The following is a 144,179-nucleotide window of genomic DNA, read 5'->3' on the forward strand; positions in this document are numbered from 1 at the left end:
CACGAATGTCGCTCAAATGCACAGCAGTCCTTTTAATCGGGTGGAGGAGAGGTCTGGTCATGCAGCTTACTTCTCCCCATTGGAGCAGGAGATAATTATGGAGGCATATGAAGAGGTGAAAGACCAAAGTAAAAAAAAAAAGGAAACACCGCCACTGCCATAAAACAACGAGAGAAAGCGTGGCAAAGTATTGCTTATCGCCTGAATGCGTAAGTATTGCACAATCACACACTCACAATTACTCCGCTGAAACCATCACAATTACAATCTAAATAGTTTAACATCCCCAAAAACATAGATGTATTCTGATTATGAAACAGCTGGAACTGCCAGTGAAATTGACTGTAGATGTGAGTGAAATTATATAAATGCAGCTCCATATTTGCTCCTCGTGCTTCTCTGTTGTTTCATTCATTATGTGTGTGTGTGTCCTTTGTTCATTTTTTTATTTAATTTATTATTGTCAGATTAAACATGACTGGGCCCAAACGAACTTGGATTTTTATAGCATTGCAGTTAAGAGAAATTACAAATTACAGGACAAGTGTTAACAGTCATAGTAGGATACTCATTGCTTTGTGTTGCAGGTTTCCCCAATGTCGTTGGTGCACTTGACTGCACCCATATCAAAATAAAATCCCCCTCAGGTGCCCATGAGGGAGATTTTGTGAACAGGAAATCCTTTCACAGCAGTAATGTTCAGGTGAACATGACTTTATGACATTAATGAACACTGTACACTGCTTGTGATGTGCATTGATTGGTTTAATAGTCTACATCTTAGAATTTCAGATGGTCGGCAATGCTGACTACCTGATCAGCAATGTTATGGCAAAGTGGCCTGGCTCAGTCCATGATTTCCGAATCTTTCGGTCCTCTGCAATCTCTGCGCCTGTCACAAGGTGAGCCACATGGCCTCGATTAATAGCCACTTTTAACATCAAGGTTGTGTCAAGAATGTCCCTCTATTGATGACATTTTGCATTCACAGGTGAATTCTCTGGTGTGCTGCTGGGTGACAGAGGGTATGCCTGTGAGCCTTTTTGCCTCACACCTTACATAGACCCTCAGGGAGCACAGCAGGCATATAACAATGCCTGTGCCAGGACAAGGGCTTGGATCGAGATGACCTTCGGCCTCCTGAAGGCACGCTTCCAGTGTCTGCACCATCTGAGGGTCGGTCCAGACAGATCATGCGAAATTACAGTGGCTTGTTCTGTCCTCCATAATGTGGCCTGCCTGTGGAAGGAGAGGGCCCCCTGAGTGCCATCAGACGAGGACTGGGACAATCCAGCCATCTTCTTGGATGACAACAGTGGTCGACTGATCAGAGACCAATATGTTTTAAATTATTTCAGTTAAAGTGCATTCTGTACATTTAAGTTGAATGTGGCCTGCACTAGCAGAGGAATTCGTGTTATTTTCTATTCATTTGGCCTATTGTGCTGTGTACTGTGTGTGTACAGGCCTGACATTTGTCTGTTCATTTGTTAAGTATGGATTTGTCCTGCATTTATTCCAGTGTGCAGACATGCAGGGTGTTTTATATACAGACCTTTGAGAATGTGTATTTATTCTTGTGACGAATAATATGCTTTGATTCTGTGCTTTCTATCTTGTAGAGCACTGTGTGACTTCACTTTTGAAAGGAACTGATGGATTCCTTGCTTTGATTTATCCTATTAAATAAAGGAACATCATGTCATCATGTTTGCATGATGTATATTTTTATATATAATATATGATTGCAATTAATGATCACAAATGTTTAAATAATGACAGTGGGTCTCACTGAATGTGATAAGAATCTGTAGTGGGAAGTGGAATAAATATTGGTTTCCATTTGTGGTAACTGCTGACTGAGATAAGGGTTGAGATTAAATAGATCCTGGAACTTAGCCTGGTCTGGAGCAGGTTGGCTCCACAGAATAAATCTCCATGGTAACTTATGTCAAAACATATCCCATTTCCCCCTATCCCGCTTTTGTGCAACCAGATCAAGTATAAGTTGATCCAGGATAGCCAACATACCCCGGCTCAATCCCTTATCCTGGTTTTGTGCAACAGGCCCCTGATCTTCATTGTGATGTATGACTTTGGTAAGATATTCTAGGGGGATCAGTTAAAAAAGTTTTCTTGCGCCAACCACAGACAGAAGGAACCTTGTCACTGACCCACTGCAAAAGAATATTTTTCCTAGCTGCAAACATTAAGAAGAATATTATTCAATATTTTATTGACTCCTGCTTTCAAATCAGCTCTCACTTGGAAGACCTAGAATCAGTGACATTTCTGTTAAAGGATAACTTTTGTTTTTTACAACCTGGACTTTATTTGTAGCATTAAATACGACCATTTAGACACCCAGACAACTTTGGTGGCATTTGGAGTCGTTTTGAAGAAATTAGCCCCAGAGGAGCGGCGCGTATATCCGTATAATGCGAGTAATCAGGGCATCCATGTGTAGCCTCTATAAACGCATAATCTGCGGCGAAACTCGTTCATATTCCAATATTTTGTCATGATATGCTGGTGCTATTCCCCTCTGAGCCGTGATGGCATGTTAACATCCAGTGTCTCTAGACAACTACTTCTGACGTGGATGATGTCATTTTCGAGCGCCGCGCTGCGAGCAACCAGCCACAACTCTGCGGTGGTTGGCTAGTTTAGCTGTAGTTTGCGACTGTTATTTTTCACAAAATGGATGAATATTTTTCCGACTCTGAGGTGGGGGACGATGACTTTGTTTACAATGGACGTCCTTATGGTTTTGAGCCAGATTACACGGACGAGGAGCTCGTTGAAAGGAGGACATGGAGGCAGAGAGAGGAACAGCTGGCCAAACAACAACAAACGGCTGTGCGTCCACGAGTAGACGGTAACTGGTGGTGTTCTTTTGGACAATATGAAAAACTAGAAAATTCCCTCTGGGAAATTTTGAAAGGGACACGGGGTGTGTTTAAGCCGACAAAATTATCTACGTTTTAAAGTTTGAATGAAGTCTCTAGGAGAAACTATGGCGAAGCAGCGGACAATTGAAAAAGGCTGCAATTTGAGAAAAGAGCAGTTATCAGGTAGTCAGTCCCTGATTAATGAACTGGTCCCAGCTGTGCTTCTGTGGCTTTCTCCTCTGCTTCATGTCTCTGTTAACATGAATTAATGAACTGAATCAATAAACATGAATGGAGCTAATGCTAACGGAGCTAACAGAGCTAACACTAACGGAGCTAACAGCTAACGGTGCGAATAGAGCTAACGGTGCTAACGCTAACAGAGCTAACTGTGCTAACAGAGCTAATAGAGCTAACGGCGTTAACAAGAGGGCGGGGGGATGGGGTTTTCATTATGCATTTGTCTGTGTGTGTGTTTATGTATCTGTCATTGTGTGTGACTGCGTATGTGTGTGTCTTCGTCTGTTTGTGTGTGTGTGTCTGCTTGAACTACACAAGCAGCCCAACCAGCTCCTACATGGAGATGTGTCTGGTATATGTGTGTCTGAATGTGTGTGTGTGTGTGTGTGTGTGTTTGTGTGCGTGTGTAACTTCTGCCCCACCTGCTGATAATTACCTCTCTACCTCTCCCACTTTTTACCTGTTCCTGTTCAGTTTTGACGTGCTTGTTTTTAATCACTTTTTAGCTGTTGGTTAGCCCTGCTTGTGTGTGCGTTTGTGTGACTACTGTCTCAACCTTTTTGGCAAAGCGCTTGGTGAAGCTGAGTTTAACTGTTTGTTGGACGGAGATTGTTTTCAAACAATGCCCTTGTTTTGACTGAGCTCATTAAGATAATCATTCTCAGGCTTGTTGTCCTGCAGATGTGTGTGCGTGGGTTATTGACCGGTGTGTGTGTAAATGACAGTTGCACCTGTTAAACTCTTCCCTTGAAAAGCGGCTTTTTCGCTGTCGGTTTCTTCCGAACAACTTGCGATTGTGACAAAACCGTAGCTGCTATCAAAAAACCGATTACACTGTGAGATGCGGACAAGTCTGGGCCAGATGTACGTGTGTTTTATGTCCAGATATTCTTTAGAAAAATGACAAAATGGTCGACTTAAAAAGACTCTGCGACTCAGAGAACAGGAGTTTGTATTGTATGCAGTGAGATTTGGGTTCGGCGAACCTCCTGAACTAAATCCTCTGGTGAGAGAACCGTACCTCGTATCAGAGTGTACTATAGATCATCGGACTCCCGAGAACTTCCTGAGTCCGACCATCTCCTCGTTTTATTCCTGACACAACAACTTTTCGTTTTATGGCGATCTAAAGACAGGAGGCATTTCTGCTTTTTTCCCAAAACAGCTCTGAATTTTAACATGGGACTTAATGGGAGAGCAGGAGGGAGCTGGCTACACAAAAAGCCTCACTATTTAAATTCAGTAAGTCTCTTGGTTTTTTCGAGGACATCACACGAAAGAGGACAAGTTTGTCTACAAACTGATCCCAAAATTATGTGTGTAGAGTGTAATTTGTGGCCGTAGCGACGAGAAAAAGAGAAGATTTTAAGATCATTTTTAGACTCTGTGCCACTCTAGCACGCACTCTAGCGCGAACATTCCGCGCAATACACACCCATTATAATCTCAAAATTTCCCTCCAAACGATCACTGTCATTGAACAGTGACTGATCAAAAACTATACGACCAATCAAAATGTGGATGAACACACCAATAGACCAGACTTGGGTCTACATTTTAAAGTTTAAATGAAGTCTCTCGGTGAACGTATGCCTGAGCTACAGACGTTTGAAAAACTCCAATTTCAATCTTGTTTTTTTCGCCCGTCCCATTCATTTCTTATGGGAAATTTATCGCAGTTTTTCGCGTCTTACGACGCAAAAAACTGCGATAAATTTGAGAAAAGTAATAGCACACCGATCCCGAACAATACGCACGTTTTGATATATAATTTGCGAGGGTTTTCTCAAAGCTGCGGGGCGAGTTAAGGGACGAAAACTTGGAGGAAGATGAAAAATAACTAGAAAATTCCCCCTGGGAAATTTTGAAAGGGACACGGGGTGTGTTCGAGCCGACAAAATTATCTACGTTTTAAAGTTTGAATGAAGTCTCTAGGACAAAGTATGGCCGAGCAGCGGACAATTGAAAAAGGCTGAAATTTGAGGAAATTTCCCCATTCATTTCTTATGGGAAATTTATCGCAGTTGTTTGCGTCTTACGTCGGCCTTCGATGGTCATAGCTCGAAAACCGTAAGAGATATCAAAATGTGCCGAGGGTCATTTGGAGCCGACAAAATTATCTACGTTTTAAAGTTTGAATGAAGTCTCTAGGAGAAACTATGGCGAAGCAGCGGACAATTGAAAAAGGCTGCAAATTGAGAAAACGGCAGATATCAGAGGTAGTCAGTCCCTGATTAATGAATTGCTCTCAGCTGTGTTTCTGTGGCTTTCTCCTTGTCTGTCTCTGTTGATCACCTCAGCTGTCTGTGTCTGCTTCTCTCCTCTGCTTCATGTCTCTGTTAACATGAATTAATGAACTGAATCAATAAACATGAATGGAGCTAATGCTAACGGAGCTAACAGAGCTAACACTAACGGAGCGAACAGCTAACGGTGCGAATAGAGCTAACGGCGCTAACGTTAACAGAGCTAACTGTGCTAACAGAGCTAACAGAGCTAACGGCGTTAACAAGGGGGCGGGGGGATGGGGTTTTCATTATGCATTTGTCTGTGTGTGTGTGTTTATGTATCTGTCATTGTGTGTGACTGCGTATGTGTGTGTCTTCGTCTGTTTGTGTGCGTGTGTCTGCTTGAACTACACAAGCAGCCCAACCAGCTCCAACATGGAGATGTGTATAGTATATATGTGTCTGAATGTGTGTGTGTGTGTGTGTGTTTGTGTGCGTGTGTAACTTCTGCCCCACCTGCTGATAACTACCTCTCTACCTCTCCCACTTTTTACCTGTTCCTGTTCAGTTTTGACGTGCTTGTTTTTAATCACTTTTTAGCTGTTGGTTAGCCCTGCTTGTGTGTGCGTTTGCGTGACTACTGTCTCAACCTTTTTGGCAAAGCGCTTGGTGAAGCTGAGTTTAACTGTTTGTTGGACGGAGATTGTTTTCAAACAATGCCCTTGTTTTGACTGAGCTCGTTAAGATAATCATTCTCAGGCTTGTTGTCCTGCAGATGTGTGTGCGTGGGTTATTGACCGGTGTGTGTGTAAATGACAGTTGCACCTGTTAAACTCTTCCCTTGAAAAGCGGCTTTTTCGCTGTCGGTTTCTTCCGAACAACTTGCGATTGTGTCAAAACCGTAGCTGCTATCAAAAAACCGATTACACTGTGAGATGCGGACAAGTCTGGGCCAGATGTACGTGTGTTTTATGTCCAGATATTCTTTAGAAAAATGACAAAATGGTCGACTTAAAAAGACTCTGCGACTCAGAGAACAGGAGTTTGTATTGTATGCAGTGAGATTTGGGTTCGGCGAACCTCCTGAACTAAATCCTCTGGTGAGAGAACCGTACCTCGTATCAGAGTGTACTACAGATCATCGGACTCCCGAGAACTTCCTGAGTCCGACCATCTCCTCGTTTTATTCCTGACACAACAACTTTTCGTTTTATGGCGATCTAAAGACAGGAGGCATTTCTGCTTTGCTCACAAAACAGCTCTGAATTTTAACATGGGACTTAATGGGAGAACAGGAGGGCGCTGGCTGCACAAAACGTCTCACTATTTAAATTCAGTAAGTCTCTCGGCTTTTTCGAGGACATCACACGAAAGAGGACAAGTTTGTCTACAAAAGATCCCAAAATTATGTGTCTCCTATTCACCGTTTGGATTTTACGGCAATTTTAGAAACACATTTCAGGCGATTTCTCACTGCTGTCTCACTCTAACTTTTGAATTTATCCACTCTAGGGGGAGAAATTCTGAGCATTTTTGTGAGAAACTTGATGGTCTTCAGATGGTCGTAGCTCGAAAACCGTAAGAGATATCAAAAAATGTGCCGGTATTAATTTTGAGCTGACAAATTTATCTACGTTTTAAACTTTGAATGAAGTCTCTCGGAGAAAGTATGGCCGAGCTGCGGACAATTGAAAAAGGCTGAAATTTGAGGAAATTTCCCCATTCATTTCTTATGGGAAATTTATCGCAGTTCTCTGAGTCGCAGAGACTTAAAAAGACTCTGCGACTCAGAGAACAGGAGTTTGTATTGTATGCAGTGAGATTTGGGTTCGGCGAACCTCCTGAACTAAATCCTCTGGTGAGAGAACCGTACCTCGTATCAGAGTGTACTACAGATCATCGGACTCCCGAGAACTTCCTGAGTCCGACCATCTCCTCGTTTTATTCCTGACACAACAACTTTTCGTTTTATGGCGATCTAAAGACAGGAGGCATTTCTGCTTTGCTCACAAAACAGCTCTGAATTTTAACATGGGACTTAATGGGAGAACAGGAGGGCGCTGGCTGCACAAAACGTCTCACTATTTAAATTCAGTAAGTCTCTCGGCTTTTTCGAGGACATCACACGAAAGAGGACAAGTTTGTCTACAAAAGATCCCAAAATTATGTGTCTCCTATTCACCGTTTGGATTTTACGGCAATTTTAGAAACACATTTCAGGCGATTTCTCACTGCTGTCTCACTCTAACTTTTGAATTTATCCACTCTAGGGGGAGAAATTCTGAGCATTTTTGTGAGAAACTTGATGGTCTTCAGATGGTCGTAGCTCGAAAACCGTAAGAGATATCAAAAAATGTGCCGGTATTAATTTTGAGCTGACAAATTTATCTACGTTTTAAACTTTGAATGAAGTCTCTCGGAGAAAGTATGGCCGAGCTGCGGACAATTGAAAAAGGCTGAAATTTGAGGAAATTTCCCCATTCATTTCTTATGGGAAATTTATCGCAGTTTTTCGCGTCTTACGACGCGAAAAACTGCGATAAATTTGAGAAAAGTAATAGCACACCGATCCCGAACAATACGCACGTTTTGATATATAATTTGCGAGGGTTTTCTCAAAGCTGCGGGGCGAGTTTGAGGACGAAAACTTGGAGGAAGATGAAAAATAATAAGAAGAAGAAGAAGAAGAAGAAGAAACGCGCGGGATAGTAATAAGTGACTCGGGGCTACGCCCCGAGTCACTGGCTCCTGCAGCTATTTCATAGCTGTAGGAGCCAGTGACTCGGGACGTTGCCCCGTGTCCCTAATAACTAGAAAATTCCCCCTGGGAAATTTTGAAAGGGACACGGGGTGCGTTCGAGCCGACAAAATTATCTACGTTTTAAAGTTTGAATGAAGTCTCTAGGAGAAACTATGGCGAAGCAGCGGACAATTGAAAAAGGCTGCAAATTGAGAAAACGGCAGATATCAGAGGTAGTCAGTCCCTGATTAATGAATTGCTCTCAGCTGTGTTTCTGTGGCTTTCTCCTTGTCTGTCTCTGTTGATCACCTCAGCTGTCTGTGTCTGCTTCTCTCCTCTGCTTCATGTCTCTGTTAACATGAATTAATGAACTGAATCAATAAACATGAATGGAGCTAATGCTAACGGAGCTAACAGAGCTAACACTAACTGAGCTAACAGCTAAAGGTGCGAATATAGCTAACGGCGCTAGCGCTAACAGAGCTAACTGTGCTAACAGAGCTAACGGCGTTAACAAGGGGGCGGGGGGATGGGGTTTTCATTATGCATTTGTCTGTGTGTGTGTGTTTATGTATCTGTCGTTGTGTGTGACTGCGTATGTGTGTGTCTTCGTCTGTTTGTGTGTGTGTCTGCTTGAACTACACAAGCAGCCCAACCAGCTCCTACATGGAGATGTGTCTGGTATATGTGTGTCTGAATGTGTGTGTGTGTGTGTGTTTGTTTGTGTGCGTGTGTAACTTCTGCCCCACCTGCTGATAATTACCTCTCTACCTCTCCCACTTTTTACCTGTTCCTGTTCAGTTTTGACGTGCTTGTTTTTAATCACTTTTTAGCTGTTGGTTAGCCCTGCTTGTGTGTGCGTTTGTGTGACTACTGTCTCAACCTTTTTGGCAAAGCGCTTGGTGAAGCTGAGTTTAACTGTTTGTTGGATGGAGATTGTTTTCAAACAATGCCCTTGTTTTGACTGAGCTCGTTAAGATAATCATTCTCAGGCTTGTTGTCCTGCAGATGTGTGTGCGTGGGTTATTGACCGGTGTGTGTGTAAATGACAGTTGCACCTGTTAAACTCTTCCCTTGAAAAGCGGCTTTTTCGCTGTCGGTTTCTTCCGAACAACTTGCGATTGTGTCAAAACCGTAGCTGCTATCAAAAAACCGATTACACTGTGAGATGCGGACAAGTCTGGGCCAGATGTACGTGTGTTTTATGTCCAGATATTCTTTAGAAAAATGACAAAATGGTCGACTTAAAAAGACTCTGCGACTCAGAGAACAGGAGTTTGTATTGTATGCAGTGAGATTTGGGTTCGGCGAACCTCCTGAACTAAATCCTCTGGTGAGAGAACCGTACCTCGTATCAGAGTGTACTATAGATCATCGGACTCCCGAGAACTTCCTGAGTCCGACCATCTCCTCGTTTTATTCCTGACACAACAACTTTTCGTTTTATGGCGATCTAAAGACAGGAGGCATTTCTGCTTTGCTCACAAAACAGCTCTGAATTTTAACATGGGACTTAATGGGAGAACAGGAGGGCGCTGGCTGCACAAAACGTCTCACTATTTAAATTCAGTAAGTCTCTCGGCTTTTTCGAGGACATCACACGAAAGAGGACAAGTTTGTCTACAAACTGATCCCAAAATTATGCGTGTAGAGTGTAATTTGTGGCCGTAGCGACGAGAAAACGAGAAGATTTTCAGATCGTTTTTAGACTCTGTGCCACTCTAGCACGCACTCTAGCACGAACATTCCGCGCAATACACACCCATTATAATCTCAAAATTTCCCGCCAAACGATCACTGTCATTGAACAGTGACTGATCAAAAACTATAGGACCAATCAAAATGTGGATGAACACACCAATAGACCAGACTTGGGTCTACATTTTAAAGTTGAAATGAAGTCTCTCGGTGAATGTATGCCTGAGCTACAGATGTTTGAAAAACTCCAATTTCAATCTTGTTTTTTTCGCCCGTCCCATTCATTTCTTATGGGAAATTTATCGCAGTTTTTCGCGTCTTACGACGCGAAAAACTGCGATAAATTTGAGAAAAGTAATAGCACACCGATCCCGAACAATACGCACGTTTTGATATATAATTTGCGAGGGTTTTCTCAAAGCTGTGGGACGAGTTTGAGGACGAAAACTTGGAGGAAGATGAAAAATAATAATAATAACTAGAAAATTCCCCCTGGGAAATTTTGAAAGGGACACGGGGTGTGTTGGAGCTGACAAAATTATCTACGTTTTAAAGTTTGAATGAAGTCTCTAGGACAAAGTATGGCCGAGCAGCGGACAATTGAAAAAGGCTGAAATTTGAGGAAATTTCCCCATTCATTTCTTATGGGAAATTTATCGCAGTTGTTTGCGTCTTACGTCGGCCTTCGATGGTCATAGCTCGAAAACCGTAAGAGATATCAAAATGTGCCGAGGGTCATTTGGAGCCGACAAAATTATCTACGTTTTAAAGTTTGAATGAAGTCTCTAGGAGAAACTATGGCGAAGCAGCGGACAATTGAAAAAGGCTGCAATGTGAGAAAACGGCAGATATCAGAGGTAGTCAGTCCCTGATTAATGAATTGCTCTCAGCTGTGTTTCTGTGGCTTTCTCCTTGTCTGTCTCTGTTGATCACCTCAGCTGTCTGTGTCTGCTTCTCTCCTCTGCTTCATGTCTCTGTTAACATGAATTAATGAACTGAATCAATAAACATGAATGGAGCTAATGCTAACGGAGCTAACAGAGCTAACACTAATGGAGCGAACAGCTAACGGTGCGAATAGAGCTAACGGCGCTAACGCAAACAGAGCTAACTGTGCTAACAGAGCTAATAGAGCTAGCGGCGTTAACAAGGGGGCGGGGGGATGGGGTTTTCATTATGCATTTGTCTGTGTGTGTGTGTTTATGTATCTGTCGTTGTGTGTGACTGCGTATGTGTGTGTCTTCGTCTGTTTCTGTGGCTTTCTCCTTGTCTGTCTCTGTTGATCACCTCAGCTGTCTGTGTCTGCTTCTCTCCTCTGCTTCATGTCTCTGTTAACATGAATTAATGAACTGAATCAATAAGCATGAATGGAGTTAATGCTAACAGAGCTAACACTAACGGAGCTAACACTAACGGAGCTAACAGCTAACGGCGCGAATAGAGCTAACGGCGCTAACGCTAACAGAGCTAACTGTGCTAACAGAGCTAATAGAGCTAACGGTGTTAACAAGGGGGCGGGGGGATGGGGTTTTCATTATGCATTTGTCTGTGTATGTGTGTTTATGTATCTGTCATTGTGTGTGACTGCGTATGTGTGTGTCTTCGTCTGTTTGTGTGTGTGTGTCTGCTTGAACTACACAAGCAGCCCAACCAGCTCCTACATGGAGATGTGTATAGTATATATGTGTCTGAATGTGTGTGTGTGTGTGTGTGTGCGTGTGTGCCTGTGTAACTTCTGCCCCACCTGCTGATAATTACCTCTCTACCTCTCCCACTTTTTACCTGTTCCTGTTCAGTTTTGACGTGCTGTTTTTAATCACTTTTTAGCTGTTGGTTAGCCCTGCTTGTGTGTGTGTTTGTGTGACTACTGTCTCAACCTTTTTGGCAAAGCGCTTGGTGAAGCTGAGTTTAACTGTTTGTTGGATGGAGATTGTTTTCAAACAATGCCCTTGTTTTGACTGAGCTCGTTAAGATAATCATTCTCAGGCTTGTTGTCCTGCAGATGTGTGTGCGTGGGTTATTGACCGGTGTGTGTGTAAATGACAGTTGCACCTGTTAAACTCCTCCCTTGAAAAGCGGCTTTTTCGCTGTCGGTTTCTTCCGAACAACTTGCGATTGTGTCAAAACCGTAGCTGCTATCAAAAAACCGATTACACTGTGAGATGCGGACAAGTCTGGGCCAGATGTACGTGTGTTTTATGTCCAGATATTCTTTAGAAAAATGACAAAATGGTCGACTTAAAAAGACTCTGCGACTCAGAGAACAGGAGTTTGTATTGTATGCAGTGAGATTTGGGTTCGGCGAACCTCCTGAACTAAATCCTCTGGTGAGAGAACCGTACCTCGTATCAGAGTGTACTATAGATCATCGGACTCCCGAGAACTTCCTGAGTCCGGCCATCTCCTCGTTTTATTCCTGACACAACAACTTTTCGTTTTATGGCGATCTAAAGACAGGAGGCATTTCTGCTTTGCTCACAAAACAGCTCTGAATTTTAACATGGGACTTAATGGGAGAACAGGAGGGCGCTGGCTGCACAAAACGTCTCACTATTTAAATTCAGTAAGTCTCTCGGCTTTTTCGAGGACATCACACGAAAGAGGACAAGTTTGTCTACAAACTGATCCCAAAATTATGCGTGTAGAGTGTAATTTGTGGCCGTAGCGACGAGAAAAAGAGAAGATTTTCAGATCGTTTTTAGACTCTGTGCCACTCTAGCACGCACTCTAGCACGAACATTCCGCGCAATACACACCCATTATAATCTCAAAATTTCCCGCCAAACGATCACTGTCATTGAACAGTGACTGATCAAAAACTATAGGACCAATCAAAATGTGGATGAACACACCAATAGACCAGACTTGGGTCTACATTTTAAAGTTGAAATGAAGTCTCTCGGTGAATGTATGCCTGAGCTACAGATGTTTGAAAAACTCCAATTTCAATCTTGTTTTTTTCGCCCGTCCCATTCATTTCTTATGGGAAATTTATCGCAGTTTTTCGCGTCTTACGACGCGAAAAACTGCGATAAATTTGAGAAAAGTAATAGCACACCGATCCCGAACAATACGCACGTTTTGATATATAATTTGCGAGGGTTTTCTCAAAGCTGCGGGGCGAGTTTGAGGACGAAAACTTGGAGGAAGATGAAAAATAATAAGAAGAAGAAGAAGAAGAAGAAGAAACGCGCGGGATAGTAATAAGTGACTCGGGGCTACGCCCCGAGTCACTGGCTCCTGCAGCTATTTCATAGCTGTAGGAGCCAGTGACTCGGGACGTTGCCCCGTGTCCCTAATAAGAAGAAGAAGAAACGCGCGGGATAGTAATAAGTGACTCGGGGCTACGCCCCGAGTCACTGGCTCCTGCAGCTATTTCATAGCTGTAGGAGCCAGTGACTCGGGACGTTGCCCCGTGTCCCTAATAAGAAGAAGAAGAAGAAGAAACGCGCGGGATAGTAATAAGTGACTCGGGGCTACGCCCCGAGTCACTGGCTCCTGCAGCTATTTCATAGCTGTAGGAGCCAGTGACTCGGGACGTTGCCCCGTGTCCCTAATAAGAAGAAGAAGAAGAAGAAACGCGCGGGATAGTAATAAGTGACTCGGGACGTTGCCCCGTGTCCCTAATAAGAAGAAGAAACGCGCGGGATAGTAATAAGTGACTCGGGGCTCCGCCCCGAGTCACTGGCTCCTGCAGCTATTTCATAGCTGTAGGAGCCAGTGCCTCGGAGCGTGCCCCGTGTCCCTAACTAGAAAATTCCCTCTGGGAAATTTTGAAAGGGACACGGGGTGTGTTGGAGCCGACAAAATTATCTACGTTTTAAAGTTTGAATGAAGTCTCTAGGACAAAGTATGGCCGAGCAGCGGACAATTGAAAAAGGCTGAAATTTGAGGAAATTTCCCCATTCATTTCTTATGGGAAATTTATCGCAGTTGTTTGCGTCTTACGTCGGCCTTCGATGGTCATAGCTCGAAAACCGTAAGAGATATCAAAATGTGCCGAGGGTCATTTTGAGCCGACAAAATTATCTACGTTTTAAAGTTTGAATGAAGTCTCTAGGAGAAACTATGGCGAAGCAGCGGACAATTGAAAAAGGCTGCAAATTGAGAAAACGGCAGTTATCAGAGGTAGTCAGTCCCTGATTAATAAATTGCTCTCAGCTGTGTTTCTGTGGCTTTCTCCTTGTCTGTCTCTGTTGATCACCTCAGCTGTCTGTGTCTGCTTCTCTCCTCTGCTTCATGTCTCTGTTAACATGAATTAATGAACTGAATCAATAAACATGAATGGAGCTAATGCTAACGGAGCAAACAGAGCTAACACTAACGGAGCTAACAGCTAACCGCGCTAATAGAGCTAACGGCGCTAACGCTAACAGAGCTAACTGTGCTAACAGAGCTAACGGTGCTAACAGAGCTAACAGAGCGAACGGCGCTAACAAGGGGGCGGGGGGATGGGGTTTTCATTATGCATTTGTCTGTGTGTGTGTGTTTATGTATCTGTCATTGTGTGTGACTGCGTATGTGTGTGTCTTCGTCTGTTTCTGTGTGTGTGTGTGTCTGCTTGAACTACACAAGCAGCCCAACCAGCTCCTACATGGAGATGTGTCTGGTATATGTGTGTCTGAATGTGTGTGTGTGTGTGTGTGTGTGTTTGTGTGCGTGTGTAACTTCTGCCCCACCTGCTGATAATTACCTCTGCACCTCTCCCACTGTTTACCTGTTCCTGTTCAGTTTTGACGTGCTTGTTTTTAATCACTTTTTAGCTGTTGGTTAGCCCTTTTTGTGTGTGTGTTTGTGTGACTACTGTCTCAACCTTTTTGCGAAACTGCTTTCTGAAGCTGAGTTTAACTGCTTGTTGGACGGAGATTGTTTTCAAACAATGCCCTTGTTTTGACTGAGCTCGTTAAGATAATCACTCTCAGGCTGGTTGTCCTGCAGATGTGTGTGCGTGGGTTATTGACCGGTGTGTGTGTAAATGACAGTTAATGACAGTTACACCTGTTCACTGAAAAGCGGCTTTTTCGCTGTCGGTTTCTTCCGAACAACTTGCGATTGTGTCAAAACCGTAGCTGCTATCAAAAAACCGATTACACTGTGAGATGCGGACAAGTCTGGGCCAGATGTACGTGTGTTTTATGTCCAGATATTCTTTAGAAAAATGACAAAATGGTCGACTTAAAAAGACTCTGCGACTCAGAGAACAGGAGTTTGTATTGTATGCAGTGAGATTTGGGTTCGGCGAACCTCCTGAACTAAATCCTCTGGTGAGAGAACCGTACCTCGTATCAGAGTGTACTATAGATCATCGGACTCCCGAGAACTTCCTGAGTCCGAATATCATCTTGTTTTATTCCTGAGACAACAACTTTTCTTTTTATGGCGATGTAAAGACAGGAGGCATTTCTGCTTTACTCACAAAACAGCTCTGAATTTTTACATTGGAGTCAATGGGAGAGCAGGAGGGAGTTGGCTGCACACAAAGTCTCACTATTTAAATTCAGTACGTCTCTCGGCTTTTTCGAGGACATCACATGAAAGAGGACAAGTTTGTCTACAAAAGATCCCAAAATTATGTGTCTCCTATTCACCGTTTGGATTTCACAGCAATTTTAGAAACACATTTCAGGCTATTTCTCACCGGCTGTCTCACTCTAACTTATGACATCACCCACTGTAGAGGGAGAAATTCTGAGCATTTTTGTGAGAAACTTGATGGTCTTCAGATGGTCATAGCTCGAAAACCGTAAGAGATATCAAAAAATGTGCTGGTATTAATTTTGAGCTGACAAATTTATCTACGTTTTAAACTTTGAATGAAGTCTCTAGGAGAAAGTATGGCCGAGCAGCGGACAATTGAAAAAGGCTGAAATCTGAGGAAATTTCCCCATTCATTTCTTATGGGAAAATCTTCGCAGTTGTTCGCGTCTTACGTCGGCCTTCAATGGTCATAGCTCGAAAACCGTAAGATTTATCAAAATGTGCCAAGGGTCATTTGGAGCCGACAAAATTATCTACGTTTTAAAGTTTGAATGACGTCTCTAGGAGAAACTATGGCGAAGCAGCGGACAATTGAAAAAGGCTGAAATTTGAGGACGTCCCCATTCATTTCTTATGGGAAATTTATCGCAAAACTGCGATAAATTTGAGAAAAGTAATAGCACACCGATCCCGATCAAACCGCACGTTTTGATATATAATTTGCGAGGGTTTTCTCAAAGCTGCGGGACGAGTTAAGGGACGAAAATGGATGTTATATTCGATCTTCCCTCAAGACTGCAGACAAGCCGCCATGCTTTTAGAGTGTTGAGTGTTACAGGATTTGTACAAAAAGCTTTAATCTCTTTAAAATTATTGAAAAATTATAAGTCACTTAGTTTGCACTGTGATAATGCTGTCTCAATATCTCATCCAGATTGAAGTTTTACCCTTAACCCAGTCATTTACAAATCTGAAATAGGCACAAAGTTGATAAGTTTTAATATCAGGTAAGTCCAAGCCACCCACTCAACTTGGTAAATGTAATACTGCCATCTTAAGCCAAGGCCTACGCTTCTTCCAAATGAAAGAGCTGAGCCATCCATGTGTCCCTCTGCACCCTTTTAGAAAACAAAACAGGAATCATTTGAATAGGATACAGTAACCTAGGCAACACATTCATTTTGACCAGGGCAATGCACACAGGCAAGGTTTATGGCAGCCAGTGCCAGAGATCTTCCTGAGACAGAGAAGGAAAAAACACAGGGGTCAAATTAACCATCAAAAATCATTGGAGCAAAATCACAACACAAAAATAAACACTAGAGTAGGAGCCAAGATGCAAGACCACAACAGATGAACTGGCAAAGGCCGGAGTGAAGAGCTGTGGTTTATATACAGCAGGCGCTCATTGACTGATGAACCTCAGGTGTGCAAATGGATTGGCGGCAGGAGGGAATAGGTGGCCACACCCAGCTCAGCACTGACACAAACAGAGACACACAGGGAGAGAGAGACAAACATAAAGCACAAGGGAGCAGAAACGTAGGAAACACAGGGAAACTAAAAGGCAAACTGCCAAATCCTGACAGCTGGAAAATGTCCCACTTGACTGAAGCTCTTTTGTCACATTCTCCTGCTGTCTCTGCATGATCTCATCCACTTTCCAGCTGAGGCACATTTTTTCTCAAATGAGCCTCAAACCTGGGGTGCATTCAACATTTCATTGAACAGAATCTGTGATAGGTTGAACATCCTGTTGCCAGCTGAGAAGGCCAGTGTTTGAATACTTGCTATGCTACAAAATACCCTCCATTTTCCAATCACCGCCCTTGCCATCCAGAATAGCAGAGAGTATGGGAAAACTGTAGTTCCTAATTATCGCGACTCAACACTGTGCACATATGTACAGCCATATATATTGGGTGTACATATACATCCAAGTTAACTTCTGTATCATTAGTAATGTTGACGACTTAAAAATACTGATACTGAATACTGTTTTAGACTGTGTGCCTGCTCCTCCTCTGGGGCGGTTTGTGCTTTTCTGGTTAAAGGACATTACAGCTATTGCAGTTGCCTCTTCAGTCGTCCATGTCTGCACCAACAACTTACAAGTCAGCAGTCACAGACTCACAAAGAGGAATTGTGCACCTCTTGGACCTCAGTTATAGAAGTTTGAACATACTGAAGTCGAAGGTTTTTATTTTTGCCTGAATATTTTTTTGCAAACAGATGCCTATAGATGCCTATATATGGGCTTTATAAGCTGGAAAACACATTGAGACCACAGCATGAAGCTTTATGCTTGTTGAAGTTCAGAAGAAACTGAAGACACTATCACAGAAAATGAATAATTTATATAGGTTTGTCGGTATATCCAGGTATCGCCTACATGTTCATGTTTATTAGAGCTGTAACGTAGAAACTAGGAAATCTTAATTTGATTTGTGAACAAACTGCACTCAATTCATCTGTTGTGCTAATACATGTTGATGTGGCACTATCAAATGACAGGTAAAAGATTATCACCAGCAAATGACATAGTCTGGACCTGCTCTACACTGGTATAATCAGACAGGAGATCCTCCATTAAAGGATAACTTTCGTTTTTTACAACCTGGACCTTATTTGTAGCATTAAATACACCCATTTACTCACCCAGACAACTTTGGTGGCATTTGGAGTCGTTTTGAAGAAATTAGCCCCAGAGGAGCGGCGCGTATATCCGTATAATGCGAGTACTCGGGGCATCCATGCGCCGCCTCTATATAACGTATAATCTACGGCGAAACTTGTTCATATTTCAATATTTTGTTATGATATGCTGGTGCTAATCCCCTCTGAGCCCGTGGTGGCATGTTATCAACATCCGGCGTCTCTAGACAACTACCTCTGATGTGGATGATGTCATTACCGAACGCCGCGTGCTGCGAGCAGCCAGCCACAACACGGCTGACTCTGCAGCGGTCGGCTACGAATACACAATAACGAACCATAGCTGTGCCAAACTACAGCTAAACTAGCCGACCGCCGGCTCAGAGGGGAATAGCACCAGCATATCATAACAAAATATTGGAATATGAACAAGTTTCGCCGCAGATTATGCGTTATATAGAGGCTGCGCATGGATGCCCCGAGTACTCGCATTATATGGATATACGCGCCGCTCCTCTGGGGCTAATTTCTCCAAAACGACTCCAAATGCCACCAAAGTTGTCTGGGTGTCTAAATGGTCGTATTTAATGCTAGAAATAAGGTCCAGGTTGTAAAAAACGAAAGTTATCCTTTAACAAGAAGAGAACCCAGCTCCCAGCCTTTTCCTTGTTATCCATTATGGTTTTGTGTCTAAGAATTAAAACCCAAATATAGCAATGTCTTCAAGTTGTACCCATGGCTTTATATTTGCATCACACATTTAAATGTATTAGTCACAGAAAATAGATCAATGTTGGTGTTAGGAAAGAGGAATCGATTTATAATCGAATGTATTTGTTTGGGGTTTGAGACTGGTGGAAAAGTATGGATCAATGAAGATAAAGATGGATATTTGGTATCTTTTATTGATATTGATATAATGATTCATGGAGGATGAATATAGGAATACTGTCCACGTTTCATTAATTTTTAAAAGGAAGGTAATGTTTTGTTTCAATATGCTGACTTTGGATGCAGGAACAACAAACAGGAACTGTTTCCTTATGCGAAGAAATGAAGTGTATCATAACCTTTAGGCATGGTTCTTCATTTTGTTGTAGTTGACACAAACCTATTTTTTGTGACATTGTTGATAATTTAGATAATAGTTTCATTAGGGCAGGCCTTGCTTCAACTTGAATGACATATTTCAAACAATATTCTAAATTGATGTCTGTTTTGTTTCAATCTCAATTATATGTCTAAAGGTAGCTTGATATTATGTGTAAGATAGATTAATTTTGTCTTCACTCCAGTTATTGTAGGTTGGGTGGTGTCAGAGGCGGTTCTGGCTAGACTAGCGCCCTGGGTGAACCATCCCTTGTGTCAGTCCACATCTTCAAAGTGATGCTCACACGTTTTTTTAGTATGGCCCATCTCTGAGTGGAGGCTGAAAACAGGGTGAAAAGCTTGTTTAAGATGCCAAAATAGTTCATGGCATCCGTGGAAGCCTTCGAAGCATCAGCCACAACCAAATTCGGGGTATGAGCACCACATGGCACAAAAAGAGCTCTTGGATTAATTTGTAGAAGCCTGGCTTGAACACCCTTGTTTTTCCCCTTCATGTTTGCCCCGTTGTCATAAGCCTGTCCTCTGCAGTCCTCAAAAGGAACTTTAAGCTCCTCAAATGCAGACCTGTTGATTCCTCTACCTCCAAAAAACCCATGAAATGTTCCTTTATGCAGGGCTTCTCCTCTGTCAGTGACACCACCCGAATTACAACTGACAGCTGTTCAGTGTGGCTGGTGTATGGTGTGCAATCAAGAATAATGGAGAAATATTTTGCCTGCTTGATCTCCCTCACCATTTCAAAAATGATCCTGTTGCTCATCAAATTAACCAGTTCGTTCTGTATGCTGTAACTGAGGTAGCTGGTGTGACCAGAGGTAGTTTTTTGGACCCGGTTAAGGTGCTCTTTCATTATTGGGTCAAATTGTGCCATCAGTTCAACCTCTTTGAGGAAATTGCCAATAGATGGCGTGAACAATGTTTCTGTACTCCCCCTTACTGCCAGATTTCTCACTGCCAGAGACTGCACAATCGCAGTCAAACGGGTTCTTTCCATACTTTCATGGAGTTGAGGTGTTCTGGACTGTTGTCGTGAGAGGTGAGCAAATAACTTGCATGTTTCCAGTCTGTCAGGCCTGAGCTTGTTAAATGAAGAGTTTGCAGCAGAAGCAGAAAAGTAGTGTTGTGACGTTCACGAACGAACTGGTTCTTTGGAACGGCTTGTTAACATGAACGCTGGGAACCAAGTCGCAGCTGGGAACCGTTCTTTTTTTTCCCGCGTTACATGGGGAGGAGCGCTGCCCAGCTGTGCGGTGCTTATTAGATATGCAAATAGCATCACGCCACCTTGTGCACGCTGCCTTCAAGTGAGTGCGCCAGTAACAAAAAAAAGCAAAGCACTATCAAAGCAGAGTGCTATGATATATATGATATGATATAAATCTAGATCAGACTTTAAAATCTAATCCACACATGACAAATAACGTTATAATCAATATTTCAGAATAATTTAAACTCATATTGGTGGGATATCTAAATTCATTCCTCCCAGTGGTTATTTCCAAGATAAAACGAGTTAAGGCCAGACTGCCTTCTTAAAACTTAATAAATATAAAAATGAGCCAAATGAGCCAGTTTTTTGAACGGCTCTTTGAAAGGAACGGCTCACCAAGATCCGGCTCCCCTCAAAGAGCCATAAATCCCATCTCTACAGAAAAGGCTGTTGTTTTTCTCAGAATAGACTAACCAGCTTCTGGGAATCTTTTCACCATTAACCAATGTCTTTTTGAAATACTGGTGATGACAACTTCTTGCATCCAACTCATTCCTGGGGAAAGCAAAGTCAGCAGGTACCTCACTTGGTCCTCTACAAACCAGCTGTCTCTGAATTCTGTCAGTCAGAACTGAAGGCCAGTTAGCAGGGTCAGCAGACAGAGGCTCATCTTCAGGCACAGGATTTGGTGGGATTTCTAATTGAGGCATTTCTAACAAAGAGGAAATGCTATTATGTTGTTCACAGCATTTATAGTGTTTACAAAAGTAAAAAAATGCAAAAATGCACACATAACACCACCCACACACAGTCATGCACACACACACACACACACACACACACACACACGCACACACACACACACACCTGAAGACTCCTACCCCCTACAGCCAGGTGGTGGTATAGCAGGACCTCATTAATAATTCACACTTGTGTATGAGTCTGATTGGCTGCCTGCCGGAAGGCCCTGATAATTCTTACAATGTAACATTGATTTTAACACAGATCTCAGTTTTCCAAAAAGTGTCACAGCTATATTTCAAATAATGTTGCAGACTGATTTGCATGGCCACATGTTTGACTGTCACTGAACCTATCACCATTTCATTGGACTAGAGCTGTCCTATCTAGTCTGGTGCGCATGAACTGAAGAAGCCTGCTCGGATGAGAGGCGAAACGTCTTCTTAGACAAACTGACGAGGTCCAGTTGCAAACGATTGAATGCCCTAAAGCTTACAATGACCTGGATGAATGAGAATATTCACAGGCAAGTTCCCAAGCCACATCGTGACCTTTGAGAGGAAGCTTTCCAAGTATGAGGGACTGGTTAGTGAGTGTCAGCAAGCCAGGTGGAGAGCAAGGTGTCTCCCAGTAGAGGAAGGATGCCTGTTAGGCATTGATGGAGTGATTGAGGAGAAGAGCCATCTGCAATACCACTGAAGCGACAGAGAAAGCCTCACAATGGCTATGGCTCAAGAGAGAAGATCCATGGGGGCAGTGCAGCTGGATTTGCCAACTGGACACAAGCTGGGGTTTGATCAGCCACAGCTGGGACACCTGGATGAGGCTGTATGATGGTGAAAGACCCCAAACACCCAATGACTCCAGGAACATCACTGAAGATGTATCCAGTAACTCAATATCTTGAGTATTTCTACTGTCAGAAGGCACATGGGAACTCTAAAACACTTCAGAACTATTAAAACCCCTAAGATTGGACACTTCAGGCCACAAAGTCAAAAGGGTCACATACCTTATTTCATGATGCAGAAATTGGCAATGAGAATAAAATACTGTAATCCAGTATTCACTTTATATGCTGAGTGACAGCTTTAAAGAATACTTAAGTATTAGATTACATGCTAGAATACAGCTGAGTGAGTTGAGCAGTTATTTCAAGTGCTTCCTTGCAATCATATCCCTGGCCAACACATGGCCCAAAACTGATTGCTGCTTGACATCAACCTGCTTTTGTAACAGATGGAGAGCTAAAACCGATGGGTCAGTCTCTCAGTAATGTAAGTTGTGTTTTCCTTATCCTCAACTGCGGATCAGAAGCTATATATATATATATATATATCTGCCACTGCCAAACCTTTAGTCCAGTTATTGATCTCATTCAGTGTGCTGCTGATATTAAATATTGAATGGCAACAAAAACTTTACATGAATCAGAGCAAAACAGATATTCTTTTAGTGAGTCCAATGGCAACATATTCTCACTTTTTAACTCCTTTGTCTGTAAAACCATGTGAGCATGCCAAAAACTTGATGACTAGATGCGGATCCATACCTTCATAAACATATAGTTAACATTGTTAGACTGTCTTTCATCATCTTAGAAATATCTCTGAAGTATATCTCTGCTTTTTGTCACAATCTGACTCTGAAAAGCTGGTTCATATGTTTATTTCAAGTAAATTAGATTACTGCCATGGACTTTTTGTTGGACTGACAAAGCAGGTGTTAAAAAAACTCCAGTTTATTCAAAATGCTGCAGCCAGAGTTTAAAACCAAAGAGGTACATCAATTTAATTTTATTTTCTCTTTACTGGTTGTCAGTTATGTCATTCATTCAGAGTATTAACACTAAATCAGTTTATGATGCAGTTTATGATGCTTTTATGATGCATAGAGTCACTATGGCCTATGACTCTATGGAATTCTCTGTCACAAGAAAGGAGGTCTGTTACAACAATGTCTTCTTTATTGAGACACACTGCTGTCCAGACCTGGAGTTTTTTGTGTTGAAGTGCAGACCTTTTTGTTTGCCCAATGTTTGTATCCACCCATGATCTAATGCTAATGTAGCTATGAGCAAAATGACAGCATTGCCAGGCAACAGAACAAACACCTTCAAATACACATTCTTCATTGTGGCTGGAGACTTTAATCATACCAACCCAAAGACTGTGCTCCCCAGATTTTACAAGAATGTTGGCATTCAAACAAGGTGTCATGACCCGTGCTCTGCACGCAGGTTTTTTGTTAGGTTTCCCATTGTGTGTTGTCTTTGCCTGGTTTTTGTCACATCCTGTTTTATTTTGAAGGTTCATGTTATGTGTCTTTGCTTTACTTATGTCCTGTGTTTTTCCGCCCTTGTGTTTCACCTGTGTGTCATTAGTGTTCCTGCCCTGTGTATATAAGTCCGTGTCTTCCCCCCAGTCTTTGTCGGGTCGTTGCCTGTGATTCCTTGTTGTCCACATTCCCTTGCCATAGTCATAGCCTTAGCCATGTAAGTGAGTGTTCTTTGTTGTGTTTTCCTTGTTCATGTCCGTGCCGTGATTTATGTGATTGTCTCCTTGGTTTGTCTTTGTTTGCCACAGTTCCCGTAAGTTTGTTTCTTGTCTTGTTCTTGTCCTTGTTCCTGTTTAAAGGATAACTTTCATTTTGTACAACCTGGACCTTATTTGTAGCATTAAATACGCCCATTTACTCACCCAGACAACTCTGGTGGCATTTGGAGTTGTTTTGAAGAAATTAGCCCCAGAGGAGCGGCGCGTATATCCGTATAATGCCTCTATATAACGCATCATCTGCGGAAACTTGTTCTAGACTAGACCAGGTCTACACCAACACATCTGAAGCCTACATAGCCCACCCCTCCCCCCAATTCAGACACTCAGACCACCTTTCCTTGTTCCTGACACCAGCTTCAAGCCCCTTAGCTGCAGGTCTAAGCCACAATACAAGTCAGTGCAGTGCTGGACTGAGGAAGCCACACTATCTATTACTATTGCAGGACTGTTTTGAGGACACCATATGGGAGCTCTTTGAAGACCCAGACACTGAGCTCCACACCTCCTCTGTTCTGTCGTATATCAGTTTCTGCATGGATAATGTAACATCAAGGAAACAGGTGAAAATATTCCCCAACCAAAAGCCCTGGTTTAAAACCAATATCAGAGCACTAGTCCAGGCCAGGGATAGAGAGTGTCCTCACCTATGGATGTTCGGTGTGGTACGTCAGCTCCACTGCATCTGAAAAAAAACAACTGCAGCGGATCATCAATACGGCTCAGTGGATCATCGGCACCCCACTCCCACGCCTAGAGTAGACTTACTCCAGCCATCTCCTTCGATGGGCCACCAAATTCCGGAATGACCCTGCCCATCCTGGACACTCTATTCACCAGCCTTCCCTCTGGCAGACTCAGAGTCATGAGAGCCCACAACAACAGACTGAAACACAGCCTCTTCCCCATGGCTGTGAAGAGACTGCTGCAGGAACTATGAAAGGAGCACCTTATTTTTTTTATTTTGAGATATTAATTTTTGCTGCCAAACAAAATTTTATTGTACCATATAAAATGACAACAAAGCTTCTTTAATCTTAAATCTTTCTAAAGCAACCTAAAACATGTGTTTTTGCTCAATCCTTTGGGAAGGTGTTTTATTATTAGTTGAAAGCACTGTCATTTCCTAATGATAATAATAATAACACTAAAATGCATTTTTATCTTATTTATATTTGTCCTGTCATCCTATAACCATGGATGTTATGTGACTTATTTCAGAGATCTTCAGCTTTTTTCAGCCCAGGGACTCCTTAATCAATAGAGATACAGGAGGGTACCCCAGAGCCAACTGTTTTATGACCTTTTTGACAAGCAGTCACTGTCATATTTTTTTAAAAGAAGCTTATTATGACCCTTTACTATTATTGTTTACATTTAACTGAGTCAACTCAGTTAAACAAAAAAAACTAAACAACTAAAAAAAATCCCCTACACAAATTTTTTTGATGAGAGATTTGCAACTATTTTGGGGACCTCCTGCAGCACCCACAGGGACCTCGTAGAGGTCACGACCCCTGGTTGAGGACCACAGGCATATTTTGTCATTACATAAGGCTACATTGTATTATTTTATTAAATGACCTTCTTATGAACGGTGTTTAATGAATGGTGGGTCTAACCATGTGTATGAAATGTGCTTTAGAAATTAATGTGACTTAATTTGACTGAACTTATTGATGGGGACAAAATGGCCTGATGGATTCAGTTTTCAAGTGGGAGATACAATTTGACTTGTGCCTCAAATAAAAGCTTACATTTTGATAAACTATTTATTGTGATTGGCTGAAATCAAAGATAGCAAAATACCACTAACAGTAAATTATTTTCTTGGTTTCATGAATGAATCCAAATTTGTTCTCTTTAGAAAAAGAGAACCTCTGCTCCTTTTCCATGTGCAAACCAAGCTAATTGGTTTGGCACTGTGGGCCAAACCAAGCTAATTGGTTTGCACATGGCCCTAATTGTTTCCTAAGGTGTGGTGTAGCAGGTAAGCGACTTATAAACAACTATATTAACTATATTTTGTCCCTATAGCAGCTAGGCAAAATGTTACAGAATAGCTGACGAAAGCCAGAAACACAGAAGCATCTTATTTAGCGGTAGTTTAGTTTGTCATTAGCTAGCTAGCAAGCTGTTTGCCGTGCGGCAGTTTCGTTTCTGTCTGGAAGTTGCAGATTCCTCTAGGGGAAGAGATCACATATAACTATTGATTCTGATTGGCCATGGAGAAGCAAGGCATTTGCCCATGCTGATGCTAACACAAATCAGTGGACCCAGTAGCATTCTCTGCCAAACTGCAACTCAACACTCCACAGTGCACCTAAAGCAAGTCTAATAAGACAACAGCCTGTGGAGGGACATTAGAGTATTCATAGAATAATTTTGAAAGTCAGCATTTTAGTGATTTTTTTTATTAGTGGCCTAATAGGAAAAAAAGTGATTAATTTGCGGTTTCCTGACATTTCTAATCCTCAGAGCACGATTCAAACTCACTGAAATCCAGTACCTTCATGGCAATCAAGCCATCAGTTGCTTTGTAATTAGCGATCAGTGGAAACAAGTGAAAACATTTGTTTTCCTTCCTCTGAGGAGTTACATTCAGACGTATCTAGACACACAGCTCCTGTGTAATACTCTGTCAGGTACAGACATTAGGAGGACTGTGAATTCTGAGGAGTTATATTTATAAGTATCTAGACAAACAGGTCCTTTGTAATACTCTGTCAGGTACAGACATTAGGAGGACCGTGAAGTCCAAATTGTTGACATCCGACTGTAAATACTTTGATGGGGGAACGTGCTTTGGTAACTATTGGTTCCAAAGTGCCCTGGAGCACTAGTTAAGTTACTGCAACAGTGCTGTGTTAAATGATGTAATTATTGTGATGATCACCTCATGTAAAAGCCTGCTTGTTTTGATTAATTTAAAATGTTAAATTATTCAATATATTGAAAATAATAGCAGCTCACTGCATTTGCAGCAAAATTCTTATGTGCAGTGGATTTTTTTGTTTTCTCCCTATAAAAAAAATATTAAATTACACTTATCACTGTGGGCCTACTTGAGTTTACTTTTTTACAAATTTCATGAGCCATGCCATAACTTGCTCTGTAGTACTTCTACTCCTCTTCTTTTATGTGTGTGTGTATATATATGTTTTGAATGAAGTATAATGAACTTTATTATAGGTTCTGCAGACATGGAGAGAGCCAAGCAACCTGTTGAGGAACCTCCAGGCATGTCTTTAGTGTCCTCACAAGGTTATCCCTCAACCTCAATCTATCAGATCGTCATCTTTTTTTGATAGCTTGTATGTTTAGGAAACCTTTGAACAACTCCAAACAGTTCATTGTGCTTGTTGCGATTCGTTAATTTGCCACATTGTAGCTTCTATGTATGTCTATGTCTCGACAAATCTGCTGATCTGTTTTGTTCACTGGTGTTTGGTCTTGTCATACACTTCCTGTTTTAGTTTGTAACCCTTACTCTCCTCTTGTTTCAGACCCTGACTTCCTGATGTGTTTCCCGCCTGTCTGATTGTCTGCCCCGCCCTGATTGTTTCCACCTGTTCATTGTTACCTCATGTGTATATATAGTCTGCGTCTCCCCTTGTCCTGTGCCAGATTGTCTTGTGTCCCTTGTCCAAGTCAAGCCTAGCTCTGCATCATATCCCTGTCTATTTGTGAGTGTTAGTTGTTTCAAGTTTCTAGGTTTGCACATTTTTGGAATCCTTGTGCCTTTTGTTCTCGTCAGTTGTAATCAAGACTTTTGTTGTACTTTGAATTACCGAGCGCCTTTTGTTTGTTACTTTGTGAACTTCAGCCCTGTTTTTGCTAGATCCTTGTTTCTGTGTTTTTTGTTAATAAATTCTGCCTTGTGTTTTTGCACCTTGCCTGGGTGAACTGAGTTCTTGCATTTGAGTCCTGAAAACCCGCAAGCCCTACCGGCCCTGATAGTACAATCTGGCCAGAAATGGACTCAGTGGAACCCAGTCACCTTAGGGATGCCTTATCCGCCCAAGGTAGTCTCCTCCACCAGCACGAGGACCAGTTGCGAAACCTTCAGCACGGGCTGAAGGATCTGGCACATTCTTCTCCCTGGGGCTCCTATTCCCAAATGCAGACTCTATTCACTTTCAGGTCCTGAGTGTAAAGCCATGGATGATTACATTCAGGCTTCTCTCCAGGCTGGCATAATCCACCCTTCTTCGTCCCCCGTGGGGGCCGGGGTTTTTTTTGTCGAGAAGAAAGATGGGTCTCTCCGACCCTGTATAGACTATAGTCCTCTTAATGACATCGCTGTTAAGAATTGATACCCCTTGCCACTATTGAACTCTATGTTTGAACTTTTGCAACAGGCCTGCTGGTTTACTAAATTGGATCTCCGCAATGCTTATTGTAATTCCTTCTCAAGTCGAAATCATGAAACATTTTCATTTCAGAAATCGCTTTATAGATCACGTTTGATCTATAAAGTCTAACAAAATGACAGTAAAAATTAAATGTACCTCATTGGCCGCTTTCCCTTGAGAGAAAATTAGAAGTCTTCAGTCCTTCTGAATGTCCTATGCACTTTATCCAAACGTCTTCTTAATCTGATTCTGATCTCAGGTAGCGGAATCAGCGAGGTGTCTGCCTGCTAGCTTGGTCCAGAATGTTGCGACCCTCAAAAGTAACACCCCTTCAACCCGCGGCAGCAAACTATGGTTCCTATCTCAATTAAGATATGTCCCCCATATCAAACAAGGAAAATACATGAAACAAAAGATACTTTTAATATTAAACTATTATTAAACTATTGTTAGTAGAAATGTATATATTTATGAAGATTATATTTTTAACCTAATATTTATTCATCTATTATTTATTTATTTATCCTGACTTCGATGGCATCTACACTTATCACCTTATCCGCATCCGGGAGGGATATGGAAGGAAGACGGGATTCAAAACACCAAGCGGGCATTATGAATATATTGTCATGCCTTCTGGGTTAACCAATGCTCCTGCTGTTTTCCAAGGATATGTGAATGAAGTGTTAAGAGAATATCTTAATGAATTTGATTTTGCATATCTAGATGATATCCTGATCTTCTCCCCGGATTTGGAGACCCACCAGCATCATGTCCTCCAGGTCTTGACCCACCTCTTAAATCACTGCCATCTTTATGTGAAGGCAGAAAAGTGTGAGTTTCACGCCAAGCGAGTGTCATTCCTGGGGTATGTTATTTCTGAAAATAACGTCCAGATGGATCCTGAAAAAGTGGTGGTGGTCACAAATTGGCCAGTCCCCGCTAACCGAAGGAAACTGCAGCAGTTTCTTCAATTCATAAGGAATTTCAGTTCAGTGGCTACGCCGCTGAACAGCGGCTGAACAGCCGTTTTTGGTCTAGACAGACCACAAGAACCTTGAGTATATTAAAAAGGCTAAGAGACTGAATGCCCGACCTGCCTTTAGAACAAAGGCAGGAGTTTCGTGCAAAATGATTATTTGCTGGATTTCTCCATAGTCAGGTAGGCCTCCTGTTGAGCCAAACGGTAACATCATTCCAACATTATAGTCTGTGCCCAAAATGTTTGCTTTATTTGTAATGTTCACAAACTCTTCCCCAGGGAACTTCCTTGCAAAGGACTCCGTAATGCTGTCTTTTAGAACACCGACTGCCACTTGAGTCCTCTGGGAAACTGACAGTGCTGGCCTTTGGTTGTTGCAATTGTGGGTCATCATGTTTCTAAAACATCCAGTCTGCCTCACAATCCTTTAAAGAATCGATGTTTGGCTTCAATGCTCATGGTCTAGAAATATACAAGTGGCCCGTAAGCAGTCGTAAGCAAAGGATAATGCTCGAGAAAGTGGTGTCTTGGTCTCACGTTCTGCTCTGGGAACACGTCCAAATATCTGTAATGGCGTTCTGAGATCTTTACTTTGTATCCTATTGTCTCATCTGTGTGGAGAGGAGCCATGACAAGCTCAACAACATCTCTCAGGGTCATCAAAACCTCCCACGTGGGACATCTTCTGGGTCACTAATCATGAGTGGTATCACTCTCAACTAGCACCACTTTTCGTGTATTTTACGTCCTACACTTTTACATGATGTGAAATTTGGTGCAGTTGTCGACTGTTTTGTCTCTCCATTTGTAAGGAAAGCAACAGATGGAATGGTTGAACTCCTGAAGAGAGATGTATTTCTTCCTGATTAACACATCAAGACAGAGTGATATTTCCACAGGTAAAATCCCTTCAAGCAAATCATGCAAAGCATCTGGGGGATAACCTGATGTTGCATGAAGGTGACTGAGTCTGTCTGAGATGGGACACTGTGGAAGCTCATCACTCCACATTTGTGAGCTTCTGCAAGATCAGACAGTGCTGCTTTGACATGCATGGCATGGTTGTGTGATCAGTGTAGATCTCAATGTGGCAGGTATTTCTGCAAACACCCAGTAGACAGCTGTGACTTTACGCTTCCTGCGGGATGAGGGTTGCACGCCTCAAAGTCATCTATGTAAAGGATGGGTGGAACAGGATGAGTGTGGAAGTTCATCTTCACATAAAAATGTTTTCTGTCTTAGTAAAGCTCCATCATTAAATGACTTGTATCCTGAAGAGACTTCAGATGGCCTTTTATGTTGTAATATGGTGTTTTGAATGTGTCTCTTGTCCACAAGTTGAGATAATAAAGGGAGGATCGGCACATACTGGAATGTTTTTTTTCTCTGTATTGTTAAGTATGTATTCAACTGGTTCAGTTGATGAGAGATGGTCCTTGCTCTCTCCTTAACTGACTGCTTAAGGGCCCATCCACTCGTAAAGCAGCACAGACGGGGCTGAGTTGGCAAAGGTCTTTGATGAGTTCTGATATTACTGAGTCTTCAAATGTACAGCCATGTTTTGTCAAAGTGCTCAGAATTATTTCTATAATGACAGGGCCAGATGCAGACACTGGAAGGAAATGAAGTTCCTCTATGAGTTCATCAATGCATCAATTGGAGACATTGAAAATGCTCTCCATTTTCAGGAGGAGCAACCCCGCTCTCTTAGTAATAATTTTGTTCAAGTCCTCAACTGCTTCAAGAACAGAGCCACAGTCATTTTCAACATCCTCACCAAAATCACTTTCTTTGTCCTGGTTTGGGTGTTGATGAAGAACAGTGGTCTTGAAATCTTCCAATGAATTTGGGTTATTTTTTCTACTTTTGTGGCTGTGGAATGTTGTATGTGTGTTGGTCTTGTAAACAGAAATCTCAAAAACACAAGGCACCCCAAGCTTTTTTTAGGCGGCCACCAAGATGTTCAAAAAATTGCCTCTGTCATGTAAACGTGGGTTAATACTGCCGACTCATTTATTATTAGAGATGGTCTTTTGTTATAAAGGATTTGGTATCCTTCAGGAACTGCGAAGGCTAAGCCTTTAAACATGGAAGCATTAAACATGTAATACATTTCATGACCTCTTTAAGAAAGAAACTGGAAAAAAAAGATAAGATTAAACTTTATCAATCCCATGGCAGGGAAATATAGATGTAGGGAGATAAAAGTGTCATGGTCTGGCTTTTGTCACTTCCTGTTTTAAGGTTCACCTTATGTGTCCTCTTTTGCTTTACTTCCTGTGTTTTTCCCTCCTTAGTTATTGTTTGATTTGCTTTACCTGTATCTCATTGGTTGTCCTCCCCTGTGTATTTAAGTCTGTGTTTCCCCCTCAGTCTTTGTCAGGTCCTTGTCTCTGTTTCCCTGTGTCAAGCCTGCAAGTCAGTAATCTCCAGTGTTTTCCTGTGATTCCTGTGTTTTTGGACCTTGTGATTATTCTCCAGTATTCTCTTGTGATTCTTGTGTTTTTGGACTTTTGCTTTGTTCCCTCATTTTTGGACCGAGGTTGTTATTTGGATTCCCTTGTGGATTTTTTTTGTTTAAGTCTTGGGACTTTGTACTTCTGTTGGATTCTCGCCTGCCTGCCTGCTTTTTTGTTTTCTTTCTTTGTTTGTCCTTCGTGTCTGCATTTGGGTTCAATCCCTGTTCCCCTGTGACCCCAACCTTGACAAGAGTCAACAGAACAGGTATAGAGAATAAAAAATAGAAAAACAGCTATTTATATGTTCATTATATACAACAGTAGGAGAATACTGCTGCCACAAGAGTATAAAAATATATAAATTGATACTACAGTGTTAATACTGTTGCATAGTAGAAGAAAATATACAAAACAGTGAAAAAAGATATGCAATACTGCACAATACATAAAGGATGAGTTAATGTTGGCATAAATAACATGCATTATAGTATTTTGTAGTGGATGCTGCAGTCTGTTGCTGAAGGAGCTGCTTAAGGCCCCCACCGTTATATGCAGGGGGTGAGAGGGGTTGCCCATGATTGATGCCAGCTTTGCTGACATCTTTCTTTCACTCACCTCCTCAGTGGTGTCCAGAGGGCAGCCCAGGACAGAGCCAGTTCTCCTGACCAGCTTGTTTAGTCTTTTTCTGTCCCTCTCACAGACCACTGATTTACCTTATAAATGTAAAATAGTGCTCATAAATTGACATTGTAAGTGAACACACTTCTTTACACTGCATCCATGGTTAGGAGCATTAAGTATCTGCACTCAACATCAATTACCCAGGTCATGTGACTTGGTTGCAGCATTCTAAACTAAATTGATAAATTTATGTCAAAATCCAAAATGGCAGCCTACGTGGACAGAGACACTGGCCATGAGGTAAGTGTTGTCATTTTTCTTGTTTATTGTGTTTTAGGGGGATCTGATTTTGAAAATATTGTTCATTTAAGGATAATTTTATGTCTTTTTGTTGAAAAATAATGAACTACATTTACACAGCTTTGATAAACAGGCATTGAATGTCTGTATCCTGGGGGATACATTGTCCAGATAGGGGTATAAAAACAGGCATAATCACTCTCATATATACTTGTGTTTTGAAACCAATTATCTACAGATAATGAATAATATAAAGGTGTTAAATATTGATTACACTTTATTTTACTCTTAAGTGTGTTTTACTGATTAATTTTACTGGCTAATTCACCAGTGTACATATATTTTCAGGGAATTTCTGCCAGTACGTTTTATGGCACAACAAAGAGAGAGGTGGCATCTGTTGTGTTGCCACCTGATGGTTCATCTGATTCAGATGAAGAAACCAGTGAGGAAGGGCCCGTGTCAGGACAGCAGCAGCAGCAGTGACCAGTTCAGTGGTAGCTCAAGTGATGATGAAGCAGAAGAGAGAGAAAACCACTGTAAAAGAGGGAGGATGTTCAGGTAATGATTATCGTCAAGAGTGTTAGACACACACAGACACACATGTTTAAAATTATGAATAGTTTGGAGGTTTGTATTGGTTATTGAGGGAAGGGGTGCCTGTTTTTTTTCGCAGATATTTTTTTTCCTTTTCAATTGGTGGAAAAAAAATGAAATTTGAGCACCACTCTACTGCTACACCAAGCTGCTTCACTGCACCAGATTAACTATCCACTCCACTAACATACTTCTCCAAATTCTTTGATGATGATGTCTTTGAGACCATGGCTCACCAGACGAACTTGTATGTATGAGTCAGCTCATTGGATGCAGCATCAACACTAATGCCTCTGAAATCAGAGCATTCATTGGAATGAAGTTGATGATGGGTGTAGTGAAAATGCCTGCAGTGGAAAACTACTGGGCAACAGATACTAGATATGACAAAGCAGCAGATGTCATGCCACTCAAGAGGTATAAATGTTTGTCCAGGATGCTCCACTTTCAAGATAACATGAGCTCTGATTCCAGTGAAGATCGCCTGGTGAAAATAAGGCCTGTACTTGACCACATGAGGGCGAAGTGTATGGAAATTGAGAGTGAAAAACACTTCTCAATTGATGAAATAATGGTTTCATACAAAAGCAAAAAAGCTGAAAGTCTGCAGCAGTATCTTCTCAGCAAACCCAAGAAATGGGGTATCAAGATCTTTGTGCTAGCTGGTGTGTCTGGCTTTGTGTATGATTCATGGTTTACACAGGGAAGTCTACATTTGATGGTGCTACTCCAGACAAAGAGTTTGGCTACGGTGGAAATGTTGTTCTGCAGCTGTGCAGAACCTTTAAAAAACCCTCCAACTGTGGTGTCTACTTTGACAACCTTTTCACATCCCTGAGATTGATAACTCATCTAAAGGAGTCTATGGGCCTGAGAAGTTTGTGTTGCCTCCCTGACTTCGCAGACAGGGGGCAGCTGGTTTTCTGTCCTCTGAACGTGTGATGCTGTGATAAGGAAGAGAGGAGACACACACGTTGAGCTGGCATCAGCTTCACAATGGGAAGGTTTATTCTTCTGAATAACCAATATTTTCATGACAGTACTTTAAATCAATTCTCTTGAGATATAAAAACAACCATGTACTCTCTGGTCCTTACATCAATGGATTTTTAACATTGTTCATGAAAAACAGTGAATGAATTTGTTTTTAACCATTTTTCTACGTCACATTTTTTTCAGTATTATTCTACCCATATGAAATGTATTTTTAACATTCCAGTAATATAACCTCTGTTACTCTTGTTTCATTTCCTTACAACACAATTTCATTTTTCCTAAAACAACACACTAACCTCGAAAACAACTAAATAAAAAGTGCAATGCTCCTTTAATGACACAACTAAACACCGCACTAAACCGCAGCGTTTCCCCCTTTTCCTCACACGCCTCGGCCCGTCCGACCAGCTCTGGTTCTTTGTGAAGGGATTCAGCCGGTTGATCTACGGAGGAACCGCTGTTGACCACGGAGCAGAAGTAAGAAGAGGTTTACCACACCAGTATAGCCAGTATGCTCAAAGAGTTAGTAAAAAGAGTAAATAAAAACACTTAAGACTCACTTAAACACAGCCAACCAAACGGACACCTCACACTCTGCTACTGCATGTTGCCATAACCTGCTGCATGTCGCCATAAACAACTCGAGTTTGCCAGAGTGTAGGTAGTAGTTCCTCTCAGCTGGTGTTAATGTCCTCGACCCGTACCCAATGACACAAAGTTTGCTGTTTTGGCATTGATATAACACGGCTCCAAGGCCTTCATTCGAAGCATCCATGTGTAGCACAAAGGGATTGTCAAAGTTTGGATATGCCAAGGTTGGAGGGTTTGTCACTACCTCCACGAACCTGGATACCACATTCTGATGTTCCATAGTCCAAGTGGGTTTCCTATCCTTCAGGGCAATGACCGCTTCCAAATCCTTAGGGTCGATCTGTATCCCTTCCCCCGACACCATCCGCCTGATGTATCGGATTTGCCTCTTAAAGAGTTCACATTTGGCTGGATGAAGCTTAATGCCCTGTTGTCGCATCCGGTGGAGCACTTGTCTGAGATGGAGAACCATGAATTGCCTGCTAAGCTGTCCAGCAGATCCTGAATCCGTGGCAGTGGATGACGATCAGGAATGGTCTTACGGTTGAGCTTGCGAAAGTCAACACACAGGCGCAGACTGTGGTCTTTTTTGCACGCACACACAACTGGTGAGGAATAAGCCAACATTGATTTAGAGATCCATCCCCTGTCTAAGAGGTTTTGAATATACTCCATTACCTCTTGATGCAGTGACCTTGGAATGAAGTTGTAGCTTTTCTGAACAGGAGTGTTGTCTGTCGTGTTGATTTTTAACTGTAAGCCAGGAATGCATCCAATGTCTGAGCATCTGTGAGCGTCTGTTTTACCACTTCCTGGTCATGCTCAGACAGATGGTCAAGATTGACATTTGGATGCCATTTCTCTTGTGAGGAGGCAGCTCTCTGAGTTCCTTTTACCTCACTTTGTCCTTTATCAGTCGAGCTTACATGGGTAGAGCACAGGAGAGAATCACTGTGTGGGTCTGCTGGCTTCTGAGAAGTAGGGAGAATATTTACAGGTTTACTTTCAACAATTTCCTCCATGACACCTAGGACTGTCTTTGGAGATAGAAAGATGTCATGCTTTGTAAAATTCTGGATTGGGATTCTCACTATTTTGGAGGCAACAGCAGGCACGTCCACAAGAGCAGGAAACAACTCCAACCTATCTGGTAAGTTGCAATCTACACCTGGCTCAAATAGCATTGCTCCTCCTCCAGGGAAAGCTCTAATGCGACATTTCACCTCGCACATTTGGCTGCTGTGGACAGTGAGTCCTTTCTTTCCAACTCTCACCTCTGGGCTTTCAAACTCTTCCTGGGAAGGCATGGTGTGAATGACAGAGACAAGACCCTACAGCACTGCTCTTCTGGATTTTCAAGGCCTCTGACAGTAGATCCACCAAGTTGATGATATTGGTTTGGTCACTGTTCCCACGATAATCTCTTGGATTACATTGAAGCCTAGCAACCGGCTGCTAACACTTTCTTGACTGACTGGCATTGGAACATAGAGGGAAACTGAACCATGTTTGCTACTTGTTATCTCAAGAAGAACTTCTATCCACCCATCAAATGGTACGTCCATCCCATTAGCCGCAATAACTTTGAGTGGGTGGTCTGGGAGTAGTCTTTCAAGGGGTTGGATTCTTACATTGGGCAAGGCTTTCTGCACCCAAGACTTCTCCACTATACTAACCTGTGCCCCACTGTCCAATAGCATCTGGAGTTCTACTCCATCTAAGCGACAAGTCACCATGCACCTCCCACCAATCCACTGTGCAACATTTGGGTACCATTCGAAAGAACCGCTTGATGGGTGGCACACTGGAAGAAGATCGGGACCTCCTATGAAGAGGAAGAGGCAGCTTTGACTTTCGTGTAGACAACGATGCAAAGCTTGCTGTGTTCAAATGGGCAGACAACAAAACTGTCACCTTGGTGAGCTCCTGCGCTTCTGTCAACCCTGTTGGCCAAGTGAGACGCTACTCCAAAGAGGAAAAGAAGAAGATAAGTGTGCCATGCCCGAAGATTGTATCTGAGTACAACACTCACATGGGAGGAGTAGATTTGGCTGATATGATGATTGCCCTGTATCACACTCCAGCCAAGTCCCATCAATGGTACCTGGCCATATTTTGGCAGATGGTTGACATTGCTGTCAATAATGCCTGGCTTCTCCATCGTCGTGATGCAGCCCCTCTGGGTCAGAAACATCATTGCCTGAAGGACTTCAGGTTGGATGGTGCTAAAGGACTTATCTACCCTGAAAAGCAAAAAAGGGGTCGCCCCTCCAAAGGAAATGAAGACAACACACCACCAAGAGTAATCAAACAGCCAAAAGTCCCCAGGCCTGTTGATGATATGAGATATGATGGGATTGACCACTTCCCTACTGTGTCAGTGAAAGGGCGATGCAGGATGTGGCAAGATGGACAGACCTCCATTGTATGTCAGAAGTGCAAAGTGAGGCTTTGCATTGTCACTGGCCAAAACCCTTGCAACTGTTTCCAAAGCTTCCACTGGAAATAGGCTATTTCTAGTGTAGTAGCTTTATGGGAGATGTGTGCATGAGAACAGGAATAAATAATAATAAAGAATAATAAAAATGTTTTGTGTAATGTAAGTAGCACGTTCTTTATTCAAAGCTAGAATTGTTTCCAATTACTTGTGTTCAGTTTGTTTGTAATGAAATATCTGAAAAATTAGAAAAAGGTTAATTTATACCCTAAACGGACAATGTATCCTGGGAGATACTGTCAAGAAGTTGGGGACTAAGGGGATGAACCCAAACACAGACACAAGGGACGTAGATATAAATTAACACATTTATTTAACACAAAGAAAACCAGAGTAAACCAAAACTCTGAAGACACACAAGGTAAATGGGTTCACAGAGAGAACGAAGACAACACCGGGAAACGATGAATAATCACAAAAGACGCAAACTCAACATAGCAGGGGAAAAGACTAAGCCAACACAAGAAACTCACTAACACAAAACGTGGCAGGACTATAGACAAAGACAAGACTAGAAACAACTATCAATGTATAGAATAAAGAACAAAAAACGCTCACGAAGGAGGAAAAAACAAACGGCTATAAAAGACCTTAAGAACCAAACTACCAGAACAACAGAAACAAAAATCACTCCTGGAAACTCTGAGGAAAATAACGCTACTATGAAATAAAAACGAAACAAAAGAACAATGTAACAAAGAACTGAAAATCAGCTAAAACTAGCGATAACAAAACAACAAAACTAGACTATAGAAGTAACAACACTCACCGGAACAAAGGCACAGACATGAATACAGATAAACAAAGGGAAAAACACAGACATGAACAGAGACACGGACATGGACAAAGATGATGCAACAAAACACTCACAAAGGTACTATGGCTGTGGCTATGGCTATGGCAAGGGATTCAATAAGGGAAACGCAGACAGCAAAGTGACGCAGACAACGACCCGACAAAGACTGGGGGGAAGACACGGACTTATATACACATGGCAGGAACACTAATGACACACAGGTGAAACACATCAGACAATCACAAGGATGGGAAAACACAGGAGGTAAAATAAACAAAGAAACATAACATAAACCTTCAAAATAAAACAGGATGTGACAAAAACCAGACAAAGACAACACACAAGGGGAAACTTAACAAAAAGCTGGCGTGCACAGCACCGGTCATGACAGATACAAACTGTAAAATGAAAAATAAAGGTCATATTTTGACAAAAATCATGAAGTTGTGTTATTTTAGCCTAGAAACATTAGAAAATAGCAATTTATTATTTTTCCCAAATTTCTATATGTGCTTGCCCATTTAAGGATCACAACTATTAATTCCTACTAATACTTTAGTTGACATCAATAACCATCTATTTCCCAACAATTACAAGATTTGATTTTTAAATAAGTAAATTTCAGGTTATTAAACCTGTGTAAACTGTAGTTATATTTTTTAAAAGTTAGTATCTGTGGTTTATGCTTCCTTACATTTATATGATATTTAAGTTTGACATATTCAGATCTCTCCAGACATAACATCTAGTAAATGTAGCTCCCAAGTTAGATGTGAAAATATTCTGGCTTTACATGCTTGTCTTCCTGCTGCCTCTCTGAGGTCCGTCCACCCTCTCATTCCTCTCCTAATAAAATATCAGGAGACAACATGTAACGTGATGAGGGTTTATTTTGACTAAAGCCGAGTTGGTGGTTGTTGGTGGAAAGCCCAGTTTAAGGCTGCCAGCTGCAGCACCCTGACTTAATACTGGATCAATTTCAAAAATTAGTATTCCCATAAGTCGCACACAAAAACTTGACATGATAGCTTTCATAAATACAGATAATATTTTAAAGGAACTTCTCCAAATTGTCGAGGACATTAAAATCTTCCAGGACACATCGACTGGCACCATTCTTTAGAAATTTCATTGAAACTCTGCTTGTAATGTATAGGTGTAGTCCTAACAGCTGATGAAAAGTCAATTTACGATCATTATTTCCCTTTGACATCAAAGTATATATCAAGTGTAAAGTCAATTAATGGCAGGATCATCAACAGAATGCATGATTATCAAATTATTGTTATTATTGTCAAATTGTTGTTTGTAAGTGTATTTCTGTCTTGACAATAATAATAATAATAATAAATTTAATTTCTAGTGCACTTTTCATCAGCAGGATCTCAAAGTGCTACAAAGTTAAATAGTTAAGCAAAAAAGTTAAAGCAAAAAAAAAAAAAAGCTCAATGAATACAATAAACAGGTTAAAATCAGTTCATCATCAACATTCATAGGCCTTTCTGAATAAGAAAGTTTTCAGGCCTGATTTAAAAGAGTCTAGGCTCTGAATAGCCCTCAGCTGGGTTGGGAGGCTGTTCCAGAGGCGTGGTGCGGCCGAGCAGAAGGCTCGGTCTCCCATGGTGGAGAGCCCGGTGCTGGGGACTTGGAGGAGCAGGGTGTTGGTGGATCTGAGAGTGCGGGGGGTGGACTGTAGGGTCATGAGTTCTTGGAGGTATGTGGGTGCAAGTCCATGGTGGATTTATAGGTGAGTAGCAAGATTTTATAATTGATCCGGGATGAAACAGGGAGCCAGTGCAGGGATTTAAGGATGGGGGTGATGTGCTCGTATTTACGGGCTCTCATCAGGACCCTGGCAGCACTGTTTTGGATGTACTGCAGCTTCTGGATGGTTTTGCCAGGTATTCCGATGAAGAGCCCGTTACAATAGTCCATCCTTGTAGAGTTGAATGCATGGAGCAGTTGTTCTGCTGCTGGGAGGGAGAGAGTGGGACGGAGTTTTGAAATATTGCAGAGATGGTGGAATGAGGTGTTTTATGTGGTCGTTAAAGGTCAGATGGGGGTCAAACCGAACTCCCAGGTTTGTTGCTGAGGAGGAGAGAGAAATGATCTGTCCGTCAAAGGTAAGTTGGGATATGGGTGAGGAGTGAACCTGATGTGGGGTACCAATGAGGAGTGCTTCCGTTTTATTGCTGATTAGCTGAAGAGAGTAATTCATCCATGCCTTGATTTCCTCAAGGCAGGAAGTGAGGGATGATAGAGCTGTGGAAGAGTTAGGGGAGGTTTTGATGTATATGTGGCAGCAGAGGGGGTCGGGGTGAATGATGGATCTAATTTAGTAATTATTACGAGAATTTTGATTAGGCCAATCACACCCAAACAGCTAGTTAGAGAGATTGATAGTCAATTTGACAATAGTAACTGACAACGCAACCCCAGGAATTTCACCTGGAGAATTATGCAACCCCTTAAAGTGGTTATAGCACACAAGTTTGTTTTACTGATGAAGGCTTGAGACTTCGTCCAGTGTAAATATTATGTTCATTTTATTTAACAATATATTGTGTTGAGTTTAACACAGTTCATCAATAAAATTGTTATGCACACACATACATTCACGCACTCACCCCTATACCAACCCAACAAAATAAACACACAGGCAAATAATTAAATTAGCAAATAACTAAATTGGGCTTAACTCATGGTTAAACTAATGAACCACACAAATTAACAAAACCCCACAAAATACACAAAAAAAGGACAAACTGTTAGCAGAGATCCTGGCGTGTGTATCCAGTGCTAGACCTGAAGAAAGAACGAAGGAATAAAAACACAGTGGGGCATCAGTCCTGTACTTGACTGGAACTCATTCTTCCTCTTTCTTTATTGTGCATGCTCATCACAAGAACATCTTTACATCATATGCCATTCTCAGCTCATCTTATTGGCTGCAACTATTGAGAGCACATTTATTAATACATATGTCAACACCCCCACTTGCTATCACATTGTTGCATTCTTAAACAACATCAAAGACATATTGAGGTTTTCTACCTTCATCATGTACATTCTTCACTTAGATGATTAACCCCCAAACATGAACTTGGCAAACTTAACCAACTCAGGTTTTGTCATCACATGTGCTACCATTTGGTCTGTTGGACAATAGTCCAAACTTATTTTCCCTTCATTTACAGTTGACCTCACAAAGTGATATTTTATGTCAACATGTTTACACCTCTGTCTGCTTACAGGGTTTCTTGCTAATGCTATTGTACCCTGGTTATCCTCATAAACCTTAGGTACTGCATACTGATGTCTATCAATGCCCTCTAGTAATTGTACTAGGTACATACACCCTTGTGTAGTTGCGGCTAAAGCCATATACTCCGCCTCAAAAGTAGATAATGCAACTGTGGGCTTCTTTTTGGTTTTCCATGAAATCAAAGGACCTTTCTCATTTAAGCTTACACAATAACCAGTTGTACTGTGTCGGTCACTTGTGTCAGCTGCCCAGTCTGCATCACTGTAGATTCTCATGACATTTTCTGAAGCACAATTCTTTCTCACTTGTGCCTTTCTGATATCTCAGTACATGTTTAACAGTAGTCCATTACTCTTCTGTCGGCTCAGTGAAGTACTGTGACAGTTTACTCACTACAAAACTCAGATCGGGTCTTGTGCACGTAGTCAGATAGACTAAACTGCCAACAGCCTCTCTGTATTTTTTGACATCATTCATTGCTTTAGCATCATCAGTGTAGTTTAACCTTTGTTCACAAGGTGTTGCTCTAGGTTTACAATCTTGCATGTTAAACCTCTCCAGTATTTTTTCCACATATCTCTTTTGTGACATTTTTACACATCCATCACTTTGGTCAAAATCAATACCAAGGAAATGTTTCAGTTTCCCCAAGTCTTTCATTTTGAATCTTGCTATGAGCATCTCCTTCACAACATTCAGTGCATTTTCATCACTGGCAGCAATGATCAAGTCATCAACCCATATTATTATGATCACTTTCTCATTTTCTGTTTCCCTTGTGTAAACACAATGATCAGCAGGATTTTGCACAAAGTTGTTTTCACTCAGATACTCACGTAGTGTCATGTTCCAGTTTCGTCCATACAATGACTTCTCAAGTTTGTATATCAACTTTGTGCTAGATTTCACCTCATAACCTTCTGGTTGCTCCGCATAAATCTATCGGTGCATGTAGGTAGGCAGTCTTGACATCCATCTGATGTAAAATCAGGTTTTCCTGTGCTGCTTTTTGCACTAATACTCTGATACTAGTCAGGTTAGCAGTAGGAGAAAATGTCTCTTCATAGTCTAAACCTATGCTTTGACTGTACCCTTTGGCTACGTACCGAGCCTTGTATTTCTCTGATCCATCAACATTATTCTTGACAGCATACACCCATCTACCCCCCACTGCTCTCTTACCCTCAGGTAAGTTGGTCAGGGTAAATGTGTCATTTTCTTTCAGTGACCGCATCTCCTCATCCATGGCATCAACCCATTCCTTTGAGTTAGGCGAGGTTACAGCTTCTCTGAATGGAGGTACATTGGACATTAATCTGTAACAATAATCCACGCTGGTGAGGATTTGATCATCACTCTCATCACCCAACACATATTCACTTAAGTAACCTGGTTTTTTCTTCTCTCTGGAAGGGTACAAGTGTCTCAAGTGGCTGTCCACTTCAGGCGTGGTTACTGGCATATGATCCTGTGCATCTGTTGGACTCACATTAGTATTTTGCTCAGTTTTGCAAGCTCTGTTCTGCACCTCAAAATCACAATCCTCAGGTGTCAGTCTGTGTCTGCCTCTCAACACTTGTTTTGGACATAAACTTCAGTAGTCTATGCTTCTGCACTTTTCCACTCTCAGGATAGTAAACTATGTAGGCAGGGCTGTTCTTGTCATATCCTACAAAAATTCCCTTTTCACACCTTGAGTCCAGTTTTCTCTTGTCTTGTTTATAGGTGTAACACTCTGAACCAAATTTTGCATCCTGGCAAGGTTAGGTCTTTCCCTGTCAGCAATGAGAATGGCGTCTGTTTTGTGCGATTGTTAAAGCATCACTACAGCACCTCACTACAGCTGCTGTTTGCACTGCATAGGTCCATAGCTCTTTTGGTACATCATCATAATTACAGTGCCCTAAGATCTCGTGCCATGTTTGCACATCATAGCATCCCTTACATTGGTCACCAGGTCCGTCATTTACTGTGTGTAAATAGTATAGTCTATCAAACTCATGAATGTTGAATCTCGTACCATCTCTGTGTATCAGGACGTCTTCCTCTTGCTTGAAGATTACCGTTGCTCCAGTGGCAGTAGCTGCTTTCACAGATAAGATGTCCCGCAGGTATGAAGGAATGTACAACTCAGCCTTTCTCAGCGTTGTGTTGTGGTACTGTCCCTTGCTGTTGATCAAACAAACTTCCGCTTCTCCTCTGCGTTCAGCAACTCCAGTGCTCCTCTTGCCATCGGCCAGCTCCACACAGTGTTTCTGTGGTCGGAACGTGTCGTCAAAGCTCCTGAACTTTGACATATCAGTGACGATGTGTGAAGTTGCCCTGGCGTCCACCATTAGACCTTTCATATCCACATCATGGTCTGGCTGCATCTTTGTGTCCCCGTCGCTTATCTGAAAAGCATACTCCTTGTTGCTCTCCTCCTCGCAAACTTTCCTTGCGTCATCCCACCGTTGTTTCCGTCTGCAGGCTGCGTCCCGATGTGTAGTTGTTTTACAGTGATTACACCACTGCTTGCGTTGACATACTCTGACACTCTAACACACAATGTCCACACTGTTGGCTCCACGGGCATTTGAACTTGCTGCAATGGTTTTCACATTTGACTCCACTCGCACCTTCATCACATTGTCGTCCAATGCGGTGGTGCGCATTTTTTCGGTGTCCTCGTAGCTCCGTAATTTAGCCTTGAAATCAGCAAAAGATAGTTCTACCTCACTCTGTGTAACATGAATAGCGAAGGGTTTAAAGGATTCGGGAAGCCCCTTCAAAATCATCACCACCAGCAGTCCGTCGCTTAATGTTTCACCAGCATTTCTGTGATGGTGGTCTCTTCACGTATGACATATTCAGTCACACTCTAGTTGCCTGACTTTTGAAGTGAAGTCAGTTCCGTATACAGGCTTATTACCCTTGGTTTTCCTGTTCCAGCATAATAGTTTCTCAAAATATTTTAGCGCCTCTCGGCCATTGTCCGCTGCGTCTCCCATTACGAGTGACAAACTTTTATCGTCGAGAAACTGAATTAGCTCGGCATACGCCTCAGCATTTTTCTCATCAAAATCTTCCGCCTCATCGTCGGCAGGCTCGTTTAAAATTGTGTCCTTTAGCCCTTGTAATCGAAGATGGGCCAAAAATTTAGTCTCCCACAGTTCGTATCTCCGTCAAAAACTAGCCGTGACCACCTGCCACTTGACTTGGCAACTCGTCAACTCATGGTGCTAGCTTAACATGCTATCTCACCGGACACGCAGTACGTTGCGACTTTTCTCAGTGACAAATGGCTGGAAATTCTCTGGATAACGCTGGGCCCATAACCTGTTAGGATCCTGATCCTGGCGTGTGTACCCAGTGCTAGACCGAAGAAAGAACGGAGGAATAAAAACACAGTGGGGCATCAGTCCTGTACTTGACTGGAACTCATTCTTCCTCTTTCTTTATTGCTCATCACAAGAACATCTTTACATCGCATGCCATTCTCAGCTCATCTTATTGACTGCAACTATTGAGAGCACATTTATTAATACATATGTCAACACAAACAATTAAATTGGGTTTTAAATCAGGGTTAAGTAACAGAACCAAACCCATGCAAACAAAAGAAAACAGTCAAATAACCCACAGCAGATAAGCAAAGATAACCAAAAATAATCTTGAATTCATCAAAAATAATAAACCAAACAAACATGCAAAGCAATCCAAACGTAAGGCAAAGGACTAAGATAATAACTATCAAAAGTAACTAAACCCCAATATACATGCGACACAATTAAAAGAGAAACTATTATTAATAAAAATCAGTCCCTTGTTCATTACACTTTAAGATATGCACAGCCCCGGGTAAGAACGGCAACCAACCCAATGAGTGCCAGCAACAGCAACGCTGTAGGTGCATGGTTGGATGAGTGGAAACCAATAATTGTACAGCAGCTGCACAAAACAGCGGGTAACACAGACCGGCAAAACAGCAGATGACTCAGACCGGCAAAACAGCAGCCGGCCGACGCTGCGTGCAGAGGAAGCGGAGTTAGAACCTGTAAAGAGGATTACACGCACGGTCAGGAGGATGACCATCACAAGGCGAGGAAGAGGAGAGCTCCACACCGCAGCGGCGTGAGGGAGGGAGAGATGCTCAATAGGCCTCGATTGGACTCACATCCTCCAAGCGAGACATGTTCCGTCCTATCTTTCAAATAGAACTTAAACCACTTCAGTGCATGGTCTGTCAGTTGGACGATGTTATGACAGCAGCTTTCTACGGTGTCGAAAGCTGCTGTCAGGTCCAAAAGGATGAGGAGTGATGGTGACCCTGAGTCAGCAGCCATCAGAAGGTCATTCGTCACCCTGAGTAGAGCTGTATCGGTGCTATGGGCTGAACGAAAGCCTGACAGAAATTTTTCAAACAGGTTGTTATGTGTGAGAATGTCCTGGAGCTGTATGGCAACTGTTTTCTCGAGTACTTTGGATAGAAAGGGGAGGTTTGAAATAGGCCTGTATTTTGATTGTCCGGGTCCAGGGAGGGTTTCTTCACGAGGGGACGGATGATAGCAGCTTTGAGAGCACATGGTGTCACTACTGAACTAGGACTTGAACCCAAATGCACGACTCAGGAGACAAAGTGCAAAACGAACAATCTTTAATGACAAAGTAACAAAATAAATCGCTCTTTACAGAGGAAGACACAAACTACTCTAATAACTAAAGATCGCTCTCAACGAGGAAAAACAAAAAACACTCTTACGAGGAAAATGACTGTGACAGGAAAAGGCAAGGCAAAGCATCAAAATAAAGCAAGGCAAGACAATGGTATTTAACTTGACGAAGTAACAAAGAAATACAAAACCTGGTAACAAGACGTGGCATGGAATGGCGTAGGTTCAGACTGCACAGGACAAGACAAACTGGCACAGGACAAAGGGAAAAGCAGACTATATATACACATGAGGTAATTGGGAACAGGGGGAAACAATCAGGGCGGAGTAGACAATCAGACAAGCAGCAACGGAGAGTGGATGTTATTGACTTTAGATCTAAAAAAGTCAATGAAGCTGTTGCATCGCTCAACTGTAGCTTTAGTCAGTGAGGGTGATTGTGGCTTCAAAAGGTGATTTATTGTGGAGAAGAGCGTCTTGGAGTTGCCAGTGTTCTGGTTGATGAGGTTGGAATAAAATGTCGAGCAAGCATCTTTCAGGGCCTGGCAGTAGACTTTCTGATGCTCGCATAAGGCCAGCTTGTAAACAGTGAGCCCAGTGCGTCTGAGTTGACGTTCCAGTGCACGGCCAGCTGTTTTAATTGTCCGCAGTTCCTGTGTGTACCAGGGAGCAGAGCATTTGAACGTGACTTCACGCATCTTAACTGGGGCATGAATGTCAAGAACACTGCTCAGGAAAGTGTTGTAATGCTCCACTAGCTTGTCCACAGTGTCAGAGTCTGAGCAGCTGATGTACTCGAGGTCTGTGGCCAGGTCCACTGTGTCAATACGTTTTAGATTCCTGAAAGCTATCTGGCGCTTGGGTCTGGGAGGGGGCAGCAGAGATGTCAAAGTCATTCAGACCACCTTGTGGTCAGACACCCCAAGATCGAAGACCCTGAGATTCTTAATGGAGGCTGAGTTGGTGATGGCCAGATCCAAGGTGTGGCCTTTGTTGTGGGTGGGAGCCTTGATATGTTGCTGCAAACCAATACAATCCAGCAGGCTTAGAAACTCTGCTGCCAGAGGACAGGAAGGGTTGTCAACGTGAATGTTGATGTCACCAATAATTACAATATTATTTGACATGTGCAGAGTGAAGTGCAGAGTGATGTGAGGAGATCATGTATTTCAGGGAGAAATGAACAGGTGCCTTTTCAAGATAAATTCAGACAAGGGGACTGAGGTGAAGAAAAAAACAGCAGTCCATCAGTCCTGTGATTGTGACTGTTATTTCATTGATCAACACTGCAGATGTTACACCACTTAGACTGACGACACTCGTGGTGCAAAAGACGTTCATTTATTTACTTCCACACGAAGACAAAACGGGCAGGTAACATAACACGGCACCGAGCACACACACCTTCGGGCTCCGACCTGGACACCCTTACTTTTCGTTCCGCATGCTGCAACACACCACGAAAACCGCTTTCACTGCCACCTGCTGGTGGGTGGAGCACATGACCCTGATAACATACCATGATTAATTTAACATAGGTGCCACACAGATTTTAACAAGTAAAGCAACTGTCTGGAAATGTGTGTTTGGTGGATTATTTCTTTGTTGTAACAATGCTTCTTGGCAGTAAACCTTATACCATTGGAAAGGAACATGCATTTGTCAGATGAGTAGCAAAGCTGAGTTTGTGGGTTGTAATTTGCCAGCTCTTCTCTGCCGATGCCAAACAGCTTATTCTGCTATTGACTCTTTTTTGGTGTTGTTTGGTGGATTGGGTGATTGAAGTCTGAAAAAAACAAGACATATGGGCAATTTAACAGTTTATTCATTTAACAAACAGGAGACTTAGTAGCATGTGGAAGACCCATACACAGCCTCACCAGCCTGGTCACACACTGCGGTGGGATGGTATCCCATTTTTCTACCAGCATTTGCCGCAAGTCATCCAATGTGGTTGTTTTGGTCACTCTGGCATGAAAAGCACGCCCAAGCTGATCCCACAAGTGTTCAGTGGGGTTGAGGTCAGGACTGCTGGCAGGCCATTCCATCCTCTCCAATACCAAATTCTGGAGAGCGCTGATCTGATGAACCCCGCTCTGTGGGAGCGAGCATTGTCATTCTGGACGACAGAGTTCAGTTCCAGACTGTGGAGATATGGGATTGCCACTGCTTCCAGAATCTCATCTCAGTATCTCTCTGCATTAAGATTGTCTCCAATGATTAGAAGCCATGTTTGTCCAGTGAGGAAGGGTGCTGCCAAACAGCCCTGTCAGAGTTACTCTATTTAACTGTAAATTCAAACCAATCACTTCTGGTATCCATTTCAGGTTAGCCCTCTAGTATTGGAGTGGAGATACCCTTCAATTCTAATTAAGGTTTGTATTGTTAAACATTTGCAGAAATGGGTTGTGGAGATCTCATGAATTTGCTAGGTTTCCACACGTTACTTGAAATGTTTTGCATCTTTTAGTGCTTCTACATTTCTACAAAATATATTTTGGCAGAGATATTAACCTGCAGTGACTGAAATCAGACAATAACACTTCAGGTGTATTATCCAGAACAACAAAGTGTTGAAAATTCCATGATTATATTGTTGAATTTGTTATATTAAATCAATAGAAATGTACATAATAAGTTGGCATTCACATAATATTACAGCCGCCCACCCTTATTTTTTCCTCCTGCCTCAATTAGACACCCAGCTTTTATTTGACAGCTGGTTTTTATTTGAGGAAATATGTACAGTATGTATGCATAGATACATGAACAGGTTCAGTCTGTTTTATTATTATTTGACCTATTTTATTATTTAGCAATATTTTATTATGTGTGTGTGAAAGAGAGTGTTTTATTATTATTAGTATTATTATTATTAGTATTCTTATTATTATTATTTGTATCTTGGATAGTTTGATGTTATATTATGTTATGGCAACAGAGCCATACATTTTTTACATTTTTTCAAGGGTAGAAAGCAAAGCTGTTGTTCCCACAGCAAAAACATATTTGAGAAGGGTTTGTCAGTCACAGACTATTTGCATGCACACAACCAAAACTCGCTCAAACAAGATGGTCAATACTACTTGGACTATGAACAGGCTACGTATGTTCCCTTTTTGATAACAAAAGCTAGTCCTCTGCCAACAGATAGACAGACAGTTCATATGCAGGTATCTGTTAACAGACATTATCCAAGCAAAATGTGACCTTAATTATTGTAGCTCTGTTTGTATGCACTGGCTAATATACACAACCATTTTTTATCTATAATTCAGAGCATCTTGCTGTTCAAACCATGAACTTCCTCCATTGGTGCTGTGTCAGGCTCTGCTCACATCATGAGGTCTACAGTGCCAGAGCCTGCTCTGTTACTGATAAAAATACATACTGCAAATGCTGCATTATTAAAGCGGGGATGCAAACCTGACAATCTGTTCCATTGATCTGCCAATGGACAGACAGGAAATAAAACACCAGGTGGCACACACACACACACACCCACACACACAACACACAAACACACACGCACACACACACGCACACACACACACACACAGCACTTAAGTCATCCCACCTGTGACAGACTCAAAAAAGCATGTGACAATTAAATTGAATCAGGGGGTTGAGGATTACATGCACAGCCTTGCACATTCAGACAATCAGTGCAGTCAAGTCAGAAGCAGCACTACAGAGGACCAGCTTGTGTCACAGCTCACGCTGTATCTTGTCTGCCAGTTGCACTTTACATTGCAGTTTACAGGCAAAATGTGACCACTTCATATCTGATTTTGCTGTGTCTAGATGTGACAAAGTGGAGAGATTTTGTACTGTGGGACATATGGAGGGAAATGACGGATGTGTGAAAGGGCCATCGTTGAAAGACATGAACCCATACTGTCTAACTTTTGTTGTTTTCTACATGTGAAAATGTGTCATCCCCCACAGAGCAGACAGGTGCAGACTGGGATTGGGTAGCCAGGAATAGAAGAAGTCTATGTTCTCTCTGTATTCAGGCTTAGAAACAGAGGATGGAGAGATGGAAACAAATCTAAGATGCCAGCATGTGTGCAGACATTTTAAGCAATGATCACCCCATTAACTTAAGTCAACAATTCAGCTGGCAGTTGTGGGGCCTGGCTGTAGGCCAGCTGTGGGAGAGAGGGAGTTTTAGTTCTGTATTACTTCTGAAAGACACAACTGCTCTGCAGAATTAATCAGTTTGGTTCAGCTAAACCTGAGTGGACAAAGCCAAAAAGTTGAGTAGAAAAACACAGAAATTTCAGATGGAAATTAACTAATTGCTCAGATTTCAACAAAGCTGTTCTTGCCTTGACTAACTGTAAACTGAAATGCAGCCATGTTTACCTAGTTTAGTTGGTAATACTTTACAATACTGTATACAAAAATGTGAGTTACTAAGGAACTAGTGAGGTATGACTCGGGAAAGACCTAATAACGAAGCGTTAATGAGCAATTCCTGAATAACTGTGATTTGACGTTTATACAGTAGATAATGATGAGTTACTAGAGAATTAAATTCAGTTCAATTCAGTTTTGTTTATATAGCGCCAGATCACAACCGAAGTTGTCTCAGGGCACTTTCCATATACAGCAGGTACAGACAAAAATCTTTATCGACAGAGACCCAACAATTCCCTCACGAGCAAGCACTTGGCGACAGTGGCGAGGAAAAACTTCCTTTTAGGAGGCAGAAACCTCGAGCAGGACCAGGCTCAGGGTGGGAGGGAGAGGCAGAGACAGGTCGGGGGATGGACAGAAATGCAATCACAGTATTGACAGCTCTAATAGATTTGTAACTATATGAAGTACATATGGTATAGTATATACATGTGTGATATATTTATGTATGTGATGTAGTATTAATTAGCCAAGTTAGTAACATGCCTTGGTAGGACAGGAATGCATACAGATGGCAAGAGAGAGAAGAACAGAGGAGCTCTGTGTATCATTGGAAGACCCCCAGTCGTCTATTCCTATGGCATTACTAGAGGCTGGCTAAGTGTAAGCTTTATCAAAGAGGAAAGTTTTAAGCCTAATCTTAAATGTAGACAGGGATTTTAAGGATTTTAAATTCAGTGCTGGATTTGACAGGGAGCCAGTGCAGAGCGGCTAATATGCAAGAAATATGGTCTCTTTTCCTCGTTTTTATCAGAACACGTGCCACAGCATTCTGGATTACCTGGAGAGTATTTAGCAACGAACTGAGACAGCCTGATAGTAAGGAATGGCAATAATCCAGCCTGGAAGTAATAAATGCCTGGACTAGTTTTTCCTGCATCATTTTATGATTTTCATTCTACAGTCGCAGAAATGTATTTGAAAGGCCTGTTTCCGCAATTCTGCCAACTAAGCTGCGATTGGCAATAACTGTAGGTTGTATAAAGCGGCCCATTTACAGTCTATTCCAACATAGTCCTAACAGCATATGTCTGATTCCAGGTGAGGATGGAGGGCCGGATGGAATTATCTTTAATACACAAATTATCTCTAATAATATGTAATATCTCCATTGTTCTACTAGGGAACTTCAACACTCACGTGGGCAGCGACAGTGTTACCTGGAGGGGTGTGATTGAGAGGAACGGCCTCCCCGATCTGAACCCAATTGGTGTTCTGTTATTGGACTTCTGTGCTAGTCACAGTTTGTCCATAACTAACACCATGTTCAAGCATAAGGGTGTCTATCCATCAGTGCACGTGGCACCAGGACACTCTAGGCCAGAGGATCAATGATCGACTTCGTGGTCGTGTCATCTGACCTTTGGCCGTATGTCTTGGACACTCGGGTGAAGAGAGGGACTGAGCTGTCAACTGATCACCACCTGGTGGTGAGTTGAATCCGCTGGCGGAGGAGAAAGCTGGACAGACTTGGCAGGCCCAAACGGGTAGTGAGGGTCTGTTGGGAACGTCTGGCGGAACCCTCTGTCAGAGGGGTTTTCAACTCACACCTCCGGGACAGCTTTGACCAAATTCCGAGGGAGGTTGGAGACATTGAGTCCGAATGGACCATGTTCTCCACCTCCATTGTCGACGCAGCTGTGCGGAGCTGTGGCCTTAAGGTCACTGGTGCCTGTCGTGGCGGCAATCCCCGAACCCGGTGGTGGACAGCAGAAGTAAGGGATGCCGTCAAGCTGAAGGAGTCCTATCGAGCGTGGTTGGTTTGTGGAACTCCTGAGGCAGCTGACGGGTACCGGCAGGCCAAGCGTGCTTCCAAGTGTAAATGATCAAATGCCTCCTGTTTTTAAATGGTTTCAGTTGAATAAGCTCAATATTCATAAATATAACTACATGATATTTTGTAAAAATCCCACTCCATAGATAAATCTGAAATATTTTTGAATGGAACAGAAATTCTATGTCATATTCAAATTCTTACAAATTGTTGTAGCAGAAATATAAATTGGAAAAAACATACTGGACATGTATGCAAGAGGTCCATTTCATACTGTGGAAAAACACAGGTGTAGATGGTTCTTGTGACAGAGGAGGGGGTAATTATTAGCCAATGCTAATTATACATAGAAGAATCAAGATTTCTTTATTGTCATTGAGCATGACATGTCAATGAAATTTGCATTGCAACCCCCATGTTAGAAACAAGATAATAAGAAAAATAAGAAAGATTCTAAAATAAAATTAAGATACTACAATAAAATAAACCAACATGCAGTAAAAATATTATATAATACATGTTGGGACACGTTTTAAGCTTAAGAAGCATCCTGCCATTTTGTGGAAATTAATACTTTGTAATATTTCTTTAATGACATCCTGAATCAAACTTTTTGAGCTCCACTGCCCCACTGCTGTGTCTGTTCCATTCAAAATGTTCATGTTCATGTTCATGTTCTTTTTTTTTTCTTTTTTTTTCTTTTTTTTTTGTCTTCCTTTTGAGTTTCTAACCATTTCTAAAGTCTCAACACTAATTGAATGAGCCATGGATGCATTTTATTAATGGAAACTCTTGCCTGATTTGTGATATTTAGATGTTTTGTAATTTTTTGCACACTTACTATTTTTTTGTGAGCATTCTCTACATAATCAACACTTTTGTCCTGAGTAAGACAGAAAAGTATGAAACCATAATCAAATATGAGAACAATATCTAGACACAGAACAAGATAAAATACACAGTCTACATGTGTGTTTATTCATGGTGCTCTTTTATTACATGTGATGGAAAAGTGAGGGTTCACAATTAAGAAAGAATTTAGAAATGTGGGTTTGATTTTTTCCAAAGGGAAAAGGGAGTGTCACGAAGAAGATGACAAAACACAAAAAATAACCACATGTTTGGAGGACTGTACAGAATACTGGGCTTTAAAAAAGAATATTTTAAAAACTGACAAAATATAAACTACAGATGCCATACTAAATATTTTTCTGGTTTAAATAAGCAGTGTGTACTAAGGAGGAATTCAGCTCTGGTCAACTTCGGCCTCCTAGACTTATATTTATTATTAAAATACTAACAATATAATGTGTTTGCATCATGCACTATGCCAACTTTCAGACTAAACAGGTCAAGGAAATAGTTTGAACAATGGTGTGCCTGCTTCATACATTAACACATGATACTGCCAATGGCCAGGACAATCCATTTCCATTATCAGTAGCTATGCTGCTGTTTGTGCAGCCATTATAATTACTGCATAACCTTTGTGCTGCATGTCCAGGTTATACTTACTTTGGGTCTCATTCATCATACAGCATTCTAAGTAAGTTAAAAAATAAAGAGCAGTCAGCAGTTTCAACTAATGACATCCACACTGACAGAAAGTGTCAGTGAGTGAAAATGTGTAGTTCTGAGCTAATTCCTGAGTTCAGTTCCTGGGAGAATTTGATCAAAACTGATTGTCACTCCTTTTGTTTTTTAAAGAAAACCCTCCTCAGACCATAATGGATGGTGTATATCAGGGCAGTTTGTCAACTTGGATCATTGTGTTGGCCATTCCTAAGCATTCAGCAGGATCAGGTTTCATGAGCTATTTGAAAAAGAGTAATTTACTTAGAGAGTGATTTACTTAGTCAGGTTGCACCATTAGAATTTCAGGAACATCATAGCTGGTAAAGCTTGTAGGGTTTGTAAACAGTTTGCTCAGAACCATCAGTCCTATCCAATCAAAAGCAATCAACTCAAGACATATGTTAGTAAGTTCACTTGCTTCCTGTATGTTGGGAACTGATGTAATTATTGAGCGTTATTAAAAACATTAACCAGATAGCCTTTTAAATGTGTTGACGTGACAGCTGAAATAATTGGAATGTTGCTTTCAATCAGATTCTAATGAAATTACAAACATGAATGTAAAGACTGACCAAGCAAGACCATGCAAATCAAAGCATTTGCAGTTTAATGAGGCATTATCTTGTGCTCATCTCTTCACTTTTTAACTGCTTTGACAACAATCAAGCAGATGGTAAACTTTGACTCCAATTAACCTCTGCCATGTTTGAGTTCACTTTCAATTGAATTACCTCTCTCTGGATGAGTACACACTGTCCATTTGGTAGAAAAGTATAAATGTGAAACACATGCAGAAATACTGGATATGTTGATGCAGAAATGCGTAAAATTGTATCTGATGACTGGAATGTTCTCAGTACAAAATTAGCGAGCGAGACTGCGCTGAGTAGATATGAAAGACAAAACACACAAAAAGAAGATGGGGGGAATAAATAAAGGAAAGGTAAATTTAGTACACTGCTGTCTCCTTGGTCCTGATAAAAACTCAATTCCAGTGACACAAGCACAACAAAAACAAGAAAAATTAAAACAACTAAAAGGTGTAAAGAACATTCAACAAATGATTAAGTAATAACTTTAAATAAGATGAAAGGAGTAATTGCCCCATGGTTTGATAAAATCAATCTTTTTTATACATAAATTGAAAAAATATTTTTCACATTAACAGGGTAAATAAAATATTTACTGTACAAGAAATGACACCAAACTCATGCTCAGACTTGAGAGGGATCCTCAATTCCCGATGTGTACAATTCCACAAAAAATCGCTCAGAAATGCTTTGTCAATGCTGTTTGGAACAAACTGTTAAAAAACACTTGATCTCCAAGTTATTGATAACCAATTCTGATGGTAAGAAAAGCTGTAGAAAAATAAAGTACCAGTAATCTCAAGATTAAAAGACCAAATGCCCTTGAAAATTTTCTTAAAATCTCCAGACAAATTGGAGATGAATAAATCCACAAATGCTGTACTTCTTTTTCTTCTTTTCTCTTTAAAAAAGATATTTTTTGATCAGTCCAGTGATTGATATTTTGGCAATAGGTGGAACAAGAGGGGACTGCGGGGAATACTGGGAGAGTTCTTGGGAATTTTCTGGTGACTCCATCTCCTTCAGGGTAAACTCCAGATTCATGGAGGTTAAAGTTCATAGTTCAGCATTGAAGCTTGTTCCCCAGATGTGGTCTGGTGGTTCATGTCAAAGGTTGTGCTGTCGGGTGTGATGGGGGGGGCGCTGCGGTAAAATGGTGTGTTGGAGAGTAAAGTAAGAGAGAAGAGTGGGAGCAGCAGACAGATATGGTTTGAGGACTGGTAGATAGAGAGAAAGATGGATAGATGGCCAGAGAAAAAAACAGAAAGTTAGTGGATTTTAACAGCCAAACCTCAGTACTGCAGATGTCAACACATGAATACATCATCAATCAGATACATGAGCGCAGAAGGACAAACAACAGTAATAACCAGAGTGAAATGAAATGAAGCATTTTTACCTAAGTTGGGCTAGTCAGGCCATAATAAATGTTACATGTACGGAGAAAGTAGATCAAGGAAATTTGATTTTATTTTGAAATAATAATACTGCAAATTATGATAATGATGGTTGCAGTGAATTCTCAAACAAAGTCAGGTATTTACTTATTGGTTGGTCTCAAATAGAAGCCAGGGATGTGGACAGCACAATGACCAAGTAAAAAAAGGTAAGCCACAGTCGAATAGCTTGTGCTAGAATTGTTCTCATGGGAAATTCAGTATAATGGACATTTCCATAGCACTAAATCAAACAGCACAATAAAATAGTCATGTCATAACTACCACTAGGAAGATTGTTTAATTCACTTAAGATCTCCAATTGCTTCCATTCTTCTTTTTCAGCCACTGTTAAGATGCACTGAGTTGCACTGACAGCCGCTTACCAACTAAGTGGAAGAGACTAGAAAAAGCTAGCGTAATTCTGTCAAATAAGACAATGTTTTTAGCAGAGTGGGGAGTATAACATGACTCTGTTGTTAGACTGATGGAATTAGAGCTGAGGAAATAACATTAGTACATTATACTGAATTTATCAGGACAACACGTAGACATGGAGGAATTAACAGTAAACTAGAATAGGAGCAGATCAGAAAAGGAAGGTTTCTTATGAAAAAATTCTTATGAAAATATGATAGACATATAAAAACAAGGGAAATTAGTTCCATCTCTAGTATAAGACTGTTCCAAATAAAGGACTGCCACTGCCTCTGACTGAGAAGTTATGGCATCTGAAAAGGATCATTTCAAAAATGTAAGGTCAAATTGATATTGATAGCATATCTCACCAAAATCTAGAAATGTGTTCCAGTTTGCGTTCACTTAATAGTCCTGATGTTGTGAGTTCCTGACAGAATGAATGTCCCCCATTTAAAATGTGCTTTTGGTATTGTGTCTTTTATTTTGATAACAAAGTTATTTCATTTGAAACATTTACATTCCCCCTTACTCTATAGCTGAGCTGTAGTCGTGAACTTTAAATACAGGGCACAAACATTAGAATGATAATGTCAATGTCAACCAATTGAGTTATTCAAAGCCTAAAGTTAACAGGTTCAGAGGATATCTTTCTTTCCACTTTAAATCTACTTTAATTATAACCTAAATGTTTATCAAAACAGACACAAAATAGCCAGTTTCCTGGATGATTGAAGAGCTATGCTCTGGGCATGCCAAGTAATTACACCATCTGCATGCAAATTTTATTCTGGTGCAAAGTTGTTTTGATAAATTCTCCCAGCCTGTGCTTACTTTACAGTAGCTCTGGCTTACCAACCTCCACTGCTAACAAGTAATGCCAGTGAGTTTTCTCAGCCTAACAAAAGGCGGTCTCAATACAGAACATGTACAGTTCGAACTCTTGTTTTTTGGGATTTTGAAATTGGTATGTTGAACTTCAGCTGAAGCCACGTGGGTAACGTAAGATTGGTCAGATATGATAAACCTTCATAAATCCCACTGCAGGGCAGTTTGCAGTGTTACAGCAGCAAAAGGGGGGTGGTGTACCAGTAAGAACCATCACTAAAAGAGCAAGATATGATTAATAAGTAAATAAGATAGATACATAATACAATAAGTAAAACAGACAGTGGGTAAATTCACATTTTTGCACATAGAAAATCTCAATATTGCCCTGTTTAGTATACACCGATATTGCACAAGTGAACTTTGTAACCTGATGCACCGGATGGTTTGTGACAAAGAACCATCTGAGAAGTCATCCTTGGAAATCGTTTTTTGTGAACGTAGACTACTGTGAGCAGTGTTAACTGTAAAGTCTGACAGCAGCGTGGGACCTACGGTGTCTCTCCTTCACACACTTCTGTTGAAGCCTGTTACTGGAAGTGATGCCCAATGATGTCAAAGTGTCTCCTGCATGGGGTGGGACATGCTCTCGGTCGGGGATGATAGCTTAGCCATCATTGTCCTTTCTCTTTTCTTTATACCAGTATCATACATTTTTAGGATGTTTCTTCATTCAAACCATGTCTTTTGGTTTTGCCCTTTCCTTTTAGTGCACTCCCTCTCAGCTCCACCATTTCTATCTGTTCTCCTCTTCCTGTGTCTCTTGCAGGACTCTATTGCATGCAACTAATTGCCTGTGATGGCAAGCAGAGATTGTGCCATCAGGTTATAAGCAGGCGGAGGGACTTTTAATCTGTAGTTCTGAACAAGTGGAAACTATGTATCTTATTTTGTGATGATCACCATCACCATTCAATTTAGTTCACTTGTGTTATGATGCATTAGGAGAGAGAGAGAGAGAGAGAGAGAGAGAGAGAGAGAGAGGCAGACATGTGCTAAAGCTGACCTACAGGATGAAATTCAGCCTAGTGACAGTGTGTCAAATGTTGGAAGCAAGAGGAGCAAACAAGGTTCTTCTGGCTCAAACTTCATCTGCACGTTTAAAGGCTGAAGCTATCATGGTACAACAAAAACTGCTTAAGGATAAACACACTCAGTTAGGAGCAGTTAGGAGCAGTTAGGGAGGAAAAAGGAGCAACTGGAGTTGGAAACAAACATTTCTGCTGCTCAGGTCAAAGTGAAGGTGCTAAAAGCCGTATCCAGGGTTGGAAGCAACTTCTGTGCCACATTTACATACATGACATACATACATGTGGACGAATCCTCCCAACGCATGGTGTTATCCATCCACAAACCCCAATAATAACAACCTCAGATAGAGTGGAAAGTCAAATCCAATATTTCACCACAGCTCCCTTGACACTCCAGCCAAGTATCAGACACCCAGGTGAGCTTCCAAATGTGACAGCTCCAGGTACATTTCCTGCTTTACCTAACTGTGATCAGGGCAATATGCTCTTGGTTATGGAAAAGTTAAATGAAATAACTGCATTATTAACCTAGCAGCGGTGTCTCTCTTCTTTACCTAAGAAGGAGATTATTTAAATATTTGATGGGGACCCACCTCAGTACCAAATATTCATTAAATCATTTGAACACAGTATTGAAAGCAAGAACAACAACCCATGAGACTGCCTCTGTTATCTTGAACAATACACTACAGCCAAGGGAGCCTGTGAGAATTTGCCTGCATATGGCCTCAGACAAAGGATTGAAGAAGGCTAAGTCTTTCCTACAGAAGCATTTCAGCGACAAACATAAAATTGCTACAGCCTACATGGAGAAAGCTCTTTCATGGTCATTAAAAAAGAAGATGACACAAAGGCTCTACAGGCATACACTCTCTTTCTAAGAGCATGCTGTAACGCCATGAAAGATGTTCTCCACATGAATGAGCTTGACATGCTTACTAATACGCTTGCCATCATACGGAAGTTGCCCTACTGACTGAAGGATACATGGAGAACTGCGGCCTGTGATTTGCGGAAAAAACACATTCAAAGAGCTACCTTTGTGGATGTGGTGGATTTCCTTGAAAGGCAAGTTAAAATTGCAACACATCCAGTATTTGGAGATATAAAAGACAGTCCTACAGTTATCAAAGATGTCAGGAGGTCTAAGTCACAGACTTTTCCAAGAATGAAAGAAAGTACCTTTGCCACCACTGCAGTGGTTGCAGAGAAAAAAAAAAGGCAAAGGCACTAAAGAAAAGGAGAGTTTGCCTGCTATAGAACGTGTTTCTTCTGTAGAGATGGACATGCTTTGGAGATGTGTGCACAAATGGAAAAGAGTGCACATAGTTAGAAAATCGCATTCCAAAGAGAAAATGGAATGTGTTTTGACTATTTGTGTATAGGACACATGAACAAAGACTGCAGGAAGCAACTCAGCTGCAGTATATGCAGTTTGAAGCAACCTTCGATGCACTTCAAGAAGGAATTAGACAAAGAGCAAGCAAAAAATAAAGGAAGCAGTAAAAGATAAGGCTATATTCTCTGTCCAGACAAGTGGTCTCAGTGGGGCTGGCGAAGATAACTGCAAACTCTTAATAGCGCCTGTACAAGTCAAGGCCAGAAGGGGAAACACAACAATGCACACTTATGCATTCCTTGGCCCAGGTAGCACTGCTTCATTTTGCACAGTAGGACTAATTAATAAGCTTAACCTCCAGGGAAGAAAGTCAAAAATTTTACTGGGTCAAAAGAAGGTTGTCGAAACCAGCATTGTTTCAGGCCTAGAGGTTGCTGGATTGGACAACTGCAATTTTGTGATCTCCCACGAATATACACTCAGAAGACGAAAGAAGAAAGAAGAAAGAAGAAAACATTTTACATGAAAGTGACATCGAACAGTGGCCTCATCTGAGAAAAGTTGCCAGAAATTGATACGATCTACCTAACAATGGAGTCTTGCATCCACGAAAGAAAAAGCTTCAAATGGTGTTTGACTGTGGAGCAACATTTCAGGGATTTTCATTGAATTCTCAGCTCTTAAAGGGACCAGACCTGACCGGCACATTGGTAGGAGTCTTGGCTAGATTTCAAAAGGAACCAGTTGTCATCACTGCAGATATTGAAGCAATGTTCCACTGGTGGCCTGAGGAAGACTACAGTGGGGTTAGGAAGATTACCAAATGACAGTGCACCTATTTGGAGCAACTTCATCTCCAAGTTGTGCAAACTTTGCCCCGTAGGAGGTGTGCTGAGGACAACATGGAACAGTATCATAAACAACTTCTATGTTGATGACTGCCTCACTTCAGCAGCTTCAGAGGAAGATGAAATAGCTCTTTATCATGAGCTAAAAGCAATTTGATGGATTTCAACTTAGCAAGTGGACAAGCAACAGCAACAGACAGAGCAAAAGAGATGAAGAAACTGGACTTGGACTATGACAACCTTCCTGTTGAGAGGGTGCTAGACGCACAAACATATGTTGTATGTAGAAAAAAGATTGGTTGGGATGATACTATACGAGCCTCCATTGCACAGGCATGGACATGTTGCATCCAGGGTCTTCATAAGCTGGGAGACTTAAAGGTTGACAGATGTTTCAACCCTATAATCTTTGGAGAGGTGACATCTGCTCAACTACATGTGACGGAGGGTATGGAACTGTCAGTTACCTGTTACTGCATTATTAACATGGCCTGGCACATTGTGCATTTGTGATGGGAAAGTAGCGTGGATGCTCAGAGGCTGCTTCTGTATCGCATCAGAAAAAGGAAACAAACAAGTCAGCTTCACCAAGATAATATCCATCAGAGAGATCTTTCACAGGAAACAGGAAAACATGAGGCTCAGGGAAATGTTCATCTCACAGTTGAAGAACTGGCAAATAGTGAGGTGGAAATAATTTGCTTTTGTCAGGAGAAAACCCGAACCCGAACCATTTTCTGCTTCAAAAGACCAAGCCATTGTTGCCACCTGCACAGTTTCAAAAGGAAGACATATGTGCACACCGCAGGTGGAGGCAAGTTCAAGTGGAGACGGTCTGAATGGTTGTTTGATGTCCAAGCCGATGTGAGTGAGGGGTGTTAATGTGGACTGATCAAACCTGCAATAGGGTCTATTCAGGTATTCAGCCAGTTGATGGTTCTCAGCTGCGTGCAGGGATGGTCTCCTCTAGTTGGTAATATCGTGCAGTTTTCTCCACACTGATGGAGGGTTGTCAGCTGAAGAAGCTGTACACGAGCCTGCATTCACCCATTTACACATGGTAACTAGGCCACCTGCTCATTATAAGCATTAACACACTCACACACCAATGCACAGCATCAGGAGCAACTTGGGGTTCAGTATCTTGCCCAAGGATACTTTGACATGTACTACCGAACCATCGACCGCTCTACCTCCTGAGCCACTGCTTTAATCTCATTTGTCAGTGTGTTTCTAGCTTGGTTATACAGGACCCTAACTCCCTGCTTCTACAGGCCTCCTCCTTAGCCTGGTTAAACTTGAGTTTAGCCGAGAACCATGGTTTATTGTTGTTATATGTGCAGAAGGTTTTAGTTGGCACACATGTCCTCACAAAAACTAGTGTAAGATGTCAGAGTGTCATTGAGTTTATCCAGATCTATTGCAGCATCCTCAGGCTAAGCAGATTTAAATTTCTGCCTGTAAGTTGCTTCAACTGCAAAGCCTGCAGGCCAGGCAAGAGGGAATCGGCAGTCTGTATGATGTGGTGGTGCAGGACAGAGGAAGATGGGCTATTTCTGTCCTTAGGGTGGGATCTCTTATATCAGATGAATGTACTTTGTTTTTTAATGCGAATCTGTTATTGGCCAAAACACACAAAATTATGCTGCAATGGAGGGTGTCCTCCCAACCCAATCGACAATCAGAATACAATTGCGTTGGTCCAATGACCATTTCCAAATTTCATCTACAATTCTCTACCACTGTATAGTGGTGTGACAACCTGGAGTTGAAGCGACTGATTGACACAGGAGCATTTTAGAAAAGAAATTAGAACATGCAAATTGCAAACTACTTTTAAACATGTCACAATCTAAAAAAACAACACAACCCAACTTTGACCTGATGTGCTGTTGCACTCCGCTCACCCGGGACTAGCATGGGCGAAGGAGTACTGCAGGGCACTGCTTAGATTTACAAGGGTTTATGGCAGAAAATGTTATTTTCTATTTCCATTTATATTGATTTTGGCGTTACTTTAAGGATTTTGGGATCACTTTACTAGATCAAGGTAAAACTGCACACTACTTCTAATACAATACATGACAATATCATATTTAGGAGATGGGGATGAACTACGGCTGCACTACCTTCCCTTGTTGTATAGTAAGTTTGCATGCTAGTTGGATTATTGTTGCATTTGCAAGTGGCTATGTCTGCTCTGTATGACCTGTCTTTCGCAGTAAAGAGTAATTCTGCAAATTTCTCTTTGGAGATGAATAAAGTATCTATCTATCTATCTATCTATCTAACTAATAGCTGTTCTCATTATTCCCCATATAGTCTTATCCTGACACCTTGTGGCCATTTATGGAAATTGCACCTACTGTTTTTGTATGTATTTACCAAGGCTGTTGTGTAAAGTTTTTTTTTGTGAAAGATTCAACAAGCATAGGTCATAATCACTCACCACACTGCCCTTCACAGGTGTTGAACATCTCTTGATTAATGCCCTTCTGTATTAGGCCTATATGGTTAATCTGAACAGAATTGCATAAAAAATCTTATAAGGCATTGTTTTACTGTTTTTTTTTTGGTTGAAGTTACAGTAGCCAACTAGAGAGTCGTTGGCATCAGGCCTTCCTTTTGTCATCCCTAGTTTCCCCAGAGTCACCAACTGCCACTGCTCAAATGTTTTAAAAACCTTGTGGCTCATGTGGACTGTGCACTATGTTTACCCCTCGCCTTCAGCGGTAAACAAAATGACAAAAATTAATATAACCTTCGTAAATATTGCTAAATACATAAACAAGCTCAATGTGCTTTCTCCTATTATTTGTGCAATTTTCTATGAAATGCATACTCAATGGAGAAGAGAGACACATCTTGCAAACACTCACTAAAATGACATGAAAATTGCAGCCTGGTGAATCAACTTGATAAATACAGCACATGTGTTTGGTGGAAAAGCCTTAGTCTGGCTCCAGTGCTTTGTTGCTTTTTCCAAGTAAAAGGCAACATCGAACCACAGCTAAATACAGGATTTGATTGGAAACATCAGAACTAGAGGGCAGGTATGCATTTTTGCTGGTCAAAGATGACCCACTTAGAAGTTGCTGATTGATTTACAGTGCAGACTGCAAGCAGTAAATACAGTCTAGTCCCCTGCTGTATCTTTTTAATTCAGTTTTCTAAGAAGATTGGCTCTTGCAGGTTATTGGACTGCTGAACCAATTCTCCTGAAGATTACCCAATTGTATTCAACATTAGTGAACATGCAACATTAATCAAATTTGTTTGTGGACTCAAGTCAAACTGAAGGAATTTATTGTCAGCCCATTCACAGATCTCCACCATCCCTTACTGATGATTCCAATGCCTTTAGTACTTAAGCACTGGTGTTTAACAAGCCATTTGTTTGTGCCTCTTTATGGGATCCAGCTTTCTGGACATGTTGTAACAAAGACGTTCCAATTATGAAGAATTTTTATGACTATGATTTTCCCGGTCTTTAGGTGTTGGCACATTACACTTTTATGGTAAGGGATCTTCATATTAAATGCATGAGCAGCAAGTATCATTCCAGCTCCAGTCAGACCAGAGAATGGATCATTAGGGGTGGTTGAAGGGGGGGTCAGAGTGGACACTCACCTCCAAAGGGATCAGTCTGTCTTATTCTGGAGTGATCTCTGTTTCCTGGTGCACAACCACTTTGGTAACAGACATGTCTGGGTGCTGCTCTTTTGCCTCTTTAATGGCCTGAGCCAAAGCCTGAAGAGTGAACGACAACCCAGGCTTGTTAAGTAGAATTTCAATGAGTTGAATTCAAATTACCTTCATGCAGAACAAATACTGTATATAATGATCATATACAATGTTACTTTATATGTATACAAGTGCTCTATGCGGGAAATAAAGAATACAAATAACTTTGGCTTCACCTCTCAAGTATATATGCATTTCAGGCAGGAATCTGTGGCAACATGATTAAACCACCTGCTTACTGCAGAACTTTGAGGATAACAACATTATTACAGCATAATTTAATAGTGAAGCATTAAAAAATTTCTCCATCAGAAACTCTTCTTCCACCATTTACATTTCTTACCTTATCATGATCAATTTCAGTGTCTCCAGTGATGACAATTCTCTTCTCAATGCGAGTCTCAGAGATCCCTCCTTTCACCGTCTACAACAGAGTCATGAAACAAGCTAAAATACAAGCTAGGGAAAACATGCATAATCAAAATCCATCTTTATCTGCAGAATGTTATCGGTTGATCCCCCTGTAAGACAAGTTTGGTGTCACTTCCTTGGAGGATGATGTAATGGAACATGGAGGTATGCAAGACATGCATAAACTGCACTGCATCTTATTTTAGACTTTGCAAGCGTACATGCATTTAAATGAAAACAATTACCTAGACTGTCAGCATGTCATTCTGAAACATACTGCAGAGATGAACAGTATACCTCTGCTGGTTTTACTAAATTCCACTGGCGGGATCAGCACACAGGGTTTATTATGCCTTACATATCCCCCAATTTTGCTTTGTTTTGGGATATTCATGAGTAGAACATAACAGTAGTACATAATAGCTCTATGTTTACTTTTACCCACCTGTGTTGTCCCTGTATTTAGCTGTATGTCTATGTCTATTTTCCTGCAAATTGTTCTTGGAACTGTGTAAAAGTACATTGTAAGCAACTAAAAAAAAGGAGTCAAATTCCTTGTATGTGTGCACATACTTGAATATACAGTATAATGAATGGAGGATCCAACCACCCAAGCGAGACAGTGCTTTGAGGGATGAGTGGAATCATCCCATAGTTAACAGCTTGAGACCCATTTTTTAGCCTATGTTTGTTTGTTTTATTTAAGTTGGCACCATTAAAAGTATGCTGAATTAGCAGTTCTTGCTTGCTATGTACCACACTGTATGACATTTATCATGACTTCAGGAGGTTTTATGGACATTTATTAATGACTGGCATTTGAGATAAATATTCTTGGGATGTGTGATCTTTTCACCTCACTCAGCATTTTTGTAGCACATCTTTTGCCCCAAAGAGTTTGAGTTGAATTGTATTTGTCTTTCCAGCTAGAAAAAACATACACAGCTGAATAAAATGTGCTTTCTTTTGGGACAATAGTATAAAAACCAACAAAATATCAGCCAAAACAAAGCCTGAGTTTTTTTTTTTATCTGTAATTTCAGTGGCAGATAATCAGATCAGAGAGACTAGTGGAAGAGATGATAGTCAGGTAAAGTGAGCCCAATTTTGGCATTCTGTTGAAGTCAGGGAGAAATTTTCTTTCTTGTCGCTTACAGAGTCTTTAGTCACTCTCCAGCAGGTACTTAAATAGTGTTTTGTGAAAGATCAATAAAACTGGCACAAGTGACTGAAAGTAGGGATCCATGATAGCATGGTGGTAAATTATTGTATTGATCTGTATTGACTGGCTATGGGGGTAAAGGGAGCAGACCTTTGTTATCTGGGTGGTGGTGGTGGTGCTGATGGTCTCCGAAGTGATGGTCTGGGCACTCAGCAGCACTCCTGAGTCCCTCTCTGCCAGGCTGTCCACCGGCTGTAGGAGAGACACCTTTTAAGTGTTACACAAGACCCTCAAATGATTCCATTTAAACATACTCAGTTATCTCTTATCTGTTATTTGTATGTGTGAATTGTAATTTCTATGATCTGATGATGATGACTTTTAAAGAAATTAAAATTTTGAGTAAAATCAAAAGTTTCCAGTTATAGGCCGTAATTAACCTTAATATTACCTTAATATTTGAGAAACACATTTACATTTCACAAAGGGAAGTATCAAAAAAGTACTGTTTTGGTATTGGCACTGGCACTCAGGCACTGTATCGGCATTAGTATTGAAAAGTTAATTGGAAATTAGGCTGGATTACCAACTGGGCAAACAGGGTAACTGCCATAGCCTCCTGAACTTCAGGACATCCAAAGGCTCCAGGTTTAATGTAAATGCCAAAAAGGGTAAATGGATTCATTTATATATCACACAAAGCATTTTACAATTTGCCCCTCATTCTCCCATTCACACTCACACACTGATGGCAGTGAGCTACAATGCAAGGTGCAATGTATTGCCCAAATGCAGATGGGGACCAAACTGTTAAATCCTACAATTAGTGGATGACCTGCTCCACCTTCTGAGCGACAGCCGCCAACATTCTGGCAACTGTGGCCTCAGGGCCCTCTAATGGGTTAATCTTTGGACATACTATATGATCATTTATACTAACTGAAATGTGCCATGGATGAAAAAGGTGCAATGCCCTAGCCTCGTGATCTTAGCCAGATTTCAACAAATTCGCAAAGGTCAGAAAAGGGCCAAAATGTTGGACCAGTCCTCTACAGTGAACATACGTTGTATGTCAACATATGTGCTAGCACAGCTTTGAAAATATCTCATTGCATACGAGGTGAGACAACTTAGACCTATACTTGTATTTTATGACCTACAGATACTTTGTGAAATGTTCTATTTTGTGTGCAGTTCCCAGAATTTCCCTCACCTGTGCTGACTCGTATGTGATGGTCTTGGTCTCAGTGTGAACTAAGGGTATGTCCTTGTAGGTCACACTTCCTCTCAGGGAGTTTGTGACATCTGAGATGGTGATTGTCTGGGTCTTTAGCACAGGAGACTGGAGGGATCAGATCAGCAATCAGCAACAAGCTCTCTGAAGACTCAATACAAAACAACTTTCACATATTACGTATCAAACCACGCAGCAGCAAAGAATTCAAACACATTGATACGGCCTTTAAGGATTAAGACTGGCTTGAGGTCCTGCAGTTGACATCACAACATCTAACTGTCACCATACTACTGGACTAAAAACATAGTACAAAGTACTGTACTTTGCATTTCTTAAAAAAGGCATAATGTTAGTCAGGGAACAGAAAATAGCCATGAAATAACTTCATAACTTTAGTTCTTTGATGGACTACATATAACTAGTTACGGTTTATGTCACACACAGATCCTTTTTCAAGTGTGTTTATGCTAAACAGTCATCATCATGTAATGTTCATAAGAAGCCATCAGCATGAGGAGGTATCTGCTGCAATCTAAATTGTGGTAGCTAATTAAGAAACAAACAGGGCTTGTTTTGTGGGATGATCTTGATCTGATATTGATAGAGGGGGGTGTGCATATCAGTAGCCACTCCTCATATTCACGACTTAATTTTAATCTATTTTGGGTAAGGGGTCAGGGCTAGGTTACTAGGGCTATAACCAGCTGTCACCAGTTAAGCTGAGGTTTCATTGAGCAGCATCCCTTATCTGTAGCTCTTCAGAGTTCAGGTGAGATAAGTAGTCAGAGGGTGTGTAGCAACCAAAAACGTAATAACGGCCAATAATGTAATAACTACCAATAACGTAATAATTTTGGCCATTTTAAATGTAATAAAACCAATAATGTAATAACTTGCCAATAATGTAATAAAACCTTTGAGCCAATAATGTAATAACTTTTTGCCAATAATGTAATACATTATTACATTATTGGCTGGTTATTACGTTATTGGCCTAGTATTTAAAAACCCTTTGAAAATGTAATAACTGGTGCTGATAATGTAATAATATTATATATGACTGCAGTTCTTGGGAATAATACACTTTTTTGTGCAGTTCACTGAATTAAAATAAGTACAGTAGACAAATTTAAGATTTAGATTCTCTCTCTCTCTTGCCTGATCTCTCTCATTATTAATATTGATCAGATAAAAATGATATTTGATCCTGTAAGATCCTGTGATGTCATCCAGGTGTTTAACAGAGGGTTTAGCACAACTCTATGATATAACAGCCTATAGATCACATCTGGACTTTGTGTGGAACTGGTGCTGTTTCATAAAATATATGTTTATATTGTTGATACATATCTCATCAATTAATATCCATCTAATGTAAGCTGATGAAGGATTTTCACTTCCACTCCAAACCTCTTCATTATCTCTCTCTCTCTCTCTCTCTCTCTCTCTCTCTCTCTCTCTCTCTCTCTCGATGTTGAGGTGTCAAATGAATTAACAATATTTTTTTCTTGGACTATTATTTATTTCCAATCAAAACTTCTCAACTGTAACATACAATATACAGTATACTGTGTGAACAACAAAAATAAAATTAAAACTGAACAATGGCTTCACAGTATGTACATTCCAAAAAGCTGAACTGTATATATATATATATATATATATATGTAGAAAAACATGAACAACAAAAATGAAACTAGACAATTCCGGCACAGCCGAAATTTTGACAGTGGCACGAGGGGGCTGCTGGTCTTATTAATAGAGCTAATAGAGCTAACGGCATTGTGCCTGTCTATGTATATGAGGCCGTCTGTGTGTATTTAACTGTATTTGTGTGCGACTGTGTATGTGTGTGTCTTCGTCTGTGTGTGTGTGTCTGCTTGAACTACACATTTATCAAATTGTCCCAAGTATTTTGAACAAGCAGCCCAACCAGTTCCTACATGGAGATGTGTCTGGTATATGTGTGTCTGAATGTGTATGTGTGTGCGTGTGTAACTTCTGCCCCACCTGCTGATAATTACCTCGCTACCTCTCCCACTTTTTGCCTGTTCCTGAACAGCTACTTTCTCGCTGTCGGTTTCTTCTGAACAACTTGTGATTGTGAATAAACAGTAGCTGCTACCAAAAAAAACGATTACACTGTGAGATGCGGACAAGTCTGGGCCAGATGTACGTGTGTTTTATGTCCAGATATTCTTTCGAAAAATGACTAAATGGTCGATTTAAAAAGACACACTCCAGAGGGCTGCGACTCAGAAAACAGGAGATTGTATGGGTTTAAATGGAGCAGCAGAGCAGGGCAGCTGGTGCAAGATCCCTCTTTATTTAAATTTGGTGGGGGCTACCCCTTTAAAATTGAACTTTGATGAGACAAGAACGGTTTGTCTCCAAAAAGATCCAAAAATTATGTGTCTCCTATTCACGTTTGGATTTTACGGCAATTTTAGAAAAAAATTTCAGGCGATTTCACTCTAAGTGATGATGTCATCCACTCTAGGGGAAGAAATTCTGAGCATTTTTTTGAGAAACTTTATGGTCTTGAGATGGTCATAGGTCGAAAACCGTAAGAGATATCAAAAAATGTGCTGAGGTTCATTTCGACCCAACAAAATTATCTATGTTTTAAAGTTTGAATGAAGTCTCTAGGAGAAAGTATGGCGAAGCAGCGGACAATTGAAAAAGGCTGAAATTTGAGGACATTTCCCATTCATTTCTTATGGGAAATTCTTCGCAGTTTTTTGCGTATAATTTTGCGAATTATTGACAAAAGAGCTATAAAAGTTGTAGCACACCATTTCCGATTGAGCCGCACGTTTTGATATATAGTTTGCGAGGGTTTTCTCAAAGCTGCGGGACTAGTTACGCGCCGAAATTCTGGTGGAAGATGAAAAATGGGAAGAAAAAATGTGCGGGATAACAATCTTTGAGCTATAGAGGCGAGTGGCTCTTGCGTTGCCTTGTGTCACTTATAAAACTGGCATTACTTTTTACAGTAGATATCCTTAACTTTGTACTGCCCAAAACTCAGATAACTTAGAATTAGCCAGGCTTTCATCCATTGGCTACGTTTGCCAAACAACTCCCTTATCCATTCACTGAGACCACTGCTGCGTCCAGCAGCCTTGTATAGCTTCATAATACTAATGGTGAAGTCATTTTCTTTGTCCAGCTCTAGGCTCTCCTCAAGTGTTTCTCTTATATAGAGGTTGGGATAAAATGCTGCCGACAGTGCCTGGAACTTGACTGAATGTCCCAAGCATGGACATATCTTGGATTAGAGCAAACTCAATAAATTTGGAATTTTGAATGGGTAAAATTGTGCTGCCACTTAATTAGCAACTTCAGTGACTATGAGTGTTCTGGAGATAACACTCAGCATCATCCATTTGCAAACATATAATTAGCATGGTAGAAGTTTGCATCTCAATGTAGATTAGAAACAGGCATGCAGTGCAGAACTTAAAATGTTTCACAATTGTGTTGAAGTCACTGTGTGGTCATTCAGTGGCATCAACCTGAGCATAAACTAGACATATTTGACAGCGAAAATAAAAAAATAACAGTCATATATAATATTATTACATTATCAGCACCAGTTATTACATTTTCAAAGGGTTTTTAAATACTAGGCCAATAACGTAATTTTTTTTTGCCAATAGTGTAATACGTTATTACATTATTGGCTGGTTATTACGTTATTGGCTAAAAGGTTTTATTACATTATTGGCAAGTTATTACATTATTGGTGTTATTACATTTAAAATGGCCAAAATTATTACGTTATTGGTAGTTATTACATTATTGGCCGTTATTATGTTTTTGGTTGCTACAGGGTGAAAAATAGTCACCTCATTTCCTTAAACTACAAACCCAGCAAGATCCTGCTGTTTGTGTCAAAAAGCTATGCAACAATCACAAGTCCACGTCCAGTAAAAAGGTGTGTTTTGTGTGTGGGGACAGAGTCTGACACTAGGAGGCTGTTTTCAAATTCATCTGCAAAGACTCACAGCTCTGGCTACCCGCCTGAAGAGATACAGAGAAGCAGAAGCAGAGGAGGCTCTCCACCGAACCATCCAAAGTGTACTCTCAGTGGCAGAATAAGAACATGAGAGTAGATCCACCCAGATACTGGAAGAGTATATGAGAAAAAGAGGCATCACATAACACAGATGCTCAGTGGCTACTGGATCTAAGACCAACCCACAGCAATCTCCTAGAAGAAGAACTGGCAACCATCATAATGGCAGACATCCAAGAAAGAGTGTCAGGTATGAAGTGCTGTACAACACCAGGCACAGACATGATCCACACCTACTGGCTAAAGAAGCTAACTGCACTCCATATACACCTCAATGGGACCCACCACTCCACCCACCACTCACTCCACATAGAGTGATTGACCCAAGGGTGGCTGGTCCTGATCATGAAGGACCCCCAGAAGGGTGCGATCCCATCCCACTGGCCAATAAACTGGCTCTGTACAACAGTTGAATAGAGCAGTCACCCAAGACTGTAAGACCAGACAGACCTGGACTGACTAAAAGACAGCCTTATAGCTGATCCCAAGGCCGGTCTTACATGCAGCCAGCTGCAAGACAAGTGCACAGGGACAAGGTACAATACCGAAAAGAGATAATACAAAAATATTCAATAACTTCATTGTTGTACAGCGTAGTATCACCCAAATAATTCACACATCAGTTGTCACCTATATGTTATACAACAACACTTGGTTTGTTTGTTTGCTTTGCTCATACTTATGCAGTGTGGTGTCACCACATGTCAATTGACCCTGCCGGTTATATTACAAGACTTAGCTTGGAAAATGTCTTTGTTTTTACTGGTATTACTGGTACTTGTTTTTTAAGATAATGTATAGCTGCACCAAATTCAAGTCAAACACCAGGAAACCTCTGATGGTTATATGAAACTGCCTAGTTTTAAATTCTTTTCTTAATTTGACTAGTTTCAACAATAGGGAACACAACACCATCCCCTCTGGTCCTCAGCACCCATCGCCTGGTGAGGAAGGCACAACAAAGGCTCTTCTTCCTCAGGAAACTGAAACGGGCTGGACTCTCCTCTCGGTTGCTCGTCAACTTCTACAGGGCCACAATTGAAAGCATCCTCTGCCTCAGTGTGACAGTGTGGTATGGCAGCTGCATGGCACAGGAGAGGAAACAACTGGCACGGGTGGTTAAAACTGCACAGGGCATCGTGGGCTGCCCCATTCCTGACCTAGACTCTATATATGAAGGCCGGGTCAGGAAGAGGGCAAGATCCATCGCCACGGACCCCAGCCATCCGGGCCACAGACTGTTTTTACCGCTACCATCAGGAAAGCGGTACAGGAACATCCGCACCACCACTAACAGACGAGAGACAGCTTCTTCCCCAGAGATGTCAGAGTTATCACCCCCTGCCCCTGTATCACCTCCTACTGTGGTATATTTGACTTTTTATTGTTCTAGTATATCCTTATTGCCTTAGTATATTTTTATTTCTGGTGTATTTTTATTGCATTTACACATATTTTTATCTGCATTAGTTAGTTTAGTTTATTCTAGTGTTTTTATTTTATTTTATTATTACTTTCTTATATTTTTTATTGTTTCTAACATGGGGGTTACAATAAAAATTTCATGGACATGCTATGCTCAGTGATAATAAAGGCGATCTTGAATCTTGAATCAACCTGAATCTCTTAGCAATTAGCATGTTAGAATGTGTCCTACTTGCTCTCCACAGATGAAAACATTGGTTTAGGCTACGTTCAATAACTGACATACAGACTCAAACACAAAATCTGTCTTATATTTACTCAACTGATTCTTCTGAGAAAGATTCAAGTATATTTTAGGAACTTTCCAGTAGTCAATAAATGAAAAGTGGGGGAACAGCTTATTGGTGCAATAGAATCCCCCAAAAATATTTTTTTTTTGGAAATAATTTGTGAACCGCCACTTGTTTTCATGACCAATAAGTGAAAATATATACAACCACTTTTGACAGGTGTTCAATGCTATATGGGTTCATCCCTGGTGCATGCCCAGTCAATCAAGTGAAGAACAGAGAAGAGGATGAGGTCCAGCCACTCTGCATCACAAGTGGAAAACAACACAGCCATGTCAGGTGGAATCTCCATGTTAGGGTGCCTGTCAGGTCTGTAAACACCTGTCTGCGGAGGCGCTGCAGCAGCAAGTGGACGCCTCTCTGAGACAGTCTGTCACATGCCAGCCACCAGAAGACATTTCCAGGACTTGCTGGGCATCATCGGGAAGATGGCAAATCTGATGGGCATCGTGATGCTGGCAGAACAACATCCCCTGCTGTGGCCTCAATACCCAGGAGGTCCTAGCTCCATGGCTCAAAGACTTTTTCCCTCATCACACTTAAATGATGAAGAAGAAGCATCTCACTCACTCTGCCCGGTGCGCTCTTTGTTCTCTGATGTTTTGCACACAGCAAACACCAGGCAGACACAGTAGTCTGTCTGTTCATTATAGAGGGCACTCACAAGGCTTGGCTTTGTAAAAACAGTGTGTGTTTCACTGACTGTGTAATGCCGTCACAAAAGCCTACAGTGCAGCTTTATCCTCATCCAAAGGGATGACAGTGAGTGTGCAGATGATCATCTTGGGAGTCTTGATGACCATTCATCTGTTTCTATCTTCTTGATGTGTCTGAACCCTCCTGGACTCATTCAGTTTTAGTGTTAGACAGCAGATGCTGTGTTCTTTTATGATCTGTGCTTTTATGCATGACACGATCCCATCATCATGAATTAGTGGACTGCATGATGGGCTATTATTTTATGCAATCAATGTCATGGTGTGATGGGAATTGGCATGGACGTGGTGTTACCCTTGGCACAGCCAGGGCCTTCCTGCCTTATTAGGCTTGTGAACTGGTGTATGTTTTCTGTTTGTTGACCTTCAGTAGTAGACATTGACTAAGACTACAACTACTTCTACTATCAGCTTGGCCTTAGCCCAATAGAGATCCTAGAGAGTGTAGCCTCAATCAAATAAAATGTTTCTGTGAGTACAGGCATATTATGTCCTGTAAGACCACAGTCCAGCGGCATTATCTGATCAAAATGCTGACTTTTGGGAGCAGAGTTCAGGTCAAGCAGTTGCGATGTATGGGGGGCTTTTACAACTCACAAGGGCATGAAAGAAAATCATAAGGGCACAGGGATGAACCCAATTGTGGCAGCTCTTAGAGGTGATCACCACTTTTTGTAGCTAGCAAAGAGCCTTTTAATTCTTGTTTGGGGAATTTTTGCCTATTCCTCCAGAATCAGAATCAGAATCGGCTTTACAGCTAAGCATGTGTGCACATACAAGGAATTTGACTTCGATTTAAACATTGGACTCAAAGTACTTGCATAGGGAAGAAAAAGGATATGTCGCTCAACAAGCACAAAAAAGACAAAAAAAGAGACTGAACAATGAGTTAAGTGGTGCAAAAATATCAAATAAACAATATATACAATGAAATTTACTGTGTATGTGTAGCGATTTATGATTACAGTGACAGTGAGTGATGAATGTACCTGTTATTGCACATTATTAAATGATAAATGGCCAGTCAGTGGATTTTTGGTGTCTGGGGTCAGTGACACTGTATGACTGTGCAACCGTTCATCAGGGTGATGGCTTGTGGGAAGAAACTGTTTTTGAGTGTGGTTGTTTTGACATTAGTGATCTGTAGCAACCACCAGAGGGAAGAAGTAGGAACAGGTTGTGTCCAGGATGTGAGGGGTCTGCAGTGTTGCTTCCTGCCCGTTTCCTCAGTTTGGAGGTGTGCAAGTCCTGACTGGAGGGCAGGTTGGCAGTCATGCTTAGCAGTCCATATGGTCTGGTGCAGTCTGTCCTTGTCCTGTTTGGTGGCAGACCCAAACCAGATGATGACAGACATGCATAGAATAGACTGGATTCTTTGAGCGTAGAACTGGACGAGTAGTTGTCTTGGAAAGTTTTTGTGGTTGTCCAGACCTCAACTTCTACCTCAACTACCTCCACTGTTATTGTTAAATGCCATTTCTTAATTCTATTATGAACAGTGACCTTGGTCTGATTCCAACCTGTGGTCCCTTGCTGCACCCCCGACCTCTCTCAACCCCCCTTTCCAGTCTGTCAAATAAATATTAAACTGCTAATATGAAGCACATGCTTGCACAACTGAAAAAGTTCACAACTAACAAACATCAATGTACATGTAAATTTTTAATCAGTATAACTATGAATGCTGCTCATGTGAAACCGTGGTGGATTAAATAAACACAACTCAACAAGACAAATTTGAAGAATTACAAATTCAAGCCACTTTAAAAGACTGAGCTGAGCAAGCAACATTATTTAACAGCTAAGCGTTATAATCCTTTATAATAACATTATTATTATATAGAATTATACAATTAATATATCATACAATAGTTAATGAAACAACAACAGTAATAATAACAATCTTTGAATAATTAATCATGCTACCTGCTATTTTAAATTTGTGTCATGTTAAACTACTTACAGCAATCTCTCTCTGTGTGTGTGTGCGTGTGTGTGTGTGTGTGTGTGTGTGTGTGTGTGTGTAACTAAATTAATGTATCTTTCACACAGTACAGCTACATTTGTGTGGCTGTCAGCATCCACATCAGCTAAGTGGAGCCAAAGCTCAGAGACCTCACACTGCACCCACCAGTCAATCATATGTTACGCTGGTGGTTTTCTGTTTTGGCACAGTGACTGCTATTGTCCATTGCAGGGGTACCATTTTTGTGTGTCTTTTCTTGCCTGGCCTTCTTCACTCCTCTCTTGTTTTCCCTTGACCTCTGCCTCAAACTTGTGCAGCCTGGGGTGCCACATATTCACCACTTGTGACAACCCTGGCTTGTAGTGACACCCGATGGCATACCCTCCCACTTTTGGACCAAATGTGGGCGTAATGAGGATGTTGGCAAGTGATGGTGAATTGAGGCCAGTTTCAACAAGGTAGTTCTGTTGTTCACATTGGATGATTTGCGTGTGTTTCCTCTGGACTGGCAGGTGACAAGGAGCTGATGGGTGTGTTTGGGGATGACTGGTGATGAGGATGTTGATGAAGACAGCCTTCTTGTGGGCAGGCTTAAACAATGAAGAATTCATCTTCCCCACTACCATGTCTCCTGTGACCATGTGGCCATATGTTCACTAGTTGGTCATAAAAACAACAAGAGGTTCACAAATATTTTTGTAAAATGATTTTTATTTTAGCACTGTATTGCACCAATTTACTGTTCAAAGTGAATCCCACTTTCAACTACTGACCACTGAAAAGAGCTCCTAGACCAAACTTAAATCAAGTAAATAAAAGTTGGAAGTATGCATGTCAATTCATGAGTGTAACCTAAAACAATGATCTGTGTTGTGCAGTGCAAATAGCACATACTGTCACATGGCTTTAGTGTTAAAGAGATTCTGGTTGAAAGTAATCAAAATTGAGCAAGAAACCCTTAAAGATTAGGTTTTGTATAACCATGAGGGATCTACTGCTGTTTGTCATAAATTTGGTGCCACTACACTTTATCTTAAATTGTTTGTGGTGTGATTTTGTTGACACTAAACTATTTAAGAGTGAAGTTATTAAACACAATTTCCACAAAATTATGCAACTGCCCCCCCCCCCCCCCAAACAAGAGACCACTGATGTGTCAAGTGATTTTGGTTGTACTATATAACATTGGAATTATTAAATGTTTTTGTAGTATCTGTTTTCAGTGGTGATAAGTGTAAGCGCCATGGGATCTTTAATGACCACAGTGGGTCAGTACCTCAGTTTTGTCCAAAGGACGGCATCTCCTACACCACAGTATCCCCATCACGACACTGGGACATAGGATTGTTTATGAGGACCAGGCTGAAGACAAGCCCTTTGCTGGTCCATCAGACCATGCAGCATCAGTTTTTGCTCAGTGGTCTCCCATCCAAGCACGTGCCAAGCCCTGCATAACTTGTACACTATAGATCAGGCATGTCAAGCTGATTCCATAAAGTTTTCATCCAACCAAGGAGGAGCACACCAGGCTAGAATCGTTTGATCCCTTGATGTTGACTGGTTGGCCTATTTTATTTAATAATAAATAGTTATTCTGCCAAGAAGACACAATTGTATTATACATATTCACATGTGCACATCAGATTTGATGCATTTCTAAAGTTTCTATAATGCACCTTACTGTAGCTTTAAATTAATACAGGATAAGTCACAATATACCAGTAAAGATATGATGAGTTTATTGGCTGAATAAATCTATCAGTAGACAAAGAAAAACTGCTCCTATTGTATCACAGTGAAAAGTACAGGCTTACAGATTTAGAATTATCCAAAACCAGTGACATTGAATCATCAGTAGGTCATACAAATGTGCACACAGACACCCATAGGCTGAGTACATTTACTGAGCATGCACATTGTTTATGGAAATATTTAGTTAAATAGCAGTGTTGTAAAAGTACTAAATACAAGTTAGAGGTTGTATTATGTCAGTCGCAACAACACTGCAAAGGGTAAACATTATATTTTGCCACAGTTTGTCGATACCAGATCATACTTTGTTACAAAGAGCCAACATGTCTGGGTGGGGAATCTTATTCCTATGAAGGGCCATTTCAATTCTTATAACATTGCTATAGCTTCTGCATCACTGAAACCACCCTTTGGCGAGGCATCTGATGTCAGATTGTTGTGATTAGGAGCGACATTTCAAGTCAAAATACCATTTGATATTCACTGGGAACTATTCAATTATTCTTCGCCCCACCCGCACTCATATGCACATGCGCGCACAGACACACATGTGTGCACACAAACACGCACACAGAGTGAGCAAGCTAGCTCTCAAATGGCTGTGCATAGTTGGACAGCTGTGATATGCTAGCAGCTAGCTTTAGCTGTCTTATCATTTACCATTTTTTCCCAGGATTCTCACATATTTCAGTGCGCTCTCCCAAACGTATTCCAGGAAATCTTCCTTATCTTTAACTTTCTAAAAAAAAGTTGACAGAAGGTTTATCTGATATCGCCAAAATGGTGTTGTTAGTACAACTTCATAATAAATGTTGCTCGAGGACCATCTTTGCAACTGGGGAAAAAGTGACAAAGTCCAAATAGGGAGGACAGGAAAAGCACTACACTCTCACCTGGGAGACTGGGGTTCATGTCCTGTGTAGAACATATACTGTTAGTATTACAGGAGTTCTGTTCTAATACGAAACTACTGAGGAGTCACTGATGCGGGTGGTGGTTAGGCTGACGAGCTAGATGTTACCTATGGTTATTTGCTAACTACTCTGTTCACTTACTGTAAACGACTGTAAACGGTCTACTTGTTGAATCAAGGGTGATACATTTATTCCACATGAGTCCAATACATCAGGTGAGGCAAAGTAGTCACAAGCCAAAATCCAACAGCAGTGAGCCAGCATAGTGATTAGTGTTAAGCGTAGCGGTCAAAACCCTTTGCTCCTCCGGGTAGGACCCCGGCCCAACAACACATAGTTCCTACCTATATACCTGGCAAAAGGCTAATTAACATGCGCCACCCATTGGACAAAAAAAAAAAAAAAAAAAAATCACACTCATGAAGAAATCATACATTTTGGCTCCTACACTTTTTATTTTTTTTTATAGCTTTTTTTTTTTTTAAATTTTTCAGTTTTCTGCCACAGTTACATTTGTTACGTTTAGGCAACAAAACTACTTGGTTAGGTTTAGGAAAAGATCATAGTTTGGATGAAAAAATAGAACCCACAATGTGAACCATGAAAGAGAAATTGTAATTCCCATGTGCATTTTTGAGATACAAATGAATGAGACAAATTAAGTGCTGAATTGATATGCCCTTATGTGTTTTCATTCATATAATGCAAGCATGTTCACAGGAAATTACGTTTAACCAGGTCTCTGATTCTCACATAATTGTAGTCACAAATGTAGGCACAATTGTCCTTCTTAATGAGGTTTCAGCTTCTTAGCTGTTCGCTCGCTCACCATGTCAAACCGTCAAACTGGATGCTCTCTTCTGGTAGCACACCTCTAAAGGACTCCCCTCCTGTCTAGAGACACCTTTTTCCCCTTGTTCTGAGTGGTGGTGGCAGTGACTTGGAGAATCAAGTCAGTGGTTAGAGAGACACTCTCAAACTGACCCGCATAACAGCCCTCCTATCTGTCTCTTTGTGCCTAACTCATTCATTCATTCGCATGTTCTGCGGTGGGCTCACACTTCCCATTTCGCCTGTCACCCTGGAATCAACCGTACCCTATGTCTGCTCAAAAGACATTTTTGGTGGCATTGTCTTTGCTTGCTCCATCTGCACCCAGAGCAAGACCTCACATCATCCTCCAGTTGGTCTGCTGTGTCCCTTTCCCACCCCCAGGCGTCCTTGTCTTATATTGCACTCAAATTCATCACAGGCCTCTGTACACAGTTATCCTGACCATATTGGACCATTTCTCCTAGGCAGTTCACTTTGTAGCACTGAGCTCCACTCAGCCAGAGAGACTGCTGATGCTCTAGAAACATGGCATTCCCTTAGATATTGTCTCAGACAGAGATCCACAATTCATTTCCTCAGTACTATGAGTCAGGCATCTGGTTTCCACCTTCAGACGCAAGACCAGGCAACCTGGCTCATCTGCTCCCTGCCTACATATCTTTGCTGAATAAATAACCACTAACCAGAAGGTATGTGAGGAGGTTGGCCTGAGAACTTTACTATAGCAGTGAGGGACTGCTTTGACACCACTGACTGACTGACTCCACAGCTGGAGGGAGCTGGAGTGGACTGCCACCTGGCTGCCTGGACCATCAATTACCTCACCAACAGACCAGTATGTGAGGCTTTGCAACTGTGTGGTAGTTTGCAGCACAGGGGCTCTGCAGTGCTCTCTCCTTCCTGTTCACCCTCTACACATCAGACTTCAGACACAACACTGACAGCTGTCATCTCCAGAAGTTCCACGATGATACATCCATCGTTGGCTTATCACAGGAAAATAAACTGGAATACAGGGAAGTCATCACCAACTTTGTCAAATGGTGTAAAATGAAGCACCTGCACACAAACCCCAGCAAGACAATAATGCGATAGACTTCTGCAGGACAGTGCCACAGACTACACTGGTGAACCTCTACGGTTTGGACATTCAGATTGTGGGCAAGTACAAATAACTGGCTGTTCAACTCAATCACAAACTGGACTGGACTACCAACACATATATCCTGTACAAGAAGGGCCAAAGATGAGTCTATCTGCTCAGAAGACCGCAGTCCTTTGGAGTGAGCACGAAACAGTTAAGAGCATTTTGTGACACTGTGGTGGCATCTGCAGTTTTCTATGCAGCAGTCTGCTGGGGCTGTGGGAGCTCTGAGAGGGACAGAAAAAGACTGAAAGGAACAAACTGGTCTGGAGAGCTGGCTCTGTCCTAGACTGCCCTCTGGACACTATTGAGGAGGTGGGTCAGACAACCCCTCTCACCCCCTGCATGAGACAGTGGGACCTTAAGCAGTGCCTTTGACAGACTGCTGCATCCATTGTGTAAGACGGAACGTTTCCTCAGGTCCTCCATTCCTGCAGCTTTCAGACTGTTTAACTCCAACATTAACATCAACTGTCAACATCATTTAACATAGCACTGTGTTGCTGTTGTTTTACATTACAACATCAAAAACCTGCTACTGTGTTATCTATGTGTAACATTTGTTAATATACATTACATCTGTGCAAACATCTTGTGCAATATATAGATTTTTTTTACTGGGCTTATATATTCTTTACTTTGTGTTTGCAAACATTGTATTATATTATCCGTATTCTACCATGTGCAATTCAAATATTCAAGGCATATTTTTTAACTCTTTTGTATATAATATACATACGTATAGTTGATTTTTATTTTGTATCCCTTTTTATTGTTTATTCCTTTCTACATCTCCTTTTCATTCTTGCTATTATTGCTATCTGTAACATCTTAATTTTGACAGCATGGGATCAATAAAGTTATATCTTATCTTATCCTATCGTGAAGTTGCCTAATACTATGAGGATCCATCCGGTATTACATGTGTCTCAGGTCAAACTAGTTTCTTCCAGTCCTCTATGCCCATCATTCTGGATTTCCACAACTAACCAATCTTACAATAAATGCACTTGGTTGAACTTTTACATGATCTCAGCGTCTCAGTTCTACTTTTGGATCCCAAGTAATTACCTAAAACCACTATGCCTTAATAAAAAAGTGTGAAAAGAGCACTTTGGATCGAAACTTCATGGATTATATACAGTGGTATGAAAAAGTATCTGAACCTTTTGGAATTTCTCACATTTCTGCATAAAATACCATCAAATGTGATCTGATCTTTGTCAAAATCACACAGATGAAAAAACAGTGTCTGCTTTAACTAAAACCACCCAAACATTTATAGGTTTTCATATTTTAATGAGGACAGCATGCAAACAATGACAGAAGGGGGAGAAATAAGTAGCTGAACCCTCTGCCTAAGGAGACTTAAAAAGTCAGGTGAGTGCCAATCACTGATGAGTGGCTTAAAGCTGCCCTGCCCACTATAAAACACACACCTGGTAAGAATTGTCTTGATGAGAAGCATTGTCTGATGTGCACCATGGCTCGCTCAAAAGAGCTGTCTGAAGACTTGCGATCAAGAATTGTTGATTTGTATAAAGCTGGGAAAGGATACAAAACCATCTCTAAAAGTCTGGATGTTCATCAATCGACAGTCAGAGAAGTTGTATACAAATGGAGAGAGTTTGACACTGATGCTTCTCTCCCAAGGAGTGGCCGTCCACCAAAGATGACGCCAAGAGTTCAGCGCAGAATACTCAGAGGTAAAACAGAACCCTAGCGTGTCTGCTGAAGACTTACAGAAATCACTGGGACAGTCCAATATCTCTGTGCACACATCAACTATAAATACAATGGCCAAGAATGGTGTTCATGGGAGGACTCCATGGAGGAAGCCACTGCTGTCTAAAAAAAACATGTTGCTTGTTTAATGTTCGCAAAAAGGCACTTGGACACTCCACAGAAGTTTTGGCAAAATATTTTGTGGACTGATGAAACCAAAGTTGAATTGTTTGGGAGGAACACACAACGTCATGTGCTGAGGAAAAATGGAACAGCTCACCAACATCAACACCTCCTCCCCACCGTGAAGCATGGTGGAGGGTGCATCATGGTTTGGGGCTGTTTTGCTGCCTCAGGGCCTGGACAACTTGCAATCATTAATGGAAAAATGAATTCAAAAGTTTATCAGAATGTTTTGCAGGAAAACCTGAGGCTGTCTGTTAGACAGTTGAAGCTAAAAAGAAAATGGATGCTGCAACAAGACAATGATCCAAAACACAGAAGTAAATCAACTTCAGAATGGTTTCAGAAGAACAAAATACACGTTCTGGAGTGGCCAAGTCAAAGTCCAGACTTGAACATTGAGATGCTGTGGCATGACCTCAAGACAGTGATTCATGCCAGACATCCCAGGAATCTGACTGAACTACAGCAGTTTTGTAAAGAAGAATGGGCCAAGATTAGTCCTGATCGATGTGCCAGACTGATCTGCAGCTACAGGAAGCGTCTGGTTGAAGTTATTGCTGCCAAAATATTAAATGTGATGGTTCAGTTACTTATTCCTCCCCCTTCTGTCATTGTTTGCATGCTATCCTCATTAAAATATGAAAACCTATAAATGTTTGGGTGGTTTTAGTAAAAGCAGACACTGTTTTTTCATCTGTGTGATTTTGACAAAGATCAGATCACATTTGATGGTGATTTCATGCAGAAATGTGAGAAATTCCAAAAGGTTCAGATCCTTTTTCATACCACTGTAGACTGTAGATTGTATATCTTAATGTTTAGATTTTCTCATTTTAATCATGGAGGAACAAAAAAATCGATGGACTTGTGTCAAAGGCCACTTTCAATTACAGGCAAACTTCAGGTTTGATTATAAAAACGCAGTTGGATAAATCTGCAGTCCAAAGTGTCAGTTTGTCTCAAACCTGTTGTGCAAACTCAGCAAGTGTCTGTGTGATTTGGCCTTCATTGTGGACATTAGCAAGTACCTCTTTGAGATGAAACTTTAGTCAGCTTTTCATCTGTGTACTTTCAAATGTAAAATCATTTGAAGTGAAACTGTCGTTTCCCTGCTTATGGTAAATGGACTGTAGCACTTTTCTAGTCTTTCAACAAAGCGCATTACAACACAAGCCTGCATTCACACATGGGCCCCCTACTCATTACGAGCATTAACACATTCACACACTGAGTACACCAGTATCTTGCACAAGGATACTTCGACATCAGGTCAGGGATCAAACCACCAACCATCTGATAAGTGGACGACTCTACCTCCTGAGCCACAGGAGGCTGTTCAGGCTGTTCCATGTAGGCAGATGAAATAGCAGGGAAACCAAACCGCCAGATTTAATGTTTGCTTTATCAGCTAATATACTATACTAAAGTGGTCCTGGCAAAACTCCTTCAGGTATTTGGTGAGAGGTTTCAGGACATAAAAAGTAAACAAAAGATACTGAACATATTTGTTAAGCCATTTAATGTGGAACCAGCTGATGTGCCTGACAACCTACAACAAGAAATCACTGAGCTGCATGGCAAGGACCTATTTTGAGCATCTATTTTCAAGATTGACTTTTGCAAACGATCTGCTCAAGACTGACTGTCTCAGACCTGGAAAACCAGTTGCGAGTAGCATCACTACCATCTGACATCAGATGTCTCGCCAAAGAGAGCAGTTTCAGCCATTGCAGATATTAGTGTTACATGTGTTCAACAATTTATTATGGCCAGTGTCACTGCAAAGGGCCAGGGGGTTCAGGGCTACCCTGATACAACTGCTGGCCCTACAAGTAAGTACTTTCTAGTACTCCTGTAACTAACTACTGAATGGAAGATGGTCAGTATCAGTGCTGAATGTTGCAGCAGTATGAACAGTGATGCATTCACTGTTGCAGTCACTGTTGTACATAATGAAATAAATTACAACAGTGATGCAACCTCTTAGGAAGCTTCAGAAAGGAGTGAATGAACTATGTAGTTGGTAGTAGCATGTATGCATTCTTAGTAGAAAAAGGAAGCAGAAGCAGTTTTCAACCACCTCAGTTAGTTAGTTTGATAACTAGAGCTGTTAAAACATGCCATGAGTCATTGAAAGGAAAATTCTGTTTTACTTACTTTTGATATTAAAAACCCACTGTCTAAAGAATGTCTACTATTTTGTATTAATAAATATACCACAATTGTCATTGTAAAAAGTTAGACAGGCGTAGCAACAGTAACTAAACTGGGGTGGAGCTTAGCAAGGTTCACCTGCTACTTGTGACCACAATGGCTACTGTTTCTGTTCACTGTTCATTTTACCTGAACTAAGGTACAAGGAAGATAAAAAAGTTAATCATTGCAAGTATAGAACACATAAAAAATAATGACTTCAAGGTAGAGGACCAAAACTGAATCAAGTCTCTATGGCCAAGGGGCACCTTGCACTATTCAATGTTCAGGGATCTCCCCATTTATTTGTCTTTTAAATGAAAGCAAGCCATAGCATGGTCAAGGCCATCAGCAGCAGCCCTGACAGAAAGACAGACATCTGGGAGATCTTGTGCCTGCCTGGGTTTATCTCACAAGACAAAACCAAGCTCCTCCCCTCATCTGGCACATTGACAGCCACATTTAGAGTGTGACCATGAGCTTGTTCATCTTTCTCCTCGTCATCACCATCCTCATCAATCCAATCAAACTCACTTTCCTCCTCATCTTCTTCCAGAAGACAGGCTTCTCTGTACAGCTGTGGTCTTCCTTGTGCTGGTGACAAACTACATGCTCTTACCTTGTGTCCAAACAGAGATTTCCTCCCTCGCTGTGCTCAGCAGTAGCAGACCAAGAGAAATAACAAATAACAATGAGCAGAAAAGTGAGATATGGTCAACTGACAGGAGAAAAAAGAGGGGGATAGATGGATGGGGAAATGGGGAAAGAGACTGATGAAAGGAAGGTACAGGGAAGGGAGACTCTGCAGAGTATTTAGAATGAAGGGATCACAGGTTTGCAAGAAGTCTGCAGTTCTTAAATTAAGTTGTTTAAAGCAAAGCACCAGTGGCTACAGATTGTTCTATTTGAAACCAACAAACTGTTGTATGGATTGTGTGTGATAACAGTCTTTCTAGGAAATAAAGAATCACACACCTTTGTATTCACTCAGTTGTTCATGTACATTGAAGCAAACCCCTCAACCAAAAGAGTAACTGTCCAGTCACAGATAAGCAACTGAAGAGTTAGAAGGGTGTCTTTGAATTCTACTCCTGTATATCAGAATTTAAAGAAGCATTAATGGCACTGTCTCTATGGATTCGAGGAAGTTCACCCAAAACTGAATTCATCGTCATCCTCATAGCCTTTTCTCATGTGAAAATTAAAAAATGTATATGAAAATATGGAAAGTAAAATATATTTGTAATATCAGTGTTATTTTTGCACGTAAATCTTGTGTGTATATTGCCATCAAATACATATTTAAGACCCTGTTGTCAGGTTCTCATATTCATTTTTAAGTCAGCCAAACACTTTTAAAGCCTATCTAACTAATTAACTCAAACTCACAGACTTTAGGTTAATTATGTAGCTAGCTGGAGTTGTTAAAATCTGGGAGCTATATTCGGCCATAATTGTCCTTTCAGCTGCCAAAATCTATGGTCACCAACTAAAAATGAGAAGCTTATTTTGGTCTACCTCTGCATGAAATGGAGGACCCATTTTTTCAAGAATTACCACAAGACTTGAAGGCTATGTTGGGATCTGCAGTTTTCCCTCCTTTGGTGCTGTTGCGTCTTTGTGATTCCCTCCCCTCTGTCTCCTGTCTGTCGTGTGTGTGTGTAACTGCAGGGTGTGGCTGGCAGGTCTGGTCCAACCTCTTCCTCTCCTGAGCACACCTGACATTAATCATTCAATCGAGACTCACCTGCTGCCCCAGTATATAACCACCAGCCTTCCACCCACGTTGAATTGTATGTTCATCCTAGTGGTAACAACCGAGACTTCAGAGAAGTACTTTTTGCTATTTTTGCCTTGTCTACCTAATTGCCTTCCTGACTCCTGTTTTTGTGCTCAGGTGCCTACCTTGTGCTCCAGTCTATGCTCTGTCAGTTTGTGTTGTGAGAAATCTGGAACTGTTCTCTCTCTGTCGACTTGTCAGCTTCAGTATGTGGATATCCTAGACTTGTCAGACGCTCATTTTTGGAATCTTCATTTAACCAATGGCTTTTTTTGAATATTGTGTAGCTGAGTTTCGACATTTGGGTCTATTTACTCCTGTTCAAAACAGGTTAAAAATCTGCCACTGTTATCAAAGTAAGCTGCATAACAGCAGGGCTAGGATGGAAGGCCTGACAGGCATACTCATAGTAACTAGGAGGAGTGGTGGCTTGGTAGTCTAAGTCGAAGTATGCTTTGGCAAGATACTGAACCCCAAGATGCCCCGATGTTGTGCATCAGCGTGTGAATGTGTTCATGCTCTTAGTGAGCAGGTGGCCTAGCTACCACGTGTGAATCTGTGAATGTAGGCTGCTGTTGTAAAGCGCTTTTGAGTGGTCAGAAGACTAGAAAAGCGTTATATAAATACAGTCCATTACCATTTTACCTGAGTTACTCTGAAAGTAAATAGCCACTGAAAGATTGCAATTAGTAAAAGGACGGCTGTATGGGCACCGAGGTTTTCTAATAAGGCTGCACCTTTGACAGAGCAGCATTAGCAGAAGGGGAAAGAGGGAGGCAGGAGGAGTGTACTGAGAATGAATACATCATTAATTTATTGGAAAGGCTTTCTCTGGCAGCTAAAATACTTGCTGTTGCAAACACTTTTGGCAGTACAAAGTCTTCTAAATGCCAACAGGAAAGAAGAAACACCAAAAAAAAAAAAACTGCCTGGTATGTGCTGGCAAAACTGTTACATGTCATCTGCACTGCTTTATAATGTGCCAGTAGTCTGTCAGTTATCTTGGCATCTCAGATGACAAGAACACAGCAGGAACTTCCCATGAAACACTTTTTAAGGTACAGCATACTGACGTGATGGGGATGTGTTATAATGCACACAAGATAAGATATGTGTTTAGCCTGCAATAATGTAACCGATCAGGAAGAATCTGCTAACTTTTAATTGGCAGATGGTGATGTAATGGAAACTATATTTTTCCATCTTATGTGTCTGTAACAGGGTTGATTTATATAGTGTTGAAGTTCATCAAAATTCATTTCTACGTTGATTATTTAAATTCTGGTTTTTACCGTATTTGTCTTTGCATACAATTGTTACAGATTTTTTTATTTTAGTTATGTGTATTTTATTATCTATTTATTTTTGTCATGTAAATCTTGGTTATTTACACAGTAATCCCCAAGCTGTTACTTAGTGTAGCAGAGTGTACAGTTGTATTATGTTGCAGTGGAAATGCACTTATTTTTCCAGCAAAACTATACGATCACATTGAAAAGTACCCCCTTTGCTTGCTGACGATTTCACCTGTTGGGCAGGAGCTGTATGACTAACCACCGACAACCACATTTATGCATCTGTCAAACAGTGAACTGGTTAAAATGAATGCCATGAACCTGAGAGAAGTTGTTAAATGGTTTCTCCAGTCAGCTGGGGTGGTGCCAAAGTTGAGGGTTACATGTCATCCTAGCAATATTAAAAAATGACTTAAATTGTATCTTTGGCTCTTAGCAAAAACTGCTGTTGTGATTGGATTTTGAGTATAGAAAGAGGAAGATGCAATTATTTTGCAGTAGGAAAGGATGGAGCAGGTTGTGGGGATTTGACCAGGGAAAAAAGCCCAGACTTCAAGGGGGATGGAAAGGAGATGAGGACTGAGGTGTCAGCGATACAAGATAGAGAAAAACAGATAAAGGCATCAAGGGAGGGATAGATACAGGGAAGAGGATTGGAGAGTTAGACAGATGGAGAGGAGGTAGGGGTGGGTTAGTCCTCTGGCCACTAATCATTGGTCCTTGTTTTGCTGTGTTCTTTTCCTCTTCATTCTTTCACTGATCATATCAAAGTCTAGAATCATGCAAATGCATTATCAGGATTAATCCAGTCATGCAACTGATTGGCAGATTAAGCAGGATGGCAAAGCTTCGAGCAGCCATTCATAGAGCAAGGGCAGTCGTAAGGGGGAGAGGTAAAAGATGAAAGGGATGGCTCCAGGACGAGGTACCTACAAAGGTTCAAACTAAGTGGTTGACAGATTGTTGAACAGCACTATAACCTCATCCCTGTACACCTTTGCCTTGAGGTTTCTGAAAGGGCCACGTCCAACAATTTTTGTAACTCCAAAATCGACATCATGTCCACTTCCCAACGTGATTGGACAGGCATGTGGAGGTGAGCAAGTACGCAGGTTTAAAATCTCTCACAAGCTCTTCTTTTTCATTTTTTTGGCATAACTACTTATGTACAACACCATGAAGGTCTTTGAGAAGAGTCTGTCTCAAATTGTACGCCCTTGTCCCCATTTGCACATTTATCACATCCAGTTCACTCACTATGGCTGCAAGCTTTACACGTTTCAGTGCCTCGTGAACTATTGTTATTTACAGCAAATGCGAACACTCCTGTCTTTCAATAAATCCACACAATACTTTATTGGTTGGTTTGAAACATACTAAACCCTTTAGGATGAATCTGAGCCCAATCTGGGGAAGTTCGGAGAGCTGCTTGTTAACAGTAGGCCATGCCCTTAACCTCCAACTGTCATCTTTATATTGCTCAAAAAGAAAAGGGACCTACTGCAGTCATTGCCAGAAAGCACCAGACTAGAGTACCTTAGCCTCACACATGCCACCAACTGCTATGTATGTGGGTATACCTGAGGAAGTCTTCCCCTGCACACACATACACACGCGTGCCATCTTCCCATCAGCACATTCGAAAAAAAAATAAAAATTCTCAATAGCCTAGTCCCACTGTGGCTGCACTTACAGTCATGCTAAAGCAGTGGAATGAAATGGAAAAAGCCAAGACTACCACCAAATGGAGGATCAGAATACAGTTTCAGATGATAAAGGATATTGTGGGCATATTCTCCATGGAAAACAACTATATATTTATGTTCAATACCAGACATATTTTAGTTTGTAACCCATAGTAGGCCTCCATGCAAGTGAGCACATACTAATATTTAAAATAGTGGGAACATACAGTATGACTCCTTAAGACTGACAAGTCTGATAACTAACCATACAAAGACAGCAATTGCCCCTTGCTCCTCAGACCTTCAGGGGCCCTGAAGGCGTACGGCTGTCTAGTGATTGCTCTGTGGTAATTTTTTACATAAGTTGTCTGTCTTATACAGCAGATGGATCCTGTGTTGAAACCTAATGGGCCTTTTTCACAGCTGACATTTTGGTTGCAGTCATGTATATGTTCTTCACATATACATGTATATGTGTACGAAAAGGATACCTTCTGCTGTGCAAAATCGTTAATCATTTTCAAATTAAGTAAATATTTGATACATTCTGACAGGACTTTTAACTGTACCACACAGTCTTCATCAGCAGGAATTCACTGAGATGGCTCTCAAACCATGATCCTGCTCTCTCTCCCTCTATGTTCTTCTGACTGAAAGAACCTGAACTCAGACAGCTTTGAGAGGACAGGAGCCTTGCTTTTAAGATGCTGTAATTCAGTCTGATGTGTCAGCTTTAGCACAGAGAAGAAATCCTCTCCATGCAGCAACAAAACAGATGAGATAAAGATGGTAATGGATTCAGTATCCACAGAGGCCAAATGTGTGTTGCCATGTGTGTGTGTGTTTTTTCTGTAAAATGATGCTCAGTCATGGCAGTTTGTTTTGCTTTGGAAGGTTCCTAAGTGAGTGAAATGACCCAGAAATATCTAAGTGGCAGCCTTGATAAGAGCTGTTTGAATTCTCTAAATGCTACTGAAAGTTGTTTTAATACTTCCTTTCTCATCTCCTTTAGCATAGGACAATCCTTTACGAAACAGAAGGAGAAAATGTTGTCCCACAATTCCTTATAGGAACAACATTTAGAATGACTCAGCCATTGATCAAAATAAATCAACATGTCACATTTCACATCCACAGCCTGGATCAGCCATAACAATGACAAAGCACATTATATGCATAGGCTTAGGCTGATATCAGATTATAACCAGCATATTAACCAAACACAGAAGTCTGGCTTTCAACAAAAAGCTATATGAGATGTTTTTCGGCAGATGATGTTTTTAACATGGTTGAAACCTTAGAATGATTATATGTACAGTATTAGATTTGTAGACCTTATGTTACTATGTTATGTAAATGCAACAACTACTCATACTAATTTGGGCATGTTTTACTCTATAGTAGACAGCAAACTTGCACACCAACATACGTCAAAGCAGTCACAGCAACTGCACAGTCCTCAGCATTGAATTATTGCATGAGAAGTGCAAGTAGATGAAGAAGGAGAGACAGCGCCTGGCACAGGCTATAGATGTGATCCACAACCAGTTCATCATAGTGTATAGTAGTGCAGCACAGTGAGGGCACACATGTTTCATAGAGGAGGTGAGTGAAGCTCACACAGATCTGTCTGTTTGTCACTGTTAACAGACTCCAGTCTGCAGTGTGTTTCATCCACTTCACTGATAAACTACAGAACTGGAGAGTAAGATCGGCCTTCATGGTCAAAGAAAGCTTCTAGACTGTCTCTGTCTCTCTCTCTCTCTGCATGGAATTACGCAGTAAGAACATGCAGGGTGAAGTTTGTAAGGTATGCTTTTAGTAGTTCATCTTCAGAACACTGAGAGGCAGAGAGGGTGACACGGGAGTGGATTGTCATACCTGTCCCTCCCATGAGAGAATAAAGAAAAAATCCTGTCCCACTCCACCACAATCCTGAATAATTACTCCCATTGTAGGGGTAGTAGTATTTAGGCAAAACAATTATTTCAATTTGATGTTCTCACTATCCTTTTCAAAATAGTTTTAGACAGAGACGGAAAAAGTAGGCTCCTAGAATATCATACACAAGTAAATGATATCTTCCATTTGTATATTCAAATTTTGCATCCTGTGCATACCACTGATGATCAATTATACCTACATATACAACTGCCATTGTATAGTCTCACTAGCATCTACCAGAAAAGAGGGCAAATAAAACACAAATGAGCAGCGCTAAATAAAAAGCGCTATGGATACCGAGGTGGGTGCAACAAGATTAGGTTACTGAGATGAAACAAATTGCCACTTTAGCAACAGAAAACATCACTAAAGCAGACCACACAGAGATGTCTAAACAATATAAACTCCAAAGCAGCTGCAGCCACAAACACACATATTAAAGCAAAGACAGCACAGTTTTACACACCACGTGCCATGCGCACACAATGCTATGTTGATAGGCAGCAGTGGTTGTTGATGTCTCTAGTTGTTGTACTCACCTGTCTGAACATCCACAAAGTCCTCAACAATCTGCTCTTGGTTCAACTTCTGTGCTTAACCAGTTCAAAATAAAGCCAGTCCACTCAGCCACTCTGTCCCATGATAACCAGTCCTCTCAGCCTGACTCTCCCACTATAACCAGTCCTCAGCCTCTCTGTCCCACTGTGCTTACTATTCCTCAGTTTTCAAACATTTTGACCTGAAAGAGGCTCTGCAACCCTGACTGTGACAAAAGTGGTCAAAAGCAGAAAGGCTTTACACACACACAGTGAGGTGTTCTGGAGTGAGAGGAAGAAAGATCATCCTGAAATGCTTAAAAGCAAATGAGATGCTACCAAGTCAACCAATGACAGATTTCTAGGGAGGCGCAGGTCAGGCTATGTTGTAAGCTATGGCAAAGGGTATGCAACTACACCATTCCTACACTGTAGATTTAACACCTAAGTATAAATCAGACTACAGTCTATGCCTACTTGTCCTGTATATGAAGTTTTGCACTTCATATTTTTCTGGCAACTACCACAAAATCTAGCTCTTGTTCCTGTTGAGTCTGAATGACCTCACTGGAAGTCGCTTTGTGAAAAAGAGTGACTGAGCTCAGCATCACATTTCTTTTAGAAAATGAGAGTGATAAAGATCACTGAGAAAGCTTGAAAAATGCACAGGGTATTTTCACAACACTGCTTTAAAGGTACTGTATTTAAATTGGTATTTCTAGGAAATACATGTTATGGCAAGTGAGGGATCAACCATCAGGAATTTATGTTTTGGAAAAGCAGATGCTATGGCCACTGGGTTTTAAAAAAGGTGGGCCTTTAAGCACAGAAAACAAAATTTTACTGTGAAAAAGATTACAATGAGCAACTGCGCAAAAGGACTTCTAAACTGAGCTCACAGTTTAGCAGTTTAGTTTTAATTAAGGTCAGAATATCCATTAGGCATTCAGAAAGAAAAGTCAAGAATTATAATTATTTAAATTCTGAGGATCTTAGTCCTCAAAATTAGCTTAAAAAAACTAAAAGCATGCACTCATAATGGGTGTCAAATTAATTTATTTTTTCGACTATATGACCCCTGGAGGAATCCATACAAATGTGATAATAATTGCCTACATGAGAGACACAAACTGGCACTGGCTCATACTATGGGTTAGATGTCTGATTTCATCACTGTGCCAGTCCAAGTGTTTTTATATCCTAAAACTCCAGTTGAAGTGAGGAGTGAATACCCTGCCAGTTAGTTAGCTAGCATACAAAGTTAAACCAAGAGTTTGTTCAGGTTTACTGAGCTGTCTGTTACTCAAGCTACAACTCAGATGGTGATGCAGTAAAATTATGTTTATAAGAGCAGTCTGACATGATAGAAAGATCCTCTTATTTGACATGTTACCCAGAGTCAAATGAGAAGAATGGCATCAGTTTCATCTCTATGTGTCAAGCACAGGGGATGTGTTTAGCCCAGCTTAGCGCAAGACTGGAAGCAGGGGAAGCTGCTAGCGCAGTGACATCAGATGAAAAGAAACACAAATTTCAACAGCTTGCAAGCTTTATACTGACAAAGTCTATATGGATGATCTAACACAAGAATAACCAACACTAATGCTGCAGTTTGTCTCCTGGCCAGGTTGTTGGACTCACCGCTGGCTGCAGCTGGCCGTTTATGCTTGCTGTGCGGAAAGGCGAGTTGGTGGAAAGACGCTTGTCCCACTCACTGGGCCGAGGTTCTGGTACAGACTCCATGAAACTCCTCTTCAGTTCACTGATGCTAGTGTGGTGACGCATGATCTCAGTTTGGGTCTTATCCACATCCTTCAATAAGAATGTAAACGTCAGGATAGATAAACGGAAGGAAAAGAATGAACCATGAAAGAAGTGAAAAGAACATAGGACCATATGAAAAATAAGTGTTTGGATGAATCGAGAAAGGAGACAAATGGCCAAAAATTAATTGATTGGAAAAATGGCTTTTTCAAAAACAGGTACTTGATTGAGCCTGCCTATTCCCAATAACATGCTGAGGTCATGGGAGAAGGTATTTTTCAGAAAAACCAGTCTGCATTCAGGGGAGTCATCATCTGTCTCCTGGGATTCGTGATCCATATTTCAGACCAGCAGCAGTCACTAAGACTTGGAGTTTACAGCCATTTCTAAACTCCTTCATTTGGGTTATGGTAACAGGAATAAAGCAGCAAATGTACAGAGAATGACTCATGATTAATGGTTGCAGGATATGGCTTTCATTAGTGCCAGCAAGATGAGATGTTTAACAACAGGTAGCATAGGAGGTGTTGTGTTTGCAGAAAAACTGCATATGGAGAGCAGGTGTGATAGAAGTTAAGCAACGAAGATGAATGATGTGCACATCCAATCTCAGTTGGGTACAACTGCAGGACAAAGGCAGCATACAAAGGAAAAGGAGAGGTAGTCCTACACTGAATATTGCAAGCTCCCCAAAAAAATCAAGTAAATAATGAAACAGAGTAAAATTAGGTTTGAGGCTTAGACTATTAATTTATTAAAACATTATACAAATTTTGTACAATCCCTTTTTTCCAGGGTCATGAATAAACAGAATATACTGTTGAGACAACTCCCTTGTTTCGGACAGTTTTGTTTTATGTACATACTAATTGCTTTTGGGTTATCAGAGTTGTATTGTACTATCTCCTTACTATAGGCAGAGCTCTTCTTTTTCTATAGCCTGCTTTTTATTCATGTGTGTGTTGACTTGATGCATATCTTGAAGGTAGAAGGTTTTATCATTAACTTTTAGGATGTTTGCAGTATTCAGTGTGCAGACTTCCTCGTTTTTCCTCATAGAATGACAACCATGAATGTATTTTCATGCATTCCTTAGCGATCAAACAGTTCAACAGTATTAAATGCTCTACTTGTAGTCTTTAAGCTGGAAGCTAAACTAGGCTGAACACAGCCTGGAACTCCTGGAGATACAGTAGCTCTGTACTGGACACACAGAGACAAAACTTATTTGCTATACTGCATTTGATGGTTAACAAGAAACAATATTTCTCGAAATGTCCAGCAGCTGTTTTAATTATGTACAGCCATATGAACTGGCAGTATGATTGTGGCCACCAAGCAGTCCATAGATTTACTTCATATTTTAATAAGGCAAGCTGAATAGGTGGTAGGCTGAATCAGAGATACAAATACATAAAGTGAAGACACACTAAGACAGGTGTGACATGTCACACTAGTAGCAGATTGAGGTTGTTTTTGAACCCAGGTATGATAAGGCTGTACAAAACAAAACCAGAGGTAAAAAAAACTCAGTAGAGCTGCAGATATTCCTAATAATTATCTGTGGGTTTGTCACTATGAGTGACATGTTTTATACTACTCTTGATTTGATGACAACCTCAAATATATCAATTATTGAAATGTTAATATAATAAAATGTTAACTTAACATTACTTAGATGTTAATGGAATGTTAAATTAGTGAAATATTAATATTATGGAATATATTATACATGAATCAATGGAAATTCACATTAGCATTTCCAAGTTGTAGTAATGTCATCCCTCTCATCACAGTAATCAAGAAGTTGAAAGACAGACAGTAAATACAGCAAGGACATGGCCAGGGAGTTAGGTCTGTAGCATGAACAGTAGACCATTAATCCAATGAAAAGAGAGTAACTATAAGAACCAATGAAAATGAGTAGTGTCCAGAATCTGACACATCATTGAGACATATATGACTGGGAAAAAAACTGGAGGGGGGGGTTGCTTTTTCTGTTTTTCTTGGTGATCCATGTCTTTACATTTTTGAAAACAAACATATATCTTTGACTTGAACAAGTGTATGGTGAGTCCATACAATGATATCATATATTGTATCTAATTTCACTTGTGTGTTGTTTGTTTCAGCTCCAAAGGCCAAGTTGCAGTACCAGTTTAGGATTTCAACTACGTCAAAAAAGAGACCTTTCCCAATCATATATTCCATAAAAAATTAAAATACGAAATGGCAAAGACAATGTCAAAGTGAAGTGAAGCTACTTGCATGAGAATCAGAGAGGAAAATAGTGCATGCCAAGCCTTTTGGGTTAAGCTGAAAACAAGGCAAAAAGTAAAAAAAACACAGGTGTCAAAGCAAAAAGAAAATCAACATAATGTCCATGCAGGCGGAGAAATGTGACAACCAACAGCCAAGACAGATATCTGAAGACTGAAGATACAAACCTCCAACATTAAATTGCTATGTCTGATATAAATAGTTTCACCCTCAAGTTTCTTAGCTCTTTTCTGTGGAAAATAAGGAAAAAGGAAAACCTGGTTGGAAATAATGCAGAATTCATTCAAACATTTCAATATTTGATTTGCAGTGGAATTCAATGAGAGGCACTGACCATGGTGATGACATGAATCACAAAAAAAATAAAAGCTAAGTGGTTGCAGAAACACAGAGCATAGGTTGCAATTCCCAGTGTGCCCAGCCCAGTGGAGACATGTGAGGAATTCAGCTACACACACATCAGGTGTGTGTATGAGCTGCCACTCACTCACTATTGTGAGTAGAAGTCACATGCTGTGCATGCAAAGGCTGCTGATGTGCAGTCCAATGTACAGGAAGAGGAGTATCACTGTGTGTCTGCTTGTCACTTCAGGAATTTGCATCATTAAAAAAAAAAATCACATACGATCCTTTTAAGTTGATAGGACAAACTTTGCAAATGTAATTCTGTTATTTACACATCCAGCAGTTACAGAGCATCAACATCAGCAATCAGAGTAAAGTCAGAGATAAGTTTGTATGTTATGCTTTGATGGGATGAATTAGGTTACATGACTGACTGTCATCAATATGTAGTTGTATTTGGGCAGCAGTGTCAAATGTCTGCCATGTCAACCTATTTGGTGTATCCAGGCTAAAACAATGGATTGCTCTTAATAAGAAGAAGCAGCAGGATGGACATGGAAAACTCAGATAACTTTACTGTTCTCCACATTTCAGCTGAATAGATTGATGAATCAATCAAGCAAGCAAGCTTTTACCTTTTGAGTAGTAACAACAAAAGGTGTCCTCTCTCTAACAAACGTTATTTTATAAACCACTATCCACACATGTTTATTTCTGAATAAAGAGAACCCAGGTTTTATATAAGAAAAGTTGCAGGAATGACAGTCACTAAAAAATAATTTGCACAATGGCTTGATTTCTTCTTGTTCCAACAGCAAGTTCTTTCCAGAAAGACATTAAGCTAGAAATCATAAAACAGTCAGGAGATCAAAGCACTCTGTGTCTCTGCAATGAAAAATAGCGCTGTCAGACAACAGAAACACAAATTAATGTTTAACTGATGCAGGAATGAGAATGGTGAACCAGCAAGAATAACAAACTCAGAAGCATGCTAACCTTCCTTACTCGCACTATCTCCGTCTTTGTTTTGTCCTGAGGAGAGTGCTGCTCCCCCATCAGAGGAAAAACATAGTTACTGTATGTTTAAGTGCTGTTTCTAACCCAATCCATTTCTAACACAGTACAAAACACATGCTTGAAAGTTTTCGAAGTGACACAACACTCGTTCAGAGAGTGACACTATAAGTAAGTGACCATATAAGTAACTTCACCACAAAAAAGTTACATTTCTGTCAAAAATTGACGATATTGCAAAAACTTGTACATTTCATAGTGCTAATTCTCAAATAAAAGGCAGTACGAAAATTATGGCCAAGTAGCCAGCATGAACAAATACAGGCAGCAAGTTCCTAAGAAATAATGAGCTATCACACAACCCCAAGTCCTGTTGGGACACTGTGAAGCATAAAAGCAAGGAAGCAAGGATGGGGTGAGGTTCACCACTTTCTTAAGACATGATTACATACAGGATTTTAATTCATGGGTCCGGGGACACTTCCTAAAACCATCTGCAGTGAGCACAGTTTGTTTGCAAAGAATTGCATTCTGGTTTTATTCAGATTTTACAGTGTCCCAACTTTTTCAGAATCAGGGTTGTATGTACACCTCAGATACAGCATAATGGACATTTCAGTCAAGAATTTCTCTTTTTCACAGAAATACTGGTTTTCACAAATTAATTCCGGTCACTTCTACTATTTCATTCTTTTGACTGGTGTTAAGAGGAAGGAAATAGGCATGAGTTATATGATGCAACCATGCGAGAGTATACATTTGTCTGTTTTCTGTATAATATGGTAGCAGACATTGTTACAATCATGCTAATCAGCTTTCAGGACAGTTTTTTGGCAACACTAGATATTTATATTAGGCTGTTTTACATAACTGCAAATGAGCACATTCACTCTTCACATATGACGTTTACTGGATTAGCCAAGAGCAGAAATTGTGTCTGGTTATCAACAATTGCAACTGATGTTCCAGTAAGATGTATTACATGACAATATATACTGATACTGTGATATACAATTACATTTACTGAAATAGAGGATTTTAATCATATTGCTGACTCCTAGGTCTACTGGGACGGCTTTTAATGTGAAGAACAAACAAAACAAAATGCGTTGAGTTTGATTGAGGGTAGCTTAACAGCTATTTAAAAACCCAAGAAAATAAAAGCAACTGGAAATAATTTGAGTCGTGAGCATGACAGGCTTTGTTGCACTTTTGGAGTTACTGCTGTGAAGACGTACATTAGACTGAATTTATCAACACAACAGGTAAGGAGGTGTTGATTTTGCACTAACAGCAAATTAAAACAGTGGCAGATCAGAACAGAGACTTCTTACTAAACTATGGTAAAATACATTAGCGAACAATATATTTCAGATTTTCTAAAGAGGAAAACATTGGCATAATGGCCTCTCTCTTATATTTTCCATGGCTTTTTCAAATAAAGGCCTGACTCTCTCTGCATTTGATTACACAAAGGCAACAGTTTCAAAACTTATGGTACATATCATACGTAGTTTTTTCTGTTCTAATATGCATCACCTTACTCAGTTTTCATCTTTTCTCCTTGTTTATCATCAAAGATTGACAGTGTATGCTGTTTTGTACCCTTACTTTGCCAAATGTCTTTGCTCACTATATTGTACCTATTTTTTTCTCCATATTGCTCTCGTTTTTTGAATGTTGCACACAGTGCATATATTGTCAAATATATTTTACAGTGCCTGAATTATTTAAATGTCCATGTCTAGTTTCATATTTCCTTATTTACATACTGGTTCAACTGATTCTCACACTGGTTCAGTCATTATTGCATTAAGCAAACAAACCTGGCTCTTTTTTTCTCTTTCCCCATTGGCAGTGGTCACAGAGGGGGAGTGCCTGCGTTCTCTCCTGGCCACTGTCTGGTAGCACAGACAAAGCTCACACATCAGGATCAATTCCAAGCACAACCAGGGCTAAACACCCTCGTGTTCCATGAACAGCTAAAACAAAAACTCAACTTTTGGTAGATTGTCCCTTTTGTTAACCCTGGCTACACTGACAACAAAATTATTTATATGCTATTGGTTCACTATAATTGGCGCCATATGAACACTTAAAACAGTAATTAAATATTATCTTGCAACAATAGTAAATGTCTGCATTTATCAAAATATTGGAGCATTCCTTAAAGATTTCCATTCAAACTTTTCCTCCTCTTGCAAGGCAAATTACAGCTTTGTAAACAGTGGCCTTAAAAGTCAAGTGGCTTTATTTTTTTTGCAAAACCACATTATGTTTCTTCTCATGGCGTTCATAACTTTTTTTTTTTTTTGCTGTTATTATGTTATTATTATATTTTTGCTCTTATCATACCACTACTCCTTATTGTGAAGTTTATCTTATTGTATACAGTATATTTCATCTAACAATTCATATTCATACCTCTGAGTCTGTAGGTATAAGGACTGATCTGTGACTATTGATCTATTGATCACTGACATTCGAGGACTGATCTGTGACTATTGATCTATTGATCATTGAAATTCTTAGAATTTAAGGTCTTACTAACTCAGTCACTGCAGTGAGGCCAGTTACGCTTCATCAAATTTACTGTGAACATATGCTACTCATACAATATGCATACATTGGATCATTGTACATATTTCATCATTTTGTTAATGTGACCATTGGGACTGTCTACATAATATTTCTTCTATATACAATATTTCTTTGTTTGTAACCTCTTCTCTATGGCCTCCTCTTCCCTGACCTCTGATTCCAGGTGTCCTAAAGCCTCCCCTTTTTTCTTCAATAATGAACAGAGTGAATGCTGCATGGTAGCTAAAACAAATGTAGCGATGTAAAGGACAGTGTCCACTACCTTGATTTCCGAAGCGGACTCTGGTCTGGGACTGTGGCTCTTCCTGTGCTCAGTTGGCTGACTTTCCGCCTTTACCTCTGCCTTCCTGTCAAAAAAGCAGTGGCCTTTGGGTGTGGAGCCGTCATGGTGGTCAGAGTGAGGCAGGGTGGGTAGCAGTGGTGATGGGGTTGCCTCCCCAGGAGACAGCGGAGACATAACAGGAGCACTGACCGGACGAGTGGATTTATTGTCAGGTGTGGACGCTGTGGCTGAAGTAGACAAAGAGGAGAGACAATTGTGTCACTTTAAAAACAATATGAAACAAAGAAAAACTTATGTATTAATGTGGTATCCACATTTTTTTTAGAAATATTGGAGACTTTTTCAAAACAACTTATATATATAACTCTATACCTATACTCTATAACTTAACTCTGCTTATTATATATGTTTTGGCCTCTTCCAGAACGCTCTCTCTAAACATTATCAATGATCATGATATTGTAATAATGTCCATTCATTCATCCATTAAGTTTTTGCCACCTATCTGGGCCAAGGAGGCCCAGATGTCCCTCTTCCAGCCACTTCCTCCCGGGATTGCAAATGGCAGTGCCACGTCTCACATATGATGCTCTTGACTATTCTTTTGCATGCTTAAGCCTGTATTACAGTTCCCATACCGTCATTTCATTCACTCCTCTCATACATGATCACTCATATTTTCCTTGCTGTCATCGTCTGGGGCTGTCTCTTGAGCTGGTCACATCTATCAACAGCATTTTTGAATGTGATTCTCTCTCTGCCTTGTACATTTGTACAGCAGCACAAATGCAAATGTCCCTAGATTACGAAATCTCCCTGCGAAGTCAAAGTGCCGAAGACTAATTATTACATCTCATCTGTTATAATAAACAATTGTCTTCACTTCCTTCACTGGTCTCTCCTGATTGAAATGATTTTCAATCACAACTTGCAGAATACATAGATTTGATAGTCCAACAGTGCTCTTTGAATTAAATCAGTTGAAAATATGGCATTTTGTGGTAAAATATTTCCAAATGAACAAGGGGAAATCATTTCATGTTACAAATTACAGTTTTACAGAAATAAGACCATTATCCACCCAGGGTTCCTGAAAATGTCCCCAGGCCAGATAGACTACATAATTTTATCCAACATGTTGTGGGTCCGCCCAAGGGCTCCTTCCAGCTCGATGTGCCTCCACAGGGAGGCATCCTGATCAGTTGCCTGAACCACCTCAACTGACTCCTTCCAATATGACAGCCCAGACAGCCTTCAAAGTAACTTGTTAACCCACCTGCAGGGATCAGTGACAAGGCACAACCCTGGTCGAGCCCAACACCCACTGAAAAAGTGCTTGACTTCCTGCCAAGATTACAATATGACTATGTTCTTATGCAATAACAAAAGTTTAATCATGGGCAAACTCAGAAATCCTTTCTGAATTCACACATTAAGAAGCAAAGACTTCTTCAGCTTATCCAGAATGTGGGTGGGACGATAAACTGATCCAGGATAAAGCTGATTTGTCCCTTTTTGTCCTCTCTGTAAAGCTCAGGCTAACTACAGCTGACCTTTCACACCCAGTGCTGTGAACTTTTTAATGCTGCATCATCAGTGCACCACAGAAAAATGTACCATGAAGTGTGTCTGACCTGAACCTCCCTAGGAACAGTACCACTAGTTCAATCTACTGTTCATGTGCAGTTACACACGACACATAACACACAAAGCCTCATTTCCTGTACTAGTTTTTTCCTGCCCTCTCCACTAAAATTAGGAAAGGCAGCTAAATATTATTTCATAAGAAAGTGGGCAGTTAACACAATGTTATTGCCAGAATCGGGAACAAAAGTGCTGCATTCTTCATGCACCTTGTGTAGCCAACAGCAAAAAGATGGTTTTATAACTTCAGGTCCTTAACCTCAAGTGGACAAGCTAAAACCATGAATATACAGAGTTGTACTCCTCATCTCCTCCTACTACAGAAGTTTTAATGTGTAGAAGTTTGGTTATTAGCAGCACTGATATCCACATGAACAATATTGTGTATTCTGCTGTAATATTTCATTAAAAGTTTCATATTTAACTGTAGAAAATCTGCTGGCAATTATTTATTCTGAACTTTAATATGCACATTCATGTAAGCAGTCACACACATCTAGGGCAGCCCACCCTACTAAAAATTCCCAATTGCATGCCAAAGTCAGAGTTATAGTCAGTAAAAATTCAAATTTCAATAAATTTGAACTGCAGTCTCTCAATTGCTAAATAAGAAAGCCAGACCACAATAATCAAGCACTGATGTCCTTCGCAGTGTGTGTGGGTAGTCTAAAGAAAATCCTAAATATCGACTTGGGTGTTATTTTATCAACATATTATTTATATATTTATACATATTACTGTATTGACTGTTTGTTCACGATTGCCTGCTGTTGTGGTCACATTCCTGAGGGTGGCAGCAGAGGACCATATATAAATTACTTTATTCTCTTGAAAAAATCAAGGCCATTGAGATTAATTAACACATCTTTTCTGTTGTAAGGAATCAATTGTAGTCTTGGTATAACTGTAATAATAATAATCATGATAGTAAAATTAATAATAATAATTTAATTAAGGTTGTTTCAGTAGGCAATCACAATGCAAAGACTACAGTTTTAGGTTTTTCAAGCCAACATAGTAAACAGTGAATAATCAATGCAATATGTATGATGGTAAAGGCAGTATGCACGGATGGGAGTGCAGTAGTGTGGTCACCTGTCACACAGGTGAGCTGTTGTACAGAGTTATGGTGAAAAGTAAGGTATTTCCTAAAGACACTGGAGAATTTAAAAAGATTGCTTACAAGATTCTTCTTCTTACAAGATGATATCGACACCCACACAAGGCCAATAGGCAAACTGAAGAGGGTCTAGACTAGACCATGGTCCAAGTTGGGCCAGAAACAGTCTCTTCTCTATCTAGAGAACATGTAGATGTTAGGGCGACCCATCTGAAGTCACTGAGGCCAGATGATTACTGTGGTTGCATCTCTGTCCACCCCCTGACCCCTCCCTCTCTCTCTCTCTCTCTCTCTCTCTCTCTCTCTCTATCTATCTCATACAACATATCAAATGTTGAAACTGAGAAATTTCATTGTTTTTTGAAAATTATATCAATTTAAATTCATTTAGAATTGATGCCAGCGACACATTTCAAAAAAGTTGTTATAGTGGCAATGGATAGGGCTTCACCACTCTGTGACAGTGCTGACTGTGCTGCAGACAATTTAAGTTTAATGAGTAATGTTTCTCAACTTAAAATTGAATTGAAAAAAGAATTTGGCAATTTCATTGTCTAGTGTAGATACTGTCATTAAAAGATTCAGAGAATCTGAAGAAATCTCTACGCAAGTAGCAAGGCCAAAAACCAATATTCAATGGCTGTAGATTTTGGAGAAACATATGCTGCCAGGGAGATGAAGTATTTTCCTGGGAAGGCTTTCCTTTTACAGCAAGACAATGCCAAATCACATTCTACACATATTACAACAGCATGGCTCCATAGTAAAAGGGTCCAGGTGTTAAACTGACCTAACCTGCAGCCATGACTTGTTTCAATGTCTGATATGTTGTCTTTGTGCTGTTTCTAATTAAATATGGGGTTTCAGTGTTTTGCAAATCATCCCAGCACCCACCACAGTTTCACAATTATACAAGTGTTGTACTAGATCCCATATTACATATGCTTTTTGCATTAGTTGCTTTCTTATGAAGTGCTACTTTTTAGGTATATACAGCGGGTGTGATTTAATCCAGGTGAGAGACTTCATGAAACCATTACAAAAAACGTGCCTCCTATTCCTCTATTCCCCTAATTCCCCTAATCCTGTATTCTATGAGGATTGCTTTCTATTTTACGGGCTAATCTGATTCTGTGAAGCCATTCACATCATGATCCCACCACTCCTGGCTCCGATTTCACACACGCACACCTATGTATAGAAGTAGCAGTAGAAGTATCATTGCTCAACAAAAATGCATAATTAACCATTTGACTATCTTTCTCCTCATCCTCGTCCTTGTTATCATCTGTGCTCCCACTGCACATCAACTTCTAAATTAAACTAGAAATGCTGACTTTCATTTACATTTATATAACAACAAGCTGCATGTGACATTGTATGATGTGTTACTTTTCTTTTGCATATGCAGGTAAGAACCAGTGACCAGTTCACACTGATATCTGATATGGGATACATAGAAAATATGAGTAATACATCTGGACTGAGCACTAAGATTTGCAATGTGAACATCGCCAAAGACACAAAGATACCTCTGACCAACAGTTAAATAAGACTACAAGGAATCACCAGTCATTGGTAAAAATAGGAACGAGTTCCTGTCTTTGAAGTGTCATAGCAGAGCATAATAATACCTATGTCAAACTGGAATTAAAAGACATGTTGCTTTAGCAAAGCTGTTCTCAAGATTTCAAAATAATAGAAGGTTAGACCAAGGTTAGGCTATTAGAAATGGATCGTGGAATCTCAGCTGAACATACTATGAACTGACAATTACATGTAATGTAATTGAGTTTACCATAATAAATATTCAGGGCAGTGCAGTTAACAAATTAGGTGAGTATTTCCCAAAAATGAAAAAAACTCCATCCTCCTGTTTCCACAATGGTTGCTTGTGACAGAGGGATACACCCTAGTAACAGGTAGGTTTGTTGCCAGAACACCTACCCATATAATCCTACACGTCTTTTAATTGCATCCATTTATGAGGACATACATGGCTAACACTAAAGGAACACAAGATACACAAGGTAGCCATGATGTGTATATAGTTAAAAAGGAAGAATACCCACTCTCTTACCCTAAACCTCAGTAACCAGCATTTAACTGGTGACACTGTGTATGGGTATGAATGCACACACACACACACATACAAACACACATATACACACACACTCACATCTACAGTACAAACAGCAGTATACCTCCATCCAGGCTGCGTGAGTTTCTCTTGCTGGAGGAGCGCTGAAACAGAGGAGCTGGTCTGTCAATCAGAGAGCTCGCCTGTCTGGTCTGAGCCTGAGTCCGACCACTGTAGCGAAACTTTGAGCCCAATGCCAGGAACTTCCTAGGAGTGGTGGCCATCTCAGTGGAGGTCAGCCTAACCACAAAAAACATTTATGGTGATATTCTGAACTGACCCAGGTTCAGGTAGTTAGCAAGCATATTTAGTAAAATGTTCACTGCACAGCCATGTAGGCAAACTGACTTAAAGAACACGATAACTTACCTGAAGAAGGTGTGATGTTCTACACACACTTTCCACAGTTTCTTGGCAGCCTTGTAATTGGGTAATTTGAAGCCAATAGCGCTCTCATACTGTTCTACCTGTTTAAACAAGACACACAAATCTGCTCAAATCAAGACTAATGAAGTTAGCATTATGGTTTCATTCATGGTTAGAGTGAGTTCAAGTGTTAAACTAGTAACAATAGATTTTACAGGTGGATGAAAATGTGTTGATATGAAAATACTGTACCTCAGATGGTCTTATTTTGATGAAGAAGCTGCTGCGTTTGTATGAGACCTTGAGGACTTTGGGCCAGGGGAAACGGTTGATCCTCAGTTTGTCTTTGTAAACCATCAGACCACTGGAGCAAACCCCCAGCATAATGTCAACACCATCCAGATCCTGAAAGAGATATCCAGAGAGACAGAATGATTTTCATTAACTGTCAACATGACATGCACATTTCAGAGAGCTAATCCCTTTTGAAGGAACCTGGAGTGACCAGCAAAGACAAAGAAAGATATTAAATGAGCGACAAATGAAAGAAAGTTTATCAACATGTGTTCCGCAATCAGTCTTCAGTCTACTGGAGCAATAACCACCATTGCTCTAAATATTGTTTTCAGCATGCTGGCTGATAGCTCTGTGCATGTTATCACAGGTTGACATTAGAAAAGTAACAGTTTCATCACATTTTATCCATGGATCAGCACACGGACGTGTCAACCTTCCTATTTTCCCCAGGATTCTGCTGTATTATTTCTTTTCTCCTGCTCTCCTCTCATTTAAATATTTTCACCTTAAACAGAAAGATGGGCTGTAACATTGTCCTATTTGATGTGTTAGCTACATTCCCCTCTGGTACAGCAGGGGGCAGTATCTCGAACATTAGCTGTAACATCTAGTCATGAAAAGTCATTCCCTCAAGAGGCATCTGCCAAAAAAAAAACAATGAGAACAAAAGAAGAAGAAGAAGAAGAAGAAGAAGAAGAAGAAGGACTAATACGTGAGGGATTGAGGACCTGCTAAAAAGGCAAAAAGCATGTGCAAGTATCTCACCCAACGGGAGGAGGCTTACCCACACTTAATGATGAGCAACGTCGATAAAAGCAATAGTTTTTGTAAAATAAGTCACATATAATATGGGGGAAAATTGATGTGAGCAAGCATGGCAAATCTGCTGAGCATAAATACACCCCAGGCGTAAATACACCCAAGGCGAACACCCAGAAACATGCTCCACTAATGAATCATAATAAACCTCTCCTACCTTATCTCACTTGCCAGTAGCCTCAAAAATTACATCATCAAAAGTGATGTGTACATATCCTTCAAGTTTCAACCACTAACTGTAGTAACTCACTTAACGTACAAACTAGTTACCCCAATCCTTACCAGTGGTAAGGATGGGGCACTGGAAAATTTCACTTATTTTCAAATCCCAATGTTGATAGGTATGTCCCCGCTACTGTACCTTTAAAACCTCTTCCATGTGTATGATGCACTTGTATGGGTATGTGTGCGTGTGGGTTATAATTCACAATTCATCACACATTCTTAAGTTCAGTTTTGTGACTTGCAAATGGTGTAAGTGGATGTGACAATGGCTTTAAAGGGATTTTGATTTCTTTAAATGCCTCCTCCCAGTGGGTGAGATCAAAATCAGTATGTATATCCAGTACCTGATTTCCCCTTGAGTGTCCCTTGCAAATGTATTTTAGACATAACCATTTTATTGCTTTTTCAGTTGTGATAACTGTGCATATTAAAAGTGACATTTTACTATTCTTCATTTATACATTCTGCACTTGAACAGTTCTTTATCCTACAAGACTTCCTCAGAGTTTTCCTAATCATGATGATCAGCGTACACATTCTGTTTGTATATACTCCTACAGATGATGATCCATGTAAGTAGAAAAATAGTAGCAGTAAACTGTAGTAGAAAAACCTGGCATGTTACACGTTCTCTCTGAGGTTCAGTCTAGCAGAAGCATGAAAAATACTAACAAACAAAGCTGCAAACACATTGGGCTTTTTTTTTCTTTTTACATGTGTTGTTTGTTTTCATGGAGCACTGGGGGGCTAAATCACAGTCACGCCCAGTTTGAGTGTGTTGCAAGTTTTATTTGCTCTATGAAGGATACTTGGATCAAAAGTCACCATGGAAAACAAGTATGATTTACTCCTCCTGTGCTCACCTTGGCCTGGTGGAGGTCCACTCCGTACATTGAGAGTTTCTTGGCATTCTCCAGGAACATTAGGTCTGCTTGGGCTGGACTCATTGACCTGCCACAACCCAAGAACAGGAATTAAATAAAATCTTTAGTTAATATTTGTTTAGTTTATGTATACGGGCAGCAACATGAAGCTAAAAAGCTAAAGTGCCAAATCTGCAGTTTGCTGAATGGACCCTTTAAGCTGCCTCCAAAAGCAAGTCAATCCCCACTGACCCCCATAATAAGATGCCCACCCTAGTAAAAAAACCAACACTAAAATATGCTATTAGTATACTGAGCATTCTAAAGTGTATGTGCATCCAGACTATTAAATAGTGTTCTTATACATAGTGTGCTAAATTGGAAAAAACAATTTTGTACTCATTCCACTTACATAGTATTTAAGTTGTACAAAAGTCCAACTTAAAGGATAACTTTTGTTTTTTAAAACCTGGACCTTATTTGTAGCATTAAATACGACCATTTACTCACCTATACAACTTCGGTGGCATTTGGAGTCGTTTTGAAGAAATTAGCCCCAGAGGAGCGGGGCGTATACTATAATTTTAAAAGTGGTGCTGACCTGTATGTATGGTGCAGCTCCATCATTTTGTCCTCCAGTTCCTTGGTCTGACCCTGGGCCATTTTCATGTCCTTAGCGTATTCATTGCCGTGCACCTCTGGGTCGTACTCACCCAGCTCCGACTGCAGGGCGTAGGAGCCCAGCAGGGCCAGGGTGACGAAGGAACAGGGAAGTCGGCCCTGCAGGATGTCCTTCCGCAGCTGGAGACACAGGTAGTACCTTCAAGGCCCAAACAAGGGTCATAAATAATTAATAATTCTGTTTGGGGGTCTGTACTACATCCAGCAAGGAAGAATGTGAGAAAAGGCTAGTCCATTTTGGGATTTCCATCAGCTTTCATGCTTAATTCATCTGTGATCAGCACATGTCCCTGTAATGTTTGATTACAAAATGTTTCATTCATTAGGCTTACTTTTGATTTTGTATTGTATTAATTTGGAGGATGTCTGTCCAAGAAAATGAATTGCTTGTCTATATACACTGTATTTCAGCTCATGCCCACCACACTAGAGCTTGTATTGCTGACTTGTAGAGGTTTAACACCAGGATGGGAACTTGTTCCTTTCGGCTTCACAGTTCATTTAGACTATCATAGTTATGTGTTGCATTAATTGTATAATTTATTGTTTTAATGTTTGATTTTATTTATGATAATTTTGGCAGTTATGGTATTGATTTGTTAGTAATTTAACTGGACATCTTGGACCTTGGACTTTGCTGTCTTTTTCCTGACATTTTCAAGGTGAGTGTGATTTCATATTCTCATAGTGTCGAATACATTTAAGTACATTAAACTTCTAAGATCAACCTTAAAACTAAGATCCATACATAGACGAGAAATATTGTAAACAAAAAACTGTGTGATTATGAACAACAGGTGTTTAAATCCTGAAGGATTATTTTAAATTACTCATGTGGTAGAGGGAAATAGAATGACACATTCACTCATAAAATCAGTGACCCCAATGTGAAATGCGAAAATTACAGACATAATTAAAAATGGGGGCAGCCGTGGCCTAGAGGTTGGAGAAGCGGCTTGTGACCGGAGGGTCGCGGTTCGATGGCAGAGAAACTTGGGTGTGGTGGCGTAGCCCCCTCCATTAGCTGGCTGATGTGCCCTTGAGCAAGGCACTTAACCCCCCCATATGCTCCCCAGGCACCTGCTGCGGCAGCCCACTGCTCCTGTGTGTTCACTGCATGTTGCATGTGCATGTGTGTGTTTACAGTGATGGGTGAAATGCAAAGAATAATTTCCCAGTTTGGGATTAATAAAGTGAATAAAATAAAAAATTTAAATGAATTACCCCACCACATCTGAAGATATAAATCCCATACACACACAAGTTTTTGATACAATGAAATTAGGTTCATAGGAAGCAGCTGACAAATCACTGGAACCCATGCAGTACCTTGTTATGTCTTCAGACAGCTGGGCTGGGTCCGGTGGATAGAATTTCACATTGAAGGTGAAATTATAGTTGGCACCTTAAGAATGAAAGTGAGGGTAAGATGAAATAACTGTCAGCATGTTTCAAAAACACGTTACAAAAGAAAATGATAACGGAAGGTGTTCTGCTCACCTTGTACTTGCCTGCGGATCTCCTTGGTTAGGTCCATCCAAGTCTGATAATAAAATGATGTATCATGAGGTCTGGTATCATTAGTCCTTAAGCCCTGAGGTTAACACGTTAATCTAACAATCATTACATTTACATGTACAATAAAGAAGAGAACTTTCTTGTCTCATGAAATACTGAGGTTGGGATTGTAGGATTGATACTAACTAACTAAGTGACAGTCAGTGACTCACCTTCATGGTGGGAGTCTCCCAGATGGCCAGGGCATAGTAGTCTTTCTCCAGAAGGTTGAGGTGGTCACACACCTTCATGAAAAGATCCTGACCTTTAGCATGTTTCTGACACACACACACACAAATACGCAAAGGGAACAAGACACAGAATAAGTAAATATTCACCAGGTACTGTAATAGACCTAGCTAAACCACCTTTGTTTGTAACCTGATGCACCAGATGGTTTGTGACAAAGAACCACCTGAGAAGTCATATTGGATAATTGTCATTCGATAATTGGATAATTGTCATTCCTTGGAAATTGTTTGGAAAAGGGCACTTTCAAAAATACTCGGCAGGCATTTCGATGAACTGACTATCACAGTCTGTCATGGGATAACTTAAACCTATCAGATCAATAAACCAACTAACAGTAACTCTTGCCAAAGCCAGCAGCCTCACAAGGTACCTTTGTCTGCTAGCTTTATGACAATGGAGGTATTCAGTTGAAGATCCATCAAGGCCTGTCTTGGGCTCTAATAGATTACTATTCTTCAGATGAAGTTTCAGATTTCAAATCATGGGATCATCCATATAAAAAGCAAGAAAAAGTTCCTCAAGGAATCTGCAGTATCTCGTTCACAAGGAGATTGTGTTTGAAAGCAGGGAGGTTTCCCAGGTGTTCAAAAAACGTGCAGAGCAGAGCAGAGAAAAGATGTGCAACTGTAAAATGAAATGTGTTGGACAAAAACAGAGTCTAAGTCCTCGATTCATAAGGGTATAGAGGAATCTGGGAGTTTTGAGGAAATATTCTATGCAGGCAAATTTGTGGTGATCTTTGTGGTTTAGGCTGTAGATATGCTGCTGGTTCGTCAGGTTCCACTATGCCTACCCTAAGAAGGGTGGTCTTGCAAGGTAAGGGTGGGGTTCTTTGGCTGTGTCAAATCCTCATTTGGGTAGTGGTTGGATGGAGGCCATAGCAGCATTTGTAAATAGAATGGACTGCATTTATATATTTGTGAAGATAAGATTATTTGCAATTGAAGAGGACCTGTCATGGTTTCCTTTCTGAACCAGATGGGAAACCTCAAAAAGGTCACTGCAACCTTTATGGACTGTTTGATGTAAGAGTGGCTTTACATTGTCCAGATGGAAAGATTATAATACCTTGGACCTTAAACTTGTTTAGATTCTTGCTTCTCTGCTATTAATTTATGAAATATATCCATTTTCCAAGACAACAGAGAATTAATAGTGAAATCATTCATCAAAATAGAGACTGATGAGAAGGTACCATTTATTCATCAATTTTTAGTCACCAACAGAGCCAGTCCTGGGGTAGTTGCAAAAAGGGATTTCGTATCCTCTTTTCCTTTTTACCTTACCCTATGTGCTGCTTAATGGGATCATAGAATAAGATAAGACGGTGCTAAATTGAGCAAATTTAAGTTAAAGTGAAACAACAAAGAACTATTTAGGTCAATCATTTCATTGGGCTCAGTTCATTCTGCTTCTGGCACTTGTGCGTAATTTAAGAGAGAGACTGGGGAGGGAAAATTAAAATGGGTGTGAAGAACCCATCATTTTCCACAGCTGCTGAATTCACAGTCTAAATTGGTAACTCTAAATATATTGGGGCTTTTTGTGTTGTTTTGTATAAATGATGCTACACCTGCTCCAATTCCATTCCATCTTAATGCAGGATATAGCCTACACATTAGCATGTGTTTCTACTTCCTTGTTGGAGATGGAATACACTCTGCTGCTTGCAGATCAGACTATGAAACAACTATTCTTTCCAGCTCTAATATTTCTGTTTATAATGCTCCCGTAAATCCACTGACATTGCTTCCATTGACTTATTCAGAAGGAGAGCTCACTATACAGGCTTGTGACTGTCACTGTCAAAAAAAAGAAACACTTTTCTCAAGGTGAAATTGGAAAGAATTTTGGGATTTGATTGTCTACAGTACATAATGTCCCAAAAAGATTTTGAGAATCTAAAGAAATCTCTGTTCGAGCCCTTAGAAGGCACTACATTGAAAACAGACATGATTCTGCAGTGGACATCACTATATGGGCTCACACTTCATCATCTGTGAACATAGTTCATCCCTGACCCCACAAGTATAAGTTAAAACTCTACGATGCAAAGATATAAACCAGATCCAGAAAAGCTGCCACCTTCTCTGGTCTTAGCTCAGTTCAGATGGATTGGGGGGAAGTAGAAAATTGTTCTGTGGTCTGACAGGTCAGAATTTGAAATTCTTTTTTCTCTTTTGGCTACAGAGGAGAGGGAAAATCCAGCTTCTTATCAGCGCACAGTTCAAAAGCCAGCATCCATGATAGTATGGGGGTGCATATGTTGCATTTGTGAAGGTATCATTAATGCTGAATGATATATACAGGTTTTTATACAGTAGACAACGTCTTTTTCAGGAAAGACTTTGCTTATTTCAACAAAACAACAACAAACCACATTCTGCACGTATTACAACAGCATGGCTCTGCAGTGAAAGACTGCCAGTTCAACCAAGCTACAAAATACTATTCTCTCACTTGCCTCTGGTGGTATCTCACCATGGAGACAGTTTGGGTTTAATTTGCCCAGATTTTGAGACATTTGTCTATGAGATGTCTGTTTCCTTCTCAATACAATGGAAGAGAACAGAACTTAATTTATTGGGCTTACAGCACTAAAACCTTTTCTTACTATTATTCTGTCTCCAGCGTATTCACTTAATTATTCAGAGTAACAGAGAAATTGTCTCTGGAAAGAGTTTCAGTCATTTTTGAGTGCTTTCAGCATCAACAATCGCATACATAGTTGAACTGGGGTGGTGAGAGATATCTCAAAACATGAACAAATCGAATTTATCTGTAGGGCTAGATCGATTGAGATGATATATTTATTTGAAATGTAAGTGAACCAGTCCTTAAAAAACAGCAGCAGCAGCCAGATGTTGTCAACTATGTTTCAAAAAATCAAATGTCGATTTAATAATTTAAACAACTGAACTGAACTAAACCAAACAGAAACCGCACAAACAAACTAGAAAAACAGAAAGCTATGAAACTGAAGCAGCTCTGTGAAGAAAAGCAAGCCAGATAAATGATTTTGTTTCAGGACAAGCTTTCCATCAGAAGACCAACATGTTTGTTATACTGTATTAAATTAAAAGTCAGACACACAGTGACCAGCTGGAAGAGCAATCACAACACAGTAAATAAATCAATAAATAATGCTGACGTTCCCGTCATTTTGAGAAAATTAATTGCATTTGTCATTTCACTTGAATTTGGTTCAATCACAGTAAAAATCCCTGAATGAGAGGAATCTGGAATAGCATTACAGTGGCTTAAAACATACTATGAAAATGTATAGTCAATTCATTGATCAGTGGATTGACAAAGTGTACATTTGGGTTCCAGTCTCTCAAGTGTGACACTTTAAACTTTTTTAGCAATTGATTCAGACATTTCATTTGATTTCATTCATTTGTTCTTATTCTTTGACATTTTTTAGACTAAACAAATAATCAATTAACCAAAATAAATAAATAATGAAAATAATCAAAACCTGCAGCTCTAATAAAAATGAAATGTACTTAAAAATAAACCAGATGTAACACTAATTGCTTTATAGTCAGTATATAACATATTAATGACATGTTAACATTTTTAAATGTTTATATATGCTCATATACTTTCAAGAGAAAAATCAAATAATTTAACCCACTGAAGTGTAATTTTCCTTTAGGGTATGCACGATGGATGAAAAAATGCAATGAAAAATGCTCTTACATCCAGCTCACACTCATACAGAGTGTTGTCCAGCAAGCTGACTTTGATCTGCATGGTCTTGGGCCGGCGTGGAGCTCTGGGAGCTTTTGCCTCCTCCTCTGTCATTTTCTCCTCCTGCTCCTCCTTACTGCCTTCTTCAGGACCGGACTCCTTCACCTCCTCCTTCTCCTCTTTTTCCAGGGCAGCCTCCTCCCCCTTCTCCTTGTTGTTGTCTTTGTCCTTCCCACCCTCCTCCTCCTCAGCTTCTTTCTTCTGTACCTGGACAGCCTGACAAAGACAACTACAATGCAATCTACACTCTCTTAATATGTCTAAACTATCGGGGGCTTTACCACTTAAGACATCAATCTATTTACAATCAAGTTCCCGTCCCAGGGACATGGGTGAACACATATGTATATGTATGCCATTTTGACAAAGGTGTTAGGGTTAAGGATGTGTAAATATGGTCAGTAGAAAGCAAATGGAAACAATGTTGTGAGTGTTGCATCAAGAACCCTGAAGACATCAAATGCCTGTTTAATTACTTTTGTTTTGTTCCAAGACTGTGGATGATGATGATGGGACAAAAGTTTTTCCTCATCTTCATGGACTCCCACTTGCTCCATCACCCATACTGATCATCCACACAGACACTGCTTCTACAGACTGCTTACTGTCCAGTTGAACTTGGGAGTAAGATTTTACTTCCATCTTAGCGAGACGGATGACTAAGCGTGGTGGCTTAGCGGCACCGCCGTATTCTATTGTGTTGTTGTCACTGGTGGACTCACTATTTCCCCTATACAGTCTCCTTTGGTTGACAATATGCAGCTTAAATTCATCACCAAACAGCTTTTGCAGTCTCAAGGAGGACGAGTCTGCCAAGGTTAAAGGCAAGAGGGAATCTGATCTGGACACTGTTATAGAACCAGAGGCGTGAAATGCTGTTTGCAGCTCGCCTCCTACTGACTGTCCTCTTATTCAGCCTTCAGTGAGTGAGACTCTCTCTCTCTCTCTCTCTGTTTCTCTCTCATTAACAGAAAAGTCTGAATGATAAGTAGTCATTACTTCAACAACTTCAGTAACATACTGTATCCCATGTCTGAAAAGGATGTTAAATGTAGAGCTGTGCAGCATGCAGGCTGACCTGAGCCTCAGCACTGCTCACTGAGTGCTGATCCAGGGCGACCTCTCCCTCTGTCCTCAGTTCAGGCTCAGGGTCAGCGATGGGGGCTTTAGCTTCATCTTCTTCCTTGTCCTCCCTCTCTCCCGCCTCACTCTCACACTGTGAGCGCCTCTTCAGGAAGGAGAAGAGACGGGAGAGGCCGCGGCCAGCAGAATTGCGGTTGCGAGGCCGGAGCTGCTCCTCCTCCGGTGAGGGCCGCCTGGCGTCCTGGCCAGCTTCCTCCTGTTGTTTCGGCTTTTTTTGGTGACTCTCTGCCTCGTCTGTTGTCATGGCAACAGCTGTAGAGATGACAGTATCAAGTTAAAAAAAGAGAACATTGGCCGATACATATGCCAATTAGTAAAGAAACAGATCACATTAATAACAGGTGGAAATGTATAATTGTATTTATTACATTGGTCTGTCTACCCAAGCTTAGAGGATGGAAAGATTTTGACAAAATACAGTCTGGTCAACTGAGCAACAATGTTGAATCACAGAAAACTGAATATGAGCGCATATTTTCTTCTGAACTGTCTGTGTCTGTGTGTTTTTCTTGATTTCTATTACTTTCTACATTGTGAATTCATACTGAAGACATCAAAACTATGAAGGAACACATACGGAATTGTGTAGTAAACAAAAAAGTCACCTGAAAAAAACATTTCAGGTGACTGCCTCATGAAGCTGATTGAGAGAATGCTAAGAGTGTGCAAAGCTGGCATCAAAGCAAAAGGTGGCTGCTTCAAAGAATCTAAATTATAAAACACATTCTGGTCTGTTTAACCCATTTTGTCTATTTTACTACTCTTAACTTTTAAAGCTGCACTAATCAACACAGTAAGGGTACTGACAGCAGCTGCTTTACTTGATGACTCAAGGATATTACATTACAGTCAGCAGATGCTTTTATCCTAAGTTACATACGTTTATGGGACTCACTTTCAGTTTATGATTAAGACTGCTGGAGTTCAGCATCTTCATTCACCCATTCACACTCATGCTCATTACGAGCATTAACACACTCACACACCAATGCACAGCATTGTGAGCATTCTGGGGTTTGGTATCTTGCCCAAGGACACTTTGACATGTAGACTGCCGAGGCCAGGGATCAAACTGCCTACCTTCTGATAAGTGGACACAGGAGCCACAGTCGCCCCACATCAAACAGAAAGCACTGGGCAAAAAATATTTCATCTCTCAAGGCTTTAATGCAGCCTGCAGTAGGTCATTTTGAAAATATTGTAATTCATGAGGGGTCACCTTTTCATGAATAGGGTGTGGCAGTGCAGCATAACTGGAAAAAAACAGGCAAAAACAGAAGGTTCAAGAGAAGAAGTTTAATTTTCCAATAAGCAAGTTATCAACAAGAAACGTATTTAATTAAACTCAAAGTCCAATATCCAACTTCAAACATTCTGGAGAAGAAAAAGGGTCTGTAAAAACTCAACCTTATTCCAAAAAGTTCTCAACGTATAATGTCAGTTTTCCCCTTTAAATGGTGACTTCTTCCACTTGAGCATGTCTTAAACATCAAGGTACTTTCCTAAATGCACAAAGTCTGTTTAAATTCCACTTGTCCAGCTCCTCCCAGCAGCATGACTCCCTGTCACTCTGCCCCCTTACCTCTGCCTTCTTGAAGTCCTGCTTTAACTTCCCTTATGATGCTACACATCCTTCTCCCCAGGCCTTATGGTATTTGAGTCTTTCCTGGGCCCATTTAATGGCAAGGCACTCATTCTCTACAGTGACATATATCTTGTCTTTTGGAAGCGACCTCAACTCAATTAAAAAAAGAACTGACAGTTCCTCACCCTCACTGATCTGGGATAGCACAGCACCCAGCATCTGCCTGGACCACGCACTTCTTACTGAAGTTGGTGACATTAGAAAGCGACACTAGAAAGTTGTTCTTTAAGTGATTTGTCCATAGTTACACCACCTATCATTAACAAATGCTGCCAGCCCTCCTCCCTTCTCACTACCGTCATATTTCCAGTCAATGGAAATTCTAAGTTCTAATACATAAACACAACATGAAATCTTCCAGGACATGTGGACCAGCACTGATTGGAAACTCTGTACGCAACGTCACTTTCATTGATTGAAAATGAAATGTAGCTGATAAAAGTGAATAATTGAACAACACGGTAGAGGACATTTTATTTGTTTATTTTGTAATGTGTAGCTATAGAGATATTTAAAAAAACACGTTCATGTTGAAAAAGCATGTCTCTTGTAGTATTGGTTTGCCCACTTACCAAAAACGCAAAAATAAATATTCATGTGGTTCAAACCTAACAATGAAATGTTTCAGTTTCAACATTTGACATGTTGTGTTTGTGCTAATTCCAATTAAATGGGGTTTCAATGTTTAGCAAATCCTCACATGCCATTTATTTATTTGTTTATTTATTTATGTTTTACACAGCATCCCAACCTTTTTTGGAAATGGGGTTGACAACAACGCATCACATTCTGTTATATTTATCCTTAAATAAAAGTCTAAAAATGCTTTCCCTCAATGTCGGCTCAACTTTTCCCTGTGGTATCAAAAATAGTATTGAATGTCAATCATTTTCAAGGTATTGTATCAAAGTTGGAAATTCCAGTCGAGTACATCATAACGACAGTTTTGCTATTCTTAGTCTAGAGGAAAACGAGTAACCTAAATCAACAGTAACCCTCCTCTGGGGACCATCACTTCATAGCCACATTGCATGGCTAAGGATGTTGTCAAGATATCTGGAGAGAGAGACAGACAGACACTGACTGACCAACTCTGTTTTTGGATGGAACAAATTATCTGGTCAAAATTACAAATAACATACAGTCCTTGTATGTGTATGTGAAAAGATACTTGGGCAATAAAGCTGATTCTGCTTTTGATTCAGAGACTCTGTTCGTGGATACACATCCTCATTTGTATTTAATTCCCACTGTACAGGACAAACAAAAGCTCAAAAATATCTTTATACTGAGCTGCTGTCAGGTCAGAAGATTTAGAGATTCTGCCCACCCGCCAGAACATGTAGCCTTCACACACCAAAGACCATACAGTGCACATACTATTAATACTCAGACAGACAAGTGAAGGAAAATATTCAACATTGAGCAACAAGACGTCCAAACCCTTGACTTGATTTCTGGGGTCAAATTAAAGGAATGATGTGATTAAAATTATTTGATGAAGGGCAACCACTTTTAAGATTTCAAATAGATTTTTAGATTTGGACAGAGAGCATGGTACGGTTCAGAGGTTAAACTGAAATGCATTTGTGAAAAGTAAAAGCAACAACATACTTAAGCATATCTGTTTTTCTGACTGCGTGGTAGCTTGTGTCACAGTGCTGAAAGTGAGCTTAAAGACTGAAAGCGGCTTTAAAATTAATCGGGCCTGTGTGGGATTAAAACCAGGGCCGCTCAGCTGGCACGAGCTCTGGAAACAATCCAGCCTGAACCAGCCTGCCTGACCTAGATTAAATCAGAGGCAGGGAATATTTGTTGAAAGACATAAGTGAAGAAACAAACCCTAAAACACAGCGGAGCCCTAACAGAGCATCTGTGTGGGGAGTGGGCAGTACATAGTCACACAACACTAACTAGGCCTGACAGATATGTTGGTGACAGTGATGGAGGCAATCAATGTAAAGACACTACACAGCTTTCAGACACTGTGTGGTTAAGATGTATCACATTATAGAAAAAAATACAAGCTTACAGGTTAGGTTTACGTTCTGAAATGGGGGCAGAAAAAATACTAGAAGAATCACATGGCAGGGTTTCTGTTATACTGTAATAACTTTTTTTATTGGACAAATCTGTTAAGGTCCATATTTAAATGTGACATCTGACATATATGAGATGAAAATAACTCCTGAGTTTGATGTTAAAACATCCGCCTTCCCTCTTATTCCTCTGTGGATTCAGCAAATTAAGAAATTTATTTTGACCAAACCAGGGTTGGTGGTGATTGTTGGAACAGTGAAAAGATGAACCAAGGAGGTTTTGGTGAGTTTTATTTAGTTTCTTTTGAGTTTAAAGGAAGTGTGTTTTATGGTGATAAAATCACTGTTTATGTAAATGGAGTAGCTTTGGTGAGAGCAATAAGGCCTCCTTTTTTGTTGTTGTTATCGTTTCTCTTCTGACTTATTTTTCTCCACTAAAATTGACAACAAACCAAAATGGGCAAATTCTACCCATTACTCAGGCACATAAAATAACACAACAGGTGTCTTAGCCTATTTCTTACAGAATTCTTGATTTTTATGAGTCTATATCACTCTGAACAGATTCACAATGATAACTAGATGCTGGACTAGAAGACCCTCTGCCGAGGAGGCCCTCAGTACAAAACTGACACTTCAACTACCAATGAATCCTCATCTTAACAAAAAACAATACAACAGTTGGCCAATGAAAATAAACCAAGGGGAAGCCACAAGCTTTATGATTTTCTGAAGAAAAGGTGAACTATTAGTTGGGTACTTTTCTCAATAGATAAACCCACATTTCAACTACCAATGAATGAGTCCTTATCTCAACAAAAACTCCTCTTCAGCATTACACAAAGCAACGAAAAATACTCAGTTTGAGACTCAATACAACAGTTATGTACAGAACAGACAATAAACCCAAGTGATGCCTCTTGTATGTAAGAGACAAGCTTTGTGATTCTCTGTGACTACACCTAAAGTGGGTGAATTATGAAATACAGACTTTTTGGCTCATTGCTAGGGGTTGGCAAGCTGATCAGCGGTCACTCCCACAAGGGACTGGACTTTTTCTACTGTGAGTAACTTTAGATGAGCACATTTTCTGAATTCCTTAATACTCTGTGGCCTGATGGGACTGCGTGACCTGCTGGCCACCAGCTGACGATTCGTGATGGGTCTAGATTGACTTGCCACTCATTCCAGATGCAGAGTGAGGTCCAGACGTTGAGAAGGTCTGCACTAGATGGTAGATATCAAGTGTTTCAAATAGTGTTCAGATCAAATGGTGAGTCCACAGCGATAGTCAATATCTTATCTAATCTGTCTAAAATTATATCCTGAACTTAACAGTCAAGGTGAAATGTGAGGGAAATTTCAAGGTCTATGTTGTTAAATATACATTAATAATAACTTGGCAGGTAGTAAGCAATATTGAAGTTTCAGCACCTACTGCAAGTTTAGAAAACATACAGTCCATACCATGGCCTAAAAAAAGAAGCATGATTCTGAGGTGTACTGTGGGCCTCACACATTGGTTCCTGTGTGAATGTGTTTTTGTGACCAAAGTGCCAGTGTTTAGAGTGGAACCTAGACTAGTTGGAAGAGGAGGAGAATGGACTCTGGAAAATGGCTGGGAAGTGGATCCCAGCCAGCTGACAGCCAAAGAGCCCCCAGCTGGGGCCAGAACTTCTGAGTGACTTGTAGTAGCTATATCTCAGGGAAAGCCAAGGGGCAGTTCTGATCTCTGGACATGCTTGCCCTCCTAAGAGACCCTCTCACAATCCACACACCAAGCTTAACAGGATATTCTACGAATGGTGATGTTATTTTTGCAAGATAATTGATTGGTCAATGGGTGGCGCTTTTATAGACTTTGATTTGATCTGTCAGGTTGGGTGTGCAGCATTAGTTACCATGGCGATGTACCTTGGTAAGAGGTGAACCACCACTGAAACCATGAAAACATACGGTTAAAACTGAAATTACGTCACTAAGTCCATATCCTTCTCACCAGTACAGGCCTCTGGTCAGTTTAGGCCTGCGCCCATTTGGGTGGACTCAAGCCGAAACTGTTTCTATTGTCTTTATAAAAGGCCTCCACCTAGATGGGTGAGGGTTTTGAGTTTTGCTTACACACATCATGCATCTACAGTCAAGTGTGGCAGCTTGTTACAGCAGCTTTGATAGTTTTTCTTTTCTTCAGTGTGTATTTGTGTTTTTCTTGTGTTTCTTGGTTCTTGGACTATTATAAAAAACATCGGGAGATCCATTCAGTCACTGCTCCATTGTTTACACTCGGGAACAGCTTTTAGCACTGTGAAGCATGAAAGTACTCCCTGTGGAAAGAAAGATCCCCACAGAAATGAAGGGGATGCAGAGCTGGAGCGAAGTGCCATGACAAGAAAAGACCGTATAAACCATCCACACATACTATGGGGGGCTTGAGATCTCTCCCTAATAAGATGGAAGAGCTAATGGCGCTAACCAGACTGCAGAGGAAGTACGGGGAGTGTAGCATCATGTAATTCATGGATATGGGGCTGAATTAACTCACGCCAGATGCTCATGTTAATGTGGACAATTTTCAACTTCTGAGAACGGACAGGAGAGCAATGGAGAGCAGTGAGAGGGAAGAGTGATGGCATAGCGATGTTCGTGAACAACAGGTCAGTGTAAAGGAGCAGCGCTGCACGAGGGACTTAGAGCTGCTAGCTTTTAGCATTCAGCCACATTACCTCCGACCAGAGCTCAGACTAGCCTCTCCATAACAGCAGATAACAACAGGTAAAGAGGGAGCTCAGGAGGATGACAGCAAGGAAAGCTACTGGCCCTGATGGCATCAGCTCCAGACTGCTCAGGGACTCTGCAGAACAGATGAAGACCCTGCATCATATTCTATGAATATCTTCAACCTGAGCCTCAGTCTGGAGAGAGTTCCAGCCCTGTGGAAAACCCTGTGTGGTCCCAGTTCCAAAGACTGTGCATCCCAGAGAGGCCCACCACTTCAGGCCAGTAGCCTCAGCTTCCCACCTGATAAAGACCACAGAGAGGATCATAATGAACCACCTGTGTCACCTGGTGAGCAGCGAGCTGGACCCCCTACACTTCACATACTGGCCAGGCATTGGTGTGGAAGATGCAGTTATCTACCTGCTGCACAGATCTCTCTCTCACCTGGAGAGCACTGTGAGCACTGTGAGACTCATGTTTTTTGACTTCTCTAGTGCTTTCAACACAATCCAGGAATCACTGCTCAGGGGGGAGATGGAAGGAGCTGGAGTAGACTGCCACCTGGCTACCTCACCAATAGACCACAGTGTGTGAGGCTTCACAACTGTGTGTCTGATGTGGCAGTTTGAAGCACGTGAGCTCTGCAGGGTCAGACAGCTGCCACCGCCAGAAGTTCTCCAATGATACAGCCATCGTTGGACGTGTATCACAGGGGAACAAACTGGAATACAGGCAAGTCATTACCAACTTTGTCAACTGATGTGGACTGAAGCACCTGCATATAACAGCAGCAAGACAATTCCATCAGCTGTCAGATTATTCAACTCCAGCATCACTAAACATTAGACTGCGTTGATGTTGTTTCCCATACAACATCACAAATCTACTGTTTGCACTGTTATTTATGGCAACATACACTCATATCCTTTACATATAGTGCGATATTACATATTATTTACTGTTTTTGCATATTTTTGTTTGCTGCGCATTAGCAATATTTATCATCGGTTTATCCAAAGGCAACATGTATTTTTTATATTCTTGTGACAGCAGTATTCTCATACTCTTTGTATAAAATATACATATACATCACTGTTTTTCTAATTTTTATTCTCTATAGCTTTTTATTGACTATTTTGATCCGGCTATGTCTCTATTTTAATGTATCCTGCATGTAACAATTTAATTTCCCCCGTCATGACATTGATTAACTGTTATCTGATCACACTCACTTCATTCGTCCACACACTACATTCATTACTGACCTAGCTGACTAAAATGATCATTATATTTTAAGTTGGTAGTAAATATCATTTGAGATACCTGAGAACTCAAGGCTGGTAAATACATTTATGATTATTGTATTCCATTTCTACCAATAGATCCCCCTAAATCCTACACACTGGACCTTTATGTACAGTGAAATAAAATGGCCAAACCAGGATACGTTTTTATACATAAAAAATATCTTATATCTTTAAAACATCTTTAAAATATATCTTTGTTTAAATTACTTTCAAGTATGTTGGGCTGTGTTTTGAAAGCTAAGAGTGTGTTTTAAGTGACAATAATAATAATAATTAAAATAAGAATTATAATAATTGTTTACTTACATAGTAACTTATCTGCTTTGCAAGAGGCCTATTTATTTACTCCACACTCATTCAGAAAGCCCCGGATCTCCACTGACCCTAGACCCGCCCCTGCCTATTGTACTCAATTATCAGTCTCAGTGACAGTGCGATCATCTGCTGAAAAACAGATGACACCGACTCACGACTGCTCCTACTGTATCCCTGCTGCATAACATGGACACTGATTACAGCCGCCACAGGCATTATGACAACGCGATGGTGTTTGTGATGACTAATAGAACAAACCGTTTACCAATTTCGCTACATTGCATCTTTTCAATTAAATCTGTAGTAAAAATAAGTAAATTATCGCTGCTTACATCGCATCTGCTCTCGTTCATATTGCAGCGTCGCTTTATCATCAGAATTACATTTTAGCATGCAATATTAATATAAACACTATATAAAGGAAATTTCCCTACGCTGCCGTTTCTTAATGAAACCAATGCGTTTGAAAGTGGGAACAATAAAGGGGGCGCTAATATACCTGTCTGCAAATGGCGCTGGATGTGAAAAATGTCAACAAATTCTCTCAACGCACAGTGAGACGAGATGGAAATCACTCACCCCGTTCTGTTCAAACAATCCAGCAGAAGAAAAGATCCTGTGTGAGAGCAGGTGCTCACCGGTCACTATTCCTCACAAGTATCAGATAAACAATGTGGTAATTCATGAGCGTTATCAAGCGGCTGTTAACAATGTGTTTAGGAACCAGTAGCAAACGGCGGTGTGGGTCTGCTGTTCCCTCAGTGTTGTCTGAGAGGCAGGCAGAAGGGTCGAGATATGCATAATGCCTCCTACTATCTGTAGGCAGCTTTTCTCAGCAGATGGAATAAGACCGTGAGCGGTTAAGAGCAATAGAAAAAAGCCTCAACTTCAAAGCATAGGTTAATTATTGAATTAAATTCTATTTAAGTTTATTTATTTGTTCATTTTGTCAAACTGATTCTGAGGCCAAAAATTTGCCTAACTTTCAGGCTATTACAATTAATAAACATGAATAGTAAATGTATGCTTTCAATTGATACGTTAAATTTACATTTCATTGATTTAAGTTTTAAAAAGCATGAACATGCTTATGTGTCTGATCATGTTTCCTCTTAAAATGTGTCCCACTACATCCTCTTTTTAACTTTAGGATGGCTGTCTTCAATTTGGAGACCTGTAAGCAGTGCGTCACTGAAAAATGAAATGAAGTCCAACCACAGTGTAGTAGACAGAGCAGACCAAAGAATCACTAAATTACAGGCTAATTAATTGATCTTTTTAATATTGTTATTTACTTTGAATATAGTAATGCAGCAATAAAATGCATGCACTTAATCAATGTATCATGAATTTTTTATTCAATACTTTGTGTTGCCAGACATTAGAGTTTACATGTCAGGCTTCTGTGTGATGAAGAGATAGTTACTTTATCTTTCAATGGCAGTTAGGATCCCCTCTACTTTGCTTTGTGTGCATTTTCTTCTCTCTCTTTTACTATCCCAGACACGCACACATTCACATGCCTTCACAGGCATTCACATGCACATAACTCAGCTAGGCTTGCCGCCATCTTTTGTATAACTATACTTAATATCGTCCTATAACCATAATCTGCTCCTACCAGATCCCAGCATATACGTATATACATGTATATAGATTTATATATAAACTATGCTACTACTAGGTTATTTACATTAGGAACTATCAAACATATCAAATAAAAACAATTCAAATCAAATGACCTCTTACTGGTTAATGTTAAAGTGATGTACAGCACATATATTATATTAAGGCTACTAGTATACTTCTACTATAAACTGTAAGTTTTAGTGTAAACTGTAAACTTTAGTGTATACCTTTGCATGAATATATGAAACAATGGATGATACATCAAAACATGATCCAGTCATCATTAGAAAGCGCTCCTCCACTGCTTTGTACACACTAAAAACGCTTTCCCCTGTTCCCCACTTCATTGCCTACAAGGCTTGAGCATTATGTGTGTGTCTGACTCTACCTGTATGACAGGCAGCACACATGTCTTTATATGTTCATTTTTACCAAAATACAAAAACAGCTCTACAGGAAACAAAATAGCAAGGCTGAACAAATATGTTGAAACATTCATCCTGTAAGACAGAGCATAGGGCTGACACCTTGTTACACATCCCTTGGCTCCTCCTCCTTTGCACAGGAGGGTGGGCTTTTGTATGTAATGAGGCAAGTGTATTTGTGGAAGCAGCCAATGGGAGCAATGCTGGGATCAGCCTGCTCCAATCATAGCTCCCAGAGCTGCTGTTCACAGAGTGCTGGCATCAGTAACCAAGGTTTCCTGTGCCATAAAAATCAATGCATTCATTTTCACTAAGCAATTGGAAATAATGTATCAATGAAAGAGTAGAGTATGTTGACTGAAGTCATTTGAATTAATTCATAAAAATGTGGATTCAGACCACACTTTATGTTATGACAGCCAGTGTAGAGTGCTGAGAGGATTGTGGATGCAATCCCACACGTGTCTGAACACTATTTGTTACATAATACACTGTAGTAGGCCTATATTCTGGGTGCATTTGAAACAGGGTACTGTGATCATATCTGGCATCACTCAGAACCTCTATATAATAAATAACAATAAGGCGACTTTTATAACTGTGAGGTTTCGGAGAGGCTGTTGCTTACAACACAACATCCAGCATACTGCAGATGTGGAAATCACTCAAATCCCTAAAGGAGTAGCTTTGTTTTTCATTTTGTGAAACTTGTTTATTCATTTTCTCCCTGAGAGTGAGATAAGAACATGGATATCAGTCTTATGTCTGTGTGTGTGCCAGACCTGGAATCAGGACGTTGTTGGCCTAGCTTAGCATAGACTAGAAGCAGAGGGAAATATCTTGTCTGGCTCTGTCCAAAGTTAAAAGTGGAAGCCAAAATATACCCCCACCAACACCTCTAAGCTCCATATTAACACGTTGTATCTCATTTGTTTAATACATACACAAACAGAAGACAATAGTTTGTGACTTTAGGGGCACATGCTGAAACTGTTTCCTGGTGGACAACAGTCAGGTGTAGAGACTGTGCACAGCTTCCTGGATCTTGTCATCATAGTTAGTTTGTTAGGTGTAGTACAGCCTGTATGGATACTGAAACCTGTGGCCACCAACAGCAGTAACTGGAGGAATCTGAAGTTTGCTAACATTAGTCACCATCAGCTGTTGGTCATACCAGACAAACTAAGGCTGTAGCAGTGATACTCTTGAGTGTATTACTGTTATCAATAGTGTGCTTTAGTCCTCATGAATAAAAAGTTTCATTTCCAGTAGGAAGAATGTGTTTTATAAAGGCTATGTTTTTCTTGAAAAGTCTTGTTTTAAGACAGAAAAGTGAAACAAAAAAATCTTATAACTTATATACTATATTACAACTTATATTTTCTTTTTGGTACATGGTTGTAGTATAAATACAGTACTCTGCAATTTAAATGACCCTCTATTGTAATAGATAGGCAAAGGTCTACTTCATGTAAAAAGTACAGGGTTGTTTGCAGGGGCACCTTACAATTACCAAATTATGTATATACACACACACACAACATGGAAAAGACTGTTTCTTTTCACTCTTGCCAAAAACTACCAGCCAAGTAGCAAATCAGTACACAGAGATATGAAGTGGGTATCTACAGATACAGCAGCATGGTTATAATTGGCATATCTAAGCCACTTTGAGTGCTTTTGTCTGGGGAGCAGTCTGTTCAGCACAACGGTCCCTGCATCAGCAGTCTGTACAGTCAGATCTCCTCACATATTCATACAGACACTCCTCCCCCATCACTACACAAAAGACTACCCTTTGCCCTTGCAGCCCCCCCTGTTACTAGCAGCCTCCCCCTCCCCCAAGTGTGTGGAGCAGGTGCTGAGCCAGACCGTCTGCTGAGGTGAAGTGACAACATAGAGCACAGCAGCTCCCTAGAGAGGAGCAGAGAGAATACAACAGTCCAACAGCAACACCCCACCATATGTCTCCCTCCCCTCTCTACAGTGTGCCTCCAGTTTGTAGACCAGTCTACATGTTTGCATAAGTGATGATGGTGATGAAGGGAGCAAGGAAAAGATTACAATAATTGGACTAAAGCAACATGCTTGGTTAAACTTTTCAACTTGATAATTCATGCTGTACTGCCAAGCATAGTTAAAACACACATAATTTTGGAAATTATTGTAGTGCAGATCCAAAAGTGACCAAATACATCAGGCAGCTTTATGGGAAAATGTGTATAAAATTGTTTACCAGACATTAATATTTCAAATTAATGAGGAAATCACTGCAGTTATTCCTATGTCCAAGATAACATTCTCAAAAGTCACAGATAATGTACGTATAAGTAATATTTTATCACTATCATGATTTACTGAGTTGTGTTTGACTGTCAAGTTGTTAGCAGTGCTGAGTAACATTGGCTTAGATGTCTATAGCCACGTACAACTGCTACAGAGTTTTCAGCCCAAGGAAACTGGGACTGAGACTTCATAAATATTTCCAACCAACAGTGTACACATCATACATCCAGAGGGAAAGACTTTAAAAATGGACACCTTTAAAATGCCTGGATTCATTTAAGAACTAAAAAGGGACTTCTTCATCCTTTGTGTTGTTAATAGTAAAAGCATTCTTGACATAATTAGGCTACTCTTGGTCTTTCAAACACTCAGTTGTGTACATGTCCCTCAGCACAACACTGGGGACTAAGGTGATTTTGGTATAGTGGACACAATTAGTGTTGCAGATTCACATGATGCACTGGAGTCCAAAATAGACATTTCACGGTAAACAATCACTATTTGAAAAAAACTGTGAATGATGGTGAGCATCACAAACACTTACAAATGAGTAATTGTTGTAATTGTATAATCAGAATTTTATTCATTTCAACAAAACTTCAAAAGTCTCTGAGAGATGTATCAGCATATGATTCAATTCCTTTAATGTATTGGAGAGTCAGCAGGAAGGATTTGAATGATCTTGTTATGTTGGCCCAGGAACACAAGAGCATGAAAAGTGTGATGTGGTTATTGAACAGATTTTATTGAAATAAAATAGATATCTTAACATGTTGATGGTGTGCTGCCAGTCACCTTCAAGTGCCCATACACATACTGCACAGTGAACACAGCAGGCTACATTGACTGTTTTCTGACTTTTTTTTTTTTTTTTTTTTTTTAATATTCCCAGATGACAAATAATGCAGTGCTCTTATACTGAACTACTAACTGGAGCCAGTTGTTGTTTCAAATATTTTTTTCTAACTTGATTAAATACCAATGTGTACCATGATGCACTTTCCATCATCCATTCGTTTTTGTAATTTTAGTCAGAATTATTTCACATAATATTTTATCTATTGAACAGTGTGACAGCCTTTGGAATGAAGGACCTGTGGTAGTATTCCCTCTTACACAGTGGATGCAGCAGTCTGTTGTTGAAGGAGCTGCTTAAAGCCCCCACTGTCTCATGCAGAGGGTGGGAGGGGTTGTCCATTATAGATGTCAGCTTGGCTAACATCCTCCTCTCATCCACCTCCTCGATGGTGTCCAAGACAGAGCCAGCTCTCAAGACCAGTTTGTTCAGTCTTTTTCTGTCCCTCTCAAAGCTCCAACAGCCCCAGCAGACCACTGCATAAAAAATTGCAGATGCCACCGCAGTGTCATCACATGTTCTTAATAGTGTCCTACACACTCAGACCTCAGTCCCCCCAGCAGATGGAGATGGCTTTGGCCCTTTTTGTACAAGACATCTGTGTTGCTTGTCCAGTCCAGTTTGTGGTTGAGAGTGAACACCCAGGTAGGTATAGTTGCCCACAATCTCAATGTCCAAACCGTGGATGTTCACTGGTGTAGTTTGTGGCACCTTCCTGCAGAAATTTATCATCATCTCCTTTGTCTTAGTGGCATTTATGTGCAGATGGTTCACTTCACACCATTCAACAAAGTTGGTTATGACCTCCCTGTATTCCTGTGATGCATGTTAAAGGATGGCTGTATCATCAGAGAGCTGTGAGTAAAATCAAATCTTTAGAAAACAAATTCAGTTCATTTGCGTATTCCTAGTCACCAGATTCTGGGTCCATACCACTGTCTTCGGTGTTGCCAGAGAAAACTGTCAGTGTGCTCCCTGTGTTGACTGCATGGCATGGCTCTCTCTTCTGGTGACATCTGCGTTTTTGTGGCCTCCAACTGTCCATGTGCGTTTTAATTACCTTCTTCCACTTCCACTCAATTACCTCAGTGCCAGCACAACAATAGCCACCAGCCTGGTCACAACACCGCAGCACTAACAAGCACGGTGGTGTGTTTCTGTGAAGGGAAATCAAAATGACCACAGAGGCTTTATGGTTCCCATAAAGCTGCTTCTCAATTATTTTCTGTTACACCCCCCCAGGATGAAGAAAACATTTTGTATGGCAAAAAAAAAAAGCATGCTCCCCGGGGTCACACGTAACCCCCCCAGCATCGCACCGTGATATCACTGTGTGGTGTTATTCCCACAACATCATACATAATGTTGCTGCAGGACCATCATTGCAACTGACGAAAAAGTTGCAGGTCTGGTTTGGTCTTTTTCCCAATGATGCAAAGCATTGACATCAAAACAGCATGCAATGTGCAATGGACTGCACTAATTTTAATTGCACTAATGGTCCTGGACCAACATAACTATGCCATAACTATGTTGTAGGAACAACAACAACAGTAAGATATCATCTGCATTCACCCATTCACACACAGTGGTGCCAGGGACTACCATGCAAGGTGCCATGAGGAGTAATAACCATTCACGCGCATGTTCACGCAGAGGTGGCACAGACATCAGGAGCAATTTGGGCTTCAAATCATGTCTTTCCTGGGCTGTGTCTGATCATTGTCCTATCAACTTTGATAGCAGACATTTGTAATAAGTCTTAACTCAGGTTAAATATGCCCAAAACCAAACATGAGCCCAGTTTTAGTTACACAACCATCCAGGATATAGACGTGTATATTGCTCCTGAGTACGAATACTGAACCCTGTAATTGATGACAATGTATAGTTTGGCTTGGTTTAGTTATGTCAGTCTGGTTAATAAAAACAGGCTGTCCAGAAAGGTGATCAGTGCACCAGCAGCTTTAACTTGTAAAAATGGTTACTTTTAGGGTTCACCCACACATAAGGAGTTTGAGGTCCTCCCTTCAGGCTTTCCCTACAGGATGCTAAAAAAAAGACATGGCACACTAGTCTCTCCTTTTTTCCTGTAGCCACTGAAAGGCTGAATCTTTAATGTAACTTTCACACCTGAACTTACCTACAACTGCACACTATATAATCTTACACTGTTATGCAGGTAGGCAGTGTTTTGACTTGATTTGCTGTTATATAAATGTTCTCCTGTTCTTCAACATGTTCTCACCCCAGGTTATCAGAGACTGATGCTTTGTATCACTCCATAGTGGAACATTCAGATGCACAAGGTACCCTTTAGCATCTGTCTGCTCAAAAACCAAATTGAAGGGTCCTTCAAAATCATTTTTATGTCAAACGTTGTCAACGTTCGTATTGATGATTTTTTTTAATGACAGTGCATTACTTCCCTTTGTCAAGAAAGTAGAATATTCAACCTTAACTGGATCTGAAAAAAACTGCCTGTGCTGGTCCTGTTAGATCTCAATGCTGCATTTGATACTGTAGATCAGAATATTCTGATGGACAGACTTGAGCACTGGGTTGGTCTCTCTGATACAGTTCTTAAATGGTTCCGATCTTATCTAACTTGTTGACAGTTCAATGTGGCCATGGATGATCACTCCTATAATAAAATAGACCTGACATGTGGTATTCCGCAGGGCTCTATTTTAGGCCCAAATCTTTTCAATCTTTATTTGTTACCAGTTGCCAATGTCATTACAAAACGGAACATCATAACAATTTCCATAATTATGCAGACAATACCCAGCTATATACAGTATGTCTGTAAACGTAATAAAAGTAAAAGTATCACTATCATTTAAGGAATATTACCTGAGTCAGAAGAAAGTAAAGGTAATACATCTCCAGCAGGCTGGACTACTGTAATGCTTTTCTGTCTGGTGTGTCTAAGAAAGCTATTGATCAGTTACAGCTCGCTTAGAATGCAACAGCACGTGCTCTGATGAAAAACAGACAGAGACCCCACATTACTCCAATCTTAAAATCTTTTCTGTCACAGAATTCATTTTAAAATTCTTTTATTGGTTTTTAAATCACTGAATAGATTTGCCCTGTCTTATCTGTCCGACATGGTTATGACGTGTCTGCTAGGTCTCTTAGATCCTCTGAGTCAAACCTCTTGATTGATCCTGAGGCCAGAAATTAAAAGGCACAGAGAGGCAGCCTTTGTTAATTATGTCCCAAAACTCTAGAACAGCGTCCCTGAAAGTTATGGGGGTTTGTGTCTTAAGATAAGTGTCTTTTCTTTTTACTTATCTGCTTTTTTATTGAGTCTTATCCTGTCTTTTTAATTCTCTCTTATTTTATTTTATTCTATTTATTCATTTGTTTTATACTGTAACGTGTTATCATTATTTGCTTTCATGTTAAGCACTTTGTGTTGCATTTTATGCATGAATGGTGCTATATAGGTAAGGCTTACTATTGTTATTGTTATTATTATTATCATTAAGTTCCAAAGGTTCCTGCACCACGCACTCCAATGGCCCCCTGCTACTCACCAAACCCCCTCCCTCTCTTTTCTGTCACCTTCACAGAGAGGTCCCCTACCACAAACACTCTCCCCCTCACCCAGCACACACAACAATAGCCCACTGCCCTCTTTCTCTCAGCTTCACAAATGTCCATAAGCTATTTAAAATTAATTTAACTTAAAATTTACCTCTGGGCAAAACCCTGTGAAAAATAAAAACTGGAAGCCAATTAATTTAGTCAGGTCTGAACGTTGCTGGAATTCTTGAATCTTGTACAGTGATCGTAACACTTCATACATACAAGCTAACATGACCTTCAAGTTCTTGATAAATGAAAGCTTTATTACTATTACTTACACACAACAACCACTAACTACACACCACACACAAGTACTAACACACAAAACTGCAAAAGACTGCACATACAAATAAGTGATCAAATGAATGTGACTTTTAACAGGCTAAATGCTACAATGAGTAATTACAATGAATACAGCAAAGAACAATTAATGAATAAATGATTGAATGACTGGAGTTGTGAATGCAGCAACTTACCAAATTTGTGAGTGGCATCAGACCAGATCAAGCATGATATCTTAATAATCTGAATTTATTACTAGAAAACACAGAATAACAAGTGGATGAAATCTGTAAGGCTAAACATGAAAATAAGGCACTGTCACTGGCAGCTGAGAAGGATGTGAAGCCCAAAGAAGTTATTACATATCACAAATATATTTATGTATGGGAAATCCTAATTTTTGATCTAAAGAACCAAAAGTATTCCTATTAGTCTATGGAATCAACCCAATATCACAAGAAGTTGTATTGATGGTGTTGTTCACCTGTTGTGCAATGGCCATCAGAAAAAGTCAATGTGCATTTTTGGGTATCTCGGATCTCACATGGCAACTTTGGCTTGAATTGGTTGTGCTAATATCTTCACAATGCATCCACTTGTGAAGAAGATGCAGTGGCAGCTGTGACAGAATTTGTCACATTTTTGACTTTTAGAAATGAAGGTATTGAACAGACTGGACCGGAGTCCTCAAATAAGGTTTCTTCCTTTCAAGACTGCTGGATGTCTTCAGCATGCTCAGTGTGGCTCAGGGTTCAGCTGATCTCTGCATGGTAGAAGCGAGGTGGTTGGGCCCACTTGCCAGGGACAAGACTGAAGAGCTTTCAATGCAATAGGCTGAAAATCAGATCGGGCAAGAATTGAAGAAAACATTTGTTTCTTTGTGTGTGTCCAAAACTAAAACTTCAGCATTCCTCCCTTCTATCTCATAGGGTCTGCAGTTTTCCTCTCCTTTTCCTTTTGCGTTGTTGTGTTTTCTGTCCCCTCTGTCTCCTGTCTGTCTCTCTTCTCCTGTCTGTTGTGTGTCTGTATTACTGCAGGACGTGGCTGTCTGATCTGGTCCAGCCTCCTCCAGTGAGTATACCTGCCCTCAGTCATTCAATCAAGAGTCACCTGCTGCCACAGTATATAAGCATTGTGTCCAGGTTGACTCCAGTCTGCGCCCTGTCAGTCTGTCCTCCGTGAGTACCCTGGATTTGGATTCCTCTCCAGCCTGTTCATTCTCTTGTCACCCCCCTTATATGTGGGACTACAAGACCCGTCTGTTGCTCATTTCTGAAGATTCAGTAAACTGTCTTTTTTTTTTACTCTACTTCTTCTGTTAATGATGAAAGCGTTATTGTTGAAAAGCTTAGCCTTTTCAGTTGCTGAAAGATATCAATGTGACTTAAAAAAAATAACAAAAGATCATGACTAATAATAAATGATTTGTAGGCAGTATTAGATCAATTTTACAAGTCATAAAGGCAACCATCTTACAACCTCTGTCATGTACAGTATATAGACAGTGTATACGGTATGTACCTACATATGTGTACATAGGTACATCTACAGCATATTGAAAATTAAATGAGTAAATGACATCAGCTCAAATAACATTAATACATATCAGTCTCTAAGGAATGCAGGAGAGGGGCAACAGGCACCAATTCACACACACACGATAGGGCACTACTCATACTCAATCCTCCAACGCACTCAGGGGTTCCAAGATCCTTTCTACTCCACCTGGAACCCAGTTAGTCTTATGCAACCCAGTTACGCAAAGCAAAATGCTCCCTGATAGTAAAATTCTGAGAAAATGCATATCGCATTGTATTCAGAAAAAAGTGATCACACACATTGAGAATTTTCTCAGTTTTCTGAGAGTTATCTTAGAGTGTCTGTCTGTCTCTCTCAGAATAGTTAGAATGTCACGTTACTCACCATCATATCAGAGGTAGACGTTCAGACATCAGGAGCATCATGGGTCCAGCAGTGTGAAAAATAAAAAAAAAAAGAGAAATGAAAAATTAGACCAGAAACAAACAAAAAGTAAGCACAGCATCAGCAATCTGTTATTTTCAATCCTTATGGTTTAAGTTTCAACTTAGCCAGAGACTATGGGAGCTGTTCAAAAGGCTAAGAAAGTTTTCACACTGGCAGAATCCTGGCACATTCCAAAGTTCAAAAGAGTAAAAGTGGGGACATTTTTTGAGGGTGAAGATGGTTCAGTAAGTCGAGCATAATCCTTAACAAAGCAAGAGTAAACACCTGATTGTCAGGAACGGTGGGGATTTAGGGGAACTAAGGGTTGAAGGGTTGATTCAAGTAAACAAATTTATTAAAAACACAAAGAAAACCAAAACTCCAGGAACTATGATTAAACACACACTTGGGAAAAGAAGGCAACACAAGGAAACACTGAGCAATTACAACACACAAAACACAACGCGGCATGGGTGAGACAAAAACCAGACAAAGACAACACACAAGGGGAAACTTTAACAAAAAACCGGCGTGCATGGCACGGGTCATGACACTGATTGGCCAAATAACACTGGTGCATACTTTCGGCACATTGAACTCTGTCATCTCTATTCACAGAGACCCAACAACTCCCGCATAAGCAGGCACTTGGTGACAGTGGAGAGAAAAACTTCCTTTTAGTAAGTAGAAACCTCAAGCAGAACCAGGCTCTGGGTGGGGGGCCATCTGTTTCAAACGGCTGGGTGAAAGAGAGAGACAGCGAGGCAGAAAGATAGAGAGAGAGAGGGGTCGGGGGGTCTAGTGCGCATCTGTGAGGGGAATGAGTGGAGGATGGTGTTAAACACACCTCTGAGGCATTTTGAAAACCTGGTGATGCCTTTTGGCCTTATCAATGCTCTGGCTGTCTTCCAGGCACTTGACGACGATTCAACTTCATCCTCACTACCGACCTGGATCCTGAAGCATAAAGCCTAATGCTCTCTACACCTCCACAGATTCCGCTGACCAACCCAAGTCCATTCTCCCTGCTTTCTGCCAGGTCAGAGTCATTACCTGGGAGACTGAGTCCAAAATCAGAGAGGCACAGCATACCCAACCTGACGCAGATAATGATTCTTCTGCTCTCCTACACTGGGTCCATAGAGTCAAGTTCACTTGTCATCCTGGCATAAACCACATGCTCAGATCTGGACTCTCTGGACTGGACTGGACAGACAGGATTGCCTCCTTCCCAGGGTAATACTGTGATTTTTGACCATTGTTGATCAAATGTTGATTCAAAGGCTACTCATTTTGTAGCTCTCCCCAAGCTTCCTACAGCAACAGAGACGGCCCAGCTCCTGGAGTACCATGTCTTCACATGCAAGGGATCCCATTGGACATTGTGTCTGACTGAGGACCACAGTTCATATCTGAGGTATGAAAAGCATTTTGTCACGCTCGTGGGGCTACAGTCAGTCTAACCTCTGGTTTCCATTCACAGTGCAAGTCAGAATGTGCCAACCAAGAGCTGGAGGCCACCCTGCACTGTTGCATCCACCAACCCCTCTCTGTGAAGTTGCAACCCATGAACAGTGCAGCAACTGGGTTTTCACCATTTGAGGCTTCTGTGGGTTGCCAGTCCCCAGGGGAGATAGCAGTATCTTCAGTACAGTAATATCTTCAACATTGCTGCCAGATCTGAAAAGATGCCTGCTCAGCCTGACTCCTCTAAGCAGAACACGCATAAAAATTATTGCCCGATAATGTGGGCCCCTTTGTTATTGACTCTGCCATTAAAAAAAATACTGATTCTGGTAACTGGGAAACTGGCCCACTGTAGGGAGTCCAGCAAGAACTTAACTGCAGATGTCTGACTTTAAATCCAGGAATATTTATTGAAATGCCCAGATGATTGAATAGGTGAATTTAGAGTTGCAGTGGTACTATGTAGTTCAAATAGTGGGGTTTGCAGTGGTTCTGAAGTACAGGTAATAAAAAATGTACATTAATAATCAGAACTACAGTTATACATGTTATTGTACCCATAGCATTATGTGCATAATTAGCTGCAGCTATAAATGTTACTGCAAACATTATTTAGGGATAGTACCTATCAGCTTGAACCAAGAGTCATATTAATATACATGTAATAACAGCTGAGGTAGAACTAGCTTAAATGACTTGCCAATGTAACATATATATACACAGCAGCATAACACACAATAAAGAAGATAACAAAAATAAGAAAATAACTATACACTTCTAGTATTAATTTCAATATGAAAATGGCAATCTGCCCCTTTAACTCCCATGTACTTGGCCAATGGCACTTGTCTGTTTACTATGACGCTTGAGCAAATGGCCGAGGGAAATTCCCTTATTACAACACCACAGGTCGGCTTATGTAAACATATGGCCACACACCTACAAACATCAGTTAGCCAGGGTTCAAAACACTGTAACAACAATCTTATAGAAACAATGGGTGACAAATATATCCCAACTGAGCAGATGTTACATTCTAGCACAGTATGAAATTCTTCTTAGCATGTTACTCGTGGCAGCACTGCATGATAGCATAACACTTACAGCTAAGCATTAGCACCCATAGCAGCAAAGAATGATTGCCAGGGACCCAGTAAAAAGGCAAGAGGACAAAGGTGCAAAAAAGGAACTTTTCTTTAATAAACTGATAAACCAGGAACAAAAAAATTCACATAACCTAACTAGAAAAGTGAGAAACCAAAAACAGGGCCCAAACTCAAAAGGAGGTCAATTAAACAGTACAAAAACTAAAACTTCAACTTAACATAATCAAAATGACCTGACACAAATGACACACAAGGGGGTTATATTGACATGGACTAGTCCTAGACAGACACACAGGGGACCTCACCAGCATTAAATCTAAGACCTCCGACCTCTTAAAGATACTCAAACTGATAAACAACAACAAAGCAAAAGAAATGATAAACAAAGAAATAATCAGCTCACAGTAACTAAAATAAGAAACAAAGAGATTTTAAACCAGTTAGCCAAAAACAGCCCCCCTTCTCCTTCGTGGTTCCTTCCACTTCCTGCTGATCCCCTTAAAAAGCACCCTTCTTCCATTTTTCCAGCCTTTAGCCCGTGGAGCTCAGGAAACAAAAAGGTAAGTATTAACTAAATAAAAATCAATTTTTAAATTTCTAAATTGTGTGCAACCAAATAGAAAAACTGACAAGAAAAATAAAGTGTATTACATGAACTCAAAAGACTATGTGTAGTGTCATTACTTCAAAATGCTTGTGTAAAATATGACAAATTCAAAAAAATACTAACACTGATGGGCAGCAGCTGATGCAACCGCCACACTGATCATGACTTACTAAACACATAAATCCCACACGTTTGGCACAATAAAAAATCTGTTCACCACAGTAAAAGCTTGCAACTTCTCCCTCTTCTCCATAGACTGCGCCCCTAGTAATGCGCAATGACTTGATGCACTGATCCTTGTTGTTGACAGACAGAAAGACGGCAACAGAGAGAGAGAGAGAGGGAGTGTGTGTCCTGGCCTTTTCTACAGTCATTAACCCCTCTGCCATCAAGGTGAGATTACTACGGTCCATGAGTGTCTACCCTACCTTCCATGTTTCCCAGCTCAACCCAGTTTCCTAGCCCATTAGCCCTCTGGGCCCATCTACCAAACACCCTCCACCTGCCCAGACTCTGGATGATGGTCACGTGTACACAGTGTGCCACCTTTTGAATGTACACTACGAAGGATGGGGGTTTCTTTACCTGGTGAACTGGAAGGTATCTGGCCCTGCGGAGCGAAATTGAGTTACTTGTTCTTTTATTATGGACCCTCAGCTCTAAGATTAAAGATTACCTCCCCTATAAGCCTGGTGGCTCACCTGCCTTTTAGTTTTCCCTGTGTTTCTTATGTTTACCCTACCTTGTGTTGTGTGTCTCTCTCCCTCTGTGTGTCTTTTTTGTGTCTGTGGTGAGCTGGGCACGATCACCTGCTTCCTCCTGCTGCCTATCCACCTACACCACCACACGCCTCATCATCAATCAACCTTCAGTCTTGTCTTGGAAAATCACATAGCTGCACATCAACATCAGCAGTTACTTTCAAAACTAACTTTGCAAAGACCCAAACCTGGAAACCAGTTGCAAATGGAGTAGCATCATCATTACCATCTAACATTAGTCACCTCGCCAAAGAGAAGATGTTCCAGCCAGTGCAGAGGTTAGTGTGATATATGTGTTCCATTATTTAGTAAGGCTGTTGAAAGGTGTTCTAAAAATTGGAATGGGTAGGGAAAAGGTCATAATAAATTTTCACTCTCACTGTCATCCAAATCCATCTTCATAGCCAAGTCGGCAATAAATTGATCCAACCAACAAGTACTGTGTGTATACCCAAAGTCTGATTTATCTTATTCTTCTAACAGATAACAATAACCTTAGTACTGCATTTATCTCATTCTTAGACTCAACTGGTTTCTGTCAGAGTGTTCATGGACCTACTCACTGTTTTAACCACACTCTCAACCTTTTCGGACATTAAAGAGGAACACTTCATAATTTCACCAAAGAATCCTCTTTTATTGGATCATCCCTTGATTACTTTTGTTACCAGACTACCTACCATTAGGCTAAAATTCCTACACCATATACCTATCTGATAGTGCTATAGCTAAATTTAAGGATGTTAACTCCAAGTGTGTCTTTGGGAAATAAAGACCTGGATGACCTGCATTTTTTTGTTATTGAATTCAGACAAAACTAAAGTTAGCGTATTTGGGCCTGAACACCTTAGAAACTCACTATCTGATGAGATAGTAACTATGGATGGTGTTGTGCTGGCCCCCAGCACCACTGTAAGGAATCTGGGAGTCATATTTGATCAGGATATGTCATTTAACTCCCACGTAAAACAAATTTTAAGGACTGCCATTTTCCATGCACGTAACACTGTAAAAATCAGGCACTTCCTGTCTCAAAATGATGCAGAAAAACTAGTCCATGCATATGATACTTCCAGGCTGGACTATTGCAATTCCTTACTATCAGGCTGTCCCAATCCGTTGCTAAATACTCTCCAACTAATCCAGAATGCTGCAGCACTTGTTCTGACAAAAACAGAAAAGGAGATCATATTTCTCCAATATTAGCCGCGCTGCACTGGCTGCCTGTAAAGTTCAGAACATAATTTAAAATCCTTCTCCTTCAACAAAGCATTAAATGGTCAGGCACCACCTTATCTTATCTTACCCTATTACCCCAGTAGAGCATTGCAACCCCAGAATGCAGGCTTACTGGTGGTTCCTAAAGTCTCTAAAACCAGAATGGGAGCCAGAGCCTTCAGCTACAAAACTCCTCTCTTGTGGAACCATCTTCCAGTCATTGTCCAGGAGGCAGACATCCTCTCTACATTAAGGGGTAGCTTAAAACTTTCCTCTTTTATAAAGCCTACACTTAGGGCTGGCTCAGGCTTGCCCTGGACCAGCCCCTAGCTATGCTGCCATAGGATTAGGCTGCAGGGGGACTTCCAATGACACGCAAACCTCTGTTCTCCATCTCTCCATCTGTATGCATTCCTGTCCTATCAAGGCATGTTACTAACTTGGCTTCTTCCCAGGAGTCTTTGTGCTTTCTGGTCTCGCAGGTCTGAATGGAGAGCGGCTAAACCCAACCTACTGATTAGAGCTGCATCTCCTGCTGTGGCCCTGCCAGACATCCACTTTTATTGCTATTAGCTATGCCACCATTATTATTAGATCATTAGTGCTATACTATGTTTTTATACTATCTGTTATTAATATGCAAATACATCACATAAATAAATATATTACATATGCATATACTATGCCATATGAACTTCATATAGCTGTAAATCTATTAGAGCTGTCTCTCTCTCCCTGCTTCTCTCTCTCTGCCCTGGGTCGGCGGCCATCTGCCGCCGACCCAGGGCAAGCCAAGTTCTGCTCGAGGTTTCTGCCTCCTAAAAGGACGTTTTTCCTCGCCACTGTCGCCACATGCTTGCTCATGAGGGAATTGTTGGGTTTCTGTAGCTAAAGAGTTTGGTCTGTACCTGCTTTTTATGGAAAGTGTCCTGAGACAACTTTGGTTGTGATTTGGCGCTGCCTAAATAAAACTGAATTGAATCCTCTGATTTTTCAGCAAATTCCCTGTGTGGAGCCAAACGAGCAATGACTTGATTCATATAACAAGGATAGGAAACAATAACAGGTTCCATTTGTTTCAAATTGTCTGATCCATTGGAATCATATGTCTCCAAGCTTATCACTTCCTATGTTTTTCTGACCGTTGCATCATGACATCAAACTCTGCGGCTTATGTCAAACTCTGTATCTTTGGTGCTGTTAACTTGCAACAAGAAGGAGCAATGGTGGAGAAGAAGAAATGGTCCAAAGCTGGCATCATTCATCATCATCATCATGTAAGGGTGGTCACACCTGCAATGCTAAGACATCTCTCGACATGGGCTTAATTCCAGGAAAGTCATGTATTTGATTCTCTATGAATGAGTGCCACAGCTTCTCAACCAAGCAGCAGCATGTCTGTTAACATTACTGCGGCTAAATATCCTATGTTATAAAAGAAAACATATATGGAAATGAATGCTGTGCAGATACTAAACTCTTATTTTATCCATTTTAGACAATGACAGACAGACTGTTGAAGGTCTCCGGCCACTGAAACCATTTCATGCTTAAACAGGAAGGGAAAATGGAGGAAGAAAGGATGAACTAGTGTCACTGTGTAGTCACAAAATTAGTAGTGAAATGTTTGCTCCTGCTAACAGTAGAATAGCCAGAATTTCAACAGGCTACCTGCTAGTGTTATTCACAAGACCGACTCTGCTCCCAACTGGGCCACAATTGGATGAAGAGATTCAGCACTGGCAAAAATAGTCCTCACAGAGAACAACAATTCCTCAGCAAAAATACATTCATATTATTTCAATTATATTTGAATGTACAATTGACACATTGTGATAAATAAAAAGATCATGGCCAATATAAATGATGACAAAATAATGATGATAACATAATGTTGTTTATTTTTGTGTGTGAATTGCTCATACAGAAATTTGTTTTAACTTTGCTTTTCAAACTTGTCCCAGCACTCATTTATTTGAGATCTGAAGACATGGTGGAAATCCCTCAATTTGATGATGGAGAGATTCCCTGCCATTCATGCTGTATCCATGGGCCCATGGCTACGGAAGCTGATTGAGGACAAGTAAGGGGGATTATGCGACTATTGGAGTATGGCTTATTTAAAACGTGGTGAATGAGTAAGGTCTATGGAAAAGACTGTCTGAATATAACTATCTACTATTACAGACTGGTGGAAAAATTGGACACTGATGACCTCAGGAGGGCAGAGGTGTTTGTGCAGTTGATCTCTGTCTTAAGTGACACAAGTCAAACCTGTAGTCAGATTCTTCCCACCCTACAGAAGTTATATGGCAGTTACTCTGTCCAGGCAGAGAACTCTGCTTTTGCGGGGAAAATCGAAGTGAGGATTTGGACTAATCTCTCCACATGTTACCACTTATAATAACTGACATCTGGGCGACTGTGGCTCAGGAGGTCGAGCGGTCGTCCACTTGTCAGAAGGTTGGTGGTCCGATCCCTCAGCAGCCTACATGTCACAGTATCCTTGAGATACTGAAGATACTGAATCCCAAGTTGCTGTGCATCGGTGTGTGAATGTGAGTGCATTGTTTGGGTATTTGACTGACAATCCTTTTGATTATGGCATATTTCTATTGTAATGTCTTTCCTCTGGTTCCATGCATGATACTCCTCTGAAGCTATCAGATTAAGAGACACAGAGACAGTGTGATGAAGAGGTGGAAGAAGGAGAACAAGACAATGTAAGGTCAGTTCATTATGATGATCATATGGCATGTAATAAAATATGAAACTTAGGTCAAACGATTAAACTAAACCATTTGGTTATGGTCCATTTAATTTCAGGCTCCACCCTTGAGGCAACACACGACAGCCTTGGAGGAACTGCTTAACAGCAGAGAACTGCAAGCAACAGCAGACAATCCAACAGACCACCCAGTCCATCAGTGAGAGAGTTGCACAAGTAGCTCAAGCACATGTGAACCTGCCAAGTCAGAACGATGTGGGTCAAAGAAGCTTCCATACATTCTGCTGTCTGTTCACAGACAATAACTTAAGGCATTTATCATCTCCTGGGAACAACTGTTCTGCTTCACACATATCTCATAACCACACAAAGCCGTGTGTCAATACAAAAATAACTAACTGAAATCATATCTGTTCTTGAAAATATATATATACTGCTAATATACACTGCAATCCCACTGCAAGATATTTTTGTTATTCAGTTTGCTTTGTGAATTCAAAAGAAGAAATGATTGATTCATAATGATTTTAAACAATGTCATAATGTCACTTTTGCTGATAGGCAAAAGCAAAACTAATAATATTTGTAGATTTTACAACGCCACTTGGAAAAGGTTTCAGAACTATATCTTTTTTTATAACTGAAAGTTTTTATTTTAAAGAAGGACATACAAAGCATTATGCCTATAGCAGTTCAGGTATGGTCCCAATCCCCACCCCCCACCCCCCTCCGGACTAAATCTTCCATACCAATAACACCTTGCAGCTGTGGCAGATTAATGAAATATACACTCACTACATGTGTATGCTTTTACTGTAATACGGTTGTCAGAGCCATAAACATGCTAAGGTAAAAAAAAGACCTTTAGCAGGCCAAATAGCATATGAATAAGATCTAGAATATTCTTAATGCTTCCACAGAGAAGATAAAATAAAATAAACTGGCTCCCTTCAAACTACTGCAGCAGCTGAATATTCACTGTAATATACAGTCAAATCTGAAACAGGAGCACATCATGCACAGTGATGTTTGGTCGACAGTTAGAGCACCTGAGAGCTTGACAGCGGTCCTGCTCCGCTTCTCCGATGACAGATGTCAGTCTTTTCCATCCGTTGGTCCTCAGCTGGTTGGATTTCAGCTAGTATCACGCCAACATTATCATCAGCTCATCACACCTACACGCGTCCGCGACGCCAGCCCGTCATTTCTTTCGCAGGTCGTTTAACACAGACGACGTGCCTCTGTATGAGAAGCCGAGGGGCGTGACAAAACGTCGCTCTTTGACGACTGGGAATGAAAGCCGCCTGGCCACGCACGGAGCCTTGGAGGAGTGGCTGGGAGATGCTGGCACAGAACCGAAGCTTATCAGAAGCAACAATCGTGTGTAGGCTACATTGTGCAACCATAACTGGATAGATTGATGTAAGCCTATGTGTTGAGTGGTAGGAAAGTGTGGGAGGGCTGTGCTATAGGAATTAGTCTGTGTCGCATATATGCACATAATAGGAAATAACAATAATATACTTCCGTATTGGGTGATTATATAACAAAAACAACTAAGGTGTCTAGGAATGATCATATATGAGGTAATAGTGAGGCTATTTGAATGTCAATTGATTTGTACTAGTAGGGGATGTAGTGAGTTAAGTACGCCTCTTTCAGTCTGTGAACACATTATATTTCACGTAACATAATTCCTTGCTTGATTACATACTTCCATCTATACAATACACATAATAATCCTTTGGTTAATCATAAAATGAACATCTGGTGTATGCGGAGGCTTGAAACACTCACGCCAATGGCTGTTGGAAGCCAGTCATGCACATACAGTCTTTAGGTGATCTGTAGAAGCAAAATATGGTAGGTATTGTGGCTGTGTTACCATATCAGAGTATGTGAAAACATTTTACATGTATCTTTAAATGTGTAATTGAATTTTCGAATCCATAAGATCTGTAGCTGTGAATAACATCATGTGAACAAAGGAAAAATATTTGCACAGATCATTTAAAATGTGTGACTTCGTAAAGAAGAATTGTGCAAAGGTTTGTAGTTTCAAAAAAGGTTTTATGAAGTATAAAGTATAAGAAAAGTATATGCTTATTCTACATATATCATAAACTATTAATAAACTATAAAAAACATTACAATAGAATTAATATTTTCTTATTTTCTCTGGTATTCATGTCATACACTGATGCAATGATGATTGTTGGGTAATATATTGTTGTCCAATCTTAAGTCTATATGTAATGTAACTTAAGAATGTGTGATCCTTCAATGTGTCCTGCTGTAAATGTTTTTCCACCTTTTTTTGCCGTTGTTTTTGTCTTCTCCCTCTCTCTAAAACACAATCACATACGCTCTGCTGCAGCTGTGCTAACAGGCGCGATATCCGGGTTCACTGCCCTCTGCTGATGTGTGCTCACAGCACAACAGTTTAAATCCTGAAACTGTGAACTCCATTCTTTTTCTGCACAGTGCAGCACAAACAGCAGGCTAAAACAGACAGCATAGACATCCACATCTGGACCGATGCTCTGTTAAAAGTCACTGTTGCGATATGAGGGGAAAAGAGGGAGAGAACGAGAGGAAATGCAAGGTACTGTCTCTAATGAAGGATAACTTGTTTTGCTGTTGTTCAACAATTTGTTAGAATTTAAATCTTCCCATTCCTGTGTGGGGGGGAGGAACAGCAGCACACTCTCTGTAATATATTTCAAGTATATTTAGTTAGAACAAATTCATTCTAATATCATTTGAGAATTTGGAAGTTGAACTAGAGAGCAACAAATAATCTTCAATATGTTGAGTATTTACATTGAGTCAATGTTCATTTTGTCATTGTTATTGTCTAGTATGCTGTTGTACAACAAAAGAGAAATGTGAGATAAAATCTAAAGAAAAGTGGAACTAAGACTACGAGTCTGTTTGTAAATGCAGGTCAAGTCTTGTATTGAGTGAAAAGATCCCCTGAAGAAGATCCAGCGATCAAAGTAGATGGATACTCCTAGTGCC

At 40.6% G+C, this 144,179-nt stretch overlaps 1 protein-coding gene across 1 annotated transcript; it reads right to left on the reverse strand.

Moving 5' to 3' along the window:
- Window positions 1–55,165: 55,165 nt before the first annotated feature.
- Window positions 55,166–114,451, reverse strand: epb41a (erythrocyte membrane protein band 4.1a). Its single transcript, XM_041954669.1, has 20 exons — window positions 114,143–114,451; window positions 113,014–113,280; window positions 109,230–109,334; window positions 109,000–109,042; window positions 108,829–108,904; window positions 107,420–107,638; window positions 106,819–106,906; window positions 104,867–105,019; window positions 104,618–104,715; window positions 104,313–104,488; window positions 99,324–99,571; window positions 98,287–98,361; window positions 96,443–96,490; window positions 95,269–95,331; window positions 92,699–92,869; window positions 66,508–66,636; window positions 65,445–65,561; window positions 64,065–64,145; window positions 63,608–63,727; window positions 55,166–55,235 (listed from the first exon to the last, which is right to left on the reverse strand). The coding sequence occupies exons 1-19, from the start codon at window positions 114,449–114,451 to the stop codon at window positions 63,629–63,631; spliced, it is 2,565 nt and encodes an 854-aa protein (XP_041810603.1). The 3' UTR covers window positions 55,166–55,235; window positions 63,608–63,628.
- Between the last annotated feature and the right edge of the window lie 29,728 nt (window positions 114,452–144,179).

The sequence above is a fragment of the Chelmon rostratus genome, chromosome 16 (assembly GCF_017976325.1).
Source record: "Chelmon rostratus isolate fCheRos1 chromosome 16, fCheRos1.pri, whole genome shotgun sequence".
Taxonomy (NCBI): Eukaryota; Metazoa; Chordata; class Actinopteri; order Chaetodontiformes; family Chaetodontidae; genus Chelmon; species Chelmon rostratus.

Excerpts from the sequence above, each read along its gene's own strand:
- epb41a (XM_041954669.1), bottom strand. The coding sequence starts at position 114,451 with ATGACAACAGACGAGGCAGAGAGTCACCAAAAAAAGCCGAAACAACAG. Across the intron at positions 105,020-106,818 it reads TGGACCTCCACCAGGCCAAG|GATCTGGATGGTGTTGACAT; the intron begins GTGAGCACAGGA and ends TATCTCTTTCAG. Across the intron at positions 64,146-65,444 it reads CCACCACCCAGATAACAAAG|ACGGTGAAAGGAGGGATCTC; the intron begins GTCTGCTCCCTT and ends ACTCTGTTGTAG.